General features: G+C 32.1%; 1 protein-coding gene across 1 annotated transcript; it reads right to left on the bottom strand.

Moving 5' to 3' along the window:
- Nucleotides 1–32407: 32407 nt before the first annotated feature.
- On the bottom strand, nucleotides 32408–98153 carry LOC127714953 (extracellular matrix protein 3-like). The gene is made up of 24 exons (XM_052220974.1): nucleotides 93049–98153; nucleotides 75247–75336; nucleotides 61010–61156; nucleotides 60387–60467; nucleotides 59755–59904; nucleotides 58903–59028; nucleotides 56027–56275; nucleotides 54780–54929; nucleotides 53334–53543; nucleotides 52066–52263; nucleotides 50781–50945; nucleotides 49847–50029; nucleotides 48892–49022; nucleotides 47844–47996; nucleotides 46065–46272; nucleotides 42671–42835; nucleotides 41873–42167; nucleotides 40994–41093; nucleotides 40173–40476; nucleotides 38596–38723; nucleotides 37958–38213; nucleotides 37572–37753; nucleotides 36795–36941; nucleotides 32408–36125 (listed from the first exon to the last, which is right to left on the bottom strand). The coding sequence occupies exons 1-24, from the start codon at nucleotides 98039–98041 to the stop codon at nucleotides 35718–35720; spliced, it is 9219 nt and encodes a 3072-aa protein (XP_052076934.1). The 5' UTR covers nucleotides 98042–98153; the 3' UTR covers nucleotides 32408–35717.
- Between the last annotated feature and the right edge of the window lie 9473 nt (nucleotides 98154–107626).

The following is a 107626-nucleotide window of genomic DNA, read 5'->3' on the forward strand; positions in this document are numbered from 1 at the left end:
ATCCAGGTGAGCTTAGAGCGAAACAGGTTGATAACCAGTTGAAATTAAACCAAGTTTTGTAAAGATTGTATATTTGGATTGTTTAAAACTGTTTTTATGGCCTTTTAAAGGTTAAATGTAGGTGTATAATTTAAGATTTTTTGCATCTTATTCAGTTGTTTATACTCAATTGGTAGTATGAAGCTACGAGATATTTGTAATTCTTTTAATTAAAGACACATTTAACAAAACAGCCGATTTCGGTAGGTGCAAATACTTCTGGATGATGATCCAGAGTTCTCGAATAGTGATGGTCCGAAGGTTCTGACCACAATAATTTTGCAAAGGACCGACACAATTTTGATATTTTGCAATAGAAATAATAGTGAGGACCAGCAGATTTTCTCCAAGGACCACCAGAGAAAAAAATGTTTTAAGAACTTAAGATGCATAAGCATAAATTCAACTGAAAAAAATATACACGAATAGATAAAATATTGATCTTTAAAAGCATTGATTTGCATCTCTGCCCCCTGCAACAGTAATTTTTTTTTGGGGGGGGGGGTCTAAAAATGGGCAATTATCTTATCGTAAAGAGACAGTCGAGTACACATTTTAAGTTCAGGCGTGTTTGAGTTGATTGTTTTGTCCTGAAAACGTATAAAATGAAAAAAAATGTTTGATATATCTGGCTTTAGATTCGATTTTTTTATATATATATTAAGGCTACATGTTAATATAATAACATTGAGAATTCACAGTATCAAAAAATTAAATAAATGGGTGAAGTGAAATACCTTTGTAATGAGTCATTACTTCAGAGAAGGTGTGTTTGAAACACAAAAATTAAAAGCTTCGTGCTATTACAAATATTTAACTAAAAGTATATTTCTTACTGGTATTTTTTTTTAACGTTCACTCATTTGTCACTCATTTTCAATTAAAATTTAGGCATATTTTATTTTCATTCATGAAATATATTTTTGATAAAAAAAGTAATACACATCGTTGACTTACTCCCCCTTAATTCTTTATCAAAAATCCTTGACAACAGACTTTACTTTTGAATCTTAAAAATGCATAACTTAAAAAATCTTATTTTTGTGTGTGTTATTTTGGTTATCTAGTCTTCATTTTCTGACAAATTCTAGTCTGACCTTCCATGAATTATTTTAATAATTTTTTAGGTGTTTTATTGAACTTTCGAAAATTCCCCCTGACATCAGATCAGACAATAATTTTATGTTGACAAAAGGCTTAAAGGTACAACAAATGATGCCTAATAGCTAATAGATACATTTTTCTTTTAAAGTACAACTTTTAAATCTTACGGGAACCCTCCTTCCCCTCTTGAAAAATGTTTTCATGGTAAAATTATCATCTGCAGTAATAAAATCGTTCTTGATCATTTGCATCAAATTATTTTTTATCAACAATTTTAGAATTTCAAAACTATTCCAAGCTTAAAAACTTTCACCTTGACCTCCCTCTCCCTTTTCCAAAAAAAACCCACAATATTATTGTCATCCTTTTAGTAAACACTAAATTGTTACAAAGAAATCTGATTTTAGCTGCTGAGGATACATGATTCTTACGCGCAGAAACAAGTCTGAGATTCATTTGGTTGAATAAAAATGAAAAGTATCTACAGTATCGTACTAATTTGTCAGAGAAACAATATCCAGGATGCTTAGGCTACACTGAATTTATTATCTAAACTCATCTACGGAGTGTTCAGGTTCACCAGATAGTTTGCCGTGATCAACTTAGGTTGTGCTTGATTTTCATATGATGAAGACATTGTCATTTTGCTTAGTTCCTTTAGTTACCTCTTCTGACATCGGACACGGACTTCTTTTAAGCTGTGTTTTACTGTGTGCTTGTTTATTCTACATTGTCTAGAGGTATAGGGGGAGGGTTGAGACGTCCATTTTCATTGAACTAGTACACATTTTGTTTAAGGGCCAGCTGAAGCCCGCCTCCGGGTGCGGGATTTTCTCGTTGTGTTGAAGACCCATTGGTGGTCGTCGGCTGTTTTCTGCTTTTTGGTCGGGTTGTTGTCTCTTTGACACGTTCCCCATTTCCATTCTCAATTTTATTAGAAAAAAAGTCCTTTTTTCTATATTTATGGTCTCCATTTTTATGCAAAACATTTTACATTTTGAACTCGGGTCATTGTTGAAGGTCGTACGGTGACGTATAGTTGTTAACACCTACTTCATTTGGTTTCTGATGGAAATTTGTCCATTGGTCAGAATACCACATAATCTTTTTTATATAGGTATTTGATATTTTATACCGTATTTTGATGGTCATGCAAAAGGATCCTAATCCCGCAAATCATATGCATATTTTCATATCTCAAAAGAGGACAAGAGGGGTTCCATTAACAGGTCAATAATTTTTTATTTTGCTCAAATCAGATAATAGTAAATTTAAAATATTGATAAACAGCATTTTAAATTATATTAAACGAGAAAATAGAAAACAGTGAATTCAAAAATCAAAAAACAGTCAACAGGGGTCATCTTTTCATAATAACAGTTCACAACAATGTCAATTTTAGGAAAACAGATAACAGCTAATTAGTCAATAACAGTTAACAGCACATATATCTTCAAAATAACAGTTAACAAAAGTTTAAAAATGCCTTTAATACCACAACAGAAAAGATCTTGCACCCCCTCTAAAAAATCAAATTAAAACAAAATAGACTCAAATTTGCTCATATGAAATATCTACCAAATATATGCTAGGTATATTTTCTATCAATTACACAAATTTTCTGCATCAATGATCGTGAATATTTGCCACTTTTAACTAAAATATAAAGGCACAGAACCAGGACCGTTTTTCTAATCACCAGCACGTCATCAGGACAATTTCGTTTGGCGAATTTGCACGACTTTTGCAATACAAAATCGTTGTAATATTCCTCACATAGTACTTAGGACGTATAAGAGAAAATTAAGCAACAGAAAGGTTGTTTTATTGCCGTTCTGATACAATGTAAACAAACCCACCAGCACAGAATCAGGACCCACCAGCACCAGTCAGGACCGAATCACCAGCACAGAACGTTCTCTCGCAGGACAACCTTACCCACCGTGAGCTTTATATATGAGACGTATATAATCTTTCAAGTTGTAACTTGAATTCTCAAGTGTTATGTAACACGTCTATAATAAAAATTGAGCTGTAAAAACTCATTGCAATTTTGAATTTTAAAGTCTGAAAATCACACATGATATCATTTTAGTTACCTTATTTCAAGATACTGGAAAATCTGAAAACAAACATTTTCGACAAATTATTCCCTCAGTTCAACTTTACAAATGTTTCAACATTTTCAACATATGTCGAATGTCTTAACACTTTAAAACCTTAATCCACGGTTGAACATTCCACTGGTAACTGACAAGTATCTGTTAAAGCGTGTTTGTTTTTCACAACAACATTTTTCAATGATAAAAAACAAATTTGCATTCCACAAAAGAAATGTTTCACCGAAGCAGAGGACAAATATTTGTATTTTGTCAGTTATTCCCTTCATTTGTATTGAATGTGAAACTTGAAAATCGATGAGATACGAAACACCATTCATTGATATCCTGGTAAAATATAAGGCTGCAATTACAAAAGAATATTTTAAAGAACATTTTAAGGTTTCTTTAAAATAAGCATGGTATCACATATTTCAAAATGCACAGTGAAAAACAAATAATGTCAAAATGTTAAAATATGAACATCGCAAAATTTAGTTCTGAATAATGAGAACCTTTTTCAGCCTTTCTTTATGAAAAAAAAAATCAGTTATGAAATTTTCTATAAACTGAGCCTCAATTTTCCAAAAAAAATCTTGTTTATCTGTTTTTGTGTGTGTGTGTGACAAATTAGTTCGTGACCACGTTTCATCATAGATATTTCTTAAGGATGGACATCAAAGGACTATTTAGCTAAAATTTTCTCCCAGTTTGCACAGTATTTGAAACTTCGGATAACTTTGAAGCCCCTTTTAATAATATAGCTCTTCACCTGTTTCGGTTGTTATACCTTCTTATATTTGGCTTTACACATTCATAAAAAAGGTAAATGCAGAAAGAGCACTTCGGACGCATAATTTTTTTTCAGTTTTAAAGGTACCTACTGCTGATTCCATATCACTGGACGTTGCTGTGAACGTACCTTTATAAATGAAACAGTCTACTTTACAATTAATCACAATCTTATCAAACAGAGGTTCAATTTATACATGAATAAAAGGAAAATCACAAAAATACTGAACTCCGAGGAAAGTCCCTACTCAAATGGCAAAATCAAAAGCTTAAACACATCAAACGAATGGATAACAACTGTCATATTCCTGACTTGGTACAGGCATTTTCTTATGTAGATTGAACCTGGTTTTATAGCTAGCTAAACCTCTCACTTGTATGACAGTCGCATTAAATTCCATTATATTGACAACGATGTGTGAACAAAACAAACAGACATCAAAGGTAAAAATGTCAAAAATAGGGGTACAGCAGTCAACATTGTGTTATAATCTAAATCACACTAAAACAAACAAATATGTAACAAAGAAGCACAAAAAGGCATATTGACAAAGCACATTAGCAAAAATGATAGACAAGAATACAAAAATTAACAATAGCACAATAACATAATATGAAATGATCCTTTTGAAAATCTGATTGCATATGTATTTGCTGACATGACGGGATTCGTGTTGCTCAGTCTTTAGTTTTCTATGTTGTGTCTTGTGTACTTTTATTTGTCTGTTTGTCTTTTTCTTTTTTAGCCATGGCGTTGTCAGTTTTCGATCTATGAGTTTGAATGTCCCTCTGGTATCTTTCGTCCCTCTTTTAAAACTCCGTCTTTTTTGTTGATATGCGTAAATCCCAGAAAACATCAATGTGCAGTTGCATAATAAGATAAAAAGAAAATTATATGTGTAGAAAAATATCTGATACCTCATTTTAACCCCCCTTTTCCGACGATTTAGGGTTATTTTGTATAAATAATTTGTGATACTGCTGTGCTTGAATGTTTCTATATACTAGTAGCAAGCAGTCATAGGCAAACATTCTAACCTGAGATTTAACAGTTTCAGGCAGGTCGTTAATATGGCTAATGAAAGACATCTTTCAACGAACAGTAAATATAACAGTATTTTCTGATGGCGTCTATGGTCGAAACCTTATAATAAGTCGTTCAAAGTTGTAAATTATTGGGTTTCACAAGATACTTGTAATCGAAATATGCCAGAGTAGTGTGAGGATTCTGTTCTCAACATTTTTTAAAACATGTATATATGTTCAAGTAAATTTTTATGTGACACAGGTGAGAGGAGAGGGTCTGCTATTTTCTTTGTGTATAATTATTTCCTCCTTGGTTTGTATTGGTGTTTCTGGTTGATATGGTTTTATATTTGATTTTATATTTCTCGGCAACGTTTAACTCTCTCCATCAACAGTGAAGGCACACCATGATCTAGTTAATTAATGGTGTTAAAATTGATTTCTTAAGAAAAAAATTGAATTGATTTAAGAATACATTTGCCTTCTCTTTGTTATCATTTACCAATGCTCAATTTTGTTTAATTGCTGATATACCACTGTTTTCCTGTCGCTGTGATGTGATGCATCGCCATAATATTTTGTTGGGGTTTTTTGTAGTCTTTTGTGTTGTTTTGAAAGGTTAAATTTGCCCTCTAAACTTTGTTTGCACTTTTTCTTGAAGTTTTGTATTTATTTCATTCCATTGATTGGATTTGTATAGATGAACATACCTTTAACGGAATATACTTGTCTATTCTTGTTAATATGATAGATGTAAAGATGAACTAGAGTTCCTCAATTGAAGACGTGCCATGAGATGTATTGGGTGTTAATAGTTTTTCCATTTCTTTCAATAGAGTCCAGGTCGGCTTTATCACTGTTTGCACTTCCGACTGTTTGAAGTAATATGAAATGATTCGAAGTCGGTAACAACTGGGACATAATATAATAGTCCCAGGTATCAACCTTAGTTTGTCTGATATCTGGGATGTTGGTTTAAGAGTTCCTTGGTGATGAAAAGATCCAGTAAGTTATTATATCTGTCTGGTTCACTATGTACTTGTGTTAACACAAGAATGATCACAGTGTAATTTTGTGCTTGTTGTACTTCACGGTCCTAAGTGCCTATTTTTACTGTAAGGGTGTTCTAGTCTATGCCAAGCAGTTGAAGTCTCCTGCTATGCTCGTGTGTTATTACAATTAGCTAGTCTGATGGTCGATTGTTTAAAGTTAAATGATGTATCTCGTGTTTATTTGTTACATATAAAACTATGTTAGAATAGGTCCTTCTTATTTAGAATGTTTACTTTTGTCCAAATATACGCATTCGGTGTCTAGAACGACCTTTTCATCGCATACTAAGTTGGATTTTATACCTGTAAGTTCACCTCCTTCTAGGGGGTTTCGGTTATTACGGTGACATCTGTTGTTCTTCTGGAAGAATTCACAATTAGAATAAGTTTTTTTATCTGGATATCTTCCAGGTTTAATCTATTTAAACCATGACACAATACCGCATATAAAATCTGGTTTTTCATATTCGACCGACGTTTTATCATGTAAGTGCTTCTTGTATGCAGCGGGCTGAACGTGATATGAAATTGTCAGAGATGGAATCGCTACCTGATAGAGGGAGCACATATTTCATTTATGTAGTGCAAAACGGTTGTATGAAAAGCTATCTACATTTAATAATGATATGAGTAATGTCAGCTTGACTACGAGACTTTTCTCGAGATAAGGCATACTACTTCAACTCATTTTTTGTGGTACCATACACTGCAAATATTGCAACCGAATATTTGGTTCCATATTAAAAGTATATTAGAAGCCGTGTATGTTGAACATATCGAAGCTTAATTGTAGGGGTTCTGTGATTTCTAAGTGATTTATGCTAATCCATTGTGCTACCTAAGCCATCTTTGGTCAGTCTTTATTGCTTAAAAATTAAAAACAAAATACGGTACAAGATCAATTCCGGTTACCAATCTGAGTGTTCCTATGTTGTTACAATAGGGTATTGTACTAATAGAATAGCCAGGTTGTTTTTTTTTTAAATTGAAGAAGCTTGATGGTTATTTTCGTTACTAAGTCTTCTTTTTTTCGACAGAAAAAATTTGGTTGTTTACATTTTCTTTTCTCATTTTGACCTAACATTTAAAAAAAACTGTGGTCTAAGTTACTATTTCACATAATTATTGTTTGGTTTTGGTTTTAATTTTTGTGATACATTTGTTTCGTGTTTTTAGACTTGTAGAGTAGGCATGATAAGGGCAAATAAGGAAAACGAAGGTAGTATTTCGATGTGATTAAAAAAAAAAACAGGTTCGGATTAGAACACTCAGAAATTAAAGTTATATTAAGAAAAATTTGAACCACATGAATCGGATCAGAAGAGTCCACATGAAAAGGATATCCTGCTTTGCCTATGTTATGAACAAGCAACAATAGATCAATATAAAAATATGATTTGAACACAATCCTTCTCAGTATTGGTATGAATATTTGTCTATATTTAATACATTTAATTGTAAGAACTCATTTTAAGAAAACCGAAACTAGCTTTAAAGTTAAAATTGTAGTGCGTATGAACTTTCCATTCTAGGATATGATTTTTTTTTTCAAAACTTCGTAGTAAAAGTGGTACAGTTTTAGCCGTGAAAGAAGTTCCTATGGGAAATTGCATTGTCAATATTTACAGAAATGAATTTCTACATCAGACTGGTATCTTCATACATACAACTATTGCAATTATGGCTTTGTTTTAACACTTGTAGCTCATACATTAGCTAAATTATGTCAGGTATATGGTTAGAGATGATACTGTTGTGACAAGAATTATAAACTGACCATTTGAGGCAGAAATTGTGAACTTTCATTGACAAATAGGCATACAGTAAAATGTGGACTGGAGGCACAGGCAGGATTGGATACTTTATATAATCTTGAATGTTGGAATGATTGACTGCTAAACATTACATTTACAGTATTCTGAAATGCTTGCAATATGTTATCAGAACAGTTTTAAACAGGCATACAGTTAAGTCTGCCTCATATCTTGACTTACATCTAGAAATTGACAATGAGGGTCGGTTGAAAACAAAACTTTACGACAAAAGAGATGATTTCAGCTTCCCAATTGTGAACTTTCCATTTCTTTGTAGCAACATTCCAGCAGCGCCTGCATACGGAGTATATATCTCCCAATTGATACAATATTCCCGGGCTTGTGTTTCCTATCATGATTTCTTTGATAGAGGATTGCTGCTCACAAGGAAGTTATTAAACCAAGAGTTCCAAATGGTGAAGTTGAAATCATCTCTTCGTAAATTTTACGGACGCCATCACGAGTTGGTTGACCGTTATGGAATAACCGTTTCACAGATGATATCGGATATGTTCCTTATGTCGTAACTACAATACCCTTCCCTTTTTACGAATGTGACTTACCGAATTAGACTATTTACCGGATTTGTAATAACATAGCAAAACGACGGGAGCCACATGTGGAGCAGGATCTGCTTACCCTTCCGGAGCACCTGAGATCACCCCCAATTTTTGGTGGGGTTCGTTTTGCTTAGTCTTTAGTTTTCTATGTTGTGTCATCTGTACTATTATTTGTCTGTTTGTCTTTTTATTTTTGACCATGGCGTTGTCAGTTTGTTTTCGATCTATGAGTTTGACTGTCCCTCTGGTATCTTTCGTCCCTCTTCTAGGCATTTCATGTCAGAAAACATGCAAATAGGGTAAGCTGGCAATAATTGAAGTCTTGTTTTCAAATTCTTTAAAAAATTGAAACAGGGGAGGGGGTATAAAATGTACAGTAAAAGAAAACTTAGAGTTTATGCAGTGATTTCGTTAGAGCTATAATTCTGATAAATAAGTATTAATGTGAGAAAAGGTGTTTTAGAGAGTTTTCTATTGGAATAAATGTTTGTATAGGTTGCACTTTGTAAATACAGCTGTTTCTCAAACCACGCCTCCTTTGGGGAGATATAGAATATTCATAGATAATTAATTCTGTTTACATACTGGTTCCCAGTTATGATCTCTATTTTTCATCTCATAGAGACTTAACTTGGGAATGTTACCAGTAAATAAACATATGCATATTGTTTATATTGAAATCTGTGGTAATCCTACAGTCAAGGTAGGGATAGTTAAGACATTTAGTGTTAGTTTAAACTCTTAGAAGTTCGGGGCATATAAACGTTGAAAATGTGCCGCACAGCCCTATATTTTGACCTTTGAATAAAATTGTAGTGCGTATGAACTTTCCATTCTAGGATATAATTTTTTTCAAAACTTCATAGTAAAAGTGGTACAGTTTAAGCCGTAAAAGGAGTTCCAATGGGAAAAGTTGCATTGTCAATATTTACAGAAATGCAACCTATAATGGTTTACTTTTACAAATTGTTACTTGGATGGAGAGTTGTCTCACTACCACGCATACCACATCTTCTTATATCTATATAACGTCTTTTACAGGTGAGACGTATATATTCTTTCTCGTTGTAATTTGAATTTCTTTAGTGTTTTGTTACACGTCTTAAATAAAAATTTAAGTGCAAAACTCATTTCAATCTGTTAGGTTTTTGTCTGAAAATCACTATCATGATATAATTTATTACTATATTTCAAAATCTGAAAACAGACCTATTCGACAAAAAAGCCCTTCTAACAACATTAAAGTTGCTTTAACATTTTCAGCGTATGTCTTAACATTTTAAATCCTTTATCCACGGTTAAACATTCTACTGGCATTTGCCGATCCAGGATTGTTGAAATGCGCATCTGGTGCAGAAAAATTGGTACCGTTTATGTTATTGTAGCAGCAAATTTTGGTAACATAATATCTGTATTTCATACCAGTTCCGACGTATTGGCTACTGAGCTTGTGGTACCATCAAGGACGAACATTCCTTCAGCCAGACGTTTACTAAAGAAGAAACAAATCAACGATACCCAGAGGTATATTACAATTGCTTATGCAATATACAGGGTTAGAAAATTTACATGATCGATGATTTACGAATTTGGTGATGACTTTAGGATTAGATAAACGTTATTACCAATTCCATAGTGTAATTCCTTATCATTTGATATACCTTATCAACATTATTTAAAGGGGTAACACAAAGGGTGTCACATATGGAGCAGGTTCTGCTAACCCTTCCAAAAAAACCTGAGATCACACCCGGTTTTTTGTTGGTATTGGCTGTCATCATGAACTGATATCAATGCATGCTTCTATTCACAGTATGTTATATATCTGATATCCATGATACTGTCAATTCAGAAAGTATTGCGTGCATTTATTATTGCGACTTTTGAAGAATTAACAAAAATGCGAGCTTAATTATTGCGATTTTAGGAAAAGCTACGTACAGATATATGTATTTGATATCAGAAAACGAGTTCTTATTATTGCGATACTCAAGTAGTCGCATTATTCGCATTAATAAAAACCTCGCAATAATTTCGTAATTTACAGTAAACATATGGCTGAGTGGCTTTTAATGATATAACCAGCGAAAAAATCGCATACTTTTGAAAAAATAATTCGAACAATTCAAACAAAAAAACTAATTTAAAGCAGAACAATTTACGAAAAAGAAATATGAAAGACATAAACCAACAACAACCATTGTACTACAGGCTCTTCATTTTGGACAGGCACATAAAGAATGTCGCGGGGTTAAACAAGTTTGTGAACGCCCAGTCCTCTCCTAACCTTGGACAGTGGCGTAACCGCAAACCTCAGTTGCAATTGGATTAACTCAAAACATTGGTAATAGTCCAGTCGATTTGTGAAACAATTGTTCAGATTGTGGTAAAAGCATCATACTTTGCAGAGTTTTAGTTTAGGTCATAGCAAACATTTATAGCTATGCACCCAATTCAGAAAATCAAAATGGCTGCTCTTGGCGAGCATTTTAAAATGGCCGCCATAAAATCAATGGAAATCTTTTTAAAGACAAATAAAAAAAAATTAATGGCTCTACCAATTTTGATAATCTTTGGTATATTAATCACTTATGACAATGACGAACATCTTAGGACTTAAGATATTGAGGTACTGGTTGCCATCTTGAATGGTGGCCATTTGGAAAACGTGAACTTCAAAAATATCATTATTCGCGTTTTTTAATAATTTGCTTTTTGCTTTTATACTAATGTTTAGATGCATTTACAACTCGTTTTGCAAATCATTGTTATATGACTGTTGCTAACTATATTGGATATTCAACAAGTGATCAAATCAGGCATGCATATGTTGACAAAATAAATGTACATACATAATTTCATTTACTTACAGGTTTGCCTAAACAACTTTTTATCATAGAAAATGGCGTATATACAATATAGTTTATGACCACACTTTATCGAAAAGGATAAAAATAGTAGAATCTGATATAGAAATCACTGGACTTAAAATCTGATGAAGAAATAGACTGGAAAGAATTGTGAAATGCCAAAATTTACAAATCCCAGCAGATACCAGAAGATCAGACATAGACATTGGAGCTGGTTATCAGTTCTTTGATGCTAGCATACATAGATGTTGCACATCAAATTAGTTTCTTGCATCACGCAACTTGGAACAGTTGAATGAAGGCAATGGAATTACAGAAACACTCCAGTCTCACAAGGCAAAATTGTACTAATCCTGTCAAAATAAATTTTAGGTCTCAAAATATTTCACCAGGAAAAAACAAGAACATATATCTGAAGTTGAAGATGAGTCACCGATTGAAAATACCAGTAAAATAACCAGACATAGTTGTTGTGATTATGAACAATTACAATGACTGCAGTGAGTTTTTTTTTGTGGCGATGTATCTGACGATCTTCACGAAACATCGACGTTTATGATCGACAAAAGAGTACTTGACTGTGTACTTGAACTACAAACCATTGTTCTCTTAGCCAAACTCAGTGCTGGAGATTTACTATCACAGGAGCCATGGTATCATGCTAAATGTTTGTTAACACTGCACAACAAGGCAATAAGGCAGAATCAAAAGACACAGAAAGAATGTCAGGAATCAGTTATCCATTAAATAGTACTTGTCTTATTAATAGAATACATCGATGGCTCACAGTCTGGAACAGATACTGTTCCAATCTTCAAGCTTGCTGATATCGCTAAATTGTACTTGATGAACTCGGAGTTGTCATGGAAGGAATGATTAATGCAGCGCATCTGAAAAATTCGATACTAGCTGCCATATATAGATGATATGCCATAGATGATACAGTTGCCTTTATATGCAAGCACACATGAAATGTAGCGTAGTTCTCCTGATTTCTAACGAATATGTTAGGGACGTTCTTAAACAGGCTATGTCTTATGGTCGTGGCGATGAAGGCTTCATCATAGCCAAAGCAGCTAGACAAGTTTGAAGAGATATGTTTGATACTAAGAATAGTTTGACAGGGACATTTAATGAAGGCTTTCAACATGAATCAGTTCCACAAACACCGAGACACGTGGCTATCTATCCGAGGAGTGATAAGTTGAAGTTGTGTCCTTTCGACGACGAGTTGCACAATTGAACTGGTATAGCTGCGAAATGGTTAGTGCTGTCTGTAACTCAATGATATAACTGGACTGTGTCTCGATGCTTGGTTTACCTAAAATCATTCTTACTAAGGAAACTAATGTCTGTGGAACTGATTCATGTTGACAGCTGTTTTTGAATGTCCCTGTCAAGCTATTCTTAGCATATCTCTTCAAACTATTTTAAATGCATTGGCTATGATGGTGCATTTATTTTCACGCTTTTGAGATGTGGCCCGTTTCAGGCTTCACCAACACCGTCGTTCGAAATCAGTAAAACGAATCTACCTAGCTTGTGTGTGTGCTTGCAGATCTGCTATGGCAGCTAGTTTCCATTTTTTTAGATGCGTTGAATCAATCTTCCTTCCATGACAACTCCAAGTTGTTCAATGCGTTTAGTGTACAATTTAGCGCGATTGGCAAGCTTGAAGATTAGCACAATATTTGTTCAACACCGTGTGCCTTCGATGTATTCTATTATTTCGAGAATGACAATTTCATGGATAACAGATTCCTGGCTTTCTTTCTGTGTCTTTGGATTCTGCCTACTTGCCACGTTGTCAAGTTTTATAAAAAATTAAGCATGATACTTGGCCTCCTGTGATATTACATCTCCAGCAATTAGTTTGTCTAAGAGAACAGTGCCTTGCAGTACAAGTGCACAGTCACTTACACTTTTGTCAATCATAAATGACAATGCATCATGGAGTTCGCCAGATACATCACCACAGAAAAAATAACACTGCAATCATTGTTTTTGTTGATCCTGGACAATTTTGCTGTGACTGGTTATTTTACTGGGTTTTTTTTAATGGGCGACTTATAAATCTTCAACTTCAGAAGTATGTTTTCGTATTTCCTGAAGAAATATTTTAAGATCTGAAATTGTGTTTCAACAGGATTTGTTCCATTTTACCTTGTGATTCTGGAGTGTTTCTGCAGTTCCATAGCCTTCATTCTACTGTTCAAAATTTAGCGATGGAAGGAATCAATTCAATGCGCAACATCTACGTATGCATCGGAGGAGTGATTACCAGCTCAAATTTCTATGTCTATTCTCTTTGTATTTGCTTTGCATTGTAAGTCCTCCGTGTCTTCTCTTGACGTTTTATATATTCCTTCCATTCAATTTGTTCATCAGGTTATTCAGCTCCAGTGTTTTCGATATCTACACTTTTGATTCTTTTCGACAAAGTGTGTTCATAAATTATATTATACATATACGTAATTTCTGTGGTAAAAGTTACTTAGGCAAACCTGTAAGTTAAAGAAATTTTGAATCAGATACCATTATTTCGTAAACTTTGCCTACCTTATTTGACCACTTGGTGAATATCCAATATAAATAGCAACATTCATATAACAATGATTTTGCTAAACTAGTTGTAAATGCATAAAAAACATTAGTATAAATTCAAATAGCAAATTAATAAAAATAGCGAATAATGATATTGAAAATTCTTGTTTTCAAAATGGCCATCATTCAGGATGGCTACCAGTACTTCAATATCTGAAGTCCTTAGATGATAGTCCTTGTCATTTGTGATCAATATACCATGTGATATCAAAATTAAATTTTCATTATTGTTTTGATATTTTTTGTTATTAGTTTCCTGGCGGCCATTAAAAAAGCCGCCAAAGCAGACCGTTTATGATTTTCTGAAATGTGCCCATAGCTATAAATGTGTTCTTTGACCCATAACTAAAACCCTTCAAAGTTGGAGGCTATAATCACCCTCTGAATAATTGTTTCACAAAACGACTGGACTGTATGGGAACCCTTCTGGACATCGCTGCAGCAAGCGTATGTGTCCTGCGCTAAATTAATGAAATGTGAATGGAAAAGTTAAAGCGGTTGCAGAGGACGATGCATATAGGTAAAGACAATATCAAGTTGTTCAACTCAGTGTAAATGTGGATGACAATGTGATATGATATAACAGACAGACAGCTATTGTGTGGTTTGACAAAACATGTATAACTCATTCATTGTGGGATATTTTTAACGTCAATTGAGAACATTTGAGCAGATGATATCCTTATGACATTACTTGTATGAAATGATACTCATTAAGTCTTCCATGTAGGTTTTTTGAAAGTTGTTTTCAGATAAACAATATCAACCAATTGATTTATTTTCATCGAATTGTGAATTTCGAGATCTACCTATTTTGGCATGACTTTAAATTTCAATATTTTTCAAGATGATGCCATTCAATATGGGTAGCATTTTAATGAATTTTGTTCAACAAGGCAAATGGTATAAGCACTGTCACTCTTTTTACCAGGTTTCATGTCAATACCTTTAGTAATATAATTTTCATGATTTTTTTAATTACTTCATAGAAATCAAACGTCTGCCATTTAAAAAATGGCCGCTTTTCCCGCCTATTTCAACTTTCAGAGTTGGTCCATAGCTGGAAATGTTTTCCAGGACCTATACTACTATTATACAAAATTTCATGCTTTTATCACAATCTGAGCAATTTTTCTTAAAATCTGCACAAATCGACTGGACTATAGGAAACACACAAAACATCAACGAACGATAAAATAAGCTGTTGACACAGATATATGCCTCACGTTTTGTAATTTTCATAGTATAATGCAAATGTTGAAATTTAAAATAAATGTTTAAACATGCAAATTATGCAAATAATTCAAAGTCAATAAACCATGACTAAAGGTGCAGTTGCTTAATAATAGCAATGGACATTTGACATGCCAATGCTTTTAAAACTGTATACAAAATACTCTTGAAGTGGTTACTTTTAAACTAACCAAAGCACAAACTTTAATTTTTATACTATGTAAAAATGTTCAAGGTCAATGAACAATGATGAGGGTGTGGGGCCCTATAATCTCTATGGAAATGCCAATACTACTGCTTACCAAATATCATCGACTTAACGTTCATCTTAAACTGATCTAATCACAAAGGTTAACATATTATACAAAACATTTAATGACTGAGAAGGGGAGCTAAACAATAACAATGGAAATAAAATGTGCCAATGCTTATACATCTGCATACCAAATATTTTTGACCGTCCAAAAAATAGTTACCCTTAAATTAACCTCACAAACTAATACATGTAACTAAGCAAAAGTTTCAAAGTCAATAGACTATGACTGAAGGGCTGGACAATTTAATCTTCATGGAAATGAGATGTGTCAATACGAATTGAACTACATTCCAAATATCATTGACTTGCCACCGGTGATTCTTCAAAAACTTGACCGTATCACAACTTATACATTGTTGACGCAGTTACTTAAAGGTATTTGAAAGCAAATTACAACTTATAAATGAATTATGTTTTCCCAGACTAAAGAAGCGATCAGTACACATCCAACGGATTGTAAGTGAAAAGACATCATAAAATGTCTGAAAAATGTGTAACAATGTACGATACGTAAATATAAGTAAACACCATCAACAGGATGTAGGATCATGAGTCGTGCTTTATAACTGAACATATAAAGCAATATATAATTATTTCAAAAACAAAATTGGTTTAAGTACCAATAAAAACAATATTATAAGATTTTACTACTGTGTTAAATTTTTAAGAAATAATTTATTCAGAGGATCAACTAGTTTACATGGATCTTGTCTAAATTTACGGCATTTATAAAAAACATCACTGTAAAAATGAGGATGTGATATCCCGTTCTTAATAGGAGTTCTACAGGTACAGTCAAACTTACTAACAAATATACCTCAAAGCTATTAATTAATTTTGATACGAAATCCCTGACCTAATTATTTACCAGTTATACATTAATTACATTCAATGAAATCTAAAACTCGACAACAGACACGGGCATAGTGAACAAAATTTATATATATATATCCCGTAAAAAGGAACCAAAGGAACATCACCGTAAAAATGGATAATTTACAATCGGGAACATGAAATCGTTTCTTTTGTCATAAATTTTAGTATAGTTTGTCCGTGTGTAACAGAAATAGCTTAATTTAGAACAAGCCAAGTAATGCTGTCTGTATAAGACTAATTTAAAGTAAGTCATTTTGGTAAATTTTCGCAGTAAAGTAAGAAAATTCTTGATTGTTAAAAGCAAAAATATCATCAAGGTAACGGTGAGTGTTGTTTTCTGTTTAATTATCAATCAAATGGAAATGAGAGGGATCTTTACTGAATTTAGGTATTACATGTGTTTGATTCATACCAATACAGGAACAAGTATGTTATTTAAGAGGTGCAATTGATGCAAATATGATTACCTACAACATGTCAATAATCTTAATTAATTTATGATTTTGCTGTTTTTCTGTTGATTTGCGATAATTTGAGTTTTCTGCAATTGATTGTCAAAATATAAAATGTATCTTTTTTTAATAAACATGAAGAAAACCTTAAAAACCTTAGAAAAGAACTTAGTACTTTTTTACGCATAAGACAATATTTAAACCTGACCAAGAAAACGTTTTCAATTCACACCATTCAATACATATATCACGATTTATTATTCCAGTTAAATGTTTCCAGCTTGTATACTTAATCTTCTTCTGTCTGTATAGCTTTCCTCTAAGAAACACCAAGAAATTTCTTGTATCAGTAAACAGTATAAAACTGTTAACAGGTTCTCCATACGTCCTCTGAGAGATATTATGTACATGTAAACACGAGAGTCACACACGCATTTAAAATTTGATCAATACTATTCTTTAAAATCTAAAACTGGTCTCACCATTATAAGTAAAGTTAATAGAACAAAAAGAGAAGACTACTGTCACTTAAGATATACACGTATATATTTAGACAAATAATATATATGTTTTAAAGTTACTGATCATTTAGAAATACTTGAGAATGGCGCTCTTGTCAGTTACTGTGCATATTTTTATGAGTCTTTCCAAAAACTTTAATCTCTTAATATACAGCTGATGATATAATTCAGTAGATATTTTTGTAACGTCTGTTCAGTACTGAAGTTTTCACTGAAATGAATAGTCCAAAATCAGAAGCAAATTTGAAATGCACATTTACACAGATATTTGATGGTTGTTCCAATAGTAGAGTATCAATTTATGGTAACTTATCAAATTTTAGAATTTCTTAAATTCTACCAAAACAACTGTCACAGTTATCACGATTCCCTACATGTTGTCTCAACAAGAGATTTCTTATTGTTGTATTATTACAAGTGAATATGTGATGTAGAAGATTAAGATGCTTCTTATGTTATCACTGAGTCTATTGTTAGTGCACTCATTCATAAATAGACTATACATGGTGTCGTACGTATGGGCAATGATAAAAATCCGTGCAGATTTGAGATATAGAATATTTTTAAAATGTCCAATTGAGAATTTTCAATTGGAGAACTTCAAACTTATATAATAACTTCGGTTTGACGTTAGACTGGTAAATTTTGTTTGAGACAATTGGATTTATACCATTTGAGCCGAGGAGCCCTGTATTTAATAAGGCATACATAATATATTCTTACCCCTGTTACATTCGGAGACCTCAGAGTTTATCTACTGCGAAATATGCGGTCATATGCAATTATATATTTTTTATTTATTTATTTTTGTTTTTGTCAAAATGATGTGGACGCTTGGGCATCTGAGCATACATGCAAGAGGGGCAATAGTACACAAAACACAACACAGAAAAATAAAGACTAAGCAACACGAACCCCACCAAACACTGGCGGTGATCTCAGGTGCTCAGGAAGGGTAAGCAGATCCTGCTTCACATGTGGCACCCGTTGTGTTGATCTTGTTATTAAAAACCCGGTAAATAGTCTAATTCGGTAGGTCACATTCGTGACAAGGGAATGGGATTGAAGTAACGACATTAAGAACATATCCGATATTCCATAACAGTCAACCAACTCGTGATGAAGTCCGTAAAATTTACGATGGGATGATTTCAACTTCACCATTTGGAACTCTTGGTTTAATAGCTGCCTTGTGAGCAGCAATAATCTATCAAGGAAATCATGATAGGAAATACAAGCCCAGGAAATATCGTATCAATTCGGAGATATATACTCCTAATGCAGGCCCTGCTGGAATGTTGCTACATAAAAATTGAAAGTTCACAATTGGGAAGCTGAAATCATCTCTTTTGTTGTAAAATTTTGTTTTCAACCGACCCTCATTGTCAATTTCTAGATGTAAGTCAAGATATGAGGCAGACTTAACTGTATCTGTTGTATCCTTTATCTCTAGTTCGATGGGATAGATGCGTTCAACATAGTCACCAAATTTTGTATTATTTAGTTAGAGAACATCATCTTTATAGCGGAAAGTAAAAAGTAAAATCACAAAAATACTGAACTCCGAGGAAAATTCAAAACGGAAAGTCCTTAATCAAAGTTAAAATAAAGTTAAAGGATATTGCTAACTTCTTTAGTTTCTTCCTAAGAAGTTCCTGTATGAAGTCAGCCTCATAATTATAAAGGAACAAGTCGGCAAGAAGAGGGGCACAGTTGGTTCCCATGGGAATGCCGATAGTTTGTTGAAAAACACGTCCTTCAAACGTAACAAATATGTTGTCAATGAAGAAATCAAGCGTCTTGATAATGTCAGTTTCAGAGAATTTTTTGTTTGAATCATAGTGATTTTTTACAAAGTAGGATTTATCCCTCCCTTAGACAAGGTACTTGTATCTACGTTGGCCATTCTTTTTTATGAAACAAAGCAATACTAACTCTTTCAATTTGTCTTTTAGTTTGAAATGGGGAATACTTGTGTAAAGTGTAGAAAAATCAAATGTTTGAATACTATTGCATGATGAAAGAGTCTTAGTTTTTATGTACTCTAATAGATCTTTGGAATTTTTTAGTATCCACATCTGATTCACGCAACCTCTAGAATAGGCAGTTGCACAATAACTTTGAAGTCCGGCTTAGATTGCAGATAAAGTTGATGTTGATAATTTTGAAAGAGGTTTCGTGGAGCACCTCGAAGACCAAGCAATATACCGTTGTTTGTAAGGACACTTATGTAGTTTAAGTATCCAATACAGTGATGGAAATCCAGTTCTTCATCTTTGGTTGAAATTCCAAAGGATCATAGAACAGACCTATGATTATCCAGGATTTCCTCTTTAGTAAATGTCGTGGGGGTATATGTTACGTTTCAAAGTGAATTGTCAATACCTAATTCATTTATCAAGCAGTTTATGTAATGTGATTTACACGCAAAAACGATGTTGTTTGGGGCTTTATCTGCGGGGACAAAACATATTTGTCATGGAGGTAGGACAAGTGTTTTGCAACATTTTGGGTCTTTAAAGATTGACGTAGCATGAGTGGATAGATCCATTCAGTTTCTTAATTCTGATTTGTATCAACGACCTCACAGTCTTAATCCATTCGGAAAGAGTTCTCACGTTTAACCCATTGCCTGGCATAATCCTCGACTGAATCCATCAGTATTTTAAAGTTGTGTTTCCAATTGATGGATTTAGGCTCACGATATTTCGAACCTTTGGATAACACATTTTGCAGGGAAGTGTTATTGACAATGTTGAGGTCACCGGTAATAACGTGGCCAGCCGGATTATATATGAATGGGGAACTAGCACAGGTGCAATCAGGAGGTTTAGACTTGAAGTCGTCATTATTAAGATCCTGCAAAACGTGTTTGTAATTAAAAATTCTAGTTGCAATTGGATTGGTATAGGTATAAGAAATGATTGGTACAGACTGATCTTCAAAATAGGGAGGTTATTTCGATTGAACTTATTTATGATGAAGGATATTGCCCAAGTTGACGGCATCGAGACCTCTGTTGGCAAAGGAAAGTTTAAGAGAGTATTGTTCGGATCACATCAAATAAAGCTGATAAAGTCGAGTATGCGGTTAAATTATAAGTATCGTTGTTCATCAAATTACATTTGGTTTCATATACTATCAGTATCGTAACAACCGATTCTCTGCAATAAAATACAAATACACATTAACATACATCGTAAGTTAGAATATAAATTAAAACACTAAAACACAATACTAAACAAACGATAGGAATCACTTTCTTTCACGCTTCATAAATAACTTGTTAATTAAAAAGTTAGTTGAAATAAATATTAAAGTTCTGTTTCATTTCTTAATAAAAGGTACAATAGTTTCTTCTTTAAATAAATATTGTTCGGAAAAATGTACATAAATATTTCTTACCGATTACAATCTCTCTAAACAAATAACGATGTGTCTCCGAATCATCAATAACTTGCAATGAATATGAGCTCTAGACAACGTAATGTACGTCAAAGGCGTAACTCATAAAACTTAAAAAAGGGGAAAAAATACAATGTATATGAGCGTTGCGTTACATATGCGCAAATACTCAAAAACAGTATCTACAAGTATTATAAATAAAATAAATAAATTCAGTAATAAGAAATGAATAAACCCAACAATTTGGGACAACATTTCAAATCTAACAAGTATCTATTCTCTTTTTCATCTTTTCCAATGCGAACTGGTGTGAAAAGTCTGTGACTTGCAATATCCGAAATGATAGCTGTAAGTTTGTATTGGTTTGAATGAGGGTTTGTAACAGTGGTTTCCAAACATAAATTGAACAGAGAATGAAGTTTTGAAAGGGGCAATGAATAAAGCTTGTGCGAATGTGATGAATACCTAACGGCTTTTGTATAAATGGCAGCAAGTCATTAATAGAGACATCATGGAGAGTTGGTGATGTGTAATGACGATGACCATGACTGCGTCTACGTCGAGGAGTTGAAAATATTAATCACATTCACCGAGCTACAGGAAGGACTAGATAGAATACCTATACCATCAATTTTGTCATTGCAACCATATGGTGTCGCAGTTCCCAATTGTCGAATCCAGTAGTCCTCTTTTTGTCTACGGAGAGGCGTTTCAAGATGAGGATTGTTAGTCATGTGGTATATTTTATCGATGATGCGAACTTGCATAGAATCGATTGAATGATCAGGCTGGTTAAAATGCTGGTAAAGAATGTAGCTAGCGTTGTGGTTGATGTCTGATATATTGCCACACGTACATTTGTTTAGCCTTCGTTTCGTTTCACAGACGTATACCAATCCGCAAAGGTTACACACTAATCCGTAGACGACATTTATATATTTACAATTCAGATCATCGTAACTTCTGGTAAAATAAGACTTTTTAGTTAAATTGCTAGTGAATTGAGCATCTGTTATTAAAATTCCAAGCTACGCCATTGTCCTTCTAGCTTTTCTAATACGAAAAAAATCAACTTCTTTTAATAATTATTTCTATAGAAGATGCCATTTATTGAACTTCAATACATGTAGAGAAAAGCATAGATTATTTCCATATAAATGTTACAGTAAAAGATAAAAACAATTGGGACTTTTCCAGGTTTTCCAACAGCGGTATATACTACTGTTGCCTTTATTTCCCAAAATAGTTGTTTTGGACAATCTTTGCTGAATTTTCAATATGATAGTGTATAATAGTATAGTTTTGAAATATGATTTTTTTTAATGCATTGCAAACAAATTTTATTAATATGAGGATTGATAAAACGATGGGCTTTCGGAAAATCAAACATACAACTACTGCAAAACCTGCTAGAGCTTTAACAGTGACTCAAAGCAACAATAGATAAATAAAATTAAATATAGATATAGGATTAAAACACAACCCGTCTCAGTTTGGGTATGATTATATGTCTATTTTTAATACATTTAATTGTATTAAAAAGAACTCTGTTTAAGAAAACCGAAACTAGTTTTAAAGAAGGTTATTTACTAAATCTATTTATATATGTTATTATCTCATTGCAACAAGGATTCCTAAATGTAAGTCGGCTTTTTATACTAATTGGATACGAATTTAGTACATTTAAAATAATCTTGCCATTGTTAACATAAGTTATGAACTTCTTGTGTAGTCCAATATATATAAATATATGTGTGTACCTTTGTTGGCTTTATCAAGTCATCTGCTTTTGAGGTTGCTGTTTTTTCCAAAAAGACATATTGACCTTCCTTAATCATGAATTTCTTTTTTTGGGGGGTATTTCATATTTTCATTAGAGAAGTGGGATAGCACGTAGAAGCTGTTATTATTGTTACATTGTATTTAACTTCACAAGAACATTTTAAATATCAGAGAATACGCTAAATTGAAAAAAAAACTTTAGAACACATTAAAACAAAAATATGAGATCGAGTTGTAACTGAAAGTAAATCAATTGATTAAATGGAACTTTAAAAGAAAGTAGAAATAACAGTTGAAATCCACTGACGTCAACAAGCTATTTCTTTTTTCAGCCTGGTACACATTACGTTTTTTATTCGTACTTATTGGTATGTGTAACTGGTTTTTTTTTACAATTGAGCATTTTAATTATATTTGATATTTTACTTCCCAAGTAGACATTTAAAAACGTGCAAAAATAAAACAATGAAAAGTGTTCATATGGATTGGAGCCTACATTTCAGTACAAATACTCATATGGTATAGAAAGTAAATACATCCAAAAATGTATTGATATTTTTGTTTGTACTAATGTTATTCCGAATTTGAATAGGAAATTAAATGAATATCTTGGAATTTGGGAGTAGAATGTCAAAGTATTGATCATTCGTATGATGGTTTGAAAAGGAGCACATCAAGTCTCTTTTATGTAATTTTTAGGTCATGTTTTTCTATTCTTTCTCTTTATCACCTATTGTTCTTTATTCTCTTATTTTAGCACCCCATTATACTGCATTCTTTAGTTTTTGGCCTATTTTTCGCTATACTTTATATTTTTGGACCAATGTCTGTACTCTTGGTGTGTCATTCACTATCAGTAAATCCCATTCAAACCTTCTTGTATTTTCACATTTTATAACATCTAAATGTAATTCGGTATAATATATTGCTGTTTGGATCACCAAGTTAATGATTTACTATAATTTAAATGTTTACGTGTGTGTATGTTTTTCTTTCGATGTGAGTACTTTTTTGACAAATGTAAATTGAAGGATTTTAAAAAATTATGATAAGATTGGCGGTAATATTTTAATAATTATTCAAAATAAATTGTATAAAACATTTAAAACTGCTTTTTGTTTGAAGTTGTATTTGTGCTCCAATGTGCATTGGAAGGACAAGCACATCTTGCCATGAATGTGGTACTAACTTGTTTTTCCATCTTAGAACAAATTCAATATGAATATAAAAATAAGGATATGTGTTATGATTGCCAGCGAGATAACTATCCACCAGAGTTCAAAAGGTGATAAAAAAAGATTAAAAGATAATAATCACCATTTGGCTTTAATATTGAGAAAACACCATACCATGTATTCAGACATAAAAATGTGAAACAATTCAAACAAGAAAACTAACGGACTACTTTAAACAATACTATTTACAAAACAAATAAGAGACATAAACCAACGACAACCACAGAATAACAGGCTTCTGACTTGGAACAGGCACCAAAAAAAAAATGTGTTGAGATAAACCATGTTTGTGAGCTCTCAACGCCCCCTCCCCTTACCTGGGACATAGGTGTTATATTACTACATAAGAACAAACTAAAAATCAAAGCGCGAAAGCGCTGTAAAGGCAGTTAATTACAGGTTGTGTGTATTTTTAGTCCAGTTATATCATTATCTTGCATAGTACATTGTACTTATCAGAGGTGGCTTTCAGTATTTAAGATTTAGAGTTCTCTAATGATATTGAACAAGTTTTATGAATGTCATATTCTGAGCACTATATGAAGGCGATTGTTCTCACTTGTTTATGAACTAGTGCATTATGTCCAGTTTGTACCTTTTTTATCTATGTTTATAGTCAAATACTGTTTAAAATAGTTTGGCATTTTCTTTTAAGTAATAAGTAAATGTTATCAACTGTATTTTATTCAACTTTGCAAATGTGGTTTGTTACTGGTAAGTACAATGTATGGATGATAGTTGTTTCATTGGCAATCATAACACATCTCCTTATTTATATAATGATCTATATTCAACGACCTCAGGTACAAACAAAATGTATGTAACTAAACTATGATGGGAAACCTTTGACTTCTTTCTTTAATATAAACTTTTGATTTGGTACCATAGAACTATGTAGAATAAATGTACATTGCAACATGTCAACTCTTTCAATGACAATACTTTTTTTAGAAACTATAACTCCAAGCAAAATTATATTTCCAAGTATAAAGTAATTTATGAATGAAACAAGAGTGCACACGCTGAAATGTCTCGCCTTCTTTACTAATCATTGATATTATGTTGATAGTCCTAAATATAAAGCTTTATTACAACTGTCACATAAACTTAACATTAACCAAGTAAACTAAACATTGACCAATGAACCAAGAAAATGAGGTCAAGGTCAGATGAACCATGCTAGGCAGGCATGTACAGCTAACAATTCTTCCATACAACAAATATAGTTGACCTATTGCTTATAGTTTAAGAAAAACAGACCAAAACACAAAAACTTAAAACTGAGCAATGAACCTTGAAAATGAGGTCAAGGTAAAAAAAAACCTGCGTGACTGACATATAGATCATAAAATATTTCCATACACCAAATATAGTTGAACTATTGCATATAGTATTAGAAAAAAAGACAAAACTCAAAAACTTAACTTTGACCACTGAACCGTGAAAATGAGGTCAAGGTCAGATGACACCTGCCAGCTAGACATGTACACCTTACAATCATTCCATACACCAAATATAGTAGACCTATTGCATACAGTATAAGAAAAACAGACCAAAACACAAAAACTTAACTATAACCACTGAACCATGAAAATGAGGTCAAGATCAGATGACACCTGCCAGTTGGACATGTACACCTTACAGTCCTTCCATACACCGAATATACTAGACCTATTGCTTATAGTATCTGAGATATGGACTTGACCACCAAAACTTAACCTTGTTCACTGATCCATGAAATGAGGTCGAGGTCAAGTGAAAACTGTCTGACGGCAATGAGGACCTTGCAAGGTATGCACATACCAAATATAGTTATCCTATTACTTATAATAAGAGAGAATTCAACATTACAAAAAATCTTAACTTTTTTTTCAAGTAGTCACTGAACCATGAAAATGAGGTCAAGGACATTGGACATGTGACTGACGGAAACTTTGTAACATGAGGCATCCATATACAAAGTATGAAGCATCCAGACCTTCCACCTTCTAAAATATAAAGCTTTTAAGAAGTTAGCATACGCCGCCGCCGGATCACTATCCCTATGTCGAGCTTTCTGCGACAAAAGTCGCAGGCTCGACAAAAAGGAGTTCTTAATTAAGTAATAAACTGATTCGCTGAGCGCAGCTGGATACATCCACAGAGGTCCAACCCTGAACAGTTGGGGCAAAAATGGACACAATATTCAAGCTTGATACAGGTCTGAATTTGGATTGTAATTAAATATTTGACATATTATAGTTTCTGAATAAATGTATTCAAAGAACTTGAAATCGGTTATATGAATTGAATTTATATTCAATTAAAGATTTCTTGCTGTTGTGCAATACACTGTACTGTTGCGCAATACTTAATAAATCTGTTGCCAGACTATAAACAAATAAAGTTCAATTTCTTCTCAATGTCATATTTGAAATTTATGAAAATCAATAGGGAGATTACATCAATAGCTATAAATAATTCACCAAAGTTTCATGCGAACTGCTTAAAGCATTTTTGAGTTGTTGTCCAAAAACTGGAAAATCCCCCCCTTTTTAATGAATAAAACCCCATAACTCAGAAATGTAAAATCTAAAATTTATAAAATTCTAAAGGGAGCTTACGGATTGATAATTTAGTCTTAGATGCAAGATTTTTTTATCAGTTGTTTGTGGCTTTGAACTAGCTGTCAGTAAATGCGAGTACTCTCAGATCTGTACTTAGTGTCTTTTTGTTGTTTGGATGTACAACTACCCGGCCACGTCCACTTGTATTTGTATTTATCCATCTGATGAGTTAAGCCTCTTTCAACTGATTTTTATAGTTCGCTCTTATATTGTACTGTTACACCACTGTCCCAGGTTAGGGGGTGGGTTGGGATCCCGCGAACATGTATAACCCCGCCACATTCTGTATGTACATGTACAATGTATGTGCCTGTCCAAAGTCAGGAGCCTGTAATTCAGTGGTTGTCGTTTGTTTATGTGTTGCATATTTGTTATTCGTTCATTTTTTGTACATAAATTAGGCCGTTAGTTTTCTTGTTTGAATTGTTTTACATTGTCATTTCGGGGCCTTTTATAGCTCACTGTGCGGTATGTGCTTTGCTCATTGTTGAAGGCCGTACTGTAACCTATAGCTGTTAATTTCTGTGTCATTTGGTCTCTTGTGGAGAGTTGTCTCATTGGCAATCATACCACATCTTCTTTTTTATATTTACATCAACAGATATAAACAATTCACCAAAGTCAAGGTGAGACAACAAAACTTAGTTGTAAGATCTCTGAAATTTTTTACACGGTACACGTTTTTCTAATTGTTGGGAGATTGTATGGTGACAGTAACACCTGTAACTGCTTAACCCATTTCTTATGCACTTTGGTTCGATAAACTCACTGAATATTATACCACATCTCCTTATTTTTATATGCATTACAATTTACATGTGCATGTAATTGTTAATAATATTTATATATATATATCAGAACAAACTTCATTGCGTCACTTTTATTTATGCATCCTTTGGCACAATACAAGTTCTAAAATTACACAACATAAAACAACTAAATGTTATTTCAGATGAAAGTTTTGTTTCAGTTCCATTCATAGGATTTATTAGAATTTTGTATGTTTTGCCAAGTCCAATAATTAGCTCTATGTGCACGTGTTAATTGGAGACTTTTCTATCCCGTATAAGAGTTTTGGAACTAATTCTGTTTCTTTTTTATTAAAAAAGTGAGCAAACAAATCTTGCACATTTAAACCTTTGTCTGCCATCACACTGTCACCTGGATCACATAATTGAACTACACATGTATTCTACATCTTTCAACTATTTCACAGTCACTGGTACAACCAACATATGCATTAGAGACATAGTTGACTAAACCACCAGGTGTCGAACATACAAGTATTTTCAGTGTTTCTGTTTTTATATGATGAAAAGGTTGCCTGAGCTCTAGGAGCTTTAGGTTTTATCACGGGATATTCTGTGCTGTCAATAATAATCCAAGTTGTAGGAAACTTTAATTCTAAGTTGGATGGCGAAAAATACCTGACTAAACCACTAAATGGCCAAGTGTTAGCCTCACGCCACTGTTTAGACATAAAAACAATCCATGTTTACACAATATTCTTAACACTAGTTTCAATCTAGAATCTAGACAGTTCAAAGTTGGTTGTATAATGCATCAATTTCATCAAAGTCATAAAAAAACTGATTTTCAAATGACACCCTATCAATTTGAAAATATATGTATCTCAAACAATGTGCTGTTGGACCAAGTGTGGTCAAAACAAATAAAAATTTAGTATACAACTCTAAACCGGTATAAAAATGCATGGCTGTGTCACGTGTCTTCATTTCAAAATTCTCTGCTGAAAATAAAGGCATTGATGGTGTTTGCGTAATTCCATCTGTGAAGCTCAACATTAGCTCGGCAGTTGGTGGTGGACAGTCATAAATCCTGTCTGCAGTATGAATTACTTCTTCAGGAAAACCAACTTTACAATCAAAACTTTCCTCTAGATTTCTACTACAATATTCATCAAGTCTAGTTCTTTTGTTTTCACAGGAAACTGCCCTGATTTTTCTTTTTGCGGACGATTCAGTCTCTTGCTTGGTCCAGGAAAATAGGCTGGGATTGGCAGTAGACTTAAGTCTCTGTATGGTGGGTTTGTGCCCTGAAAAAGGTTATAAAACATTAGTTTTTTGATAATTAAATGAACTTCCATTAGCAATGCATACTTTGTACAGAAGCAAGTTAACTCGTACCATTGTAAACTCGTACCAACGTAAACTCGTACCACTGGGAAGTCGTACCAATCAGAACTCGTACCACTGCAAACTCGTACCATTAAAAATATATTCAAAAATACGAAAGTTTTATGATTTTTTTTTTGGTAAACTAAATAAAAAAAGTTGAATTACTTGAATTTTATACTAGATTTTAATGAAAACTTAGACAAAAATACGAATGTTTTATGATTATTTTTTTTGAAGCTCTATACAAAAAATTAAAATATCGTTGAAATTTATACCAGATTTTAATGAAAACTTAGACAAAAATACGAATGTAATTTCTTAATTACCATGCTAATAAATATATTAAATTCCTTTGATTGTGTGATTATTGGTTGATTATTAACTAATCAACTTGTTTTTTTTTATCTTTAACTCATCAACTTGTATAATCATATAAGCATGGTCATATACTGCTGAAATGTGCTGAATATTGTATAAAAATAAATTTCATACTTTCTAACTGTTGGTCATAAACAATTTTAAACCTTTAAAACACAATCAATAAATTCTTTCATTAAATAAAATTCCTTTTAGAAACAATAGAAAAATACCCAAATCTATTCAATGTTACTGATTTGGAATGATTAAAAATTAAATCAAATAGTTGTCAGTAAAAGTTTTAAAAAGAGTCTATTCAAGGGAGACAACAAAGCCAATCTGCCACGGTTTTCTCTATCCAATTAGACAAGGAAAATTAGCTACAAATTGGTTATTGTAATTTCAAATTATATACATTTTACAGACTTAAGAGGTATTGAGTGAAATTAAAGTATATATTCATCATTAAACACCATTTGAATGCATTTAAATAAGTTGGTACGAGTTTACAATGGTACGAATTTACCGTGGTACGAGTTAGCAGTGGTACGAGTTTGCATTGGAACGAGTTTTTGTTTAGTGGTACGAGTTGACATTGGTACGAGTTACAATGGTACGAGATAACTATAATTCCTTTGTACTCGTAACCTGGCAAAATATTAACTAGATTTATTCATTACAATCTGGATAAAACTATGTTAGCCTGATTCAATGTACATCAAAATGTATGTTATGTAAATCCAAAGGACAAACAATGAGAGACGTATGCAACAAACATACATTGTTTGTACCTAAATAACTATAATATAGATGAGAGCATGTCATTGTTTTGTTCCTGTTAACATTGTCATTGATATTTTTCAAGAAAGTCTATGAGCCATAGCTTATGCATTCCTGTCATTACTACATAAGCATAATTACTGCTAAAATAATTCTCAGTATGATATACCTCTTGTAAGAAATCATTATAATTGTAGCAAGCACCAAAAAATCTCAAACAGATCACATTGAATCGTAATCCAAAAAATTATGACGTCTTGAATTAACCACCCCCTTTTATTCTAAAACGATAACTGCGGTTGTAAACTGACTTTGGTTTATTCGCATGGCGATTACATATATAACTATATATTTTAAAAAGAAAATAGAGTTTTATCATGAATAGTTTCCTGCACGTAGTCTTTTTCAGTAAAATGTGCCTTACAAACAACAGCTGATTGAGATGTCGTCCAATCTGCGTATGGGCCATGGCGTTGATCCAACTTTTCCTTCTTTTTAAGTCATTTGGAAATGCATGTCCTCCTCTTAAATGACATCCAGGTACACAACAACAAGTACTTGGCATCGTTAATTAAAAATGCAACTGTAATAGTTGCACAGTGCAGAAACCGGAAGTTGAAGTACAGGATCGGCTATCACGGCGCCACCTATTCAGGAACGATAATTTGCTACTTTATATAACTGCGAAATAACAATAACGTTAGACGGGTTCGCGTGCATAAACAGAAATGCGCTTTAAATTGTATAATATAATTCATGTTCAGTCGACCTTTAATTATTATATCAACGACTGAAATGATTTATAAACATCTAGATTGCAGATAACACTCGAAATTAACCCGACCTCTTTCCACACGGAATTCAAATAATTCTAGTTTGTCAATCGGTTGACTGCTTATAATGTAAAATACAAATATATCAAAAGTTTTTAAAACTAACAAAACACAATGATCGTTTCTCTATTTCCCAATGTAAATGAAATGAGACAAAAAACATTTTATACCACAATAAGAAGAGGAGAGAATCAACATTTTCCGGATCTACTTGGAGCTAAATGACCCCCCACGTAGATAAGTTGGATATCGCGGAAAGAAATATTAACACGGCAACTAGAAAGGCATTAAAGCACTGCCTTTAAAAATCAGTTGCAAATGGCTTAACTCAATAAATCGGTGACATTAGCAATATTTAAGTATTATTATCTAAACAAACATGCATGTGTCAATAAATCTAATCAGCTGAGTATCCCTTAGATAGTCAGTGGAGTTTAACATTGGACGGCAAGAGGAACTTGGAATCTTGATGTTTTGTGTAACGAGCAATATTTATTTAACCAATTATTTTAAGATTTCACTAAGGTGTTAATTTGATAACCAATAAATTAGTTTATTTAAAGGATCAATAAGTGTACATCGTATCTAAATTTACAAGCTATATAAACAATATCACTATAAAACGTAGGATGTTATATCCCGTTTTTTAATTAGAATTCAACAGGTACAGTCAAACATCCTAACCATATCTTTGTATCTAAGAAAGAATTTAGTTAAACTTTTATTTAATTTATTGTAATAAAATCCCTGACTTAATAATTTAACAGTTATACTTAAGGTGGTACCCAACACCTTGACTAATATTAATTTGGCTCGTTTAATTTTCCTAAAATTTTGACAAAATGTTTACTTTGACCCTTTGACAAACATATAAAAATTTCAAATAATTTGAACCAATCACTTTATCAGAAAAATTTCACTGGTTATATAGCAGTTTGACAAACACTTATTTTAATCATTGAGAAGCTTAATATTTCCTTAACAATACAACATGATTAAAACGTCTAGCTGATTTTAACAGAGTTATCTCCCTGTAGTGTTAGGTACCACCTTAAATTATATTCCTTGAAATTCAAAACGGGCATACAGAACAAGTAGTCAAATATATACACTGTAAGAAGGGGTCAAAAGTAACAGCTGTCCAAAAAGGGAATTCCTTGTATATAGTTTCCCATGTCAAATTGAAATATCCGAACCTAGAAAAGGACAATTGTAGCAGTCTGTTTTAGATTTATCTTCTATAAGTTCTCATGGGTAAATGTTTCCTGCTAAATAGGTAAATTCTTGATTATTTAAAGCAAACATATCATAATGTAAAAATGAAAAAAATTTTAGAAAAAAAAACCCAAAAAATTATGGAAAAAAAAATGGAGAATTTAGCCACCCCCCCCCCCCCCCCCAAAAAAAACAATCCTTCCCGTTGTGGTATGGAACCTTCTAGTACAAATTCAGATAGATCCATACACTTAAACACAAATTTTTGTCTGGAAATTAGAAAATTGTTTGTTTTTGCCCTTTTTTTGCCCAATTGCTGAACGTTTGGGGCAATTATCCCCAAACTCAATCCAAGCCTTCCCTTTGAGATATGAAACCTTGTGGTACAATTTCAGAGAGGTCTATACACTTACACACAAGTTATTGTCCGGAAACTACAAAAATGCTTATTTTGGCCCCTAATACCTAAACTGTTGGTACCATAACCCCAAAAATCAATCCCAACATTCCTTTTGTGATATTAAACCTTCTGGTAAAATTTCAGTGAGATCCATTCACTTAAACTAAAGTTATTGTCCAGAAACTAAATGTGTCTTCGGACGACGACATGATACCATTATACGAACCCAAAAAAAATTTGTGGTCGTATAAAAACATAGGGTTTCTTTACTCTTAGGTGGGTTATAATAAAACACAAATAAATAATTAATTTTATTGTAAAAACCATTTTATTGCGGTAGTGACTGTATCCACAATAGGTAGACATGATGTGAAGGTGTAGATTAGTATGAGTATTCTTAACAAAAACATAATAATTAAACATGTTAAAAATACAAAACACTTAAAAGTAACAAAAGCTACATTGCCATATTAGGCATGTGCAGTCAAAACATGGCATTCAGCACTTCTATTAGAAATATTAAAGACAAAATATCGTTTAATATAAATATCAAATTTGGTGCATAATGAGCAGAAAAAGCATATACTTGTATGGAGGGTGTGAAGAAAGAAAACATTAGTATGAAACAAGGTTAGATGTATTTCTTTTACACTTAGGAGAAGGAAAATAATTCAATTCCTAAATGTAAAAATAAATTGACAAAACATATTAATAGACATACACATATTGTTAATTTATAAGATAGTACTGTATTACTTTTATTTTAACCAGATAGAAAAACAAAAAAATATTTAGAAAAATTCTAAAATGTTTTCAGTTTGTTAACAAGATGATAGATTTAAGACCAAACATATGCACTGACCTCGCAGTGACTACACGTCTCCTTTCTTGAATGACTATTTGGATGTTTTATATGATTAGTCAATCAAATGTACAAGTAAAAGATCAACAGTCAGAATAAATATAACACACATAATTAATTCATAAACAAATAATGTATCATAACATTCATCACATTTATTACAAATACACAACCACACATACACAACAGTACAATGACATTACAATGTAATATTAGCTTTTCCTTCAAATCATTTATGATGTATGAATTATTTTATGAAAATTAGAAAATGTTACTGATTAACAAGTATCTGAATAAATAATAAGCATGTGGATTCATTTATTTTCGTGGGTACAAATTTTCATTGATTGAGGAAAAATTGTATTTTCGTGGATACCATATTTGATTTTGTGGTTTTTCCAAAGTCTACACACAAGCCCCTAGAAAAAATTGTTCTTTGTTGAACATTTAAATTCGCAGTTCACCTTTTGCTAGGAAATCCATGAAATTCAGTATCCAACGAACAATAATGAATCAACAGTAAATAAAACTGTGTCTTGATTGTTTATATAAAAAATGTTACCCGATGCACAAGATTGTAAACAAATAAGTTGATTTAACACACAAATAAACCATATGGCACAATGTTTACACATAAAAATTGCAAAAAACTTGAATAATTTGTAAAAAAATAAACATGATGCACTGTAAATAACATTTCTAATTTCTGTGTGAGCAAGAGCAATCCTAAATGACAACTAAGATACTGATCTAGTGATATAAAAAGATGTACTTTCTAGGTTTGGACAAAGGAATAATCCTTTAAGTTAATTGATGTCCAAGGATAACAATCGATTCGATATATAGGAAAAATTAATTGCAAGTTGTTTTTGAAAAAAAAAATCATCTTTTAACCTTTAGAACAAGAGAAAGGAGCAAAGCACTATTGTAACACAAAGTTTTTTGTAAATAAAAGATATGAAAACTACACAACAAATAAAAAAAACATTGCACTTTTAAAAGGAATGGGAATGTTCTTTACTTATAAAATCTAAACATTAAGCATGGAATTCTATGTGAGATTAACAGATATATAAATTAGATATCTTCTGGGGAAGAGAACATTGTGATAGGTTCTTTTTTACCACTCAGATTAAACTTTCCTTTGACCACTTTAATTCTCAATTTTTTACCTCAACTGTTAAATCTGAGCAAAACTTCATGGGTACCAGATTTTCAAACTAAAAAACTAAACTGCATGATTGAAAATACACAAGAATAAATAATTGTTAACCTACTATTTTGAAATATGATTAGCATTTACTATATTTTTCCTAGCATGATCAATGTTAAAAATATAAATGAATAATGATGTTGAGTATTTCTTTAATGGATGACTGGCAATCAAGTTTTGATTTTTGTATCAAAATAGTCTTTGGTATAAACAGAAAATGAAATAAATAAAATAAATACATCCTGAACATATATTCAGTAAGCACTTGTCACAAGCACTTAACACTTTCACACACTGTCCCATATCATTATATTTGTAAAATATTTTCAGCTCACAATATATAAAACCAATTACTCACTAACATAAATACATATTAAAACATACTTTGAGTTACAAATAAAGCTTAACAAAATTCAAATACTACCTTATAAATATCAATTCAAAAAACAATTCTGTAAGAAGAGACCAACAAGTTCTGGCTTTTATAAAGTATCCATGTTTGGTAGGTTATAGCAAAGATGAAGTAGTATTGTAATATTGCATAAAAATATATCATAATAATCAGTATTTTATCAGGCAAAGTTCAGGAACAGTTTAAATATGATGTAGTCATTCCAACAAAGTTTTATCATATATTGACATCAATCATTTAAGAATATGCATAGATATTATTCAAAAGGGTTCAGATGCTTGAAGTCCTCAAATACGTTGGAAGATTTAAAATATAAAAAAAAAACTAATAAAAAGGGTAAGATTGTCAAAGAAATATTGCTTTCATTACAAAGTTTACTTCAAAACTATTAAATCTATATTTGAAAACTTTAATTTGATAAGAATAAGTAAATCCTTGTATCAAAAATACTGAAATAAATCTAGAAAAAGAATATATTACGTACAAAACAATGGCACTTTAGAATGTTTGGTTTAAAAGTCTAATTCCAATGTTGTAAAATTCCAGTAATTTATAAACTTCTGTTATAGTTGGAGCTTATGGGATTAATATTTTGTAATTAAATCAACATTGACTAAATTGTCTTTGGGAAAAGCTATCAACTTCAAACACAAAATTGAGTTCACCATTTCAATTCATTTCTATATCTTCCTTATTTATACTATATGAGTATTTTACCCTCTATGCCCAATACTATACCTTTACAGGTTTTCAGCAATACTTATTTACCCTTTCTTTTTTACTTCTTTTTAATATTCAATATAATTCTTTGAGATCAGTTGCATTGGAAAGCAGACTCTAAAAGGATAGATCTTCAGTTAAATGACTAATTCAAATTTCATCAACACCATTCTTTAAAAAAAGTCCTGCTGTTTTACATTACATTACAAGTTAGCCACAAATGTTGACAAATTCACCTCACTTTTAAATATAAGCTGTACTTGATTTCAGTAACTATTGTTCAACAGATCTTTCACATCATCAAAAAAAAGATTGAAAATCTTTACTGATCTTAACCATAGCATATCATGATTGTTAAGTATTGCATCATGGATATAAATAGATGGTTTCTATATAAACTCTTAAACTTCAGATCTCTGATCAGCAGAATTTGAATCAGGTAGATGAACCACCATAACTTTACCTTTCCTATCAACAACCGTGATTGTACTGGTTGGTGATGGTGGCGGTGAAGATCGCTTCTTATGTCTTCTGATCAAAACAATTAAGAGAATTAAAATAATTATTAACAGTATTGACAGGCCAATCAAAACTGGCAGAAGTGTAGTGCTCGGTGGTTTCTCATCCACACTTCTAGAAAGGTTCAGATCAGCATTAGGCTGAGGTCTTGTGGTTGTTCTGATCCTGATCATGTTTGTTCCAGTCCCCGGTTGATCAATGTTTTGCCCTTCTGATGCAAGGTCTCTCTTCTGTCTGTCTGCTTTTAATGAGTAAACAGAATGTAAAAACCAAACTCTTTCATTGTCAGCCTGAAAATCATTAATAAAATAAATTTATTTTCATATGCATATTCTTTACTATATTATATGAAATATAATAATTTCAAGATGCATCATACAATTATAGGTTTCTGTTGACAACCATTCTATCATTTGGCGTATTTCTAAAAAGAATAATTCAATCAAATGATAAATAATAACAAGAATGTGTCCATAGTACACGGATGCCCCACTTGACTATCATTTTCTATGTTCAGTAGACCGTGAAATTAGGGTCAAAACTCTAATTTGGCATTAAAATTAGAAAGATCATATCAAAGGGAACATGTGTACTAAGTTTCAAGTTGATTGGACTTCAACTTCATTAAAAACTACCTTGACCAAAAACTTCAACCTGACACGTGACAGATGGACAAACGAACGGACGAACGAAAGAACGAATGGACGCACAGACCAGAAAACATAATGCCCCTACTACTATCGTAGGCGGGGCATAAAAATTCTACAAAACATGAAATAGACTAAAAAAATTTTAATTTTCTATAGAATTTTACTGTAAATGATCTATTTGTACTAAATTCAAATTTACAGTTAAATGCCATTAACTTGAAAAAATCTGATGGCTATATAAAATACATTAAAATCCCTTTCCTGAAAAATGGAGAGAAAAAATTACACCATAAAAATTATCAGACTAACCTCAAACAAAGGTTGAGTATCAATAGAAAATCCATCAGATCCAGGTTGTTGTACTAGAGAAGTGGCTCTAGGGTCGTCTCTGGCCAGCAGAACTTTAAACTGTATCCCATCCACACTGGTATCCACCGTATCTTGTGCTAATGGATCCTAAAAAATAAAAATGAAAATTACCATTAAGTTAAAGGTATAGGTATTGGTATTAAGTAACAGGATCAGGATTATCAGGATTAATTTCACCAAGTAATACTCCATGTGAGAATTTGAACTATATTTGATGCTTAATAATTGTGTTAACTTTAATTATCGCTATTTTGTGTATTTGTCCTTTGACCTTTTTTTTGTGAAAATATTTCGTATCATGCTATTGGCTTGAGATAGAAAATTATCGTTAGAAACTAAGAGCGCACCTGCAGTTGTGAATGTAAACATTAACGACGTCATAGGCAAAATAGCAATAAATATTATCAGGATATCCCCTTCGATGAGATTGTAGCTGAGAAACACCTTCTCGTTTGAAAAACCATCCATAATCTTTAAATCCAGTCCAAGCTTTAATGTAGGAGAAGTGTATATTTTTCTAAAACATTTTCCTATTTATATGAAAATGTAATATGTTAAATATTATGCTTGAAAATGGTAAAATTTCATTCCAATTAAAGCAAAGTATGTGAGGATTTGTCCTCTCAAAAAAAATGTTGATGGATAGATCATCAAGACAGATGGACAAAATGACACAACTTATTTGAACGTTCATTGATTCAGGCTCCAAACACTTACAAGTATTTTAAGTGAATGTTCAAGTTTATCCTTTGGTCCAAGACATCCGTATAGGTCATTTTCTGGATCATATCTAGGTATATAACCATCTTTTCCAGAACATAAAAATACTTTGTCTATACCAAGGTTAATTTTCTGTCCAAGGTCAGCTGATGAATCTATTCTACCATACAGTGTATCACCTGAAAGGAAATGATATATTGATAAAATTTTCACCTTTCTGAATGTTTGACTCTATGATAAAATGTGACAAAATTATATATATTTTAACATGTAAATATACTTTGTAAAATATAACTTGCACATAAGAAGTTTTTAAGATTTTTGCATTATACAGATGCAAACATTTTACGGTGGTCTTATAAAAATTTCAACAGAAGGCATACCTGGAGAAAATGCCATGTCAACTTCTACTTCATCTTTATCTTCAGACAGCCATAAATCTCTCTTCCTCATCAATCTAAATTTGGAATTTAAAGTATACTTAGATGGCACTGGATCACTGACTTGTTGGAATCTGATTGGTAGGTCAAAGGTCATTATGTGTTGGGGTTGACATTTGATTGGAGGATCATATGCCTGTCTTGCTGATATTGTACAGGGAACCAGATTGATTTTGTATAATCCAGAATAGTCCTTCATCTGCAACAGAATAAGTCATATGAATATTTCTGCTCACATTAGTATTACAAATAATTACATTTAAAGTTGACAAAATCTTTTTTCACAGAGTAATCATAGGTTAAGCACACTGACTTGTTACATTAAAAATATGTTTGTCTACAACCATTTTATTTTAGAAATAACTTATATATTCCATACATACTCTTATTAATGTTCTGAGATTTATCTTCTGTCAGTAAACATTAGATAACTTGGGAGTAAACTGGACTGGTGTTATAATAACAATGTTAGTTTTTTTAATAGATTGTTGCAGTATGGTGGCACTGTTCTTTTTCTAATAATTTTTCCAATCACATTAATGTCAACACTACAACAGGATATATATAAGACATATACATACAGAAAAGTCAGATTCAAATTGCCAAAGTTGGTCTGCCTTATCATAAGTTTTCGAACTACGCAGCATTCTCAATGTGAAGGTCATTTTAGGATTTTCTACACATGATACAGATGACTGATATGGTGAGTCTACAATAGAGTAAATCATAAAGTGAAAATCTTTATATTGATAGTACTGTAGACCATATGAACAACATATAATTATGGTTGATAAATAAATGGTTAATGTATGATTCACTGATCAATTTTTGTTGTATCTTTTTTTTTATTTTCTCTACATTTATTGTCAAAATATTCAATTTCTTATCATCTTCTAAAATATCATTATTTAAATTCTAACCAAATCAAAGTTTCAATATATAATTCTAAAGATTTGCAAAGTAAAGTAGTTGCAGTTTGATAAGTCTTTGTTGAGTCCATTCTTTGCATTGTAGGTTTCAATCTTGCTGCCCTTTGACTGTCTTATGTTCATAGATAAATGATTTTAAAAAATGCCTATGCTAGGAAATCAATGATAGAACTTGTAGAAAACCCTCACTATTTATACATGGTATTCACATCATTATTGATGACCTTCTAGCATTTATCAATTTTAAAACCAGAAACAAAACCCTGATTCCTTAGACATCTTGGTTGTTTCTTAGAGTTCCTTGGGACTGTTGTCTCACAGTACCCATCTAACATAATTTATTGAATTCCTTGAGACTGTCCTCTCATAGTACCCATCTAATATGATTTATTGAATTCCTTGAGACTGTTGTCTCATAGTACCTACCTAATATAATTTATTGAATTCCTTGAGGCTGTTGTCTCATAGTACCTATCTAATATAATTTATTGAATTCCTTGGGACTGTTGTCTCATAGTACCCATCTAATATAATTTATTGAATACCTTGGGACTGTTGTCTCATAGTACCCATCTAACATAATTTATTGAATTCCTTGAGACTGTTGTCTCATAGTACCCATCTAATATAATTTATTGAATTCCTTGAGACTGTTGTCTCATAGTACCCATCTAATATAATTTATTGAATTGCTTGGGACTGTTGTCTCATAGTACCCATCTAGTATAACTTATTGAATTCCTTGGGACTGTTGTCTCATAGTACCTACCTAATATAATTTATTGAATTCCTTGGGACTGTTGTCTCATAGTACCCATCTAATATAACTTATTGAATTCCTTGGGACTGTTGTCTCATAGTACCCATCTAATATAATTTATTGAATTCCTTGGGACTGTTGTCTCATAGTACCCATCTAACATAATTTATTGAATTCCTTGGGCCTGTTGTCTCATAGTACCCATCTAATATAATTTATTGAATTCCTTGAGAATGTTGTCTCACAGTTTCCATCCAATATAATTTATTATCAATTCTTAAAAGTAAACACTTGTACGTTCATTCCTATTCCCTTTTTCAAATCTTTTCCGTTTTGCTTCTGCCTAACACTACTGGTATTTCATTTGCTCACCTCTTCCTGTTTCAAAGAGTTTTTGAAGGTTAAATCATATAGTCATACTTTATATTTCATATATCATACACAGAAAAACATTAACTTTATTACATACCAGGGTAATTCATAACAAATTGCCCTCTGAATCTAGCCTTTGTTCTGAAGGTCACTACCAAACGGTTGTTAGTAATTTTCATGCTAGCAGGAAATAATGACCCTTCCAACCCATCAGTGTCAGATGACCTTGAAGATGTAATCCCATCATCCCACATTACAGCTGTATTGTACACAAAGGTCATTTCTAATTCTGTCTGTGTGTCTATATGTCTCCACCCTCTGTCTCCAGATAAAGAGTGGAAAACATAGGAGACATATAGTGGTAGTCTCATGGTCATAAAGGATTGCTTGATATCAAGGGGCTGAAACATAAAATATATAGAGGTTATCCCACATTATGGTCGTAAAGGACTGCAAGATATTGAGGAGCTAAAACATACAACATGCTGTCATATAAATATATATAGAGAGAAAGAGAGATAACCAACATTGTTTGTTCTTGTCAGCAACAGTTCAATAACTACATCATAGTTTTAACCTTTACATGAAAGCATTAGAACAAAGGTATATTTTTTTAAACTTCAAAATAAATTTGTTTATTAAAGAAAGTGTCTCTTGGTGAAAAACACATGTGAAATTTGGTCGAATAAAAAGTACTCTTTTATAATACATTCCTCAGTTGTTGGGAGAAGACTAGAGACATTGGCCACTGAGGTCCTTCTGAAGTAGTATTAAGAAAACTGACGGAGATTATTATTTGCTGCTTAAAATGAAAATTTAGACAATTAAAAACACATTACAGAAAGAAACACTTTGTTATTTGGTAGTTATGAAGAAGGCTCTTCAATCAATATAAAAAATGCAAATGTAATATTTTACCTGTCCATCTGCAGCTATTTTTCCCTCACAAACGGTAACGAGTGATGTCATATCAAATATACCCTGAAATTTCCACTGGCAGGACTCGTAATCTAAATTACTACAAAAAAAATAAACACAGTTCATTACTAAAACTGTAAATGATTAAGATGCATGTATAACATAATTAAAAGTCAACCTATCCCTGTTATCTAACCTAATTCATATATTATGAGGGCACCTCCATGTAATCCTTGACCAACTATAATGTTTCCAAGAGAAAGTTTAGATATTTGTTGGCATTTTTTTTTCATGATGAAATTTAATCAAAATAAATTTGACAAATTAAGCTCATAAGAATGACATCACTATTTATCTTAATCCAAATGCAACCCTTCCTTGAGACTTTGCCCTTGGTTTTTGGTGGGGTTCTTATTGCTCAGTCTTAAGTTTTCTATGAAGTGTTTTGTGGACAGATGTCTTATTTTTCTTTTGGCTATTGTGTTGTTTCTTATTTTTATTTCTAGTTTTTGTTTGTTCCCTGGTATATTCTTATTTTTTCTATAAAACATCTCTTATTAGTCCATTAACAATATGTATGTGTTTAGCGTTTTCTTCCTAAAAATTATTGGGTCAGGATTGGTTTGTAGTTGTAAACTGGAATATATCGTACTTCCCATGGTTCAAATTCCAGTATTATACCCTTTACCCGATCTCCCCCATTTACAATTTGTCAATGAACAATTCATGATATTTCATCCTGTTTAAGTTCAAGTTCTCTTGTATATTTTGATAAATTTTAATAGCTGTTACAACTAATAGGTTGGTGATAAGTTTTAAAAAGAATTCTCATAAAAACTACTTAGAATTTAACCTGGTTCAATGAGAAGAATGCATTACCTGTAAAATCTCAAAGTTTTTGCTGTTCTCAGATCCCCACTATTCTGATAAGGTTCAATTTCACCGATCATAAATGGATTCTTTGTCCTGTTAGAAACAAATCCAAAGCCTAAGCGTGATTCTGAATAATCCATCAGATTAGAGCACTGATGCTGGCCTTGCCTTAATGCATCAGGACTTAAAATAAATTCAAAGTTGGAAGGCTGCCATGTGGACACGACTGGAAGCATACCATCTTGATGTGGGACCTTCACTGTTATAAGGACTTTACCACTCTCACTGCCATACTGTGGTCCTACAATAGAATACAATATTACAGTCACATCTATGTATACAGGATTTTGATATTTCACAAATATCTATACATATCAATCCTAAACCATTTAAAACTTTTTATTTTCAGGTCCATAATATTTACAAACCTTTCTTCAGTAGCATTTTCTTCAAATATATTCAGTCTTGCTTGCAATAAGCATACACACATTTTTTTCAATTTTTAAGTAATAGAAAACATAAAGAACTAAATATAATTTGAAGGTTAAATGAATTTTAAAAACTTTATGGAAAGAGATTGGCATAAACATCTAATAGCAATTGATATTTGATAAAAGTAAACAAAAGAAGCATGTGTCTGAGGACATGAATGCCCCCGCTCAAGCTTTGCAATGAAAATGGGACGGACGGAAGGACAGAAAGACAGGCAGTGAAGGGTAACACTTAATGCTCCCATCTCTTTGGCAGGGACATAAAAAAAAATATAAATTTGAATTACTTAAAAGGAATCAATTTCATGATTACCTAGATATTTCAATTTAGCTGTGAATGGATCTGCTCCTACAGTATTGACTTCTCTTGGTGGACAAATTCCTTGTTTCCCATTGACCTTGACAGGGTCACTTTGGTAAGTATGTCCTGGTTCTCCTCTAACATTGACAGCACGAGCAATGCATCTAATTCTACTTCCTGTAAACATATTAAATACAGAATTATTCTTTGAGTGATTCAACTTACACGACATTACAAAACAATCATATGTAAAAATCATAACAATGTTATTTACAATCATATTTTTATTTACATTCTTGCATACAAATGATCACAAATATATACTGTATATCTTTGAAAAACAACTATTCTAATGCAATTATTTTGTATCAATGGTTCTGATTGGATGACAATAAGCTTAAATTCTTAATCTCCCTGTCTGTAACTAAGGAAGCCAACATTTTGAATACCGGAATGTATTGACATGTAATTTCTCCAACAATAAGCAAAATAAAATGCTCCGCAGGGCGCAGCTTGATACGACCGCAGAGGTCGAACCCTGAACAGTTGGGGCAAGTATGGACACAACATTCAAGCTTGATACAGCTTTGCATTTGGATTGTGATTAAATATTTGACACAGCATAGGTTTCTGACAAAGAATGAATGTGGTCTAAGAACTTAAAATTTTAAATTGGACATTCACCTATTATGGTCCAATATCCAAAATCTAAATACATGGTTAGATTCAGCATATCAAAGAACCCCAAGAATTCAATTTTTGATGAAATCAAACAAAGTTTAATTTTCGACCCTTTTGACCTCAATGTGGACAAAGTTGATAACGGGGCCCAAAAATCAAAAATCTAAATACATGGTTAGATTCAGCATATCAAAGAACCCCATATATTCAATTTTTGTTGAAATCAAACAAAGTTTAATTTTGGACCCCGATTTGGACCAACTTGAAAACTGGGCCCATAATCAAAAATCTAAATACATGTTTAGATTCAGCATATCAAAGAACCCTAAGAATTCAATTTCTGTTAAAATCAAACTAAATTTAATTTTGGACCCTTTGGACCATAATGTAGACCAATTTGAAAACGGAACAAAAATTAAGAATCTAAATACACAGTTAGATTCGGCATATCAAAGAACCCCAATAATTCAATTTTTGATGAAATCAAACAAAGTTTAATTTTGGACCCTTTGGACCTCAATGTGGACCAATTTAAAAACGGGGCCCAAAATCCAAAAACTAAATACACGGTTAGATTCAGCATATTAAAGAACCCCAAGAATTCAAGAATAAAACCCCATTGAAATTGGTCAAGAAATAAGCAATTTATACGAAGTATCTTCTTTTGCACAATACTGTGCAATTAAATATTTCTTGCTATTGCGCAATACTGTACAATTGACAATTTCTTGCTATTGCGCAATATTGTGCTATTGGATATTTCTTGCTATTGCGCAATACTGTGCAATTGAAGATTTCTTGCTATTGCGCAATACTGTGCAATTGAAGATTTCTTGCTATTGTGCAATACTGTGCAAATGAAAATTTCTTGCTATTGCACAATACTTATTATATAATAATTTACACATCCTGTTGGTGTGTATCTCCTACCATATCATTATTATTTGCTTTTAAATATAAATCAGAAATAACCAACTTAAAATGGAAAATTTTAAAAGAAAAAAAAAAAGGAAAAAAAGGAAAAAAAGAAACCCCCCCCCCCCCCAAATTTTTTGAACCCCCTTATGATTCATCACCCCCCAAACTCAATCCCAGCCTTCCCTTTGTGGTATGGTACCTTGCAGTACAATTTCAGAGAGATCCATACACTTGAACACAAGTTATTGTCTGGAAACTAGAAAAATTTGTTTTTTTGGCCCCCAATTCCTAAACAATTAAGGCAATTACCCCCAAACTCAAACCCAGCTTTCCCTTTGTGATATGGAACCTTGTAGTACAATATCAGAAAGATCTATACACTTACACACAAGTTATTGTCTTGAAACTAGAAAAATGCTTGTTTTTTGCCCCTTTTTGGCCCCTAATTCCTAAAATATTGAGGCAATTACCCCATCATCAATCCCAGCCTTCCCTTTGTGGTATGGTACCTTGCGGTACAATTTCAGAGAGATCCATACACTTGAACACAAGTTATTGTCTGGAAACTAGAAAAATGCTTATTTTTGGCCCCTTTTTGGCCCCCAATTCCTAAACGTTTCAGCAATTACCCCCAAACTCAATTCCAGCTTTTCCTTTGTGATATGGAACCTTGTAGTACAATTTCAGAAAGATCCATGCATTTACACACAAGTTATTGTCATGAAACTAGAAAAATGCTTTTTTTTTGCCCCTTTTTTGGCCCCTAATTCCTAATATTTTGAGGCAATTACCCCCAAAATCAATCCCAACCTTCCTTTTGTGGTATTGAACCTTGTGGTAAAATTTCATAGAGATCCATTCACTTAAACTAAAGTTAGAGTGCGAAAACCAATGTGTCTTCGGACGACGCCAGAACCGACGACGACGACGACGACGACGCCAACGTCATACCAATATACGACCACAAAAATTTTTTTGCGGTCGTATAAAAACTCACATTTTGCATCTAAAATCTTCTTTTTATCAAATTTTATTACATTCTGAAGCGGACAAGAAGCCAGAAAATGCCTGGTGTTTACGTTTGATGCAGGAAGCATACCTATGACGTCATCTAGTTTAGGCGCCAAAGAAGATAACATCATTTCGCGAATTTTTGTTTAATGAAAATTTTACACTGAACAAATGACTAAAACTGACCGATTTGTTTATTTTGCATTAGAATAGAAATAACTGTATTGTATGTGAAGCTTTGCGAAGGTTCATCGGTAATTTTACTGTCGCAAATATCTGTTTACCTGTCTCCGATACCTGTTGCCAGGTAAACTTAATTTGCAACAGTAAAACTGATGGAAGTCCACAAAGCTTCAAATACAATACAGTTATCTCTAAAGTGTATGTATTTACAATGACAAAGACAGGTTTCATAAGGACAATTTCTGAAAGGAACCTGTAAGTTATTACCATGATTACATGAAAAATAGTAAAATAATTATCCTCTTTTCATTGGTTCAAATCTTTAATATGTGCATAACTGAAAATTTTAGAAGTATTTTGTGTTAAAATTTGTTTTCAAACTTTTTGTCCATGAATATTTAAGAAAACTATAAACTTCTATTACTAACTGGTATTGAATAGGTAACTTACAAAACCAGATGCAGATCCAGGATTTTGAAAAAGGAGGGGGACAGGGCCCCCAAACTAGGCAACGTTTAGAGTAGTACATGTAAAAAGTATATGCATTAACCATTTATGTAGCTAAATGAGGGGGGCCCTTAATCACCTTGAAAACTTAAGAATGATAACTAACCGCTATTGAAATATACACTGTCCAGAGTTATTCCTCTTGTTGAAGCAAAGAATGTAGTTGACACAATATCCTCTAGCAGACTTGTTACCCCATCTGTTGTTGTTGGTGCTGCCACCTGCCATTGGAATTTAGTAAGTGTATCATTGATCTCCTGAGTTTCACACATTGGTCCTGTTGTCGGAAAATCTGGATGTCTTGGATTACATGACTGTTAAATATAATAAGGAAAAAAGTAAATACAAGATCAGAAAAAATTCAAGACAATAGGTCCACTACATTTTTTTTTAACAATGGATCAACAAGATTTGTGAAAAGCCTTTAAGTATTTGCAAACATCAACATGTTATTTTCTACCAGAAAGAAGAGAGTTTAAAATTCAAAAAGTATTACAAGCTTAAATGTATTTATCAAAGTTGAGCATACACGTGTTTTTATTTATGTAAATAAACACATGTGAGTGTGTGTCTTTATAGTGGTCATCTACTGGTGTTTATATTAAATAAACAGGTTTGTGTTTTAAATGTATGTTAATTTGGACTAGTCAATATTTGTCGCAATGCGTAAATATATTGAGTATGATATTCTATATGTAAATAGCACAGGATTTTTTAAGCCCAAATAGTTTACTTGTTAAAGTAAGTTAAGGAATATTGTCATTCGTAGCTCGTATACAGTGCAATTTAGTTTAGATGAAGGGGTACCCCCCTCCCCAAAATGAATGTTTGTACTTTTGTAATATTTTATGCATTGATAGATAGATAGATATTTATACTATGACATTGGTTAAAATCTTAGACCTATATATATATATTATATGATTTCTCACTTTGAATTTCTATTTTGTAGGCTGTTGTGTACCACACAGCGGTGTTGACGTTTTCGCATTGGGACTCATATTATTTCATTTTTGTAATAAAATAATCAAGTAAGCTGCACATGTTGGCGAGCTATTCCTATGAAACAAGTGTTTGTTTTTATTTTATAAATACTTTATGTTCGTTTGAGGTAACGAATTAGAATATAATGAACAAGTGAAACTGTGAGCTAGTGCTCACTGATGATACCCCCTCCCAAATACTTGACGGTAAACAGGAAATTGTTGAGTGATGAATCTTAAAACGCATCACACGGTATAGCTGACTTATATAAACCCTGAAACCAAATTTCATGTCTTTCATAGAGAAACAAGAAAATGTGTCCATAGGACACTATGACTCACTGACAATATCACATTTCTATGTTAAATCTGGGTCAAAACCCTAATTTGGCATACATTTTTAAAAGTTCACATCATAGTTAACATGTGTTCTTATGTCTTAAGTTGATGTGACCACAACTTCATGGTAAAATACTTTAAACCAAAATATTTACTTACCTCAAACCAAAACTTAAACCTCATATAGGTTAGACCGAAGAATGCACAAACCAAAACTTAAACCTCATATAGGTTAGACGGAAGAATGCACAAACCAAAACTTAAACCTCATATAGGTTAGACGGAAGAATGCACAAACCAAAACTTAAACCTCATATAGGTTAGACGGAAGAATGCACAAACCAAAAAATATCACCACTATCATAGGTGAGGTAAAAAATCTGTATATGCACTACACAGTTATTTGCACATATAAATGACTGGCTACTAAATGATTAGTCCTAAAAGAGACCATATACTATATTACTATTTAGCAATTGCCCTATTTGATGTTTGACTAATGCATTTTTTGAGAGAGAAAAAAATGGCATAAATACCAATTGTTCAAATGAAACTTTACTTACAGAGACACAAATAACAGGGTAGCCATTGATTATTCTGTCGTCAGCAGAGGACACATCATCATAATCTTTCAGAGATACAACTATTGGTTTGGTAGGGAAAACTACATCAGCCATCTTGCTGTTTTCTTCAATATAGATCATAGCTCTGGAATTCTGGGAAAACACAATAAGCATACAACTGAGCATTGCACATACAAATACAAACCTCATTTCAAATAAATGTTTTTGCTACATGAAAAACATAAAATATACACAGAGAAAAGTGTGCATTAATTTCTAATTTACCATTTAATTGTAAAAAATTATATTTCCTCAAAAAAAAAGTTCAGATAGTATTGAAACAATATGATGTACTCTTGAGCTATTCCTTACTTATTACAACCCTGCATATTTCAGGAAAGTTTGACTTGTTGTTGTTGAGGAAAATGAGATAAAAATTTCAATTATATCGTGAAAATAGTGCATGACATTTTAAAGATACAACTTTTCACAAAACAGAAATTAGAAAATCGAAGGAGGTGAAAACATGTCCCACCAGACGAAGCTTGATACCATATATCAAGAAGCTCTGACTTGCAGTTGCTGTCAGAAGGATGGAAGGACTGGCAGCTAGAAATAAACTAATAGACCCCTACATTGAAGAGAGGGTACAAAAATGTAGGATAAACTTTCATATTTATAAAAAGTGTGGACTCATCAAAATTTTGACGAAAAAATGTTCTTGATGCAAGAAAATGTGTGTGTTTCATTGATATCTGATATTATAGTTATATCTCTTGTCATCAAAGCAACTAAAAATTAAAGATGCATTTCCTTGAAGATTTAATTCAAGTTTGCCCTGACTTATGAGGTAAATAAAAGTATAAGAATAAAAATTACATGAAAGAATATATATTAATGTTGACCTATAAAGGACTTCAGGTTTTTTTTTTTTTTTGGCACATAACCTATTTTGATTCATATCTTATTGATATTTTGTCTTTTTTAACTTTTTACAGTTGTATCTATGTAAAACTAAAACAATGTTAATGTGCATGTTAGAATGTACCTTTATTTCAGCCACATTATATCTGTCTTTGGTCAGCAAAATAATAAACGTTTCACGATTCTCTTTGATCTTGTCGTACAGTATTTGTATTTCAACATTGACGAGAGATATACCAGGGTGAAAGGTCAAAGCTGTAAATAAATCTCATTCTTTAAATTCATATATGTATAGTTTTTATGATCATTCTTACACATTCTTTGATTAGTTAGCATTACCAGTGGTTGTCTTTTAATGTTCATCAGTTTTTGCAATTTACCAATTACGTGCCTTTAACATTCAGATCTCATGTTGCCAATGTAAAACGTTTACCATAGTCATTGGTAGAGTATAAACTGCTTACCTTTCCATAGTTCTAATTTCTCAGCTCCTGTTTTATATGTACTGTTTTAATAATGATGGATTGGGATTTAATGTCCAGTGGCAATTATTACATGCATAAGGAAAGGAGAACAATTCATTATTAATATGAACCCAGCTTTAAGCATACTGACAGTTCAGTCAGCTTTTTAAAAAGGGAGTTCTCAAGAAAACAGTCAATATCGATAAGACATCCTACCTGGACACATTATTCCGACTCCAAGCCTATTGGTCTTTGTTCTTACTCCTAAATGCTGAGTTCTTAGCAATAAAAGCCAGTTTCTAAATAATAAGTCTTTGTTTTGAACCATCTTCATACAATGCCACCTGACACATAATCTATATGTTTATGGTATTTACCTTGACACATAATCTACATGTTTATGGTGCTTACCTTGACACATAATCTACATGTTTATGGTGCTTACCTTGACACATAATCTACATGTTTATGGTGTTTACCTTGACACAGAATCTACATGTTTATGGTGTTTACCTTGACACATAATCTACATGTTTATGGTGTTTACCTTGACACATAATCTACATGTTTATGGTGTTTACCTTGACACAGAATCTACATGTTTATGGTGTTTACCTTTTGAGAATCCATTGTAATCTCTGCCTGCTTCCGCTGACCCATCTTTTGACATGATAACAATTTCTGACAGACCAGACAGGTCACCAGTCCTAACTACTGGTACCTTCAACAAGGCAATATCATCTTTGATAATAGGTTCATTGATAATATATTGTCTACTGGGGATTTCTATTGATGGTTCTGCAAAAAAAAAATAACATTAAAAATTTTAATTTTTCTTGCTCATCTATTTCGACAAAGTACAAGGGTTACATTTTTGTGAACTAGCTAACTCATCCAGTAAGCTATTATTTTTTACTAGCTAACTCATCCAGTAAGCTAATAATTTTTACTAGCTAACTCATCCTGTAAGCTTTTATTTTTTTCTGTGCTGCTTTGATATGAATAAAACAAACTGAAGGGTATATGACAATGGGACAGTAACCATATGTATGGGTTTTGCTTATTATTGAAGGCCGTATAGTGACTTATGATTGCTTTCATCCTAGTCAATTTGATTCTGGTGGATTGTTGTTTCATTGGCAATCATAATTTTTATTTCATACTTATTCTTTCTTTATTAAATTGGATATTTAAGAATAATGTGTAGTATGATATGTATAACATAATGAATGTCTTTATTCTAACATTTACTCTAAAATGCATTATGATTTATTACCTGCTGTTTGAAATAAAAATTCAGATTGTTATTGTCACACAGATATAATACTTTAAATGATCAGTCACCGTATATCAATAGTGAAATTTCAGGAAATGACATTTTTTTGTGTAGATTTTTTTGGTGGTTATTTACACAATCATCATCATGCATTCAGGACAAGGAGTTAATTAATATCGTATAATAATATAGTTAAGGCCTAAATTGTGTATGTTGGCAGGTATGAAAAATACAAACTAATTGCACATACAACACTTTTAATAATCATCTTACCATCTTCAGGATTACTAATCTTTAATATTGTACTATTCCTTGTACCTACTAATGCTACTTTGGTCGTAGAACTAGTAGGACTCCCCAGGACTAGACGGAATTCTTCTGTTGGTTCAAACACACTATCGTTAACTATATCTACTATACAGTCTGCATGTCTCTGACCTTTAATGATAATGTGTGATCAATAATTATTCAATTGCTATCTAAACCCATTGACAGTCAGTTTATATATATTCAATACAACTTTTTACTAGTTTACTGCTAATGAATAACATTGCAGATTTTCCTGTATTATTTTTGACTTCACAAGGGAAAATATTTGATACTTCAGTGAAAAACAATTGTTAACGTGAAGGTACCCAAATTGCACCTATTTTGACAGTTTTTTACCAACGTTTATTAATGATCCAGACAATAGTTTCCATTCTGTGTTTATTTTGTAGATGTATCCTTTTTTTCTATATCGTTACACCAATTTGATTTTGAATCCATATTGAATCATAGAAAAATGGGTTTGAATGGACCTCCAAACAATCCATGATTCTGTAATGAGAAGTAACCAAATTGCATCCATGCTTAAATTCACATCCTTAAAAATTGAATAACAGATGTTTTGTTTTATTTCTTCAAATATTTAGAACAATTTGACATTAGTCCATGCTTAGTATTCATTTTTTAAGAAATGGATGCTTGTAACATATCTTTTTTTTGCTCATTTTTAAAAGATGACTTTTTGTGGACGTCGCATGGCAACACTTCCGTAGATTTTACTTTTTCCAGTGAATACTTCATCTGTTGATATATACTGTGAATGTTTTGTGTATATTTGAATATATTTACCTATGTTGAAAGATGTGTATAATGTCAAATCATAAAAATACAAATTGTTTAGTCCCAAAGAAAACTTTTAAGATTTCCGCTGCTATTTTTGCTGAATAGGTGCACTGAATGGGTACTGTGACGTTATACTTCATCACATGACATCGTGTGTCACAGAATTGCAAATAGCAATAGATATTTGGAACAGTAAAATTTCCCTACGCTTCTAACCTTTGAAATCACACCTTTGATTTGTTCTGGTTTTTTTTTATTTATATCAAAATCAGTTGTTGATTTTATGTGTGAGTTTTTTCTTTATTAAACTCATTTGTTTCTTTGATTTGTCTTGCTTTTTAATTCAAATCAATCATTATAGTACCAACATTTGTCAAGACTCCTATACATACCAACCAGCTTTATCAATTTAATAGTAATCAAATTATAAAATGTAGGATCCCTGTACCTGGTGAAAAATATACAACAGAAAGATCTGTGTCTGGCCTTTCAATATAATCCTCAGCCACTGTAGCTGTATTCTGTCTAGTGTAACATCTTACTGTTGCATCATGGTCAAGGTCGCCATGTCTGATGATTACTGCTGTCATCTGACCATCCTTCTCATTACCAAAATATAAAGATTCTTCAAATTCCATAACTGGAGCTGAAAATAAAACAAAAATAAACATGTCAGTAAGATATTGAGATTATAACTAGTAAAACATTTTTTTCACTTAACTAAAACTGAATTATATATCCAAAAATATTCTGTACTAAAATTGATATAGTCTGTTACAAAGTATGATACATTTCTTCACATTAGGAAATTCTCACAATATCACATCCTCAGTAATTCATTTAAAGAACCTTTTTGAGCACACCCAAATACCCCACGCCCCCACATTGTCCATGGGCAAAGAAAATCTTACCAAATTCCTAAGTTCAAAGACTTGTAACTCCTAAAATAGTCAACTGATAAAAATTTCTTGTGAATATGCACATCTACATAGTATGTCCTTATTATCTACAAAATTTCATGGAATTCTGTTGTGTGGTTTCAGAGGAGTTGCAATGACAAACTGTTGAAGTACAAAAATGTAGTATATGTAGGCCAAAATTTTAAGTTCAAAAGGGGAATAAAACATAGAAAAAAATTAATCACAATTTCCTGTAGATATGCACATCTACATAGTGTGTCCTTATTATCTACAAAATTTCATGAAATTCTGTTGTGTGGTTTCAGAGGAGTTGCGATGACAAACTGTTGCATTTGTATAGGCCAAAATTCTAAGTTCAAAGGGGCATCACTCCTATAAACAACGTTGAATCATAATTTGCTGTCAATATGCACATCTACATAGTATGTCCTTACTATCTCCAAAGTTTCAGGAAATTCTGTTGTGTGGTTTCAGAGGAGTTCCAATGACAAGAACAGGACTGATGGACGGACGGATGGACGGGTCAAAAACATTATACCCTACACAACTCCGTTGCGTAGGGTATAAAAATATTTTCTTCGAACAGCTATTCTGTTTTAGATTTTTTAAAACGTCATATTCACCTTACAATGATAAAACTTTATTTTACAGTTGTGTTACACATTTTGTTTCACATATAATTTTATTATGAAGTTTATACTTAAAGTTGAATTACTGCTAATGAAACCACATACCCATATATTTTTCAACCTGAAGTTTAATTTTTATATACTACCTGGCACAAGTTAATACCTACCATCAGAAATAGTATCATCTATAACAACTGTAGCAATTTTAGGACTACCAAGAGCTCCTCCCATAGGCATCCTCAATACAAGTTGGTATTTCTCTGGTCCTTCTAAATCAGGTTGTCCAAGATCATCAAGGATCGTCACATTAATACTTTTTATTGTCACTCCTGGTGGGAAGTTTAAAATTTTGTTGACAGCTACATAGTCATCTCCAGCTGTAAATAGATATAAACTTAAGGCAAACTTTATACCAATACTTTTAATCATTTATTACAAACACATATGTCTGCATTTGATAATATTACAATTAAAATTGACACTTGGAGACAGTGAAATAGTTAGTGGTCATCCAGTTGGAAGCTAAAATGTGAAGGCTTTCTATTTTGTGTTTTACTTTCACTACATACAGCTCAGTTTGCAAAATGGTTTGGCAAAGGGAGAAGTTTGTGTGCATGTAAAACTTGTTTAACCCAACATATTTTATGCCTGTACCAAGTCAAGCTATCTGGACCATGTGTTTTTTATTGTTGTAAATGTCTCTGATTGTACATCTATTTTCCTGGACCAGTCAGGTGTGGGTGGTTGGTGTTGTCTAATATACGTCTGTCCAATATTTATGGTGATTCCTGTTTTTCTTTTTATGTACGATAGGCCAAGTTTTGGTCTGCTTTGGTGGATAGATGGATATTTAATGGCTTGCTGCAAATACTGGACCACTGAATATTCACAATTGATTGAAAAAATGATAAAACCAATTCACAAATTTTATTCGCAATGCATGAAAAAAACTTCACAAAAAGGAGTAAGTTCGGTAAAGGCCATATTTGGCCCTGATTATTAAGTTCAATGTTTCAGGATAAAAAATGTTTTAGTTGATGAAAAAACATGTGAGGAAATTAACAAAGATTATGTTAAAAGATCTTTTTTGTCGATCCATGAGCTCTATGTTTCCTGTCCAAAAAAATCAATGAAAATTTATCCATTTTCTTTGAATTTTCGTGAAAAATCAAAATGAGTGCTATTGTGACGTCATGAATAGAACACAAGTACGTAAATTCTCAACAAAAAGACATATTTTCAATCTAATAATTGTATAAGCTATGATTCATTGTGAATTAACATTTTAAATTTTAGCTAGAAATAGAGGCCATTTTAAGACCTTATCAACCTACTCCTTTGGATGAAATATACTAAACAAACATGTAGAACAGCTCCAATTGAAATTATAATAGTACAAGTTAGGTTTCTATTAAGATATAAACAACTTGATGTTAAGCATGCATCAATCAATCAATCATTAAAATATAAATTCATTCAAATAATATAAGATAACTACTATTTTGGAATTAAATCTGTTTTTGTCAATAACAACAAAAAAAGCTTTGAATTTTTCTTATGAACACTCTATGAAAGTGAACTAAATATATAAGACTCAAAGAATAAAATCACACCTTCAGCAGATGTTGGGTCAGTTTGTCTAGATGTTACAGTGACACTAGATGGTTTGGACAGGTCACTTCCTTCTCTCTTGACAGATATTTCTAGCTGACCAGCACTTTCATCAACATGAAACTCTTGTGAACTGAAGAAAAACTGGGGCTCTGAAATAAAATTAATCTGGAAATGTTAATTATGAGTTACCTTACATTTAAGAATAATTTTTCAAATAAATAAATTTTAGTGTTTGTATAAAGAGACAAGATCAGTTGCAATGATACATGGTAAAACTGTAAAAACTCTGTGTCGGTATGACAAGGATGTCCAAAAAACGGCAAATAAGAAACAAGTCCCTGGGAACATTTATGTTATTTGATCTAGAGCCCAACCTATCACTACCACTCTATTTTCATACCAAATTTCTAAAAAAAATGCAGACGTAAAATAAAGTACATGTCTGAAAAGTATAAATGGCTAAGAGTTCTAAATCTAACTTATTAAGTGAATACATTTAACTTTGTACTTTACAGTACTTTATTAAGTACTTCTTTAGAGTTGGCACATATTATATCACTATAACTTTAGACAATAAATAAAACATACAACAAATAAAAGTGCCTTTTATAAAAGTGGCACTTTGTAACTGGATTGTTTTAAATTTGTATGATAATCTATCTAGAGTATTCCTGGCAAGTATATAATTTCTGATAACTATAAAATTATTCAAATCTCTTTTATATTGCTGCTGTATAACATTTGAATGCATATCAGTGTTTTAACCTAGCCAGAAATGTAAAAAGATATATCATAGTTATATAAGATTCATTTTTACTGCCAATACATACATAAAACCTTTTGATTTTTAATATCTCAATCTACTTTCTTGAGATTAATCATTTCACTATTTTTTTCTGAACTATAAAAGTGGTTTCGTGAAATAAAATGTGAGTTAAATACTAGCATATGATTGCAATCCTTGATATATTGACACCTAAATGTTTGTTTTATATAAGAAGATGTGGGATATAGGCCAATGATGCAGCAACCCAACGACACATATAACCTTGAAGACAGCTAGAGGTCAATGTAATTATACAGTCTTCAATAATAGACAGATGTCTATACAATATGTCAAGCCCTTAATCATCGCAAGTCTAAAAAAATATTTATCTATAATCATCAAAATTGAAGCCACATAATTTTTATCACAGTATCACTGATCCTCATACATATTGAAATACTATGGCCAAACAAAACCTACCATCGGCAGAGTCTGGCTCTATGACAACAGATGTCCAGTTCTGACCTTCGACCCTGCCTCCCATTGTTTCCATCAGTATCACATGAAAGCTTTCCTCCTCTTCATACATAGAATCATCTATAACGGTGACCTTACAGTATTTGGTATCCTCACCGACATCAAACCTGATAGTACTATGATGATCTTCTGAGCGAGATATGTAATCAGCTCCAGAGTTTATCATATCTCCTGTTGTACCTGTTGCTGTTACTGAAATGACAAATTATTTAACATGTTCAATTTTATCTCTAAATTTTTGTTGTGGATGATCAGATTGCTAACTGAGAGCTTAATGATAAACCAGTGACATGAATTAACTGTACAAGAAACTATACATAGTGTGTTATTGTCATTACAATAACATGGTGTCTTTAAAACAAAGAAATAACGAGAAACAAAAAATTAAAATTTATAAGCTATATACCAAAAATTTGCCGATATTCTTGAGACAAAATGTTCATCTCAACATATAACCAATCCATAATAACCTCAACCAAAGGCTTCCAAAATATTTTCCATCTTTGAGGAGTCTGAAACTTTAGGTGAACCAATGCCTCCTTAACCTTATTGTTAACCTTATAGTTTTATAACTATTTCTTTGTTAATTCTGAAATGTTTTATCTGTCTTTATTCAATAAGAAGCCAGAACAACTTAAGAATCTCTATGAAAATTTCCCTTCCAATTACATTGGCATAGTTTTTTCTCAATATACAAGCTTAAGTGTCAGGTACTTAACCCAAAGTGCCAAATCAGTAGTTTAATCATGTAATTTTTCGTTTTGTTTTGTATTAATAATCCTTTTCATATTACTTAATTCAAGTGGGTTTTCAGACTTCCATTTCCTTTATGTATCAATTAACCTCGAGGCTCAATAGTCAGCATATACTTTTTGATACACATATAAAAATCAAAGAAAACATTAAAAGAAATCAATTTCTTGGTGAATTAATGTATGTTAATTTCAATTATGACATCCCTTTACTATGAAATCAACTTCAGAACCATGTAGAAAAAGATAGGTACTTATGTTAAATTGATAGAGTAATGTTATCTTTAGAATTTTATAGCCTTCTTAATTGATATTGAATCCACAACAAGATAACTTACATGAAGTCTAGTCATTGTTAAATTTCATGAAGAAGTTAATATATATCAGGGAAGTTAATTTATATCAGGGAGTTCGGATTATTTATTGCTTTAACTTTATCTTGTATTCTTGGAAAATAACAAATCTCAAGACAAAGTAGTTTTGTTGAAAAAAAAAAGCAGAGTTAAAAGATAATACAACGCACTCTTACTTTTATTTCAACTTTTAAACTTTAAATTGATGATAGAATTAAAAATAGATCAAAGACTCAAATGTCTGGGTTGCGAAGATTGTTTTTTTAACAATGAAGTATGCTCTGTACTGAACATTTAAAATTTGTACATCTGTACTATCTTCCTGTGAAGTTTCTGGAATCTGGGTTGAAAATTGTAGGAGTAGATCATACAAAACTTGTTCCCTCTTTCATAAATATTTCTAAAAAATTATGTACCCTTTTTAAATTTTTCTACAAAATTAAGTACCCTCTTTCATAACTTTTTCTAAACAAGATATGGACAATTCCCCCCCCCCCTTTTCTGCTCTGCCATAAGCATGAGTTCCACATATTTTAGATTTGACAAACAGTGATGTTGGCATACAACTTGAAATTGTTACCCTGTCTGTAAGACACAAATGATGCCCCCGCCTGACCAAAAAAATTACTAAGTCCAACTACCTGTCATTTTCAGGACAGAAGAATGGACAGACAGACAGACAGACAGACAGGGGTAACTTAATATGCCCCTCAACATTTTGTCGTGGGGGCATAAAAATTACTAAGTTCACAAGTCAGCAAAAATGAGAAAAAGTTCCACAAACAATTCCATAATACCAGGTGCACAAATTCAACATATGTGCAACCTTCCTGCAAAGTTTCAGGGATCTGGGTTGAAAACTGTAGGAGGAACTGATTACACAAATTAGGTATCCATTTACCCCCACCCACTCACCCATCCGCCCAACATCACCATACTATTAGCTGGTTTTGGACTTCATCCAACCCGCCGAAATAGAGTTTATACAAGAAAGAGAGTGGAATAGAAGTGTGATTTCAAAATTAATGTAAAATATTTCAAGGCTTGCTGGAGGAAACAAAAGAATTACTTGCCTTTTATCACAGACAGGTGAAATGAAAATGTCAAACACAATGTATATTGCAAAGAAAAAATGCATCACCACAATATTGATTCCAATTGTTTATAGACTGAAAATTTTCAAAAAAATACATAATTATTTGATTAACAGTTCATAAGTCATACAATTTTTATTAAAATAAACTGCTGACACAGAGAAATGTCTCGCCTATCGGCATAAAATTCAGAAAAAGGACACTCTGATAGACAGCAACATTGCTTATTAATTCAAAGTCGCTGGACCTTGATCTAGTGGGCAAGGTCTCGAAATGGTCGACAAACTGAGATGGACAAACTGAGATCGACAAACTGAGATGTACAGACAGTAATGTAACTTTATAGAAAGCATTGAAAATTGCTAATTAATTCAGTCAGAGGACCATGACCTAGGGGGCAGGGCCTCAATATAGTCATCAAACAGACATGTACTGATAGTAATGCAAATCTATATTAAATATCAATGGTCTATCACAAGTAGTTCCTATCAAACTAACTTAAGCAGAAAACTTAACATTTGTTGACGTCCTCGTCATTGTCGCTGGAAAAGCAATACCTATGTCTCGCTTTCCGAGACTATTGTCGCAGACGAGACAATCAAGACTGATATGATGACTACCTGACTTGGTACAGCAGACGACCATTAATTCATCTAACAGATCTCCTGTTCTCTTTATAGGGACCATAATCTCTCCTATGTCTTCCGCTACCCTGTATTCAGGACTAGTGAATGATATCATTGACTCTATAACATATAAACAGAATCACTACATATTATTTTTTGAACATCTCTACCTTTTTTTATATCTTATTTCAGGTTGGTATTTCATGGACAATTGTTATAGAAATTGCCTACCTTAAGTTTGTTAATTTGTCTTAATTTCTTTGATTGTAATTATTAATATGTATTATATAAACTAAATAAACCCCTTTTGGTTAGTCAAACTTATACAAGATTCTAAATAAGTTTCATTTTCTACCAAATTGAAAGATGGCCTTGATATTTATTTCTTTTCTAGAAAACAGATAAATATTTTTTCTCAATCATTCATTGAGAAGACGAAAACTCTGACTTGTCTGCCTGGCATATTTTTTTTATGCTTGTAATTATACATTTGCAGACAGACTGTTTTAATCATTCACATCCCAATTGTTTTTAGAGCCAAATTTTATTTTCACACAAAATTGAAAAAATTGTTCTGACTTTTAATAAAATGCAATAAGAAGCTGCATACTGTCTTTTCTATTTTTTGCATGTTGATATAAGATATCTGCATCTTACATAACCTCTATAAAAGTTACCCATTTTGATATATCTAGTTTTTGTTACCGATAAACATGCAGGATAAATCAATCTTATCTATTCTTCTTATTTCCCTTACAGCTGATCTTTCTCATAAGATGCAACATTTTTTCTCCTCTTAAATTTCAAATAAACAAAGATATCAAGTTAACTTTAGATTAATCTTACCGTCTTCCTTGTCATCTATGACGACCCTGGCTTCTTTGGGTTGTTCCACTACAGTCATAACAGGATTATCTAACTTTAAGTTGAAGTATTCTGTTCCTTCATATCGTTCATCGTCTATCATATGTATCTTCCATGTCTTCTCTGTTTGTTCTGTGAATATAAATAATTCTAAATACAAAACTTTGTCCATTCTTGGATTAAACTCTTATCACCATGAAGGAATATAGAAATAATGACATTTACTTATATATTTGTAGGACGTTGAAGTGTGATGGTCAACAATGACCAACCACATACTGTAAAGTAAAATGTAAAAGGCCCTTGCATGACAAAATGTGAAACCATTTAAATATGAAATACAACTGCCTAAATTATGCTAAAACAAAAAATGAAAAACAAAAATAGCAGACAAACCGCCACTGGCTAACATGCTCCTGACTTGGGACAGGCCCATAAAGAATATGGCGGGGTTATGCATGTTTGTGAGCACTAAACCCTCTCCCTATCCACGGACATTGGTGTAAAGGCACAACTTTCACACGTATTAAGGACAGTGTATCACACGTTTGATTTTAATCATACTAGTTTTAAAATAAACTTTTATTCTGTTTCATTTTTCATGTTTTTCCTACCTGGATTAAACTGTATGGTTGGTGCATACCAATGTCCAAAATCTTTATTTATTCTAGCTGTTCCATTTTCAGCTGTAATACCTGAAATGATATATCATATATATTATTAAAACCATATACACACATCAGTTACAATGATATGAAATGAAGTAACCATTACAGTTAATATGTGTTTAGATTAAGTGGGTGGGGGTATAAAAGCTAGATTATAAAAGCTAGCTACTAGAAAAAAGGGAATGTTAAGTTTTTAAAAAACTAGTTTAATTTCGTCACATGTTTGTAAATAATTGAGATGTGCTGTTTTCTTTTTTCTATGAACTATCTTAACATCATTGCTGCAAATAATAATTTTGGTTAGGTTTTTTTTGTGAGAAAAACAGGAAACATTGGTTATAAATACAATGTAGCATAAAATCTATGATGACACAATACAAGATTATGACATGAGATACATATGATATAATATTAGAGACACATAAATGAAGATAACACTTCAGAGAAAGCAGTTAGATGGAACAGCTGATTATTTCAACGTTTCTTTTCTTCAATATCATGTGTGATTGAGATTTTTTGAAGCATCTCTTGTACTTTTACTAAATTTCTTCTCTGATGCTTTTCCTTACCCACATAAACAGTTTCCCCTAGATAGCCTCTCCTATGTACTTGGATTTCTAGATACTTGTTGTTCTCTGTCACTTTGTACTCTTGATGTTTGAAGGACACCCAGCACCACTGTATAGTAAATGGTTGGTTGGATAACTGATTTCCTCCTGAAAATAAAACAGTTAAAACTTGAAACTGATTTGTGAAGTCATGTAAATTTACTGATGGATAATATTCTCCTTACAATACTGATAAAGATATGGAGATGTGGAAAGATTAAGACAACTTGCCACCAGAGTCCAAATAACATAGATGTAAGCAACTACATGTACTGTATAGCCTTCAACAATAACATGAATAAGCAAAACCCATAAGGTATATTTAGGCAATGGGTCCTAGCAGCTACTTCTAGTTAATTTCATTACTCCATGCAGAATTCAAAGAGGTAAAATCTTAACAAGATAAATACAAGGACCCTACAATGTCTTTTAGATTTAGAGCCAAAATGAGGAGGATATGCTTTATGTAGTTTGACCCCAGTTAGTCCATATATTAACCATCAACACAACATAAGATGTGGTATGATGAGACAACTATCTACCAGAGTCTAATTGACATGGATGTAAGCAACTAAAGGTCATTGTACGGCCTTCAACAATGAGCAAATCCATATTGTATAGTCAGCTATAAAAGGGTCCTACATGAAAAAAATGTGAAACAATTCAGCATTGAAAACTGAGGTGAATCAACTGTTGTTTTGTTTGGTTAAAAACAGAACTTGTATCAGCAATTAGTAACAACTATTCAGTTATCTTTATGTTTTTTTTGTTAAACATCCAATAATTTAAAATGATTACACGCACCTTGATAAATAGATCACCAACAGGTGAAGTAATTAATTAATGATACTGATTGGTAAAGACAATAATTTTACTTCAAGATTGGCTCCAACTCTAAGAAACTCTACACTCGTTTAAAACCTGAATCCAAAAAATGCCCTAAACAATGAAAGATGAGTTTGACTTGATTCATAATATTTGATAATATTTTGGCAAATATCTACAAATCTTCATTATTTTCTGTGAAGTTTTTTTCATTCAAGCAAAAAAGAATAACATGGATTATCTGACATAATCATTTCTGCTTATCAAAACACCTAAATATTTGCTTCATATCAAGAATGCAAATAAACACTTGGAAAGAGAATTTTATAAACTTCTGCAACATATCTGCCACCTTTGTACTCAAAGCTTGTCAAATTTCTCCTGTCTTTCTACATTAGATAACCAAAGCATGGAGATCTGAGAGATCAGTAAAACTTTATACACTACACCTGGGAATTTATCTCTGCTGTAACTGCAATGACATGAAAAACAAACAAACCACATCAAATGAAAAATTATTATTTATTAATGACCTTAAATAACCCTTGAACACCTGAGAGGGTATATTTTTCACCTGAGGATTACATATGTGTAGTATGAGGTTTTGATGACCCTTGAGTTTAGGAAATCTGACCCTGGGGTTACCATTGTTTATAAACAATGTAGATGGAATATGATAAAGTAATGTAGGGTGAAAAGAAACATACTAATGATGTAGAATTACATCCTTTGATGTACAAAAATATGATACAAATAACTGAAAAATAAACTACTTCTCATGAGAAATATTAAATCACTGATAGCTCATTATAATTGCATCATAGACTTGTTTCTGCCTTCAGACCACCCTTTCTTCATGGTCTACCTATAATAGTTTCCAAGTATTATATGGGGTATTTCTTTCAGATTTTTCTTGCTACTGTTTCCTTTGAAAAGTTAACTATTTAAGTGGTCCTGTAAGTTATATATACATAGAAATAACAATAAAATGTGGATAAAATAGACTGTTGAAAGTGAAAGTAGTGATTTGGTCAATGTGACTGTAGAGAAGAGATTAACCCTCAGCATTTATTCAAGACTCAATGTTTACCCTATAGACGTTTGCAGCACTCTCAAGAGTGAAAGCATTATTGGGTTTGCTGGGAAATGCATATTTTATTAGAATAATAATGACCTATAAGAAGGTGAATTTATTTCATTTATAATTCAATTCCACTTTTACACAAACAAAAATTGTAACAATTGGTAAAAATAATTGTGATCTGAGGTCTTCTATACACAGTCATTTTAATATTCTTACTCAGATATATATTTCCTGCTATGAATTAACACACACATTTTTTTCTCATCAATGAAATTGTAAGAAATGTTAGGTCAACAAATTCCTATAAAAAGTCAATTTATGAATTTAATTAGCCATTTTGGTGTATTTGGAGATCTTGTATTGCTATTCATATTTTATGTTTACAGTTTCTGTCTATTTATGCTAGTTTATAAGATAAAAAGGCAAAATCTCTAAAGCTGATCAATCATCACAATTTCCAGCACTAACTCCTAATCATAATTTTGTAAAAATTAAGCATAGGTAAACTTGAAATTGTGATTCTTGCTGTTGTCTTCATTTGATTTTGTTTTCCCCTGATGTTAACATCCATGAACATGTGAACGTGATTGTGGATTTTATTTTAGTTGAAATATAAAGAAAAGTTCCACTTGTTATTACATAATCAATTATCTAAGTGGTCTAAGTGGTCTAAGTGGTCTCATTGTTATGTGATCATCACAAGTGTAAGAGATCATGGGTTCAATCTCAGGCTGGGTGTAACCAAAGAGTTGAAAATCGGTATCTGATACTTCTCCGCTAAACACAGAGATGAAATCTAGGAGTTTCAGAAACGACTATTTATCTCAAATTCAGAATAATGTGTCTATTAAAGTTGGGTAACAAGTCTTCCTGCAGAGATATGTACCTTGTAAACATGCATATTTTAAACAAATCAAACTCAGCCTGTTCAGGTTTAGTACAAAGCAAGGTTTACATCCATATCATATTAACATGTTCTCCTCCTGAGATACACATAATATTAGCCACTGGACATTCAACACCAAATCATCTTGCTCATCATATTACATCAACCTAAAAGGTATCTAGAATAAAATTGAGAATGGAAATGGGGAATATGTCAAAGAGACAACAACCCGACCAAAGAGCAAAGGCCACCAATGGGTCTTCAACGCAGCGAGAAAATCCTGCTCCAGGAGGTGGGCCTCAGCTGGCCCCTAGATAAAAATGTGTACTAGTTCAGTGAAAATGGAAACCAGCAATAAGATGTTCTCCTGGATCTTTAATGACCAGGAAGTAAAAGAAATAAGTAAGATAAGAAAATGTAGTATTAACATGGGTGTAAAGTTTCATTCAACACTTTCCAAACTTCATCAAGATAGTTGTGACAAGATATGATAATAAATAATAGTAACTTCTTCAATCAGACCTCACACCAAAAAACAAAACAGAACGAAAAAGCAGAAAAAAAGCATCAAACTGGCACCAGGAGCATAGTTCCTTATCTTCATAAATAACTGCACAATTGTACAACATTCAATCTTATCTATCAGAATATAATCTTTCATATAAAATACAAACTATACAAAATATCTCTGAGATTATAACAGTTCTGATGGTCTTACAAGATATTATCATAGATATGAAAGTCATATCGGTATTGATACTGTCTATACTTCAGGGCGATAATGATAAAGTAACACCACCACATTTTTATTACTGCCCTAAGTTCATCTCTGGACACCTTTCATAAAAGTAAAATAGGTATATTTAAAATCATTTGAAATTAAATATTTTTCATCTTTAAAAATGGCACCTGTCACATTAAGATGAACATAAATTTTGAAGTTAATCTCTATCTAAAGATATATAAGAATTATAGGTGTCAATCATACTACTGAAGAGCCTCTTCCTTAATAATAAATGAACCCATTCTGTCTGAAACCTCAAATTATTAGCTCTATTTATAATAATATATTTGTTTTCTTCTTTACATATCACTTTAAATTATTTTTACAACATATCTTAATAAAAATAAGATATATTTCAAGTCACATTTTTCCAAAATTTGATTTTAATAATGAATGTTTAAAAGGGTGCATTTAGTGCAGTATCTAAATACAGATTCTAATAATGTATTAATTAAACACCAAAGACTTTATACATTCTCATGACTTCAACAGTAGTAAGTTAACAGTTTTCTGGGCTCCAATACCACTATATAATATGATTTATTACATATATTTCTTAAATTTTTGGCTGATAAACTAAGGACCCAAATCCCTACGACATGTGAATTTAGATGGATTTGGCTACTCTTGGTAATTTTAGTCTTATTGCTCCTTGAGTATTAGACATCCATGGCTTTCAAATTTGGTTTTTAGTGGCGGATCCAGAAATTTTCATAAGTGGGGGCCCACTGACTGCCTAAGAGGGGCCCGCTCCGGTCATGATTCAGTGATTCTCTATATAATCAACTAAATTTTTCCCAGAAAAAGGGGGGCTCAGCCCCCTGGGCCCCCCTCTAAATCCGCCTCTAGTTTTGAGTGTTTCTAATGAAGATTATCCAGAGAAGCACTTTGAACATCAAATTATAAAGTGTCATTCTTATCTAATATAGACAAAAATATTGTCAGTTACATAAAAACAACTTTTTTATCTAATATAGACAAAAATATTGCCAGTTAAATAAAAACAACTTTTTTATCTAACTGCTTACATTATCATTATTGTCTTAAATATGCATGGAATATGTCTCGCTGGAAGTTAGGCAAAAAATACTCAACATCATCAAGTATTACATTGTACCTAATTGAGGACATGTGTCTGAAACACTTTTTACCTGTAAATCTTATGCTTGTGTTATTATCATTTTCCTAAAAATGCATGAAACAATGAATGTGAAGCTAACAAACAGTAATTTAAATCAATATCATTCCCATCTCCTTAACCAAATTACTAAATCAGTGTCTATATAAATTTACAGAATATGAACAGAATCAAGCAGACATAGTTTGTACTTTAACATAATAAACGGAACTATTTCAAGTCTACTTTTAAAATCATATCAGTGCCAAAATTACCATTATGTATAATATAACATAATGGCTCTTGCAAAATAAAGCAATACACTTTTAGAACAAATTTTTATGTGATACTTATTTCACCAATGAACAGATATTTCTGGCATTTATTGAACATAAATTAATTTGAAACCACTTTGTTTAAATTGTTTTATTAGATTTGGAGAAAAAAATGTTATGATAAAACCTGCATAAATCTGAAAGAATACAGGTCGTACAACTATAGGTAACACCCAGGTAGATAGCTAACAATATAAAAACCAACTGTTGAATAATTAAATCCTTCAAATAAAAAAGAAAAGCCATGCCAAATTAATTAATGAAATAGCTGAAAACTTACTACACCACAAAACACTACAACTTTTTTGTCTTAAAAAAAACACAGGATGGAAAAAATTTCTGAAAAACCTATAATTACATCATGTTACAGAGAAAACTTAGAATGAAAGTTCTTTTGAATAGGCATTGTGTCTGCAGGAGTACAATGGCAACACCTCAATCTTATGGATAAAAAAGTTGTGGACACATACATAATTTAAAACAGGGTTCATACATAGGGTTTCAGATGACATTTTATGTCCTGCTATAAGCGAAATTGTGTAAATTTCATTTTAAAAACTACTACAGACAGCTTTTCAAATACAATCCAAATTATGAATGATTACTCAAATTTGTATTTATTCTAACAAGAGTGCACATACTGAAATGTCCCGCCTGCTTTACTGACCATTGATTTTATGTTGGTAGTCCAAAATATAAAGTTTCACCACAGGAATCACATACACTTAACATGATCAAATAAAATGAGGTCAAGGTCAAATAAACAAAACCAGTAGTTGACTTATTGATTATAGTATACAAGAAACATGAACCATGAAATCTTTATATTTACCAATGAACCATGAACATGAGGTCAAGGTCAGATGAACCCTGCCAGACACACATGTACACCTTACAATCATTTCATGCTTTAAATATAGTTGACCTATTGCATATAGTATTTAAGAAACAAACTTAACCAGGAAAACTTAACATTGACCAATGAACCATGAAAATGGGTCAAGGTCAGATGACAACTGCCAGACAGACATATACACCTAACAATCATTCCATACACCAAATATAGTTGACCTATTGCTTATAGCTTAAGAAAAACAGACCAAAACACAAAAAAATAACTTTTACCCCTGAACCATGAAAATGAGGTCAAGGTCAGATGACATCTGCCATTTGGACATGTACACCTTACAATCATTCCATACACCAAATATAGTAGACCTATTGCTTATAGTGTGTAAGATATGGACTTGACCACAAAAAACTTAACCTTGTTCACTGATTTTGACCTCACTTTGCAATCACATTAAGGTGTACCAATTCTAAACAGCAGATGCAAATTTTGACAAGGAATCACTGAGCTTTGCTCAAGGGAGATACATAATGCAAACATTTCAAACCATTTCCAGCAAATTTCATTAGAGCTATATCAATATTTTCATGCCAGTATGTACTGAGCCACTGGACTGGTGAAATGTATGAAGACAGACAAACACAACAATACCATAATAGGACACCAAAATAAAGATCATGTTAAACACACTTAACAACACCAACTTAAATATCAAATAAAATCACATGGCATCAGTTTAAACAGAATGAATTACAGGATTGACAAGATCAAAGAATATATGTACTAGGAATACTTTAATACCTGATCTATCTTTTGTAAAGTGTTCATAAATGAAATACCTACTATGGCTACACAAACAAGATATCCTGTGGATACTATCAACAATCATCTACCATCCTCCCTCAAATTGTCACATTCAACTAGGAGCAATCAAATTCTTATTATATCCCTACTAATGCCGAGCCCATTAAAATTACATATGCTGTACTTAATTGTATGAATCCAACTGCCAAAAAAGATCTTAGAGATTCAAATCTGACTTAAACATGATGTTTTTTGTATTTGTTTAATTAATTTTGAGGATTTGTAAGTAATGAGAGCTAACACCTTGTTACCAGATAATTATACAACAACTCATCATAAAAAAATATATTCAAACGACTCCCCCTGCTGAAATAAAACAAAGTATGGCAGACCTGTACCTTCATAATAACATTCTAATGATTCTATTCTGCTGATAAACGTGTGGTGAAAATTAAAAACGTTCTGACATAACATATGTTATGCAGTGCTTTCAAAAGCATAGCAGAAAGTTTGATTGTTTTTCCTCCGATTAAGAGGTAAACAACAAATAGTACATGCATTCATAGACGTAAACTGATGGAGTATTAACAAATGATAAATTACCTATGAAAAGAATAAAGAAAGTTTGTTTTGGTGCAGGTTAATAAATGTTTTGTCAATTACTTCATAATGATAATCATTGCCTGTTGGGAATTTGTGTGCTATAATCTTAGACTAGAAATAATTTATTGTAAATTTTCTTAGCTATCTTGGTGACTGAAACTTGGCAAAGAATACAAGTGCTAGAACTAGTATGTATATAAAAATTATATGGAGAATGATTGCCATGTGACAACTATCCCTAAAGACCAAAGGGCAAAGATGTTAACAATTACAGAACAATGTACCGCCTTCAAAAAGGAGCAAAACCCATAACAGATCATAAACTATAAAAGGCCACTGGATGACAAAATGGTGCATGTCTGAACTATTAAACAATTCTCATACAGACACTGAATGTTAAATATTAAAATCAGGTGATCATGAAAGGTAAATATTTCCTGCTCAACTTAAAGGTACCTGTTATCTTGCTCATATGACAAGTAAAAATAATAAAATAATTTACAACCAGGCAGGGACAAAGTATGAAATTCTTTACTTTGTTTTTTTTCATCATAAAACCATGAATCACTGTGTAAAAGTCTACTATGACAGAAAAACAAAGGATATGGGGTATCCATCCATGACAAAAAATCAGTACATGCACAGCAAAAAAAACACAAAAAGCAAAGAAACAGCGCTTGCATTGCTGTTCTTCATCTCAAAGTCTCAGTGAAGCCTTCAACACAGAGCAAAAAAACTGAGACTGGATTTGTAGAAATTTATATAAATCATAAATCCCCTTCCTTTTCATCACATCTTAGTCCGTGATTGCTCTGACTGACTTGTACTTAAAAAAAGGCTGTCAAAGCATTCTTGGACTATGAATATCCACACAGTGTAAAATAAAATGCTCCCCTGGGTGCAGCTTGATACCACCGCAGAGGTCGAACTCTGAACAGTTGGGGCAAGTATGGACACAACATTCAAGCTTGATACAGCTCTGAATTTCGATTGTGATTAAATATTTGACACAGCATAGGTTTCTGACACAGAATGAATGTGGTCTAAGAACTTAAAATTTTTTTAATTTACCTATTATGGTCCAATATCCAAAATCTAAATACATGGTTAGATTCAGCATATCAAAGAATCCAAAGAATTCAATTTTTGATGAAATCAAACAAAGTTTAATTTGACCCTTTTGACCTCAATGTGGACCAATTTGATAACGGGGCCCAAAAATCAAAATACATGGTTAGATTCAGCATATCAAAGAACCCCATATATTCAATTTTTGTTGAAATCAAAGAAAGTTTAATTTTGGACCCCAACTTGGACCAACTTGAAAACTGGGCCCATAATCAAAAATCTAAACACATGTTTAGATTCAGCATATCAAAGAACCCCAAGAATTCAATTTTTGTTAAAATCAAACTAAGTTTAATTTTGAACCCTTTGGACCTTATTGTAGACCAATTTAAAAAACGGGACCCAAAATTAAAAATCTAAATACACGGTTAGATTTGGCATACCAAAGAACCTCAATAATTCAATTTTTGATGAAATCAAACAAAGTTATAATTTTGGACCCTTTTGACTTCAATATGAACCAATTTGATAGCGGGGCCCACAAATAAAAAATTTAAATACATGGTTAGATTCAGCATATCAAAGAACCCCATATATTCAATTTTTTTTTAAATCAAACAAAGTTTAATTTTGGACCCCAATTTGGACCAACTTGAAAACTAGGCCCAAAATCAAAAATCTGAATACATGTTTAGATTTAGCATATCAAAGAACCCCATATATTCAATTTTTGTTAAAATCAAACTAAGTTTAATTTAGGACCCTTTGGACCTTAATGTAGACCAATTTGAAAACTGGACCCAAAATTAAAAATATAAATACACGGTCAGATTCGGCATAACAAATAAATAAATGTGGTCAAAGATTTTACAAATCTAATGCGCCATACTGTGCAATTAAAGATTACTTCTTGAAATTTTTCAATATTTGAAATTTGAAAAAAAAATAATATTTGAAGAATAATTCTTTTTAATTTTTGAAACCTGAAATGAGAAAAAATTTACCCCCCCCCCCCCCCCTTTTCCCACAAAAAAAATCTTTCCCTCAAGATATGGTCATAGTCTCAATTCAAATTTCCAATGGAATTTGCAACCATAATTACCCATTTAAATTTACCATAGTGCTAACTTATCTATTTTATAATATATAGAATTTAAAATATGGTGTCAAATCTTTCATATGGATTTTTTTGTAAAAAAAAAAAAGATGCATCATTTGCAGATATTTTTACTGGTCTTCCTTTATAAATATGCATTTCTTTTTAAACATAATTTAAAAGCAGTGTAAGGGAAGTAATCAAAATGTTGTATTTGGATTACCTCCCTTACACTGTTTGAAATTGTCTTAATTGTTCATTAACCATTACTTTATACATAATTTAAAAGCAGTGTAAGGGAGGTAATTCAAATGATGTATTTGATTTATCTCCCTTACACTGCTTATAATCATGTTTTGTACTAAAGTATTTGTCCATTAACCAGGACAACCTTGTTTTTCCCCCTTTTTTGCCCCTAATTCCTAAACGGTTTGAGCCATAACCCCCCAAAGCAAATCCTAACCATCCCTTTGTGGTATGGAAACTTGTGGTATAATTTCAGAGAGATCCATACGCCGTTCCACAAGTTATTGTCTGTAAACTAGAAAATGCTTATTTTTGGACCCTTTTTGGCCCCTAATTCCTTAACTGTTGGTACCATAACCCCCAAAATCAATCCCAACCTTTCTTTTGTGGTATTTAACCTTATGGTAAAATTTCATAGAGATCCATTCACTTAAACTAAAGTTATAGTGCAAAAACCAATGTGTCTTCGGACGACGGCGACAACATCATACCAATATAGGACCGCAAAAAATGTTTGCGGTCGTATAAAAAATTACTAACCATGGATAGCCATGCATATACTGGACAATACTAAGTATACCAAGAACAGCATTGTAATGCTTATAAGTATTAGATACACTTAGCAATTTTACCTTATTTCATGATAAAGCATGACAAATGCAGGATATCCAATCACATTTAATGACATCTTGCATAGGTGTTACAGACTTATATGGTGCCTGTTTAGAATAGAATAGTCTTGTTGCCTAAATAATGAATGACCTTTCCATGAATTAACCATGTGTCCTCTATCATTTTAACCAATACCTACCACAGATTTCTATCAATGACATTAGTTTTGGCACTGAAACAAAATTCTTCATGTAAAACATTTACTTTGGAATAAAATACTAATAAAATGTTTCATCACCTCACCATCTAGTTTATACAGAATATGATTGATGTTTTACACATAGATTATACTTCTTCTATCATCCATTCAGCTGCCCAGTTTATGCACTCTTAAAAAAACTCAAAATGTACTTCACATCATGGTTTTAAAAACAAAACACTAAATTATGCAGAAAATGATTTTGGCAGAATTTCTATTCATCATACCTCTTTGTTTTCTTTACAATATATCACTTTTTTTTAAAGATATTTTGGCAGAAATAGCAAAATAAAATATGGTGCTTTTGCAACAATAGATTTCTTAAGTAATTGCACATTTTGATTGTTATAACTGAAAAGTTTATCAGATTTGGCAAACAATTCTGATCATTTCAACATTTTATTGCTTTTTTTTTTGGGGGGGGGGGGGTCAGCACTTTAGTGGTAAGTTCTGTCGCAATGTTTCTATTTCTTTTATAATACAGTACAGTGGTGAGTACACACAACAAGAAAATCACTCTTTATTATATATTATCTAGTGTTGTCAACGCTTAACCAGTTAACTGTCGAAAGGACCGAATATCGAATACCAAAAGCGCTAACTGGACCATTTTTCAAGTTTAGCGGATTAGATATAATTGTGTATAGAAATCAGTAATAAATATTGTTGATTTTTGAAATGATTATTGTGCTACTTAATTTGACAGATCCATTGTCCAGTATATTGATAATTATTGTCAACCTTGAAAATATTCAAATTTTACAAAATTAATAAGCACAAAGACAACTTGTCCGTCAGCTTGGAGAAAGATCTAAAGTAAACATAATTTTTTCACTTTGATTTAATATTGCATAGAACTAGATGTCTAATCCTATCTCCCTCCCAAGCTCTGTCATACTTTAAACCTAAGACACCAGAGAAAATGAAAAAATCAACAGTTTCATCTTCTCAATATATTACTACTACAATATATTAACGACCTTGACTACCCATTAGGGTCTTAAAAGGTCGATGTCTCAATCTGAAGTTATTACAAACGCCATAGTTGATATGTGTTGGATTATCAAAAGTAAAACTTCCCCAGGAATGCTCAAAGCCAAGCCTTATAATTCCCAAGGATAAGTTTCAAATCATAGTACCGTGAAGCCATGCATTTGCATAAAGAACGGTAGATAAGTCCTTTAAACATCAACCTAACTACCGTTAACCGCTTAATTGGTCGAAACATTATCTGAGAAACCGGTAAGGCAAAACTGTTTAATTTGACAACACTAATATTATCAATTAACTGTTTACACAAATTTTTCAAAACACTAAGGATTATCTACCCCAAGAATAGCTAGATTACCTTAGCTGTATTTGGCAAAAACTTTTGGAATTTCAAGTCCTCAATGCTCTTTGACTTCGTACTTTATTTGGCCTTTTTAACTTTTTTGATTCAAGTGTCACTGGTGAGTCTTTTGTAGAGGAAATGCGTGTCTAGATTACAAAATGTTAATCAAGTATCTATAATGAGTTTAGTTATGGTGAATTTTCTTAGTGAATACTGGTGATTGTTGTTCACCCTAAAACATCTCTCTGTAGAAATGATAGGTAATATGTGACAGCATCATATACCATAGCCATACCACCAGTCTGTTTTACATTGAATCACTAAGCACCAAGGAGACTGATTTTTAAAATGAATCACCTTGGGTGACAGTTGTAATAAAGCAAAAGATAATGTCTAAGTTTTACAGGACAGTCACTTCTCAAACTTTGTAATAGGCCTCAGCTTAGACTTATTTGACAAAGTGCTTGATCCATCTACTAGCAGTTATAATTTCTATTGGAACATGTTTCAATATAAACCTGTTATTTTTTTTAATCTATTTTTTATAAAATTTATAGAAATACTTTAGAAATATAACACACAAAAAAAACAAAGAAGATTTTTTTTATTGTAAACTTGCAAAACTTCTTGTTAAAAATCAAATGATTTTCCATTTCAAATCAAAGGTAAATATTATAAAAAGAGCAACTTGACATTCTAATTTAATTTTGTAACCCAAAAGCAAACAGATAGAAAATTCCAACAAAGGGCACCTGTTTAACCAATTATGCAAATGACCTGTGACCAACAAACATGATTAATATTTCTTTACAAAACAAAACAGCACAAATACAGATGTTTGAAACAAAACCCTGTTGTTGTAGAATATAAGATTCACAAGCGTTGATGCATCTTCCATTCTGCACATACCACATGGGGGACGTGCATCTGTGAAAGTCATCATAATTCCGTTAATTAGCCTTAAAAACAAACTTAATCAGAGAATGATGAATTGCTACTGTTTGGTATCTGAGTGTAGCAAGATAATAACAATCATCTACTGATGACAAACATATTAACCCTACATAGACAATAGGTACATTGAGCTATTATTAACCCTACACAGACAATAGGTACATTGTATTGTTAGTATCAACTGTACTGAAAAAAGTGCTTGCTGATGCCTCTGTCCCCAACTTTATGTGCTGTTTTTCTTCACCAATTGATAAAAAAATATCTCTCATTTTCTTTCTAATGAATCCCTCCCTTAAACCACTAAAAGCTCTATTTCTAATCAGGCTAAAACGCGATGTAAAAATGTTTTGTCTAATTTCACTTTTGTACTATGGCATTGTTATGAGTTCATATATTCCTTTAGGTCAGAAATCAACCAATCATACTACTGGATTTGGTGTTTTGAAGAAAAATTTATTTACCCTTGAGTACTGACTACTGAGTAAAGATTTATGACCAAAAGGCATACTCTAGTCTATCAATACAGACAGTACATGTATTACATATTTTTCTTAAAACACTTTTAAGGAATTTCTACATCTATCAATTACAACAAGATCATCAAACTAGTGTAAACTGGGCTAGGTAACAAGATTAAGCAGGTGTAAATTCCTAATTACCAAAAACATTGGTATACTTCTGCAAGTTTTGTCATAATTATATCTCAAACCTTTACTTAATTGTACCAGCTAGAGCTAAAATGATTTTTTTTTACTTTCACATTGAAATCATTATGATATTCTATTGAAACTGCCTCTTAATTCTGTAAAACAGATCAAGCTTAATATTAACAAATTTGGAGAACCAAAGGACACTACTTAATACCTCCCCCCCTCCCCCCCCAAAAAAAAACAGATATGTATTCAATATCAACAAGGAAAGGAGGAAAGGATTATGTAAACAAATATATGTAAGATTAGCAAACATTTTGTAAATGTAACCACACAGAAAGGTTTTGCTGTCATGTAATTCTCCTGTAGGAGTGAACAAACCAATGACAATATCTTGTGTACAGGAATCCACTCTGGTAATTGACCTTATAAGGCTTACTATACGGTATGGCTTTTGCTCATTGTTGAACTTACAGTGACCTATAGTTGTTCACATCTTTGGTGGAAAGTTGTCTTATTGGAAATTGTATATCTGTCCTTATTTTTTCATTGCTTCATGTTGCCTCAAGATCAATGTGTTTGAGAGCAGGATTTTTAATTCAATCAAATGTGGTATTACCCTGTCTGTATGTCCAAAGACCTTTATAAGCCATCCTTTTTATAATATCATAATGGATACTGTAAGAACTTACCTTGATCTTTGATTTTGAAGAAAAATGTGTCACTGGTGGCATCTTCATTGGGATTCAAAATGTATTCTACTATTCTCTTGTTAATGTCATCTGAAATCAAACAGAGAAAATTAATTGGATTAATAAGTAGCCGAATAATTGAAAGTCTTCTCTGACTTTTGGACGGGGAAACACTGAATTCGGTTGAGGTATCTACCTCTAAAATGGATGAGGACTTCAAATAGGTATAATTGATAAACTGGATGTATGATAACATATCTTACTGCATAAGACACACATTTCAACAACAAAAGTCTCTTCAGTGATGCTCGAGGCCATAATATTTTAAAATCCTGACTATTCAGATTTACACCAAGATGTCGTTAAATGAAATTGGATACCCTGCCTGCATTTATCATGCTTTCCAATAACCTATGACCAAATCGCTGAAAGACCCCCCCCCCCCCTGAATTACTGAAAACTATCATTCTGCTTTGACAATAATATCTTGGTGTAAATTAGATTCCGCCATTCGGGCTAAAGCCCTCAATGTGTCTAATACATACAACAGTTCATATGAACAAAAGCAGATGTAGATTATACATCAATGACACCAAAAACCCAACAGACATGTGTGTTCATTCTTTTGAGTTCAACAAAGTAGAGTTGGGCAATCATGCAGTGGTTTATTTAGTGGTTTATTTCAAGTACAAAAATTACGTACTTTTTGTCTCTATTACTTTAAGTGCAGTTTAATTTGTCTGTTATGTTTGCCCTCTGTTAATTATATTAAACTATTATATAAACGAGTTAAAAAAAGTTAATTCAGGAAAGCAATTTGGTATGTGTGACTTTTAATTACATACTTATTTTCATTTATTTTTGGAAATACAGCAAGAAAATTTTCAAACTCAATGCAATTCCACTTCGGTTTCAAGGTAACGTTAACTTTCTGACTTAAATAAAACACTAATGATCCCTTAAGAGCAAGGTGTGAAATTAATCAAAATTGCACATGCACAAAAAAAAACCTAAATTCCACAAATTAAATATTGAAGGCATACAGTACTTAGTTCCAGAGATGATGGGTATATTGAAGTAAAGACAGAACAGAAACGACAAAAGAATTCAAAGAAACAGCTGGGAAAAACAAATCAACAATACTTAAATAATTAACTCAATGGGAGTTCATTGGAAAGTAGTTGTTAAATATTGCAAATAGTTCATACAAAATATAGCCTTTTTCAGTTACCAAGTACAGCAAAACATAGATCATAATGAAACAGGAAACTATAAAGATCAAGTACAATTAATTATTGTAAGAGTAAACAAGTAAAACTGGGTATTCAAGAAATACATATAGCAAATGAGAATTGCTAACTGATGTCCATCTGAGTGACAAGATCATGAAGCACCAGGCCCGCAAAACCTTTTCTGAAATCAGATGCATGTGATTTTTGAGAAACAATTATTATCAGCAAAAACAGTAAATAAGTAGTAAATGAAGCAAAATTTTCTTTGCATTTCGTTCCACAAACATGGCAAAGGGGAAGATACTGTAATAATGTACTTTGTGTTTGGGAATTCATTCATATAGCAGACCAAAAGTAACAAAAATTACCAGAAATATTTACATTATAGCTTGAGCAATACGTCGAATATCATGTGAGTCCCATATCCAACGAGTGAGACTTGGTAGTACTGATACTTCAAGCTTTGGTTGATGGTGTGCATTCCAAGAGTGTAGTGGGAATATTTTGGTATTATTGATAATGGTCAAGCAACTGTTATCATGTTCCCATAAAAAAAGTCAGGCATCTGCCTCCGTTATGTGTTGCTTCTTTTGAGAATTTGTTGTTATCATATTATCAGTCATCTCAAACTCTGTTAGCTTGTCACTCACCCAACATCTCTTTCTACTCAAGTTTGTTTGTTATTATAATTAATATTATGTCATGCTTTAAATTAAGAACATATACATTGTTTGTACATTGCACATTTTGTTTGCTATTAGTCAGTTACATAATTTTGATTAATGATATTTATGATAAACAATTCTTTACTTCTGAATAATAATAAATTAATCAAAACTATTAGACAGTATGTAACTAAAAGTCTATACCTAATCAACATTTAATTACATCACCAACAATGTGATAAAAGATATAATTATAACCATGTGTAAGGAGACAAACATCCCCACCTTGATGCTAGAAGCTGTACAATGCATTGTCTTAGAGTGCATTTGTTTTCCTATATAAAAATAAGGAGATGTGGTATGATTGCCAAAGAGACAATTTTCAACTAGAAACCAAAGCAACTATAAGTCACCATTTGGCCTTCAACAATGAGCACAACCCATACCATAAAGTTAGCTATAAAAGGCCCCTGCATTATGGCCAGGCAAATATGAAACTGTTCAAATTATCAAGAAAAGCATGCTTAAACAATTAATGAAATACAAATATGACAGCAATATGAGGCAACCACTGAATAACAGGCTACTGACTAATGTTTGTCAGCCCTCAACCCTTCCCTTAACCTGGAACACTTGTGTAACCCCCAGGACTGGCATACAATTGAATAGACTTCACATATCAAGACCATTTTCAACATTGGCATTTAAATATTCATAATCTAAATAAGTTTAACCACAAGAGATTTATTTTGGACAAACATAATGTTGCCAAGTTTTAATAACCTTAAAAACCTGTATAAACTCTTAATTGATTGATTGATTAATTGGTTTTTAACGCCACTTTCAGCACTATTGTGCTATTTCGTGGCAGTCAGTTTTTATTGGTGGAAGTAGCCAGAGTGCCCGCAGGGAACCCCAACCTTCAGTAGAAAACTGACAATCCTAGTCAATTCAAGTTTGAAGTCGAGCGCACCTGCCACATGAGGGATTCCAACTCACAACCTGAGTATTGACAGTCTAGTGATACAGTAGTTCGACTACTTAGACCAGATGGCCATCGAGACCCTATGAACTCCAGAAAGAAATTTACTAGATGAATAGTGTTTCAAAAGTTATCGTATGCTTGCCAAGGTCAATAGGTTTGCTTAGCATAGAACATCCAGGTCTTTCTAAATAACCATGTGGTCAATTATGGTCCCCATCCCTTAGAGTTGTCAGAAAAAAATGCAAGACATTAAAGATTCAGATATTATTTTAGTCTGTGACCATCCAATAATAAACTATTAAAGAGTTTTTGGCAGCTGTTGTTTAAGAAAAAAAATTGACTTAACTAGGGGCTAACAAAATCATATATCCTTCTCAGATTGACTAAACTAGGGGCTAACAAAATAATATATCCTTCTCAGATTGACTAAACTAGAGGTTAACAAAATCATATACTGTAGATTCATTATTATTCGTTGGATACCAATTTTCGTGGATTTGTGGGTGTAAGTGATCCACGAAATTAAATGTTCAACGAATGACATATTTTATATAGGCTTGTACGCAGACTTCGACAAAACAACGAAATTAAATATCCACGAACATGTAAGTTCTCCTTAATCCATGAAAATTGGTACCCACGAAATAAATAAATGAATCTACAGTATCCTTCTCAGATTGACTAAACTAGGGGCTAACAAAATCAAATATCCTTCTCAGATTTATATTTCCTACATCATTTATTTGGGTCAAGTGTGGATACTTCAGAGGAGGAGATCTTTTTTTAAATGCTGTGTTATTTAGAGTGACGATCTTTTTCAGGAATGCTTCATTACTCACTGAAATGCATCCTTATACCAAATTACATCATTATGTCAGACATTAATCCTCATATAAGTAAGTGAAGCACAAAATGTTGGTCAGAATAACTTCTTCTTTGTCAGATACAGCTATTCTCCTCTAAATGTATTTTCCAATGGATTTATATGATTGTACATATAGGTTATTTAGTGTTAGTATTTTAACTCAAAACAAATCAATGAAGTTTAAAATGTCAACAGTGACCTACATTTGAGAGATACTTCTACAACATGTATATCTCCCTAGTGTTGTAGTCCTTACTCAAAGTTATGATAAAAGACCAATAGGTATCTGAAATTTGAACAATTTAAATATAACACTTTATAAAATTGACGGACTCAGAAAAAATTCTACTTTTGTGGAATCTTGCAGTTCTCTGTTACATGCACTCATTCACCATGTTATATGATTGTAGGTAAATTAAGTTATGAAATCTGAAATTGGACATCAATAATGAAGGTTAACGAGCATTCTATGAGTATTGCCTGGCAATACATAGTCCCCTATTGGTTAAAATTTCATTGTACTGGAACAAAATGCTAACTTGATCTATAACTTGTCATGGTGTAAACTATAGAACAAATATCAAATCAATATCTTCAAGCATGACAAAAAAACATGTAAAAAATTGATTATTTGAGTGAATTTTCTAAGTCCAAGGATCATAACTCTGCACAAAATCATCAGACCAGAACAGAATTCAAACTTGATCTGTTACTTGTCATGATAAAACTATGTACCAATTATCAAATCAATATCCTCAAGCATGATGAAAAAACGTGAGGAAAACTGATTATTTGAGTGAATTTTCTAAGTCCAAGGACCATAACTTTGCACAAAATCATTAGACCAGGCAAACATTTGAACTTGATCTGTAACTTGTCATGATAAAACTATATACCAATCATCAAATCAATATCTTCAAGCATGACAAAAAAAGGAAAACAGATTATTTGAGTGAATTTTCTATGTTCAAGAACCATAACTCTGCACAAAATCATCAGACCAGAACAAAATTCGAACAGACAGACAGACAGACAGACGGAGTGCAAACCTAAAGTTTCCTTCATCTTCGTCAGTAGGGGACTAAAAAAACTTTATCAAAGACACTGAATCATGAAATAAGGGTCCAGTTGCCATGGTCAGTCTCTCACAGATACATCTGCACAATGTCATCTTATTACGGTCTGTTCGTCTCCCATGTACATGACATAGATATCAGAGATACTTTAATAGTCTCCCTTCACTTTATTGAAGTAAAATACAAATAATCTGATATATATTTAAGATGTGTAGAGTGAAGAAGAGGCTGTTGCATAAGAATATGAAGTTTAAGTGGTGCTGAAGCTATACAAAAAAAAACATATCTGAATATAATCTAAGAAAGGACACCAACACTTCAGATATATTTCACCTAACAGTTTGTAACTTGATTCTATACAATATAGGCTTCAAGAATGGGAGGATGATTCATTTGCAATATCAAAGAGATATAAAAGATTTGTACATGTACTTATGACTGTCAACATTTTTCCCTTTAATAATTGCACACAACATTGTAAGCAAAATGCAGTAAGTTCCTTCATCAAGCAGTCAATGTCATTAATTCTGAGTATTCATAGTGATTAATATATATATTTATTCTTTATAGATAAGCACCTGCCCTGATACATGCTGTGTCAAATTTTTTGGGGGAGATATATAACATCACATAAATTAAAATCCATAACTTTTCATTAATACAAAGGAAATTAACATATTGAATTCATACATTGTATTTCTCTTTCTTAGTATGCATGAAATATTTGCCACTAGACATTATGCAAACTGTAAGTCTTCTTTTCGTGTTCAAAATTAATTCTCTGAATCTGAATGTCAGACTGTAGTTTGAAGTCAGTGGTTATCTTAGATACATCCTTCTTATTGTCTGGGTTCAAATTATTGTAGGTCTGAGGTGTCCATGCATAACCTTTAAAGTCCTGCCTTAAAGTGATTTTCAACAGTGAACCTTTGATTTGTTACTGAAAAAAATCCTTAACCAGCTTTCACCTCTAAAATCAATTATGAATCCCTACTTTCAAAAATTTGGTGTTCATGGCAGATCACTGATACAGTGAGTGTCTGTGAAATTTGTTAACAACTTTTTTATACACAGGGCAATTTTATTTCTTGAATATATTCTGAAGAACTTATTGTATTTGTAAATGTCAACCTCCAGACAACTTTTGGTGTTTTGTGTTGTCTCGTTGTTGTTGTGTTTAGGTATACCACATATCTACTTTTATTCATTGAAAAAAAAGCTTAAGGACATTGACTTCCATTATTGCAAAGGTGCTAAGCGACAAGTTTTTAGCAACAAACAATAAGTAAATAAATGTGGATAGTGTCCACATGTGGACACAGATGATGCCCACACTTGCATATCATATAGTTATAAAGGGACATAACTGAAGAACAATAAAAGTGATGCTACCCAAATTTGAACTTGATCTGAGTTTTGTGGTAATAAGCATTGTGTGTAAGTCTCATAACATTTGGATGAGGCTAACTTAAGTAGAGAACAGAAACTAAAAATTCAGCAATTTTTCTATTTGTAAACATGCATAACTCTAGAATGGTTGTGTGTAAGTTTTATAACATTTGATTGAGACAAACTAAAAAATTCAGCAATTTTTATGTTTATAAAGGGACATAACTCAAGAATGGTTAAAGTGTCGCCACCAAATTTCGTACATAATCTGTATTATGTAGTAATAAGCATTGTGTATAAGTTTCATAACATTTGGTTGAGGCAAACTAAAGTTAGAAAACGGAAACAAAAAATTTGTACTTGATCTTAGTTTTGTGGTAATGAATATTGTGTAAAGGTTTCATAATGTTTGGTTGGGGCAAACTTAAGTTACAGAATGGAAACTAAAAATTTTGCAATCTTTCGAATTATAATTTGGTTGAGGCAAACTTAAGTTAGAGAACGGAAACTAAAAATTTTGCAATTTTTCCATTTATAAAGGGGCATAACTGTAGAACGGTTAAAGTGATGACACCAAAATTTAAACTTGATCTGTGTTTGATGGTAATAAGCATTGTGTATAAGTTTCAAAACATTTGGTTGAGGCAAACTTAAGTTAGAGAACGGAAACTAAAAATTTTGCAATTTTTCCATTTATAAAGGGCATAACTCTAGACATTTAAAGTGATGCCACCAAAATTCGAACTTGATCTGTGTTTTGTTGTAATAAGCATTATGTATAAGTTTCATAACATTTGGTTGAGGCAAACTCAAGTTAGAGAACGGAAACCAATTTTGGGACGTACGGACGGATGTACGTACGTACAGACGGATAAGGGTAAAACTCAATGCCCCCCAAGCTACAGCAGGGGCATAAAAAGATATCTTTATCGTCCAAATAAAACAATATCTGTACAGTAAGTACAACTTCTGTTTTGCCACCACAAATTCAACAACACAAACACATTCTACTTTTTTAACTAAAAATATAAATCTATTATCATGATTCGATTTTCCTTCATATTCTGTTTGATGTTAGTTAAATAAATGCATGCCTGTGAATTTATTTTCATGCAAAACTAGAAAACTGACATGTTCTATTAAACAAGGGCCCTGTGACTTACTTATTTTTATGTGAGGCGAATAGACTGATGTATACAAAGCAAATGTTCAAAAGGTTGTCAATATTCATAATGTTGACACCAGCAATTAATTCAGGGTGTGTTCTTGATTAATATATGTTTTGTGAAAATCTAAAGCTATGTATTTTGCATTGGGGGGACTCTTCCTATATAAAAGTATACACAGACATGCTGCTGGTATAGGTTGCTTGTAGATTTGGAGAGAATATTTTCTTCCCATCATGGGGCCCCATTCTTTGTCATTTTTGTCTTCGTATTATTAGTGCATGTTAGATTTGAGAATGTTTCCACAGAAACTATACAGTTTGACAATTACTGTAGGTTTCTTTAATCCCTTTTAAAAGGAGACCTTAAGCCACTCTCTCATAGAGTAGGGTATCATGCAAAGGGCTACTTAAAAAGGTACAAATTTTGGTCTGTAGATCTCCCTTCTGTTTTTTCTGGATTTTATTTACAGATCGAAACATCTAGTAATAATTCCTGCTTTGATCTGCATATTTCGTCTGTCATAATACATTGTCTGACCTACATTTCTGGAATTAACTTTAACTTTAAAATTCAAAATTAGAACATTATCACTGCTTTTGATCTAAGTTTTTGACATTTTAAATAATCATATCATTCCTGAACATTTAGTCAAGGGTCTATGAATTTTAAAAATGAACTTTATAATGTTACAAATATTTTATTTGTTATGCTTTAACAGCTTCTTTATATCGATCATATTATAAACTACAAACAAAGAAATAATAGAATTCATGCTAGACTTTCCTAAACAAGTTTGATTCAATCAGTAACATTTTTTCACGAAAAGGAAATATACTTATATGAATACGAAATCCTGACAAAGAGCTTTTTTACTGTTAATCTCAGAATGCAATCTAAAGTTTATAATGAATTGTACATACTAGTTCTGTTATTAACTGTGGTTTTAATTTTAAATTGTCGATTGATATATTTTTCTCAAAATTTGTTTTTTTAATACATTCTTTTATTACTACTTTTAACATATTTTTGTTAAAAGTACTGCTACTCACATCAAATCAGACAGATATTCACTGTAAGAAGTATATATATATATTTGGAAATATAAAAGCTAAATACTTTTTCTATATATACAGTAGATATTTGAAAAACACTTTTTGCTCTCATTTTTAAATACACATTTCCCTGGAATGTGGGCTATAAATCATGAAAAATGGTGTAAACTTGCAAAAAAATATCTCTTCGAAATTCTTGTACACAAATTTGTAAATTTACAAAATGCACTCAGAATTGCAATTCTAATACTTTCAAAAATGTAAACTTTCCCCAGTGAAACACTCCTTAAAACTATTCTTATAGTAAAACAAAATTCTTTTGATATTTTTTCATAATAAGATAAAATGTGAGTGTTTTCATCATTTACAAGTATATTACAGCATGCTTTTTGTACTTAACCTAAGGTAGCTAAAATCCTTGGAATTTTTTACTCTCTAAGACTATTGCGTAATCCATTTTGTAATCTGAAGGAAAAATCCTTATCTTTGCCAAAAATCATTTACAGCAGAGGGAAAATAATTGTCTTACAAAAATACAAATATTTTGAAGAGAAATTTAATCACATAAAATGTAAAATATATTGGTTTGTTACATTGATCTTGAAGCTCCTGCTATGTAAAATACCTTTGAAAATGAAATCATACATTGACATGATTAAGTACTGGATGCATGAACTATAAAAGTTGATGAAGTTTAGAAACTTTTTGTTTATAAACATCATTTAGACTTGTTTTGGACATTGAGGGCTTTAAGTTTTCCTCGGCTAGTAGAATTTTGGTAAATATGGTACTTTTTCTAGAAAAGGTCACCTAAGTAAATCATTTGTTGTAAAAATGAAGTCATTACCGTACGCCAAAAATGCAAATCAGCATTAGAATTATATTAATGCTTCCATAAAAAATCAACAGAAAAAACACCACTAAAATTTGAATTCATATTACAATTTCTATTATTGAAACTTTACTTGCTTGTAGCATTTACAGAAATCAGAGAAATAATTTTGCATTTTCAGTCTTTGACCAGCAATGTCATTTATAAATGCACATATATTTATGAATAATATCTAAATTCACACTATTGAACAAGGTACAATTAATCATTTCTATGACCTTTGGACTTGTTATGTTATATTCCATTTCTTACAATTGACATATTCAATTCTAAAATTCTCTGAAACTTACATGTAGGTAAGTCAAAGCATTAAAAGAATTGATCTCAAGGGTAACCTTGTCATTTTCTTCCATTATCTTACAATTTCACTGTCTTGTTCAAATTGCTGTGAGAAAAAGTTTATTGCTTACATAAAGTTGAACTGGGTGGAAATCAATTTTACAAACAATAATTCAATAAAACTCACACAGACACTATACAGAAGAAGGCCAATAGTCAATAATTTATGTTGTCAAAGTAATAATAGATCCTGTCTCCATAATGGTCACTTTGTCACCAGTCCCCACTAAAACTTTAACCTCAGGTGATATCAGACCATTGTTACACAGCTGGGGTTAACAGATGTTATGAATCTTCACTGTCATTTTCCAAATGTTTATGTCCAATTTAGAGAAAATGGAACATTGACCTGGTGTAGAGAGGGCAGTGAAAGTTTAATCTGTATTTATTTCTTATTGTTATTTTTTTTTAAATATAAGTGATTTGCACCTGAGATTCCTACTCAGCAATCACATCCCTGAGGGTCATTTGATCAAATTTGAGTCTACACCACAAACATTGTGGGTCAGATTTAGCCATAAACTACATAAATCATTATTTTCATAAATGCAGTTTCTCTATTTTATTTTATATATTAAATAAACAAGGATACAACCATTTTAATTTTTGAGATTTTCATAGGGGGATAGGTGTTATCAGTAACAACAGTTCTAGTTTCATGTATGTAATATGTCTTCTTATGGTATTTCACCCTCATACAAACATACCCTTTCAAGTTCTGTTGTTTAACTGTGATTGACATCAATTTCGTACAAGTTGACCTGTGACCTCAAATGTTTCCTGTTGTCAAAAGCATGAGAAAACTTTGATTTGGTATGTTCTATATTATCCAAATCTTGTCTAAGAGAAATCTAAGGTTCTAGCCAAGACCAGCTTTTTTGTTAAAAAAATTCACAATTTGACCTTGAGGTCAAAGGTAAAGGTAACGTCTTGGTTATAATGTTATAAATGAATGTTTCAGATGGTCTCATGGTGGAACCTTCACAGGTCAAATATCTTTACTATACCTTCAAAGAATTTAAGATTATTAAGTTCTGGCTAAGACATATGTGTGCAAGCTTAATTGCCAGAACATTAACTTAAAGTCAAGGAACTATGTCAGTTACAATTGTACGCCACATTATGATATAAGTGTTAGGCCTTGGTCCTTGAGATTAAAGTAGCTAGAGTTATGTCACGTCATCTTCATGGTGATACATTGAAATGCCAAATATCACAAGTCTGAATTCTTTGTCAAAAGATTTCAAAGTTCACTTCCAGACAAGTCTGCATTTAATTTAAAAAACATTATTTTGACCTTAAGGTGAAAAGTAAAGGTCATCTGATAGTTAAGTTGAAATAAGACAAGTCATCTTATGGTGATACATCCATATGCAAACTATAAGTAAAAAAAATTTGACCTGGATACAAGAAAAACAAAAAGAAGTCTCAGAAAAGACAGAAGAAGAATTCACAATTACTAGCATGTTTAACTTCATTTCACTTCATGTAACTAAATGTTTGTCGATTAAACTTTATAATTCAGTGATTTAAATTGAAAACTGCTTCACTATTAAGTTTTTTAAAAAGTCAGATAAAAAACTTGCTAATCTTATCTTAGAAAACATGAAAATCAACAGGATTAATACATAGAAAATGGAAAATACATGTTAAACCTTATCAATATTTGGAATCAGCAGATCATTTCATATGCATTAATCATTGAAACTACTTCAAAAATGTCCATAATCAATACTATGTGCCTTGTCCATTTCCAAACATCAAATCAATCATTGAATTAATTTCTTCACATTAAGATAAAAAGTTGTCTGATGTATGTCAATATAAGATAATGGTTTTACTGGGATTGTTAATTTCCAAACATGTCTCATCTACAAGACTCCAAAGCATGACATCTCTCAGACTTATGTTCATTCTGGACGCCACAAACTATGTATGACACACATCCCATATGGATAGAATAACAATAATATAACCCTTATCCAGCTGATGACAATCAAAAGTTCACAAAAAAACAATGTATATGCATTTTATCTATTAGATTAAATTAGCAGAGTTCAACAGTTTTTTTTAATAGTAATTTCGTCTCTTGTTCATTGTTCAGTACATAATCTTTTAAACACTGAATGTTTTGTACTATATTCTACTGGTGAAATCAACAATTTTTTAGATCTTTGTAGACTAAATATTAACACATGATTTGCCTCATCTTTTTCTTTCTTCCTGGCTGATTAAAACATCAATTAACTTGAAAGTAGAAAATATAATCTAAAAGTCAATAAAAAAAATAACAGAAAGGTCTGAAACCTTCCAACCAGCAGCAAGATACAAATAAGATTAAGAGACTTCTACAAACATCAAAAGAAAACCAGAGACCATTAAAGCAACAGTGAGCATAAAACAAAGCAATGATTTGCACCAATAAATTTCCAATAAAGTAACAATACAACAGCTGTTTACTGTCTCAGCTGACTGAAGTATAGGCAGATGGTGACATGTCTCCCAAGGGATTACAGAAACACTTACAATTAAATAATATACAATCATGTCTTTATGGTTAGTACACATGGATAGCTCACCAAAGTACCATGTTGCCTACAATATTGATTATCTCCCTTTTCACTAACATGGCATCAAGCACAAGTTAAAGCAATTCCTGATCTAATGAGGCCCCAATATTTGTAGGATGTCTTAATATTTTTTGTGAGCGACATTTCCTAATGAAAAATCATTCAAAATTACAATAGTTTTCCCAGAAGATTAACATATGTTGTTTTTTGATGTGGTTAACATTAATGTGTTATTACTCTGTGATATTAAAAATACCCTTAAAAAATTATCAATGTCAGATTATAGGAGAAATTTACAGAATGTAATATACGGTAATCATTTGAATCATAATATTTGATCAATGCATTTAATGAATTTCAGACAGTGATTCAATTTACATGTAGACAGCAGTATAGATATTTAAGAACTAGGAAATGTGAAGCCTTTTTCTGTCTACTGTAAATTCAGAAATTATTGTGTGCGTTTGATATTGTGATTTTTAAAGAAATTTGGACAAAAATGCGAAAGTTTTTTAATGCGATTTCAGGAAAATCTGCAGTAAGATATTATATCGGATATCAGAATGCGAGTTCTTATTATTACGATGCTCACTTACTCGCATTATTTACATTAAGAAAAACCTCGCAATAATTTCTGAATTTACTATATGACATTTACTAACTATAATGTATTGGCATATAAGCTAAACATATATTTAATCAATTTGTTCAATTCTATAATTGTCCAAATATCTGTTTAAGTAATTATGGGCATTACCAAGGATTCTAACAATATTATACATGTTATAGGGCACTTCTTAAATAACAGTCTGATTAGAATACAGATTCTGTGTCCATGTGTTGGTTACAAGAGAAGCGTGGACGCAGGATCTATATTGCAGTCAGATAGTTCTAATAACTATTTGTTTTCAGCTTAAAATGATTTTACTGATCAAAAGGAGGGAATTTGATTTCATGCTAATAAAATACAATTTTTTTCTGTTTAGAAATGGAAGTTCCGGGGAGGGGTACATGTATTCCCTCTATGCCCCACCTGAATCTGACACATGTAAATGTATTTTCCTCCAAGATCTTCCCATTTTAAATATGAGTAAATTGTTTTTCTACAATAGGAAAGATCCACCCATGTTACAAGAAGTGTACTGAAAGTATATGACATGTGTTTTCATTAATCACTATAAGTACTTCAAAAAAAATAAAGAAGTTAGTCAAAGGAGGCGCTGTTTTATATCTATGATTAACTTTGTAAGTAGTAAGTAATTAAAGGGTCATAGATTATCATAAAGATGTTTTTATTTACTTAGACATAGGCAGTAAACTGTATGGAGAGTGTTCTGATAACACTGTAAGGTAATAGTATTGATAAGGAGTTGTAAAAGGTTCTGCTGTTTTAATTACTATCTGAGAGGTTAAGCAGCTATCAAAAGGCAAATAAAACTGACACATAAAGACAAGCATGAATTGCTTCCTATACTATTAAACTATAAAATTTAAACCAATTTCAAAATTTCAAACAGGAGCCACAAGTCAGTCACTTTTCCAAATGCCTACATTTATCCATGTCTTTTGCTGTTTTGTGTCATTGGGTTGATGTCTCATTTACCCTTACATCTATTTTAATGTAAATACATGTAGGTTTGATTAAACGTAGATCTACTGGAAAGAAGCTTCTATTATATGTTAGGTGTCACTATTTACAATGTACTAGATTTATCATCAGCTAAATATTAACTATATAAATGGGGAATGTGTTCATGAGGCACAGATGATGCCCTCGCTTACATATCATATACAGTTATAAAGGGACATAACTGAAGAACGGTAAAAGTGACTCTACCCAAATTTTTTCTTGATCTGAGTTTTGTGGTAATGAGCATTGTGTATAAGTTTCATAACATTCGGTAGAGGCAAACTTAAGTTAAGAGAACGGAAACGAAAAATTCAGCAATTTTTCCCTTTGTAAAGGGGCATAACTCTAGAACAGTAAAAGTGACACCACCAAAATTCTAACTTGATCTGTATTTTGTAGTAAAAAGCATTGTGTATAAGTTTCATAACATTTGGTTGAGGCTAACTTAAGTAAGAGAAAGGAAAACGAAAAATTCAGCAATTTTCCCCATTTGTGAAGGGGCATAACTCTAGAACGGTTAAAGTGACACCACCAAAATTCAAACTAGATCTGTATTTTGTGGTAATGAGCATTGTGTATAAGTTTCATAACATTTGGTAGAGGAAAACTTAAGTTAGAGAATGGAAACGAAAAATTCAGCAATTTTTCCCTTTGAAAAGGGGCATAACTCTAGAACAGTAAAAGTGACACCACCAAAATTCTAACTTGATCTGTATTTTGTAGTAAAAAGCATTGTGTGTAAGTTTCATAACATTTGGTTGAGGCTAAATTAAGTAAGAGAACGGAATAGAAAAATTCAGCAATTTTCCCATTTGTGAAGGGACATAACTCTAGAACAGTAAAAGTGACAGCACCAAAATTCAAACTTGATCTGTATTTTGTGGTAATAAGCATTGTGTATAAGTTTCATAACATTTGGTTGAGGCAAACTAAAGTAAGAGAACGGAAACGAAAAATTCAGCAATTTTTCCATTTGTTAAGGGGCAAAACTCTAGAATGGTTAAAGTGATACCACCAAAATTCAAACTTGATCTGTATTTTGTGGTAATAATCATTGTGTATAAGTTTCATTACATTTGGTTGAGGCAAACTAAAGTTAGAGAACAGAAACCAATTTTGGGACATACGGAAGGACGTATGTACATACAGACGGAGGTAAAACTTAATGCCTCCTCCGCTACGTCAGGGGCATAAAAATAAATACAATCATTGTAATAGCATTAGTTTTATCTAAATAAACAGCAGCCATGATGTTGGATCAGCAGCATCATGAAAATTATTTTGAAAACTAGACACTTTAGCAGTTATCATGATTTTAATTGAGTTTAGTTTTGTTCCAACTCGCGTGGAGAAATTTGTTTGAAAAAGTTTACAATGGATAAAGTAATGATAAAAGCCATACATTATACATACATGTACAAATGTACACTTTACACTGGTTTGAGACTGACCTGTAGGCTGTACACTATGGAAATGTGTTCTTTTTTTAACACAAAATATGTAACACAAAGGTTTATTCTTTCCTGCAGATCAAAGCACTTTAAAACAATCTTACTTTTGTGATAAAAAGCACTTCTTTTCAAAATTCCTACAATATAACAATGTAGCTATCCAAGTCTCAGAGAGCATTTAATAAGATGTAATAAAAGAATTCTGTCTGAAAGTTAAGATAATATAAGACATGCACTATATGTCCCAATGAAGGTTTCTTACTCTATTTTACTTTAAGATTTAAAATTATATGAACTAACATAATACAACTGGCAAACGCAATTTTATCTTTCAAAAGGCAGCTTGAAAATAAATTTTGAAAACAGTTGTGCATGATAAATGAAAACAAGAAATGATTGTAACAGGATGCTGTTACGAAGTCTCCCAAACGAAGCTCCCATAATTCCTAATTCCCAGGGTCGCCTGACATTTGACAAAGTCCAGTGAAAATTGGTTTGGTCCAGTAAAGTTATATGCATTAGTGATGCCTGGGGACTAATCCAGTATATCCTTCAAATCATCTTGGCATGACAAACCAGAATATATATGGTTTAGGGGTGGGGATCTCGACCATTTACAAGATACTAGAACATTGGGGGTGGGGGGAACCCCTGGGGACTGACCCTATACGTCATTCAAATGGTCGAGACATGACAAACAGGAATATATATGGTTTAGGGGTGGGGATCTCGACCATTTACAAGATATTAGAACTTTCTCAAATGGCAGGGGGTCGGGATGACCCCTGGGGACTAACCCTGTATATCATTCAAACCATCTTAGTATGACAAACCAGAATATATATGGTTTAGGGGTGGGGATCTTGACCACTTACAAGATATTAGAACTTTTTTAAATGGCAGGGGGTGGGGGTGACCCCTGGGGACTAACCCTGTTTATCATTTGATGTGTTTTATCATGACAAACCAGAATATATATGGTTTAGGGGTGGGGATCTCGACCATTTACAAGATATAAGAACTTTCTCAAATGGCAGGGGGTCGGGATGACCCCTGGGGACTAACCCTGTATATCATTCAAACCATCTTAGCATGACAAACCAGAATATATATGGTTTAGGGGTGGGGATCTTGACCATTTACAAGATATTAGAACTTTCTTAAATGGCAGGGGGTGGGGGTGACCCCTGGGGACTAACCCTGTATTTCATTTAATGTGCTTTATCATTTAGAACATTTTCAATTAAAAAGATTGTATCTATCACAAACGGTTTTCAATTTATAATCATTTGAAAATTTTAAATAAATAAAATCCCATAGGGTTCTATAGTATAGTAAAACCCTCCTTTCTTTTTGCCCCTCAAAGTACCCCTTTATAAACCCCATTGCACAAACAAAACCCTGATTGCACTACTAGACATGTTAGTCTAACATATTGTGAAACCCTTAGTTAATCTGACAAGCGGTTTTGGAGAACGGGTGCAGACAAGTTCAAATTTAAAAGGGGCGGAAGAAGAAGAAGAAGAATAATAATAAGAACTGAGCAAAACCAATAAGTCTTCCCAAACTTCGTTTGGGAGACTTAATAAATACTCATGCAAATTTGTCTCAAAAAATAAATAACCATTCCTCAAAACGATAGAAAATATATGTTCATTTAGTAATTAAAAGATCCTTTTGCCTCGCCCCTTCCCTGACATATCAAATGGTTGTCCAGGTACAGTGTTTGCTGTTTTTCCCTCATTTGTCTGATGAGTCCATTTATAGTGTAGACATTCATGTGCTGTACATGTAGCATTTAACTTAAGTGCAAGTCTTTATAAGAATCAGGCAATTTAAAAGAATTTCAAAACATGACAGAAAAAAACCCACCAACCTAACCATCCAATTTTGAAGTTACCCTTGTCCTGAGTTATAAATGGTAGGTCTATCGTTTCTGCGTGCCAGGTAATTAAAGAAATCACCAGACAACTTTTGGTAAGAATGATAGTAAATTATGGAGTTAGATCCCCTTAATTGGTAATTTCTAGTGCATTTCAACCAAATTATATTTTGAAATACCAGAACAGGAAAAGGAAACGAATGTTATATTCGTGCACCATTAAACATTTTGAACTTAAATTAATGTAAACTTGAGCAGGTTTTTGTTTGTCATTTTTTCACCACTGCCTGATTCTTAGGCAGATTGGCTCTTAAATGAACAGACTTATTTGAATGAATGAAATTACCTGCTATCTATTTGTATCATATATTTGTTGGTATGCATGTCTAGGCCAATATCTGTATTCATGACCATATTATAACAAAATTCATTGAGTTTATGGATTTTTTCCAAATAAAAAGAGTCCACCAAATGTTGGTAACATCAGTTAAACCATGATCTTGAACATGTTCTATACATGTATAATTCCTTTATTTACTCCCCATGTCTGTAATTAGTACATAATGTAAGCAAGCATTGACAGTGAACATTTATAAATAACTTACCCTGTGTCCATGCTGAAGCCTTTACTTTGTTGACTCTGATGTAACCATGTTTTGGAGGGACTGTAATCTCAAACAACAGGGACTCTATTTCACTGTCTCTATCTGTAGCAGACAACATCCGATCAATAATTGTTGCACCAATGGTGTTCTGGTCCAAGTAGGTCAGTTCATTCAAGCCACTGTTGATCTTAAGGTATGGTATACCATTGTCCATTGGCATTATTTCAATAGGTATGGTCTGAGGTTGTTTAGTAGGGTGCTCCATGTTTGAAAAAATGTAAAAGTCAGAATGTACTCCATCAGTAACCGTGAAGGAGAAAGCATCTTTTGAAGTTTCCGTTCCGTCATGTTGATATGTAATCAAGTTATTTTTTATGTCTTCATTTGTAAACATAGTAACAATTCTGGAGTAATTGTACAGAATATTTCCATGAAGTGGAAGTTGAGTTATCACAAATTCAATGTTGACATCTATTGTATCTTCATCCACGGCTTTTAATTCAAATGACGATATCAATTTATTTCCACCTTCTGCCAGAAATAATGTATCAAACACAAGTGTTGGTTTCTTATTATCAACATCTGTAACTGCAATTCTAAATGTCCTTTTGACAGAATTGTGTCCATCTGTAACTTCAAACTGGAAAGAATCCATTTTAATTTCTGATTGAGCATTATGTATATAACAAATCTTACTCCCAGCTAAATCTAACTGTGTAAATGAAGTGACAGGTTCGTATGGGTTGTCAGTATTATAGATGTAGCCATGAGATGGAATTTTTGTCACTCTAAAAATGAGTAGAGCATCTGGACTTTCAACGTCTTTTCCACGTAAAAAGTCTGTTGTTAGTTTTATTCTGCCTCCTTCTGGTAGTTTAACTCCTTTATTGTAAACTTCAGGATAATTCAAATCCATGCCTTTAATAGTTATATAGAAGTATCGGTCTATCAAAGGGTTCAATCCATCAGTAACGTCAAACTTGATGATGTCACGTTTACCTTCCGTACCTGTATGAATGTAATAAACCTGCTGACTGTCTATTTCAAACTGAGTAAAATTTGCACTATATGTCATATTCACAATTCTATCATGACCTTTATCTTTTATAAAATATCCCTGTGATGGTAATCTTCGTATAATAAATGTTATGTTTGGATCATGAGAGTCCAAGTCCTCTGCCTTCAGGACTTTATCACTGATCAATTTTCTGTCACCAATATTTTCAATCTGAAGTCCAGTATTTATTGTAAGTCTTGGTGTTTCATCGTCCACGGGTATAATTATAATAGGAATGTTCTGTGTAACATTATGCAGCCCATCAGTGACAATAAACTCTACAGAGTCTTGAAACGATTCTGTATTGTCGTGTTGGTACATTATTGTTGACGATCTTACAATGTCAGACTTTGTAAACTGAGTTATAGGAATGATACCTGTTCTTCGTTGTTGTACTATCTGTCCATGCTGTGGAAATGTGTGTATGATAAAAGTTATTTCATCTGATGGAACATCCTCATCTACTGCCGACAAGATGGGAGAATCTATTTTAAGTTCCATTCCTTCCATTACAATAAATTCCCTGATGAAAACTTTCGGACTTTCATCATTTTTTGGAAAAATAGATATGTGGAATGTACTTGCCTCTGGTGAGATGTTTACTCCGTCTGTACATTTGAAGGTGAATATATCATGTTTAGGCTCTTCACCAAAATGAATACTCTGGACATAGTTCATGTGACCCAGTCTGACATCTTCAATATAAAATGCAGTGACTGACATGCCTACCCTGGATTTTTCCGATCCGGGAGCTGGCGAGATATTTTCAATGTACCCTTTGGTAGGCTGAGTGGTTATTATACACTGAACATTTTCATCTTTAGTGTCTTCATCTACAACATCTAAGTGACGAGGTAAAATTCTTTCCTTTTCACCTTCATATACACTAAAAGGTGCAGCTGGCAATATTCTTGGTGCAATGTTGTCTACTGGGAGTATATAAATATTAACAGTTATCTCTGGTCTTTCTCCTACCATGTCCTTTCCATGCAATACTAAAACAAATCTATCTGTTTTTCCATTATATCCCACATCTGAACCCTGATGTTTATATTGTACTTTTTTATCCAGTACATCTTGGTATGTAAACTGATTTGTGGGCCAATTCCCTAAAACAACTGAACCCTCTAATGCCCTAGATTTCACATGAAATTTTATCTCTTTTGGTTCAACAACATTTTTCATCTTTATATATTCAGAAGATAAAACTATAAATCCTCCTTCATTTACTTCAAATTCCAATTTTAGTTTCTTTTTTCCATTTAAATCTAGTGTTGGTTTTTCCTCCATTTTTTTAACAGTAATTCGAACCCCTATGGGTACAACATGTACACCATCTGTTACTTCAAGGTTAATTAAATCACTTTTTTCATCATTTTCCTTACTCTGATAAACTACATTCCCAGAAAACAGATCTGTATAGGAAAATGTGTCGGACACATCTAAAAATTGTTGTCCTTTAAGCAAGCTTCCAAAATCTGGTAGTTTTATCAATGTGAATTGTATCATGTTTGGATTTGAATCTGGATCTTGAACATGTTGAACATCAATCACCTGTGTGTTCAACACAACTTGCTTATTTTCTAGAACAGTGGCCCCCATATTTGTCACAATCGGTGGCTGGTTATTTACTGGAATTAAAATTATTGTGAAATGCTGATTAGGTAATATGTTGCCACTTGAATCTTCTACTTCAAAATAAAACTGTATTCTACGCTCAGTCAGTCCTTGCTCAGAAGAAGGAGGACGATAACAAATCTTTTGATGGAAGATTTCTGCTTGCTCAAAAGTGGTGACTGCTACGTTTAGTTGATCACACATTACAATTTGTCCAGCATCTAAATGTACGTAAGAGTCCTGGTCAAATGGTGATCTTGTGATGTGGTATTTTAGCTTTGATTCATTAGTATCACTGTCAATAAAAAATAAATTCTTACGTTTAAAAGGTGTAACCTGAAATTCTGTCACAGTAAAATTGAGCTGTGTGTCTGGTGCAATGGTAGGTGGTTTATCATCCACTGGGTAGATCTTCACTAAAAATTTGTAAGTTTCTGAGACAGTTTTTATTTTTTCTCCACTCATTAGAGAGAACTGTATTTTATCAATTACTTCTGATGTATGGTGTGGTCCTACATGTCGATAAAACAGTTTATTGTCCAAGATGTCCATTTGAGTAAATCGATCAACAGGACGTTGATATATTCCATGAATGTTCTGCCAATTATGAATGTCATTTGGGATTTCGAATTGACGCTTTAAAATAATACCTTCAGTGGAATAGGGAGGTAGCAAAATGAATTGAATAGAAGAATCATCACTGTCTATATCTGATGCACTGAGGACAAACTGTGATATAGGAGCCATTCCGTTTTTCTTTAATTCAAGGCCAATGTTGACAGTAAGAGTTGCTGGTTCATCATCTACTGGAAAAATAATGACTGGAAATAAAAATTCTACAGTGTGTTTAGAATCAGTCATACGGAAAACAATATTATCACTATGAGTATCACTACCATCATGTTGATATATAACTGTCCCTGCATTGAGATCGTTTGGTGTAAAATACTGTCTCCCACCTGGTAAAACTAATATGCCATGTCGAGTTCCATCAACTACAGAAATCTTTACATTGTTGAGATCATCTTCATCAGAAATTTTTAAGTTATGCATAAAAGTTATATTTCTTGACTGACCTTCAAACAGTTGCAGTCCAATATTTTTTGTTGCTATAGGTGCCAATGTATGCTTTGGATGAACTATTATCATTAATGAAAATGGATCGGATTTTAAGCCTTCTTCATCTATCACTTCCAAACCTACTTCAAATGTTCTTGGAATGTTAGAATCATCATTTGGTGGCTTAAAAGCAATCTTTAAATCAAAAATATCTTTCTGGTAAAAAGAACGCAGTATAATATTCTGGTCATCTGTGCTTACAATTTCACCTTCATTTGGTCCTAAAGGGCGTGTTATATTGAAAATTAGTCTATCGCTCACTGTCTCAGCATCAGTTGCACTCAGTATTTTGGGTGAAATTGCAGTCATGATAAACTGATTAATACCATACTTGGTTGTTTCAATTGCAAGACGAGCTTTCTGATTTAAATGAGGAGCAGAATTAGGTGAACCATCTTTTATTACCACCTCTTTCAAAAAATATTCCTGATTAACGAAAGTTCCGTCTCTTTCTAACAATTCTAAAACTAATGGAATATAATCCTTGTTTGGTGAATTTACCTTTGATGTATGTTTATACTGCAAGTTCATTTGCAAAAACTTATCACAATCAATGAATGATACTGATGAGGCGTTGTTTACAACATACCCGTAACGTGGTAAATTTTTCATTCCTGACAAAATACTTAATTTACATATCTGATTATCCCTGTCATAATTAAATTGAGTATTTAAATCTCTTATTACATCACTACTACTTAAAAAATGTTCTACAGTTAATGGTAGATTTCTAAGCACAACCTGGAACGGTAGACGAAATGTGATATGAAAAGATAAGGTTACTGGAATGATTTGAGTATTGGAACTAGAATCAATGCGAATGAGTAGGCGCACTTTATCAAAACTGGGAAAAGTCGATCCAAAGTGTGTATATTTTACATCCTTAGGTCCAAAACTGCATGGAAATTCAGATGGAAACAATTTCCCAGGGAACTGTGACAATGGGTCATTTTGCAGAACTGTAACAGAACACTGTTCTCCCCTTTTTTGATGTATAGTCAAGTGAGAGTCTGGATTCACATAAAAGGATCTACCGTGCGGCACAGTTATTTCATTGTTCGTTACAATCCTGTTAACATCGGATGCTGAACTGCAACAGGTGTGCAGAAATGTCACCAGAATCCAAAGAAAAAACACAACACTGTTTCGATTCCATATTGCACCTAAAAGGCGCAGTGTCAAGTGACAGTTCGTGAACATTTCAAAATTGTGTCACTCCTATGTCTTGCTGTTTCTGCAGCGCACTGCCGCATTTCAATATACAATCAAAACAAATGCAACATGCGTCAAGATAGTCTCACTCACCTCTCACCTTTAGTTAGCGAATTAATCTTGATTCTTACTTGACTTCCGGATATACACAAAATAGTTCTATTGTTACATCTCTCACGGAGACAACGACATTGATTCAAGTTATATTTCAATGATATAGATTTTTTTTACATAAAATAAAAACTGTTTATTGTGTTAAAGTGAATTGAAAACAAAATCATTTTGTCAGATTATTTTTACGTGCTAAAGTGTATATTCACGGTAATCAATGCAACATCAAATCTAATCAAAGCTATATTTAAAGTCGGCATAGGACATAGGAACCAAATATTTGTTTTTGTCCCCCATAATACCTTGGGTTTTTTTGTGAATGAAGGCTTGTTATCGGAACTTTTAGCTTGTGTTGATTGTTTCATTACATTTTATATGAATCGTAGTATTGGAAATCATCACTGAAATTATTTGATAAATCATGTTAAAACAATTGCATACTAACTTGGCTTGTTTTATCGAACAAAATTGGTGACATTCTACACAAACATTTTATTTTTCTGTCACCAAAAAGACTGGAAGATCTCAATACACAAAGTAAACCGCAGGCGCTTTCGAAACTGAACCCGCCATGTAAGTAAAGGCATTATATATATATTATTGTGTTTTAATTTTTATGTAAATATTCATTAATATTTTTTACTAATTTGACTTATGAAATGTGTTCTTGTTCCCACCAACAAGTTTAACAATAATTGTAGTTTATGTATGATGTCCTTTTAAAAAATAAAAATAGAGAGCAGGGGCGGATCGATCCAGCCATTTTAAAAAGGGGGGGGTCCCAACCCAGGATAAAGAGGGGATTTCAACTATATGTCCCCAGTCAAATGCATTGATCGTCAAAAAAGGGGGGTTGAACCCCCCCCCCTGGAACCGCCACTGGAGAGCATCACATAAACTATACTGTTACTACACCTCACAAGAATGCTACCTAAATAAATGAATATTGCTGAATGCGAACTTATCAATTTCATTTTCCTTTGAGATGTATACTGTTAAAACAATAAGGGGTATATTGAGTGAAATTTGCAATTATTATAGAATGAAGCATTCTTACTTTAATAATTGTTGAGCTTGAATTAGCTGTTTGTAGTTTTGCAATATTTTAACTAGGCGACTGATTTTATTTGTTCAAATTGATAGAATCATTCAAGTAAACAAGTGATGAATTTGAAAACCGATTTATTTTCTCCAGAATTTGCAACATTTTCCATAACAGCATAAAAAAACCAAAATACTGACAATCCTCCAATAAATTTATTGAAGATCGATGTGGGGACCCTTACGGAGGCAAATCAACACTTTCCTTCACCATTTTCACCTGGCGTATTGATATTGTTTACAGTTTGTGCTGCGGTTATCAACCACTAGTAGGCGTGTTTAAAAGAAAATGATAAGCCAATCATTGTAAATAGAGGCGGGACACGGATTACTTGTGTCGCGCTATTTAATAATATACTGATTATTAATTATTACAATACAATGTTTAAAAGGAGTGAAATGATTCCAAGAACTTTATAAAAATGATGATAAAAATTATCTAGTACTACAATAAATTTGAAGACGCCAAATATTAGCCATTAATTAATTGTGTAGCGCTTGTAGCATGATATATTAGTTTAATAAGAACAGAGGATAACAAGAGAGTTTGATCTTGCATCTGTTCGTGCTATCAGAGACATAAATATATAATATATCTCTGGTGCTATTCAAAATATAAGTAACAGAGAAATAATAATGGGAACAAGTGTTCTACTCAACAACAACAAAAAACTGTGGTTCAAATATGATTAAATGAAATGAGAATACAGAAGTTAAAGTTTTATTACGTTCTCCAGCCTTTTATATGATGAAACTGCTATTTAACTATTATATACAATAACTGGTAGTCTCATTATTTATCAAAATTGCATTTCTAATATCGGACATATACAATTGCTAAAATGAAACAATGAAGCAATCAAATGATTTTAATTTGAAAGCGAAAATTGAAAAAACGACATTTGTTTTTCCAACAGGAGTAAATTAACATGATTGAGTATTGTAAACTAATCTCGTTAATTCCAAGTTCAAGTATATGAAGCTGAAAGTGCATTCAAAGAAGAAGATGAAGTACAAGAAAATTTGGAGCAAATGATATAATTTTAATATTTTGAATTTATCATTGATGACATCTTTAATTGGTTTCTGTTGAATATATTCACATTTTAGACTCGGGACAATTTAGAGCTGGACATCATATACCGGGTACCTGTCTATTGTTGAAGACGTGTATATTGCCCTATAGATATCTTTTCGTTATTTTTTCGTCCTGTTTGATCTCATTGATGTACACCATACATCTTCTTTTATTCATATGTTCAAAATACACGTATCCATACGAAGATCAGACACAAGACAATTATCATATTTAGTACAGGTTAGTGAAGCATTAGTTAGATACAATTACAAACTTTCTCCAATGTTCCCTGGTTGTGAAATTGCTGCCTTAAAGACCTCTGTGTGTACTTTTAGGATTTTATCCAAACATTAAGATTAAGGTGAATGATATTTTGTGTCTAGGTGTTTCTGATGAGAGTTTGTATCAGTACTATACAAATCCTTGATAAAACTGTATTTCACCTAGCAGGCATGCATGCTTGAAGTCAGTCAAGATTATCTACCAACAGTATTCAATTCCAAAGCAACATTCCTGCTAATGAATAAGTTCAAATTAATTTAGCAATTTGATAATTCAAAAACAATCTATTAAGAACAAATACTCCATCATCTGACCCTTACTTTTTGCATAAATGCAAAGAAAACTATAAAAACTCAGTGGCGGATCCAGGGGGTGTTATAGAGAGCCTACGTCCCCTTTTGATTGCAAAAAAAATGTTAGCCTTGCTCTGCTAAGTGGTATATAATCTGTTTCCTGTAATAACGACACTTTCTAAAAACCTGGTTCCTCCCTCAAACTAATGATTTACTCTTGAATGTGCTCTATTTTTGACTGATTATTGTGGCAAAGTTGAGGGAAAAGTATTGAAAAGTATTTTTTCCAGTTAATTGAAACGTTTCTGTTTATAAAAATCTTCAATTTCAACATCTCTCTCCTACCACTTTCTTGAATTTGTTCACATTTGTTGTTCTGTTACATAATTTTGTCATTCTTCACACTGTGCACACTTTGGCCACTTGTTTTTAAAAAGGACATCTTATATTTACGGGGTATTAATTTTGCAGGTTTTGTTTTGTGTGCTTCTGCCATTTTCAAATTATAATCTTTATGCATCAAGGGTGATATATTTTACAGATCTTTTCAGACCATAAGTTTTAGTGACTGGATAGCTTAACACTGGTGTGTGGATGGTTTAATTTCTGAATTAAGTAAATCTTCCAACATTTTATGGTTATTGATAGGCACATGTAGACAGAAATGATTGATGATTGATTGTTGGTTGCTTAACTAGACAAAAATGATTGATTGTTGGTTGCTTAACTAGACAAAAATGATTGATTGTTGGTTGCTTAACTAGACATAATTGATTGATTGTTGGTTGCTTAACTAGACAGAAATGATTGATTGTTGGTTGCTTAACTAGACAAAAATGATTGATTGTTGGTTGCTTAACTAGACAAAAATGATTGATTGTTGGTTGCTTAACTAGACAAAAATGATTGATTGTTGGTTGCTTAACTAGACAAAAATGATTGATTGTTGGTTGCTTAACTAGACAGAAATGATTGATTGTTGGTTGCTTAACTAGACAAAAATGATTGATTGTTGGTTGCTTAACTAGACATAATTGATTGATTGTTGGTTGCTTAACTAGACAGAAATGATTGATTGTTGGTTGCTTAACTAGACATAATTGATTGATTGTTGGTTGCTTAACTAGACAGAAATGATTGATTGTTGGTTGCTTAACTAGACATAATTGATTGATTGTTGGTTGCTTAACTAGACAAAAATGATTGATTGTTGGTTGCTTAACTAGACAAAAATGATTGATTGTTGGTTGCTTAACTAGACAGAAATGAGATAGTTTGTTGATGCCTTACCTCACAAAGAGCAGCCTTATCCAGTCACATTATTTAGACCAAACAAATGATTCCCATGCAGTCACAAGCCCTTTACTCCTAAATACCATATGTTACATTTAGTAACATAAAACAATTTGTTTTTTGTAAGGCCTAGCATGGGATGGAACCAATGATCTTCTACATTTAATTAAAGGGACACTGCTGCCATAAGATAATAAATGTGAGCATATAACCACAAAATCAAGCACATCTTCCTTCATGTTTGTTTAAATTTTGTGTAAATGATACAATAGGATTTTTGTAGAAAATGAGATCATAGCAGCATAAAATATTTGCCACTGGCCATTAAACAAACAACAATAAACCAATAAATCAATCAAATCAGCATTATTAATGCTCTAAGCATCTCTAAACATGAAACAAAATTATGTCATTACTCAATAAATGACCCCATGTGAGTCTGACACACCTCACTAAAACTTACATCATTTTCATGTTGACTGAATACAAAATATTTGCATATTTTCATTAAGGCCAAATATTTGTTACTATAAGCAACAGGATAACTTCCTTGATGACTGTTCCATGAAATGAGGTTGAGGTCAAGAGAACCCTGCCTGGCAGACATGTAGCCTTTGCAAGGATCCTATATACCAAATATAATCATCCTTTTACTCATAAGTGAGGAATTCTTATGGCAAAAAAAAAACTTTGCAACATAAGGCATCTATATAAGAGGTATGAAGTATCCAGGTCTTCTACCTTCTGGGATATAAAGCTTTATACAAAATAGTTTACCCAGCCAAAACTCCAGACAAAAACTTAAAATTTTACACCTGCAAAATTTAACTTCTGTACTGAAATACTTACAATTGGTCTATAGAATTGTTATAGGTCATCAACCCAGGTGATTCCATTGAATTCATGTCTACTGTATGTATAAGTCTAGTCTGCTACCAGTAACTGTTGGGTCTTTTGCATGATTCAAATGCTTGTTGTTTTAACCTTGAACTTTAGATTTTCAATAAACCAATTTTATTTACTTCTTAACATGAAGTGGATACAGGTGAGTTACTAACCCAGAAAACATTAAATTTGCATCCCTCTCAATCATGTACAATGCCCAAAATGTGTCCATCATTCACAAACATACGATTTAACAATGAAGATTTTTACCATGAGATGTGAAATTGTCCATCTTATTAATCTTAACTATTCTATTAATTTACACAACTAGTAATGGCTCCTATGCTTATGTAATCTAGGGATACTTTATTCAAGGAAAGGCAAATAGATAAAATTAAAGAACCTTTGTGAGAAAGCTCAGATACCCCACACCCCACTTTGTCACTTGACAAACAAAATATCACCAGATTCCCAAGTTCAAAGACTCATAACTGCTACAAACATCAACTGATAAAAATTTCTTGAGGATGTGCACATCTGCATAGTATGTCCTAATTATCTACAAAGTTTCATGAAATTCTGTTGTGTGGATTCAGAGGAGTTGCGATGACAAACTGTTGCAGTAGTATATTAAGGCAAAAATTCTATGTTCCAATGGGCATAACTTGTAGAAAAAAAATTGAATCGTAATTTCCTGCCGATATGCACATCTACATAGTATGTCCATGTTATCAACAAAGTTTCGTGAAATTCTGTTGTGTGGTTTCAGAGGAGTTGGGATGACAAGAACAGGACTGACAGACGGACAGACGGACAGGTCAAAAACATAATACCATACGGAACTTCGTCCGTGGCGTATAATAAGTTGATAAGCTCACTAATGATACTCCTGCTGGAAGTACACATATAAATGTATATATAACAAAACATTTTGTCACTTGTGCTTAGTGACATACTTGATCATTTCTTGAGTAGAAAGTTTTAATGTCAGTAGCCGCCATAAAAGCCATGATCAACCAAGTTAAACTTATGACAGATCAGTCTAAATAATATTTATAAACTGACAGACTGATGATTTGGAATGAAGCCTGTAAATGTTATCAGATAAAGAACAACACATGTTATATTTTTGCTGTATGTTTTATGGACTGGTCATCCACAAATTTTATTTACAATTCATAAAAAGACAACCAGGTCCACATTTACACTAAAATATACATAGTAAGGGCCACAGACACCAGCCCCCAAAGCCTCCCAACAAGGGAGATAATCCATTCAATTATCTTTCTTTTTAAACAGCCACTTTCATACACACACACTGACCATTCATTTTTTTCAAATTTTATAGACAGAAATAATAAAAATCAAGATTGTAAAAAGCAAAATCACAAATTCAATATTAAAACTAACAAATTTGCATTAAAAGATTAATTTCAGTTCACATGATTTTATAGTATGTAAAGAAAAAAGGGGGAAAATTCTATTTACAATTGTTCAGGTAGCTTTTTACAGCTATTATTTGAAGTTTTTGTATGTATATTATTTTGATATAACTTAGATGGAACATACATAAAACTAAATTATCTATAAAAGCAAAACTTTTCAGAAGGTATATATATATATTAATATGATGGAAATATTTATATAATTCCTGTCAATTAAATGACATGTATGTTTGATTCCAACACTCTTCAATCCTGAGATTCTTGAAATTAAAATGGAAAAAATAAAATTAATAAACATATAATTAAATGGACGATCTAATTTAAAACCTCCCTCAAAAAGATTGAAAGCCCTAGAATCAGAATGGTATATGATCATGTTTAGAAAATGGAGTTCATATTAAAAACATGGAAAGTAACCTTGATATTTAACGAAATAGTGCAGCTATCACTACTATTTTAGATGTTAAAAATTTTGGAGCATTAATCATTTAATATGCAAACATTGAGTGTGAACTGTCAATTAAAAACTTCAATTTCTAAACACGATCAAATACCTTCTCAAATAAAAACAAATGATCTCACATGAACAAAGCTGTTTAAAACATACAAAAAACATTCTTAACTAATGGGCTGATGTCAGTCAAAAGGTTAGTACTACATACAAAACTTGTATCAATGTTTTTATTATCATCCCTTGTCATCTTAAAAATCAACTCGAAAAATTACAAAGTCATTTCTTGCTGTAAAAGTTCTACTTCCATTAGTCTTATTCAAGGAAAGTTGTATGGAATTACTGAAAGGTATTTGAGTGTAAGTAATCTGTAAGTGTGGTAAGGCTGTTCTTTTTATCAAAAGAAAATACAATTATAAAATTTCTTTTCTAAATAAAAAAAGACAAACATTTCAAACAATACTTACAGAGAATTTAAGTGAATTAGTCATATGTAATAGACAAAGCTGACGGATGAATAGATGCCCCAACAGTAAATGTCAGATTTGTTCTTGACAATCTTGTTTGTTGTATCTCAACCTTTTTTTGCAATTTACTTTATGGAAACTTATATCTCTCTGATTTAGAGTAATCATCAAGGACCAAATTTTAAATTGTGACAGGAAAAAACATGGATTCAGAATTTTTTATTTTGATTGAAGGAGTAGATGCCTTCCAACAATTCAATACAATCTTCCTAGAACAATCAATTATATAATCATTTTTTTTCTCACATTCTTGTTGATAAGAAATTTAAAAAAAACATCCACACAAGTTAGATTACAGACAGATTTAGTCAGGGATGATAAAACCCAACATCTTCATTATATATATACACAGTGATCAGAGTTGGGTGGATACCAACATTTTGGAGAACTACAAATCAATTTGGCATAAAATTAAGCACTAAACATACTTCAATCAAAACTTTGTCCACATATAACAGCATATAAAAGCTTGACTCAGCTGATTTAATTGATGCAAAACAAATCTGTGTTATTTGATGGGAGGTAGCTCTGTAATGTATGTGGAACTGTATGTAGAAATGAATTTCTGAGATCATTATTTTGCTGACCAAAAATGAAACAATTCCAATATAGAGTTATCTCCCATTTGCATAAACAGCATGTGGACAGGACGTCTTAAAATAAAGATACGACAAAAACAAGATTACAGATATAGAAGTTACTATTTCTGTAATAATAATATTAACTTATTGACCTAAAAAATGAACAGTACTGTTAGGCATTATTAATTATCTTTATTAAACATACAATTAATGGAAATGAATAATAACTATCAATAAATAATGATAAAAAAATTAAGTGGATGCCATCTTTTTTCATAAGTCTGTTCATTAAAACCATTGCTATGTTCATCAAAGTCGTTTTGAAAACAAAGGAACAATTTATTGAAGCAGAGAAGTATTTCGCATTTATACTCAAAACAAATTTTTAGTACAACCACCAAAAGTACCAATTGAAACAAACCCTGCCCTAGATACCACATATTTTTGAAAGAAACAGCCAGAAGTGCAATTGCATTTTTTAAACATCACTCATTATTTCAGAATGATATTTTCAGTTAAGGTATTCATTTCAGGGATAAATTTCCCCTTGTAAATCTTTACCATAAATTCAATGCCAACAATACTGTACATCTTTCTTTTTAAATACTAAATAAAAGCTAAAAGTTCATTTAAAACAATAAGACAGAAATCTGAAGCAATCATTCTAAAATTCCAAAGCAGATTTCCGATATAAAATTGGTAAAAACATGGCACAATGTATGTGGATTAAATTTCTTATGTCATGATACTGAACAATACATGATAATATAAAAACCTGAATTATTTATAACAGGAATTTGTCATGTCTTTGTATTTGGTTTCATCAACATTTTCATACAGAAGCTTTAAGTTTTTAAAATTTCAAAAGAAATTTCTATCAATGTATAAATGATACATTTTCAGGGTTATGTTTTAATGGTGTGAATTTAAATGCTGCCGGTATTGAGCAATATGAATCAATCTGAAAGGAAAACTACTTATCACTTATCAGCAATCATTTCTTCTAAATAAGGTCAAAAGACCATAATTGGACAAATGACTTTTTATAAAGCACTCCGACGTTCTAGGCAAAGCAAACACCATGACTATGACAAACAAAACTTTGGTACCATTATTCAGCTAATAAAATTCTATGTAGGATTTATACACATTTTATAAGTTTGACCTACTATAACATTTTTTTTTCTCAAAATAAGTTAATAACTTACAAGTTTTTTTTTTGTGTATTTATGCCTCCGCTTATAATTGATTGATTGCCTGATTGATTGTTAGTGTTAAACACCAATTTCAGGACTCTTGGCTATATCATGACAGTTTTTTTTTTTTGGTGGAAAAAGTTTGCCACAGCCTATGACATTAGGGGGAGTAATGTTTTCCGGTCAGCTCATTCGTCTGTCCTGAATCAGGTTCAAGTTTTGGTTTAAGGTACTTTACCATCAAGTTTGTTGCCAGGGTATGGTGTCAAATGGACACTTATTATTTTTCTTTTTTTTTTTTAAATGTCTGACCACCATTAAAATTTTGTT

This window comes from Mytilus californianus, unplaced genomic scaffold (genome assembly GCF_021869535.1).
Source record: "Mytilus californianus isolate M0D057914Y unplaced genomic scaffold, xbMytCali1.0.p SCAF_9, whole genome shotgun sequence".
In the NCBI taxonomy this organism is placed as follows: domain Eukaryota; kingdom Metazoa; phylum Mollusca; class Bivalvia; order Mytilida; family Mytilidae; genus Mytilus; species Mytilus californianus.

What these genes read in the sequence shown, in the direction of transcription:
- LOC127714953 (XM_052220974.1), bottom strand. Translation starts at nt 98,041, where the DNA reads ATGTTCACGAACTGTCACTTGACACTGCGCCTTTTAGGTGCAATATGG. An exon ending in CTTCAAAATCAAAGATCAAG is followed by an intron (nt 61,157 to 75,246) that starts GTAAGTTCTTAC and finishes TTTTATTTTCAG; the next exon opens with GAGGAAATCAGTTATCCAAC. An exon ending in CGTCTGCTGTACCAAGTCAG is followed by an intron (nt 56,276 to 58,902) that starts GTAGTCATCATA and finishes TTGTCATTTCAG; the next exon opens with TAACAGCAACAGGTACAACA.